Source organism: Hippopotamus amphibius, chromosome 9 (assembly GCF_030028045.1).
Source record: "Hippopotamus amphibius kiboko isolate mHipAmp2 chromosome 9, mHipAmp2.hap2, whole genome shotgun sequence".
Lineage (NCBI taxonomy): Eukaryota > Metazoa > Chordata > Mammalia > Artiodactyla > Hippopotamidae > Hippopotamus > Hippopotamus amphibius.
The window spans coordinates 124,450,060-124,552,231 of record NC_080194.1 but is presented as its reverse complement, the minus strand read 5'-3'; the positions used below and the strand labels follow the sequence as shown (position 1 = coordinate 124,552,231).

The following is a 102,172-nucleotide window of genomic DNA, read 5'->3' as shown; positions in this document are numbered from 1 at the left end:
CTGGTAATAATAGTCCTATCTCACAAGGTTCTTGTGAGGATTGACGTTACATGACCTCGTCTCTAGAAGTCCTTGGCACAGAATACTGCTTGATCTGTATCGCCTCATTTAATCCTCAAAACCACACTGTCAGGAAGTCACTGTCAGGCCCATTTTGTAGATGAGGTGGGGGAGGCTCAGAGAACCCAAGAGACTGGCCCAAGGGCACCATAGCTGTAAAGTAGCAGGGGTGGGATTCAAGTGCAAACCAGTTCACCCAAGAGCGGGAGCTGCTAACCACTAATCCCCTCTCTGGGTTCTCTTTCTTCATTTTCTGTTCATTCATTCACTCATTTGGCAATTATTTATGGCGTGCCTACTGTCTAGGGCTGTGATAGTAAAGGAACAGATGAAGCCCTGTCCTGTCTGTGGAGGTGCAGATAGGAAGAGATGTATAGGAACTCCTGTAGGAAATTGCCTGAGGCCCCTCTTCCTCACTGTCTGCCCTGGGGGCTCAGACCAGGACACCCCACCCTCTATCTCGCTTCCCCACTGCTCCTTGTACCTAAAGGCCTGCAGGCATTGGACTGGATTTGGGTTTGACCCTTGTGAAGGAGGAGGTGTGTCGCAGTAGGACCTGCTGTAGGGTTTGGAAGCATTGGAATCCCCAGGGGGTGGGGGCAGTGCAGGCATGAAAGGAATGGGGGTGCAGTTGGATACTTCAGTGAGATGCCACTTCACACCCAGCAGGTGGCTGTCACAGAAAAGGAGGGGCAGTAACAAGTGTTGAGGATGAGAGGGAGAAATTGGAACCCTCTCCCACTGCCAGTGGGTGTGTCAGGTGGTGCAGTTGCTGGCTGTTCTTCAGCATAGAGTCACCATTTGACCTGGCACCCAGAAGAGAAGTGAAAACATGTGTCCACACAAAAGCTCGTACACGGATGTTCACAGCGGCATTATTCACAACAGCCAAAAGGTGGAAACAACCCAAAGGTCCATCAATGGATGGATGGTTAAACTAACTGTGGTCTGTCCACACAATGGAATATTACTCAGCCATGAAAAGGAGTGAAGTACTGACACAGGCTACCATGTGGGTGAACCTCAAAAATGTGATTCTCAGTGAAAGAAGCCAGACACAAAAGGCCACATATTGTATGGTTTCATTTCTAGAAAATGTTCAGAATAGGCCAATCCATAGAAGAAAGTAGATGAGTGGTTGCTGGGGGCTGGGGGCATAGGGGTCGGGGGGTAGCTGGTAAGCAGTGCAGGGTTTCTTTGGGGGTGAGGAAAATATTATAAAATTGCTTGTGGTTAGGGTTGCACTACATTGAAATACTGAAAACCATTGAATTGTATACACTAGAATGGTAAATTGTATACTATGTGAATTATATCTTAATAAAGCTTTTCTTAAAAAATATTCTCTAGACTTCCCTGCATTGATGCTGACAGAGGCACAAGAGCACTAGGACTCAAAAACTTGCTGAGCGATCGGGGGGTGTTCTTTGGGCCTCTTTGCTGTGATTCTCATGACATGATCGTCAAGAAGTGACTATGTAAATAAGGTTTCTGTTCATCCTTCAGGCCTCAACTTCCATGTAACTCCTGAGAGAGGCCCCCATAACCTCCTCTTGTCACTTGTTGTCTGTCTCAGCCCCTTCTTTCTTTCCTTTAGAGCTATTCCCGCACTGGGAATTGTTTTCTGTCTGTGGACCTGATTCTATCTGACTCTCTTGCTGGGCTGAGTTCCGTGAGGTCAGGGGCTTGTCTCTATATTGCCTACCACATGGTAGGTGCTCAGTAAATTCCTGCTGTGTGAATGAGCCAAGTATACTGATAACAGCTGGGGGTGCCCAGGCTGGGGTCCGTGCTCGCTGCAGGGGACAGAGCCAGCAGGGCAGATCAGGGTGTCTCCAGGCCCCAGTGGCTTTCTTTTTCTCTGTTCCAGTTCCAGGAGAATGTCTCTGGAAAGGAAGCCCAAAGCCTGGTCTGGCTGGGAAGAGGCGAGTGGGGAGGGCAGCGGGGCCAGGCGAGCCTGGGGAGGAAGTCTGCAGCCCCAGGCTGCCGAGGGCGCGGCGTCTGTGTTTGCACCTTTGGAATGTGGCTGATTCACTGGGGTGGGGGGGAGCCAGGCAGCCACTGCTGCCTGCCTCGACATCTGGAGGCTGAATTCCAGGAGGAGAGACGGAGTCTTGCAAGCAGATGTCAACTTTGAAGGTCAAACTGAGCGATGGAGCCAAGAAAGAGGAGGCTGAGAGGGTCTTGCATTCCCCCCAACCAAGGATTCTGGGAGAGAGGTGAGGCCCTATTCCCCAACCTTGTCCCAGCTCCTAAGCTATCAGAGCCCCAAAGACGACAGCGTGGGGCAGGGAAACGGTGTGAGCTTTGCAGTCAGACCTTCCTTCAAAGACCAGTTGGTTAAGAGCTCGTGTAACTGCAAAGGCCAAGAACCTAGCTGATCCAGCGCTTAGCAATGGCCCTGGGACACTGGCTTGCATCTCCTGGCCCAGTATCCTCTGTGTGGCTTTACTCTTGAGCCATCGCTCCCCAAGGCCTGCGAACCCCCAGCTTGCCTCTCCCTGGGGCTCCAGCGAGACTCTAGGCTTGCCTCTTCTTGGCCCAGTTGGGGCCCAGCTCATGGACAGGTCTGGGTCAGGAGCTCGCCCCAGTGCAGGGCCGACACCCCGGGAGCCACATGGAGAAAGTGGGAGTGGAGGGTCCCCCAAAGGAGCCAACGTTGGGTGGGCAGAAACGATACTCTGCTGAGCCGCTCCCACAGGTCTGCCTTCTGGGGCTTGTGCCAGGCACTGTTCTCGGCTTTGTGGCTCTTACCTATGGGGTGTCCTGCTGGCTAAATTCCTTAAGCTCTCAGAAGCTCATTTTTTTCATCTATGAAATCTCATAGGCTTCTTTCTGGGATTGACTAAGACAGTGCTTGCAAATCCCTTAGAACCTGCCTGGCCTGGAGAAAGCACTATGTTAACTAGCCTAGGTCCCTTTCTCTTCCCGGTATCTAGGTGCCATGTGATCTGCCCTGTGGGCTGAAAGGATGGTGCATGTGTGTATGTATACACGTCTGTATGTGTGTGCGCGCGCGTGTGAGCAAGCAAGCCTGCCGGCGCCTTTCTCTTCTCCAAGGAGTTTTGTATTGTTTGGCTTCTCCTGAGAGAGGGTTAAGGACTACACCTGGCGGAGGGTGGAGGCAGGAGGGACAGGAAAGAGGTGGAGGGAGAAATGGTGGGCCTCACCTGTGGGCCTGCAGGTACAGGCCTGCCTTTGGGAGTCGCCTCCCCATGCCCTCAGCTCCACCTGGGGCTGGAGGAGGGGCCCAGGCTCTACCCCTGGGAGTGGCTGCATCTGTCTCTCCCACGAAGCATAAGCCTGGTCATTTGACATGGGGGCGGGAGGCGAGGAGGGGTGGTGGTAAAGGGTCTGACCCAGGCTTGCTCATCCCCTGTGTTCTGTCTCCTGGAACTCTGAAACTTGGGGTGTGGCTCAGAAGGGGAAGGGGAACCCAGGCTTGGGGCTTCTCAGAAGAGGAAACCCGGTGCCCAGAGTGGTCTGAACCTGTTGGAGACCTCAGGAGAAATTTGGAGCTTCTGGAAGGGCAGAGGTCCGGCCTCCTGTAAGCTTTTTGCAACTATTTGTGAACTGAAGTAAAGCCCCTCCCAGAATCTGCTTGGGGCACAGGAAGTGCTCCAAGGAGTACCCCCCGCCCTGCCTCCCCTGGGGCTCAGCGCCCTCCGCTCCTGCTAGCCCTGCCCACCAGCATCCCTGTGGGACACCACACACCTGTGGACGCCTGCTCGTCCGCACCGACCACCCACGGCCTCCGACGCTGAGCCCAAAGGCCACCTCCTTGGATTCCTGCCAGCCTCCCACACTCATGGTTACTCCCCTCTGAACACAGTGGGGTTGGTACCTCTGTGCGGAGCTACCACCACAGTAGCCAGCGCGGCGACAGGGGACTCCTGCATCCATCACTGGTCCACGTCCTGCGTGCCCTGAGCATGACTCCACGACAGTCACAACAGGCTGCTGGGACCAGGCTGCCCGGCTCTTTTCTGGGTGTCGAATATTTTTCCATGTGTTCATCTGGTCTCTTCCGTTAAACAACAGACTCTGAAGTTGAAGGACGTAGTTATGAGAGCTACATTTTCTGAGCTCTTACTAAATGCTTTTTAAATATGAAGGTATAATTCATATCCCATAAAATTCACACCATTAAAGTATAAACTCACTGGGTTTTAGTGTGTTCACAGAGTTGTGCATCCATTGCCACCATCTAATTCCAGAACATTTTCATCATCCCCCAAAAAGGACCCCAGCAAATTCATCAGTTGTAAGGAATGTACCATGCACATGGGGGATTTGATAGTGGGGGAGGCTGTGAACATACAGAGGCAGGGCGTGTATGGAAGATCTCTGAACCTTTGCTCAATATAGCTGTGACCTTAAAACTACTTTAAAAAATAAAATCAATTTGGGGGATTCTGTAGTGGTCCAGTGGTTGGGACTCTGCACTTTCACTGCCAGGGGCCCGGGTTCAATTCCTGACAGGGGAACTAAGATCCCGCAAGCTGCACGGTGTGGGAAAAAAAAAAATCAATTTAAAACGAAAACCAAACAAAAAAGAACCCTGAACCCGTTAGCAGTCAATCCCCATTTCTCTGCCCCCCAACCACTGGCAAGCAACAATCTGCTTTGTGACTCTACAGATTTCCCTGTTCCAGACATTTCGTGTAAATGAAGTCCCACAACATGTGGTCCTTTGTGAGTGGCTTCTTTCACTGAGCATCATGTTTTCAAGGTTCATCCTTGTTGTAGCCTGTGTCAGTGCTTCATCCCTTTTTACGGCTGAATAATACTCTACTGTCTAGATAGGTCAGTCTTTCTTTATCCATCCATCCATCAGAGGACATTTGGGTTGTCTCTACTTTTCATGAATAATGCTGTTATGAACGTGCATGTACAAGTTTTTGTGAAGGTGAAGTTTTTCAGTCTAAGTGCTTTTTGACAAACGCCTCATTTAATCCTCATAGCAGCCATCTGTGTCAGGTGCTGGCATGATCCCCCTTTTGCAGGTGAGAAAACCAAGGCTCAGAGATGTGAGTCAAGGTCACAGCTGGAAACTTTGGAGCTGGGGCCCTCTTGTCTCCTGGCCAGCAGGCCCCAGTGAGGCCTACTACAGTGCTTCTGTATGTTGTTTGTTTGTTTGTTTTCTTTTTCTTTTTTTTTTAAGAACTTTTATTGAGATACAGTTAACAGACAATAAACAGCATATATTTGGAGTGTACAATTTGGTACCCCAGTCTCCCAATTCATTCCCCCCCAACCCTCCCTGCATTCCCCACTTCGTGTCCATATGTTTGTTCTCTACATCTGTGTCTCTATTTCTGCCTTGCATTTCCTCCTTCATAGTTGTTAGCATTTGTCTTATGTACTGAGGTGCTCCTATATTGGGTGCATATATATTTATAATTGTTATCTCCTCTTCTTGGATTGATCCCTTGATCTTTATGTAATGTCCTTTCTTGTCTCTTTTTTTATTTTAAAGTCTATTTTATCTGATATGAGTATTGCTACTCCAGCATTCTTTTGATTTTCATTTGCATGGAATATCTTTTTCCATTCCATGTATGTTTTTAGCAGAGCCTTGCCCACCGCTCTCCTACAGTAAATTTTTTTAACTATTTATTTATTTTGCTGTGCTGGGTCTTAGTTGTGGCACGCAGGATCTTCAGTCTTTCTTGGGGCATGTGGGAACTTTAGTTGCAGCGTGTGGGATCTTCAGTTGCGGTGTGCAGGATCCAGGGATCGAACCTGGGCCCCCTTCTTTGGGAGCCCGGAGTCCCAGCCACTGGACCGCCCAGGAAGTCCCTCCCACAGTAAATGTTGCTGACTCTTCAAACAAGGGACATGCAGACCTCAAGCCCCAAAAGTGCTCTGTGATCTGTCAAGACTAGTGGGTCACCTGCTCAGTGGTGATCCTGCGGCTCCAGGGGGTGCCTCTTAGGGGTGACGGGAGGTCCCTACCACCATAGAATCATCATCCACAGATCCAGGTGAGACCAGGCCTTTCCCTTGCTTCCTCTGGATGCCATTCTCACCACCTCACAGGGTACCAAGCCCCAAGCATTGCCGCCCCTTTTATTCATCTGCAGCCTCTTTCCTGGGGTTCCTGGGCTGCCTTTCATCTCTTGCCTTCTTGGATTTGGCGCACAGCCCTGGGTCACCTGCTGGTGGACTTTGCTCCTTTCGCTTTCCTGGGAGCATGGCATGGTGGGTAACTGCTGTCAGGCCAGCCCAGGTTCAGGTCAGCTTTGCCACTCTGGCTGTGTGACTTTGGGCAAGTTTCGAACTTCTCTGAGCTTCTGTTTGCTCATCTGTAATGGGGGGCAGGGGGTCACAATAATATGGCTGCTGAAACTCTGATACTGCTGGTGTGAGACTAAGGGCAGGGAGATGCAAGGCTCCCGTGGTGCCCAGCACCTCGCACACACTTGGGAGGTCTAGGTCAGTCCTCATGGCAGAGGCAGGCTGGCAGCGGGCTGGGGAGGGGGCAGGGAGCTTTGTGTGCCTCCCTGCCTTTGGAGCAGCAGGAGGCTCCCATGACTCAGTTCTGCCTGAGGAGGGTGAAGTCAAGGCCAGGCCTCTGAGGTCGGGGCCCCAAGGGACCTCCCATCCTCCTCCCCACTCTGCCCTCAGCCTGTCTCCCCACCCAGTGCTTCCGGCAGCGCTGGGCAGGGCCCCATGGGTTCTCTGCTGGTCGCCTGGGCACGCCCTCCGTCCCTTCCCCAGATCTGCAGCCCTGTGGCCCAAGGGCTCAGATGCTGACCGTGACCGTGGAGCACCTTGAGTGGGTGCCACAGCCCACAGCCTGAGGCAGGAGGGGCAGTGATGCGGAGACAACGTGGACCGAGGGTGGGAGGGCCTCCTCTGGCCACTGGAGCCAAGCTGCAGACTTCTGCCAGGGAAACCCTCTCTCCCCTCTGCTGCCGCCACTGCTGCTCAGCCTTTCCCAGCCCTGCCCCTCTCCTCCTGCTTCTCACATTTCAGCTTCTGAGTTACTGGCATCACAGCCTGCTGCCTGCTGCTGCTGTGGTCACTGCACCAGACAGATGTTAACCCTCAGTGTGCTGGTGGGAGCAGCACAGCCCCAAATGGGCGCAAGGTCCGGAGGTGTCAAGGAAGGAGACTGCTGTCCTGAAACCGTCCTTTGCTATAGCCAGGTTCCCCTATGGAGAGCTTCTTTCACCTTCTTCCTCCCTGTTCCCCCAAACTTGAAACCAAAGCCTCACCCTGCCCCTGGGAGTTGGTCCTTCCCTTGGCTGTCTGGGCACTGACATCCAACCACAGAACGTGGGTTCCATTATCACTGTGAATCTGACCTAGTCATTTCAGCAGGCAAGGTTTTCTCCTTCCACATGCCTCAGCTCCCCTCTTGCACCTGGCCGTACCTGGGCAGGGCTGGGCCACGGGGATCACGTGAGCTCTCAGCCTGGAGGCTGTTCTGGGGGCAGCAGCACAGGTCATTGAAGGGAGCAAGGTGCTGGCACAGACTGGCCAGGTGACCTTGGCAAGTCCCCGGGGTATAACAGGATTTGAGGGCCCGGAGTGAGAATGAAACAGGGGGGTGCATGTAAAGCCACCAGAGCAGCAACTGGCACATGGCGGCCTGGACCTCTCGTGCCCATGTAACATGTGCCTCCTGACACGCTGGGGCTCCGAGCCCTTGTCGCTAGGGAGAGCTACTCTCATTTCCTGGCAGCCTCCCCTCTCGCAGCCCAGCAAGGACTGCTTTCTCATCAGAGCACGCCTGTGTCCCTCCTCTGGCCTGGCCGGTCCCAGCCCATCCTTTTCCATCCTCAAATGGGACTGGATGTCCTGCCTTCTCTCCCCACCCCCATCCACTCCTCCAGCAGGAGGAAAGCCAGCTGCCCAGAGGTACACTGGACAGCCGCTCGAGAGGCTGTCCAGCACCCCAGCTGTCCCCTTCCCCAATTCCTCTGCTTCTTGCCTTTCTCCTGAATCCCAAATGCTCCCTCCCAGTTTCTGTGGCACCTCTGCTGACCCTTCGTCCTCTCCGGCCATCCCCCCTTGGTGCTTTGGCTGACTTACTCTCCTTTTATATATATATATATTTTAAAATAAATTTATTTATTTATTGGCTGCATTGGGTCTTCATTGCTGCACATGGGCTTTCTCTAGTTGTGGAGAGTGGGGGCTACTCTTCATTGTGGTGCACGGGCTCCTCATTGTGGTGGCTTCTCTTGTTGTGAAGCATGGGCTCTAGGCGCATGGGCTTCAGTAGTTGTGGCATACTGGCTCAATAGTTGTGGTTCACGGGCTCTAGAGCGCAGGCTCAATTGTTGTGGCACACGGACTTAGTTGCTCCGCAGCATGTGGGATCTTCTTGCAGCAGGGATCAAACCCATGTCCCCTGCATTAGCAGCTGGATTCTTAACCACTGTGCCACCTAGGAAGTCCCTCTCCTTTTATGTTGACCAGAGGCCCAGAGGCTCTGTCCTCCCCTTCCCCTGCACCCCTGGTGGAAGGACCCAGGCTGGGCGTCAGTTCCCCCCTTTACTGCTATGCTGTGCCCCAGGCTCCTGGGCTGCCTGGTGGGATTGTTATAACTGCCCTGTCAGCTTACAATCAACTGAGGAAGTGGTTAGACAGCCATTTCTGTCTAAAACCGAAAGTCCAACCGGGGTGGCCATTCACTGAGGGATTTTTCTTGTTTTTGTTTTTTTTGGTTTTTTTGTTTCTTAACTTTTTGGCCGCACTTGCAGGATCTTAGTTCCCCAACCAGGGATTGAACCTGGGCCCTCTACAGTGAGAGCGCCAAGTCCAACTACTGGACCACCATGGAATTCCCTCGCTGAGTTTTTGTAAAGGGGATGCACCCAATCAAAGCGGATGACCTGGTTCCTCCTTGTCGATGTGTTGAAAAGCAGAGGGACGTTTCCCTGAGGGACCCAGGACAGGGTGAGCTGATGGAGGAAGAGGAGAGGAGAAGGCAGGAGCTCCCCCTCATTGGACTGCAGTGTCAGGTCTGGAAACATGGGGGCCAGGACTAGAGGGGGTACAGGGGACACACCACAGGTGCACTCCAGCCCCCTTTCCAAGGGCTTGTTTAGGAGCAAAGTGAACCAAATCAGGTTGTTAGAAGGAAGTGGGCATCTGGAGTTCGGGGCCTTTGGGCACCTCAACAAGCCTGGTGCCTGGGGATCTTCAGGGCCTTGGGGGTGTGGGGAGCTGGGCAGCCAACTCTTCCACTCCAGTACCTGCCTTGGGTTCCCCAAATTGTGCTCAGGCTCAGCTTGCACAAAAGCATCATGTGTGCTGGGCGCCCCCTAGTGGTTGGGGGACCCCAGCCTTGTGGCCCAGAGGTCTTGTGACTAGGGTAGGAAGGGGGACCAGGGTATTGGGGGATACTGGGGTTTGCTCCAAACCCCAACAGAAGGGTCTCACCCCCATTCTGCCTTACTGGGAGCATTCAGGATCCTCTCCCAGGCAGGGCTTTTTGCTTTTATGGGGCCTCATCCCTGCTCCAATGGCTGGTATCCACAACACCCACCACCCTGTCCCCCTCAAGCAGGCTGGGGTTCCCCATATGCACCAGTGCATGCTGGGGCCTGAAAGGACAACAGCGGGGGCCTGACAGGCCATCTGGTCCATCCATTTGCCGCTCCTGGCATATTCGTGTAGAGGATAAAGCCTCAGATTACGATTGGGGCCCTAGATTATTCTTCAGGCTCCATCTCCAATTCTCTGTACATCCTGAGGGAAGTTCCTTAACTTTCTCTTCACTTCCTTCATGGTCCCCCCCTTTGTGGTAGCAGAATTCTCCTATGACCCCCAATGATCTTCGCCCTTGTATACCCCCTCTCATTGAGCGTGGGCAGAAGCTGTGACTGTGGCATCACCCCTGTGATTAGGTTATGTTATGTGGTACAGCTGCCCTTGAGACAGATTATCCAGGTGGGCCTGACCTAATCACACAAGCCCTTTCAAAGCAGAGTTTTCTCCAGCTGCTTGTGGGAGAGGGAATTAGAAAGATTCAAAGCACGAGTGGAACTCTCTCTGTTCCTCAGATGGAGGGGCCACGGGACAGGGTCCTGAGGATGATCTCCAGGAGCCAACAGCCTGCAGGACAATGGGACCTCAGTCCTACAACTGCAAGGAACTGAATCCTGCTGACAACTTGTGAGTTTGTAGCCCCGCCAACACCTCAGATTCACCGGGCAGGACTCAGAGCCAAGAGCCCAGCCATGCTACCCCTGGCGGTGCTAAACTGTGCTGTTTCAACCCAATAAATTTATGGAAATTTGTTATGCAGCAGCACAAAATGAATACATCATCTATCCAAAGAGAAGAACACCATTCTTGACACACGTGTAGGATAAAAGTTTAAAACTGAGAAAAATCCATCCCCCTGCCCCCAATGGGTGCTATGTGAAGTGGAAACCTGCTGTGGCCTCTGTGCTGACAGTCCTCCCGGCTGTAGTTTAAATCCACATTCTCAGGGCTCGTGTCTCTCACCTGAGTTTCCAACCAGCCTCGGAGGAGGGCAGGTGTGTTCTGAGAAGGGCAGTGCTGATGGCACCATCAGGGCAGCCAGATCCCACTTTGGCTGAAGAAAGAAGCTCTGGAACTCTCAGCCGTAGGGGATCCCTGTGATTTCTGGGGCTCCTGGGACTTCTGGACATCTTTAGGGTCAATGAAGCTGTTTTTAACATAACAACTTTTTTTTTTTTTTTAATTTTATTTATTTATTTATTTATTTTTTTATGGCGCACGGGCTTAGTTGCTCCGTGGCATGTGGAATCCTCCCAGAGCAGGGCTCGAACCCATGTCTCCTGCCTTGGCAGGCAGATTCTTTACCACTGCGCCACCTAGGAAGTCCTACATAACAACTTTATTAGATATAATTCACATACCGTACAATTCACCCATCTAAAGTGTACAATTAAGTGTTTTTTTGTACAGTTTTGTAACTATCATCACAATCAATTTGAGAACACTTCTATCACCCCCCAAAAGAAACCCTGTACCCACTAGCACCCAACCCCCACTTCCCCCTGACTCCCCCTCATTCCCTGGCAACCACGAATCTACTTTCTACCTCTGTGGATTTGCCTATTCTGGACATTTTATAGAAGTGGAATCGTACACTATGCGGCCTTCTGTGTCTGGCTTCTTTCACTGAACATCATGTTGTCAAGGTTCATCCACATTGTGCCATGTATTACTTTATCCATTTTTATGCTGAGTGATACTCCATTAGATGGATAGACCATGCTTTTTGGATAGACCAGTCATCAATAAAGCCTGCTACTGACTCTCATTCACTCCTCCCACCTGCAATTTGGGGGTGGGGTTGGGGGAAGGAGAGCAATGGGAAGTTTGGGGGAGGTGGGCTGATCAGGCTTGGGTTTGACAACACAGAGGAAGGAGGGCTGGGTTCTGAGGTGTCCCAGGCTACACTGTGGTCCCCGGCTCTTTCCCCTCCCCGGGCTGAGCCAGCCCCTTCCCCACACCTGCTTTCCAAAGCAGTGTCTGCCCAGGACCTCCAGCCCCAGAGTCCTGCTGCAGGTGGGCCAGCTGTCTGCCAGCTCAGTACATGATAATCTGCATTTCTAACACCGATCATCCATGGGCAGTTATTTGATGATAGTCTTCACAGAGACTCTCCTTTAAAAGGGCAAACTGTCTGAAGGTTGATTTTCACACCACCGGATCCTACCTGTGAGTGTCTTTACTGTAAAGCAGAGGAGCCCCATGTTCAACAGAAAAGAATTTTACAACACGCCTGCTTCCTTTCACTGTGACAAGTTTTTTGTTTTTGTTTTTGTTTTTTGGCTGCACCACGCAGCATGTGGGATCTTAGTTTCCTGACCAAGGATGGAACCCATGCCCCCTGCATTGGAAACACAGAGTCTTAACAAGACCTCCAGGGAAGTCCCATCACTGTGACAAGTTTGAGCAGGGAAGGGGGAAAGCTCGGCTTCTCCTCTGTCTCCCCTGCATATCACTAAGCCCTGTCATTCTCCCTGGGCCCACTCAGATGCCTCTGGCCACTGCCACCCGTGGCAACTCAGTACCAGTGATAATAGAAAATACCAGTTATTAATGCTATGACATGCCAGCAGCTTCTTGTGACAGCCTGCAAGCTAGGCACTATATGGCCTCTGTTTTACAGACCAGGAAGCTGAGTCAGGTTAAGGAACTTGCCCACGGTCACCCTGATAACACCTGGAGCTGGGGTTCAGCAAGAACCTGGATTCTGAATCACACTGCACAGCCTCTAGTCCTTTCTGGAAATCTGTGTAGAAGGAGACAGAGGTCTGAGGGCTATGGCCCCAGGATATCTCAGATGCCAGCAGAAAAGAACTTCAAGAAGGTCAGATAGGGAACTCCCTGGGGGTCCAGTGGTTAGGATTCCGCATTTCCACTGCTAGGGGCTCGGGTTTGATCCCTGATTGGGGAACCAAAAAAAGAGAAGATCAGATGTGGTGAAGACAGAAAACAGAGCTCCTTGGAATCGCCAGTGAGAGCAGTTTTCATGGAGTCTTGGCTGCAGATGGAGTGAGCAGGATGGGAGAGACAGCATCTGCATCCACTTCAGGGAGTTTGGCAGCCAAGGACAGCAGCTAAAGAGTGGTGGTAGCTGGAAGGGGGAGTATGAGTGTGGGTGGGGTGTTGTTTTTTTTTTTTTTGCTTGTTTTTTGTTTTGTTTTATTTTCCCTGTGCTGTGGGGCTTGCGAGATCTTAGTTCCCTCATCAGGGATTGAACCTGAGCCCTCGGCAGTGAAAAGTGTAGAGTCAACCACTGGACCACCAGGGAATTCCCTGTTGTTATTATTTTTAAATGGGAATAAAGACAGCTTGTTCTTGGTGTGAGAACAACCCAGTAGAGGGCACGAGGTAAGGAAGCAGGAGAGGGGACAGCTGCTGGAGAGACACCTTTGAAGAATTCATGTGGGGGGTTCCTTGTGCATGGACAGAACTCAGACACGCATCCAGACATGTATCCAGACACAGGTTAGGATTGCAGATTTCAGGTACAAGGAGGGAGGCGGGGTGATGACGGGAGCCTTTGGGAGGGAGGGAGGATGGACCAGGGCAATATGAAGGGACCGCCAGCTGCCCAAAGGAGCCACTTGAGGATCTTGGTCTGGCGTTTAAAAGTGAGATGGTGGGATTTCCTTTTCCAGGGGGGCAGGGGCTGGGGCAGGGCAGGTGGGGGGTTAGATGCACAAGGAAGTGTGCATGCAAGATGATTATATTGGTGGGCTGTGAAATCTAAGCTGGAGAAGGAGCAAAGTGAGAAGATAAGGGGCTTGCAGTTCTCCCTGGATCAATGGGGTCAGGCAAACTACAGCCCAAAGGTCAAATCTAGCACACTGACCATTTTTTTAAACTTTTTTTTAAAATTGTGGTAAAGTACCTATAACATCAAATTTGCCATTTTATTTCATTAATTTTTTTTTGTGTATTCACCTGAATATTAAATTTGTCATTTTAAAGTGCACAATTCAGTCACATTAATTACATTCACAATGTTGCGCAACCATCACCACTATTTCCAAAAGTTTCCATCCCCTGAAACAGAAACTCCATATCCATTAAGCAATAACTCCCCATCTCCTCTGCACCCAGCCCTTGGTAAACTCTAGTCTACTCTCCTCAATTAATTTGCCTCTTCTAGATATTTCATGTAAGTGGAATCCTGAAACATGGGACTTTTTGTATCTGGCTTCTTTCACTTAGCATCATATTTTCAAGGTTCAGCCATGCTATAGTACATATCAGAACATCATTCCTTTTTAAGGCTGAATAACATTCCTTTGTTTGAATAGACCACATTTAAAAAATATTTATTTATTTGGCTGCACTGGGTCTTAAGCTGTGCATGGGATCTTCATTGCTGCATGCAGGATCTTCATTGCGGCATGCGGGATCTTTAGCTGCAGCATGTAGGATCTCGTTCCCTGATCAGGGATTGAACCCAGGTCCCCTGCATTGGGAGTGTGGAGTCTTAAGCACTGGACCACCAGGGAAGTCCCCACATTTTGTTTATCCATTTATTCATTGATGGACTCTGGGTGGTTTCCACCTTTGGCTATTGTGAATAATGCTGCTGTGAATACTGGTATATGACCATCTGATGAGTCCCTGTTTTCATTCCTTTGGACGTGTACCTAGAAGTGGAATTGATAGAGCATATTGTAACCTCTGCCCGGTTTTGTATGGCCCATGAACTAAGAATGATACAGTAGACAGAAAAATGACCTCCCCACGATGTTCATGTCCTAATCTCTGGAACCTGTGAATAAATTACCTTACATGGCAAAAGGGGCTTTGAAGATATAATTAAGTGAAAGATCTTGAGATGGGGAAATTATTCCGGATTATCTGCTTGGGCCCAAGGTCATCATATAAGGGTGGTTGGAGGGTGGTGGTGGTCAGAGTCAGAGAAGGAGATGCAATGACCGAAGAAGTTGGAGTGATGCACTCTGAAGATGGAGGAAGGGGCAGGGAGCCAAGAGATGCAGGCAGCCTCTAGAAGGTGGAAAAGGTGAGGAAATGGATTCCCCCCTAGAGCCTTCAGGAGGAGTGTAGCCTTGCTGACATCTTGATTTCAGACAAATACAACCCATTTGGACTTCTGACCTCCAGAGAGTAAATTTTTATTTATTTATTTTTTTATTGGCTTCACCACGCAGCTTGTGTGATCTTAGTTCCCTGACCAGGGATTGAATCTGGGCGATGGCAGTGAAAGCACCAAGTCCTAATCATTGGAGCACCTGGGAATTCCCTTGTGTTGTTTTAAGTCACTAAGTTTGTGGTAATTTGTTATAGTAGCAATAGGAAGCTAATACAAATATTAAAAAAAATTTTTATTGAAGTATATTTGATTTATAATGTTGTGTTAATTTTTGCTGTAAAGCAAAGTGGTTCACCTATACATATACATACATTCTTTTTTATATTCTTTACATTATGGTTTATCACAGGATATTGAATATAGTTCCCTGTGCTATACAATAGGACCTTCTTTATCTAACCTATACATAATAGTTTGTATCTTCTAATCCCAAACTCCCAATCTCCACTGCTCCCCCCAACCTAACCACACAGTCTGTTCTCTATGTCTGTGTGTTTCTGTTGCTTAGATATGGTCATTTGTATCATATTTTAGATTCCATATGCAAATAACTTTTACACGCCCCTTACAGGGAAAGTTTGCAGATGCCTAACTTAGAGCAAGAAGGTGAGGGGGAAAGTCGGGGACCAAGGATCAAGGGGATTTTGCTGAACACCCTCTGAGGGCTCCAGGGGGCACAGTGGACCAAATTTAGGAGTTGGGAAGGGAGTGAGAAGGGCTCAGACTAAGGGGTGTACAAAGCCTCCTGGGAATGAAAAATGGCCTGGAGTTTGGGGACTTCTTGTGTTACTGCCTTGAAGCAGGTAAGTGATGGGAGAGAGTTGGAGTGGAGCGTGGGAGCAGCGGGGGGCAGGATGATATTTCAGGCCTTGGGGCAGGAGCAGCTGAGCCGGGGGTGGGGTTTGTGCATCGGAGACAGCAGAGGGCACCTTTGGCAGAAATGGGGAGGCCAGTGTGAGTGACAGTATGCTGTCAGGAACCGGGCTCAGGAGGGGTCAAGGCATTTCTGTAGAAGAGAGAGCAAGGGGTGGACACACTTCTCCCAACTCTGGTTCATTCATTCACCCAGGCCCTGTGGACGTTGCTCAGTGTACACCGTTATGTGGTCCTGTAATCTATGTTGCCCCCAGATGTCACCCTTCCTGTCCTCACAATGAAGCCTCCCAGGGACTGTGATGTTACAGGGTCCTGGATCTGCACTTACAGAAACAGTCCAACAGCTTACTTTAAGGACAGGAAAACATTCACGAAAAACTGCCAGGCATCTACAAGGTACTCCGAATATCTAATAACAATAACATTTCCTAATAATAACAGTAATCCTTGTTATTAGTTGCAGTATTTCAATTAAGAGGCGCGATTTGGGCGGAACCTGGAAGGCGGATAGGGTTGGGAAAGGCGGTGGGCAGGAGGGAGGACATTCCAAGGCAGGCGCGGTCTTCCTGAGCCAGGGGCCAACCTCCAGGAGCCAGGGGAGGGGACGCGGGAAGGGGGGGACGGAAGCTCGCCGCCACGGCGTCCCTCCCTCCCCCACCCGAGGCCTTCACCCCTAGTAGAGAGCGCACCCTGGCGGGGGAGCAAGTCTCGCACTGTTTTTCGCCCTGAATGGGAAGCTGCAGTCTTCCGCCTGCCCAGGCCAAGCTGGGGCGGGCCTCCCGCTGTCCAGCCTCCCAGCGGAGGGGCAAAGAGAAGGGGAATAGGAGGCGACCCGGCAGCGGCCACCAGACCTCCCGGCCGCGCTGGCAGCCTGCCTCCGGGGCCGCTGCTGTCCTGGCCCGCCTCCACCCTTCCCTCCCCGCCAGGGCCCCTGCTTCCTAAGGCAGCCCCAGGATCCGAGGCGCCCGGCGCGCCCCCCTTTGCCCTCCCCTCCCCGGCTCCGGGATTCCCAGGCTCCAGAGCCCAGGTCGGGCGGCCGGTGGCGGGCAGCTGGGCAGGGAGGGAGTGAGGGAGGGGCTGGCCGGCCTCTGAAGTCGGCCCCAAGTTACATGTGGGAAGCGGTGGCTGTGACGCAAGTTTCCAGGGGGCCCTGAGCTCGGAAGGAGCGCGCCAGAGCGGCTCCTCTACTTGCAGTTGCAACCGTAAAAGAGAAAAAAGCCCCGAGCAGCACCCCAAGCCGCCTTCGCCTTCTCCAGGCCCAGCTGCGCGCCCCCGCCCCCCAAGGGCCGCCGAGCGCGCAGACCCTGCACCGGCCAGTCCCCGCCGGACCCCGGGCGCACGGGCTGGGCTTTCTCGCTGTGGCTGTCCTTTTTTTTTTTTTTTTTTTTTTGCTACGCTTGCCAACCTGTCAGCTGATGGACCTCATCACCCATAGTGGCGCATGTAGCTCGGCCGCAGCTCGCTCCATTCACGCCGCGCCCCCCAAGCCCGCCCGCGGCCCCCGCACCCGGTGCTGGGGGGTAGGTCCGCAGACCCGAGCTACCACCCTCCACCGGGGGCCCGCGCCCCTCTATCCCCGGCCTCGCGCCGCCCGGGGGGCGCTGCAAATAGTCCTTTGTTTACATGCAATTCCTTACTCCGCGGAAGGAGGCCGGGGGAGTGCTGAGTTTTCACCAGCTGTTTCCCGCCTTGAAACAGACATCTGATCAGCTGCAAACACACACACACACACACATACACACACACACATACACGCCCGGGGAGGCAGGCCGGAGAGACCTCCCTCCCGCCCCTCCCGCCCGCCTCCCTCCCCTCGCCGCCGCCGCAGCCAGCATCTGGGACCGGCCGATTCTGCACCTCCGTCCGGCGCTGCCCTTTGATTCGGATTTCCATCTTGCATTCTCCGGCGGACCGCGGGACCTGGCTCGTGCAGAGGAGGGGGGCCGATCGCTATGGAGTATTTCATGGTGCCCACTCAGAAGGTGCCCTCTTTGCAACATTTCAGGAAAACAGAGAAAGAAGTGATAGGAGGGCTCTGTAGGTGTGTACTCCTCCTCCCCTTCACCCCCTTCCCACGATTGCAGACCCCGGCCAGTCCGCCCGGGCGGGCGCGTGTGTGCGCACGCATGGCCCGCGCCGCGGACTCTCTCGCCTTTCTTAGCTGCCGGGGCCGCTGCAGCCCCGCGCGCCAGGCTCGGGCCGCTCGGGGACCCTCCTCCCTCGGAACGTGGGGGCCCCGAGCGGCCCCGGTCACTTTTGTCCGCTGCAGGCGGGCGAGTCGCGACGTTTGTAAATTGCAAACAGACCCACGTGGTTCTGCAGCAGTCCCGGCCATGCTTGGTGCTGGTGGCTTTCCCCCCCGCGCTTCCTCCTCCCCCCTCCCGCGGCGGCTTCCTTCCTCTCGCTCCTTCATCGCTCTCTCTGGGCGCCCCCTCCAGGGGGGGCTGGGGGGCCCGGGGGGCCCGGGGCGCGCGTGGGGTCGCGACGCGGACGGCTACAATGCAGCCACGCCGCGGCTCCGGGCGCGGGGGGGGCGGGGAGCCGGGTGGTGTGAGTGTTTGCAGGGAGCGGAGCTGCAGCGGGGTCGGGGGGCCTGCTGGAGTGGGGGTGCGGGAGTGGCGGGACCCGAGGGCCCGGCGCGGCTCGCCCGGAGCGCGGCGAACCCGGGCACGTTGGCGGCCACTCGCTCGCTCGCCGCCCGCGCCCGGGCGCTGTTTACTAGCGAGGCCTGGACGTGACTCTGCAGCCCTCTTGGAGTAGGCGGACCTCCGCGCGTCGCCTCGCGGGAGCTGTAGTTCTCCGCGCCGCGTCGGTGCGGCATTGTGGGAGTTGTAGGCGCGCCAGGGCCACGCTTTACCCGCACAAAGCTCTGCCCCCGCGGCCCGGATGGGCGAGGCAGGCCGCGTGCAGGGCTTTTTTTGGGAGGAGGCACGAGAGGCCACCCCTAGCCTCACCAGGCCGCTGCCGCCACACGTGGGTCTCCGCTGCAAACTTTCCCGTCTCACGCCCCTCCCCCCAGCCATAAGCCGAAAGCGTCCGGTTGCCCAGCCTGCTGGGTGGGTGGGTGGGTGGGTAGGTGGTCCGAGATCCGTAGCCCTCCCCCGGAGCCACTTTCTAAGTTTGGCTCGGGCTGCTCCATATCTCCCCTTTACCGAAGAGTGATGGGTTAGCGGACTTGTCCTGGACACTTGTTAAAATGCACACGCCCGGAATTCTGATCGCTAGAAGGGCCTGGGTATCCGCTTATTGAACACAACCTGCGGGACGGCGATACTGCGTGGGTTGTTCTCTGCGGGTCCCAGTTTGGGACCTGTGGCCCCTTTCCTGCTGTGCTGCTTTAGGAGCGAAATGGCTCCCCAGGGCTGGGGCCACGTGCTCTGCCGCCCAGGGCAGGCAAGGCGGGGATTGAGGGAGGAGGAGCCGCAGGCGGTGTGGCCCAGGCGGGTGGACACTAGAGGCTGCAGAAACTAGGTTGGGGGAAGGTTGCAGCACACGTACTACGCCCCCCCCCCCCCACCCCGCTTCCCCGGTCCCCTCGTGCAGGGCTCCACCCTATCTACTCTCAAGTTCAAGGTGGTGGGCAGTCAGCAGCGGCGCCCTGAGTATTGGCCCTTCCCCAGGGTCCACCTGGAGGGCTTAGCTGTAATAAGTGAAAAGAAAAAAAAAAAATTCTGGAGCTCATAATACGTAGTAGGGACTCATTTTGCGAGATTTTTTTCACTGAATTGTCACAATCTTCCTCTGAGTTAAGTGGCTTTATGATTTCTGTGTGGGTGGAGGACACAGGTTTGGGAAGGAACAGGTAGGGCAAGTGGTGAGCCTGGGACTTGAACTCTGATCCCTGAGCGCTTCTCTTACCCTGAGCTGCTGATTGTTCAGGGAGGGCTGGGCAGTGAGAAGGTGTGTTGAGCTGCCCCAGGTGCTGGAGTGGATATTCTGGGCCTGACCCTAGGCAGGCTTGGTACCATAGAACCCTCTGGCTGCCAGGCCTGGGCCTTGGCTGAGTCCCCTCTGGCCCTCCTAGGACTCCAGCTTGACCCATTTCTGTTCCAACCCCCCCTTCGGAGGAGTCCAGCAGTACCTTAGGGACCAAGTGCCCCAGGGTTGGGCAGGGGGACTGCTCAGCTTGTCCAGCTGTGAGACATTTGTCAGCCCATGCACTGGGTGTGGAGTTGTGGCCTCTGGGTTTGTTCATTTTCAGGAGGAGCTGCCAGGTAAGGTAGGATTCAGTGTGGGTTGGGCGCGACCTTCTGGCCGGATATACTCGCTTCTCAGGCTGGTGGACTTTGCTCCATCCGTCAGTGACTCACAGGGCTCCCTGTTTCTCTCCTCCGTTTCCCAGACCCACCAGAGGGGACCCTACCGTACAGTGGTGGGGGGGGGGGGCGTATCCAACAGCTGCACCCACATAAGCTGTGTGGTTTTGGACATGTCACCTAACTGCTCTCAGCCTCCGTAAAATGGAGCACCTGTGAAGTTTGGCTATGCACATGGAAAGTGCCTGGTAGCTGTTCAGTGGCACTCGGATTCTTAGAAGCAGGAGCATGGTGGTGTTCTTAAAGAGTTTACCTACTGCCTGCTGCAGGGGTGAAAGAGACCAGCTCCCCTCAGAAGGAGTTAGAGAACAATTAGGGTCTTTGGAGTGTGTGTTGGGTCCCTGATCTGGTATTTATGAGGTACCTACTTTGTGCTGGGATTGAGGACACCACAATTAACTAGAATTTGCCCCTTTTCGAAGAGCTGGAAGTCTCATGGTGCTACAGGGTTTTGTCAGTTCCCTTAGATCCATGGATTCTCTTGGGGTCCTAGGTACAAATTCTGGAAAAACAAGTCATTTTGTTATCCTCAATCTGTCTCCTCTTTTTTTTTCTCCTCCATCTCTTAAGCTTCACCACAACCCTATGAAATCAGGCAGTATTCCCTCGTTTTATAGATGGGGAAACTGAGGCTTCAAGAGACGAAGTGGCTAAGCTTGGGGTTCCATAGCTAGTAAGTGGCAGGGCTGGAGTTTCCACTTGAACCCAGTGCAGGGCTCCCTCTGAGGGGCTGGGGAAGCTGTGGGGAGAGGGTGTTTCTGGTGGGAACAGCCTGGCCATGGTTTGTTCTGGGACTGAGAGCAGGGTGTGTGGGTAGAAGCAGCGGGAATGGGTGAGGCCCTGGGCTGCTTCAGTACCTGCTGCAGAGAGAAGGATGGGGGCCTTGGGCATCCTTGGTGAGAGGGTCGTCTTCCTCCTATTCTCCTTTTGGGGTATAGGAGAAACACTGCATGAGCTTTCCCACCTCTGACTGTGTAGACATTGAGTGGTGGGTGTGTGAATGACTTTGGGTCAGTGTGAAATGAAAGTTCTCAGTGGATAATTTGAGGCTGGAGCTGGGCAGGGGGGTGTGGGTGTGGGGATTAGGGGATACTGGTTTGCCCTTGGGCTGGGTAGGATGGACAGGTACAGGTTGGGATCTAGAATTGAAAAGCCTGCCCTTGAGCCCCTGGTTGGGATGCTGGCATTATTCCGGGGGGGGGGGCTGTCTTGGGGGTACCCTGGTAGAGGGTGATGGCAGCTCTGGAGGCTGGTACACAAACAGTTCCTTGGCCATTGGCTGCCCAGCCCCAGGAGACCGACCGGCTGCAGGCTCTCAGGGAGGGAGAGAAGGGAGAGTCAGTTTCTGTGGACCGGACCTCACTGCTCATCTCGGGGGTCTGAAGTTGATGTGGAGGAGGAGGAGGACTTCATAATTACTGTAAATCATGTTTACTTCTGCCAAACTAAGAAAGAAATGTAAGAAGCTTTCAGGCATTAGCAGAAAAATCCACTTTAGTACAGTAGCAGCTGGAAACGCTAGTTAGCCATCCTGTATAGGAGCCCCTGGATGGCCAGCAGTCAGAACCCCCCATTGGCTGTGGTTAGTTTGCATTCTATTAAAGAAACTTCCAGGGCTATTTAAGTGAGCTTGGTCTTGGTGGCAGCACAAATCCCTATGAGGAACTGTAGCTTTGGGATGAAGTCTGTTTTCTGGGACTTAAGTCTGCACTAGGTTAACCAGCAGCTGGTTCCTGAACCAGGAGGCTGGGCTGATGGACTTGGTGGTGAAGGGGACAGATGGAATATTCGGAAGAGCCAGGATGAATGGGCCCTTACTCCCTGCCTGGATGCCAGGACCCTTCCTTCTGGGAACTTCCAGGCTGGGGCTTTCAGGCCTGGGGTCCTGTGGTCTCCTTTGGTGTCTCCCCAGCTCATGGGCATGCTGGGGAGAAGGTAGGGGCTGAAGGTTTCAAGAGCAGATGAGCTGGCTGGTGGGGCAGCGGTGGCGGCTGTGGTGGTGGGTGTTGAATTCTGGTTTCAGCCAGGGGAGTTGGTGGGACTTGGCTGCAAGGCAGTGGGGGCTGGGAAGTGCAGGAGGTGCATTGCAACTGCACCCTGCTCTGCCCAGCTGTCATGGTGTGACCTTGGGCAAGTCACTTCACTTCTGGGCCTTGTCTTGTCCCACCATTTGTCAGGAGGGCCAGGAAACTGCCTCTTGAGGCCACACACAGGGCTCTGGTAAGCAGGGCTGTGTGTGAGCCCTCAGTAGAGGGTACCACCCCCAGGTAGGGGAGGAGAGCGTGTGTTTTGGCTCTTGCAGTTGCCTGTAATACCCTGGTGTGGCTGCCTGACCTTGGGCATGTCACTCCCCGCCCCCCTCCCTGAACCCTGGATTCCTCATTGCAATGCAGCCACTCAACTGGGTGTCCATGGGAGTCAGACAGGGAAAAATATGAACAGTTCTGTGAATGACAGTAAGAGCTAACCTGATGGCAGTGCATACCCATGCTCAGTCCTTTCTACAGGGGTGATTGTCACCTGTCTGTTGGGGTATCCGGCTCTGAGGGATGGTGCGGAGCCCACTCTGCCCTGTGGGTAAGAGCAGGGCTCTGGGATCAAGGTTCAAGTCCAAGCCCCAGCACTTGCTGTAGCTGTTACCTTCCTAAGACTCAATGTCCTCATCCCATAAGACCCCTCATCTCAGAGGAAGATTGAGATGGTTCGGTGAGAAAATTCCAGCAAAGTGACTCCTTAGCATATTATATCAAGGACTCAAGACTTTTTTATTTTTTATTTTATTATTATTATTTATTATTTTTGGCTGTGCCATGCAGCTTGTGGGATCTCAGTTCCCTGCTCAGGGATCGAACCGGGGCCCCAGCAGTGAAAGCGGAGTCCTAACCACTGGACAGCCAGGAAATTCCTGCAAGACTTTTTATTTTTTTATTTATTTTTTGGCACACGGGCTTAGTTGCTCTGCGGCATGTGGGATCTTCCTGGAGCTGGGATCGAACCTGTGACCTCTGAATTGGCAGGCAGATTCTTAACCACTGCGCCACCTAGGAAGCCCCAAGACTTTTTAAAACAATAACTTTGTTGCTATGCACTCCAGCACTCAGAGTGGCCCAGGGGTGGAGGTGGGGCTCCTTTTTGATCACTTACCACTCTTGTCAGCTCTGGTCTTTGGGCATCACCAAGGGGGACCCAGGACTGGGTGAATGGGGGCGTCTCTCCCTATATCTCTCCGGGGCAGGGATGGGGAAGCTCACAGACAGATATCAGTCACCTGGTGGCTTGGATTCCTGAGGACATTTCTCCCCATCTCTTTAATCCACCCGCCGTGGAGCAGGAGCCCGGACTCAGTTCTGATCCCTGCGCCCCCCACCTGCAAAGGGCAGGCAAGCCGCTGTGTATCAGGTCTCTGACCTGCATCCTCTCCTTTTCTCCATCACCGCTACTGCAGGGGCAGGGAAACTGGGAGAAGTGAGGTGCCCCTAGCCCAGAAGTGGGGGAGCCAGATGCCTGGCTGGCTGACTCTAAAACTGTCCCTCCCACTCTGAGCCCTAAGTCCCATTTGTAAATCAGGGTCATGGGCCCCCTTTTCTAGTGCTGTGAGGGAACTGTATTTTGGGGGAGAGGTTCTGGGGAGATGCTGGGGGTGCTGGTGGAGGACTGGGCTTGTCTGTGGACCCCCAGCAGCAGCTGTTGGGGAGCCTGCTCCCAGCCCACCCTGAGCTGACCACCCGCTCTGTGGGGAGAGGAGGCGGAGACCCAGGAAGGGGCAAGCTCCTCAGGGAGCTGAGGAGGGACAGGTGGGGTGGGCCAGGAAGGCCTCAGCTGTCTCTAGCTGTTGCAGATGTGCTCTCCTCCTAGGTTTCCAAGCAAACTCCTTTTTGCCTGGGGATGGGCACGGGGGCCTGGGCACCTACCCTCTTTGAGCCCAGGCTTACCCATCGATGGAACAAGGCTGCCCAGAACTCTCCCCTCATTCCTCCAGACCCAGGGGTGTGAGCTGTCTTGGCCCAGGCCTGGACCAGGTCACCCCAGGAGGGCCCCTCAGGAAGAAGCCAGGGCTGTGGCTTTGGGTGGGGCCGGTGGCCTCTTCTGGGAGCCCGGCATCTGGAAGCCATTAGGCCAGGGGCGGGGGAGTTGCAGGAGAGGGCCTGGAAGGGGAGCATGCCTCCTCCAGGCCACACACAGGCCCACCCCTTGGGAGCAGTGGCGTTGGGCCGATAGGCCCCACTGCCGTCTCTGCCTCCTGCCAACGCCTCCCGGCCGGCAGCCTCACCCCCTTCCGCTGGCTGCCTTCTTTCTCACCCCACTGGCTGCCGCTCCTGCAAGATGCACTCACATAATATGCAATAATATCGCCTACTGCATACTGGAAGCGTCTCTGGCACAGGGTGGGCCTGCCTTTCAGGATGGGTGGGCTTGGAGGAGAACTGTCGCCGGGGCGGTTGGCTGGGTCCTCTCTCAGGAGTGAGTAGTACCTGTCTTGTCTTTGAAGTCTTAGCACAGGGTCCAGGACCAGGCTGGGGACTTATGTAGGAGCTTGTGGCTGTGGGGATGGGAATGGAGGAGGGACATCTTCCTCAGTCCTCAAGCATGCAGCCCTAAAGGAGGGGGTCCAGGTGCACAGCAAGGAACTCAGAGGTGCCCCAAGAGCAGGTTTCTCTGGTTATCACCTGAGGCCACCTGCATCAGAATCACAGGGATTCTTAGCCATGAAGGTTTCTAGGCCTGCTGGCCAGGCACTAGGGTCGGGACCTGGGGTCCACACACTTATTTTGACACCCAGACATCCCAGAGCACGCTACTCCATCAGCCCCCTGATCTGCTGGGGGTGTAGACATCAGACAGAGCTGGTATCTTCTGTAGTGGGAGGGATGCCTGTTACACTCGGGGCCTCTGGAGATGAACTGTAAAGACAGGGCCCACTGGGGGCAGGGCACGGAGGGCGCCCAGCCTGAGCCTGTCCCTGTCCTCCCTGCAGCCTTGCCAACATTCCACTGACCCCTGAGACTCAGCGGGACCAGGAACGGAGGATTCGCCGGGAGATCGCCAATAGCAACGAAAGGAGGCGCATGCAGAGCATCAACGCGGGCTTCCAGTCCCTCAAGACCCTCATCCCCCACACAGATGGAGAGAAGCTCAGCAAGGTGGGCGAGCGCTGGGAGGACTTCCTGAAGGAGGTGGTGGGCTGGAGTGGGGAGATTCGGGAGACACTGTCAGCTGGGGTCCCTGATTCGTACCTCCTGCCCTCAGGCAGCCATTCTCCAGCAGACGGCAGAATACATCTTCTCCCTGGAGCAGGAGAAGACCAGGCTCCTGCAGCAGAACACACAGCTCAAACGCTTTATCCAGGTAGCGCCCTGCCCTCCTCCTGGCTCCCACTCCCTGGCATGGGACTGTGATGTAGCTGCGAGTTCCTTCTTCCCCACTGACCTGCCTACTTCCGGCACTTGCCTTCCTGCCTGGGCCCTGGGTTATCCATGGTCAAGTGCTGTGGAATGGGCTCTGGAAGCAACTGGGGGACTTCTGGGAAGCAAGTCCATCCTGCTTCCCTTTCTGCCCTTGGCTCTTGAGTGGATTTGCACACTGGGGCTCCCTAGTGCTGGTGCACCTGGTTTTGACAGCTGTGGGGGGCTGTGATGGAGCTCCCCACCCCCCTGTTGGTGGTGGTGGTGGTGGTGTATGCAGGGTCATGGCACACTCACCAACCCCTTGGGGTCACCAGGAGCTGAGTGGCTCATCCCCCAAGCGGCGGCGGGCAGAGGATAAGGATGAGGGCATCGGCTCGCCGGACATCTGGGAGGACGAGAAGGCAGAGGACCTGCGGCGGGAGATGATCGAGCTGCGGCAGCAGCTGGACAAGGAGCGCTCAGTGCGCATGATGCTGGAGGAGCAGGTGAGGCGGGTGGGCGGCCGGGGGTGCTGTCCGGCTCTCTTCCTTTCCTCTCGTTATTTACAGGAGCTCCTGCTTTGTGCTAGGCCTAGGAGAGGGGTGTCCAGTGGGGAGCAAACCAGACAGGTCCCTGCCCTCAGGGGTCACTGTCCACATGGGGGAGATGAGTCAAAGGCTCTCACATTGTAAACACGGAGCTGTGACAAAGGCCACACCGGATCAGTGGGCATCAGGAGGGGGATCTGGGCTGTTTCCAGAGGGGCCACCCCACAGCTTCTCTGTGGAAGTGACCTGAGCCGAGGGTGGGAGGGCGAGTCTCACCAGTGACCAGGCAGAGAGGGGAGAAAGCTGCTCCAGGCAGAGGGAAGAGCGTGGGTGAAGGCCTGGGGCTGGAGGAAGGCAGGGAGGGAGCAGGGCATGAGGGGGGCTGTGGGGGAGGGGAGAGGAGTCAGGGCGGGCCCGGCAGGCTACAGGTCAGGACTTTGGTCTCCACCCCGAGAGTGGGGGGGAGACTGACCTCAGCGGTCTGCTGGCCCCTCTGGGGGAGGCACCAGGGTGTGGCCCGGGCCCTGCCACTGAGCCTGCCGCTCCACCCCCAGGTGCGCTCGCTGGAGGCCCACATGTACCCGGAAAAGCTCAAGGTGATCGCACAGCAGGTGCAGCTGCAGCAGCAGCAGGAGCAGGTGCGGCTGCTGCACCAGGAGAAGCTGGAGCGGGAACAGCAGCACCTGCGGACTCAGGTGAGCAGGAGGTGCCTGGAGGCGGCAGTTTGGGTCTGGGCTGGGGCTCACGTTCAATATGGGTGCCTCTGGGTGTCCAGCAGGGCGGACCCAGGGCCTAAATCGTGGTAATGCAGACGTTCCTGGCTTCCAGGTCTCTTGCATACAATATTACACTGAATCATCGTAGCAGTCCTTTGAGGCCTGAGCTGTTATTACTCCTATTTTACTGATGAGGAACTGGAGGCACAGAAAGGTTCAAGACCTGACCGATTTGGGGCAGGGATTTGAACCCTGGCCATCTAAATTCAGTCTAAACTCCCAACCACCGCTGTGTTTGTTAGATGAGAAGTGCTGGCTTGGCTCTGGAGGGGGAAGGGCCGTGCCATCTTAGACGAACTGAAGCCCCTCTCCAGGCCACCTTTTCTTCATTTCTTAAAATAAGAGGGGTGGGAGGAGTCACAAACTGGGCAGCCCCAGCGAGTGAAGGAGGCTGATGGGCTGGGGTGGTTTGGTGGAGGGTCTCCAGGCAGTGGGCAGAGGGAGATGGTTTTGGAGGGCCATCCCACACCCTCTGTGATGGACAGAAGGGAAGGGGCAGCTCCCAGACCCTTTGTAGAAAGACTGAGGGCCTCTGTCTCGCAGCTCCTGCCCACTCCAGCCCCCACCCACCACCCCACGGTGATCGTGCCGGCGCCGGCACCCCCTCCCTCCCACCACATCAACGTCGTCACCATGGGCCCCTCCTCGGTCATCAACTCTGTCTCAACGTCCCGGCAAAACCTGGACACCATCGTGCAGGTACCTGGGCTTGGGTAGGATCATCCTTTGGGAACAGGCCCTTTGAAGGGAGATTAGAAAGTGGGGGACTGGAGGGGACTGAGACAGGGCTTGAATGTCAGGGGGAGGAAGTCTGGAAGCCAGATGGGTCTCCATCTCTGCATCTGGGGTGAGGGGCAGAGAGCGGGGACTGGATGGCCTGCAAGACCCCATTCCTTCCCTCCACGTGGGGTTTGCTTAGGGGGTCCTTTGTTCCCAGAGCCTCTTGCTTTCAGAGTTCCTGCATCCAGCTCTTGGGTTGGTCCAGGACCTGGGATGGGGGGTATAGGTGGCAGTGGCTGGTTGGGTGACTGTGAAGCCTTCTACACCTTCACTGTCAACTCTGAAGGTCGAGCCTGAAGTCACTGCTGTGCCCAGCCTTGGCCAGAGACCCCTTGGGAGACTCAACAACATTGCAAAGAAAAGAAACAACCCAAAATGCTCCAACAGAAAAAAGGCCCATCAACGCCCAGAACTTGAGTTGCACATAAAGCCGATAAATTGAATAATAAAATTAATAACAGAGACCTTCCATAAGCCAACAGGCAGGCTATGAAATATATAAATGAGGGAAAGACCCTTGTGACTTCACGCAGCTGGGCACTGCCTCTCCTCCAAGCCGTTTTCAGCTGAGCAGAGTTTCTGGGACTCTGGCAGGCTGCCCCTGCTTTGCCAGACTTATTTCTGGACCTTTCTGGGGGGTTGGGGGGAGGAGGTTGGGGGGAGATGGTGGCTGTGCACGTGGCCCCGCATCCTCATGGCAGCCTCTCCCCCAGGCGATCCAGCACATCGAGGGCACCCAGGAAAGGCAGGAGCAGGAGGAGGAGCAGCGGCGAGCGGTCATCGTGAAGCCTGTCCGCAGCTGCCCCGAGGCCCACGCCTCCGATACTGCCTCCGATTCAGAGGCCTCGGACAGCGACGCCATGGACCAGAGCCGGGAGGAGCCGGCGGGGAACGGGGGGCTTCCCTGACCACCCCCCAGCCCTCCTCTCCCGTCTGGGGGCTGGAGGGGGCGGGGCAGCAACTGGGAGAGACGAGGGTGAACGAGTGAGGAATTTTTACAAAATTACGGCATCATTTGGGTCTCTTTTATGACCTCTTTTTCAATACTGTAAATCGACCTTTGAGTGAAGCCACCCAACCCGAGGTCCGGGGCTGGGGCGGCAGGAGCGCGTGGCAGCACCGGGATACCTGGGGCTGGGCCTCAGCCCCGGAGGCTGGGGAAGCGGACACGGAGGTGCCTGGCCTCTCTCCGCCAAAAAAGCATTTTTTTCATTGAAACATGTTTTTAAGAACAGGGAAAATCAAACAAAACCCCAAGGTATTTCTACCCTCCCCGGAGCCAGCCCCACGACCGTCAGTTTTTATTCCCCCTTCCCTCCTTTTTTGGTGTTCTTTCTCCTTTAAGCACTTACATGGGTTGGGGGTCTGGCTGGGTCGGGGGTCCGGGGGTCTCCGTTGCTTCTCGGTTGGGGTTTGCTGCTGCCCTTCTTCCCTCCCCTCCCTGTCTCAGCACTAGGAATCGCCACTCTCCACCACCGCCTGGCCCCCACCTCTCCCTCCAGGTTTCCCATCTTCCACCCCAAAAAGGTCTTTGTCTCTCTCTTTTTGTTTTGTTTGTTGTTGGTTCTTTTTTGGTTTTGGTTTTGTATTTTTGTTTTTTGTTTTGATTTTTTTTTTTTTTTTTTTTTTACAATTTTGAGGTCTTTGTGTTCAAGGAGAAGCTATTATATTTTGTTAAGAAAGTGGGGAGAAAATCAAGAGGCCACTGTGCCTTTATAAAGAAACAAAATAAAGTTTGTACTTTGTTTTTTAGATTCTGTGTCTCCTGGGTGTGTGCTGTCCTGAGGAGTTGGCAAAGGCTTCCTGAGGTAGCGTAGGGGGTGCTATTTGGACCTACTGTAAGGGGATTGGATATGCGTGTGCGTGATGACTTCCTCAACTTATGTGTGGTGTTATGATGAAAAATCAGGGTCCTCAGATTCCTTGGGTTTACTCTGGGGATTCTGCACAGATGGGAGATGGTGTTGGGGGTGAGGTCAGTGGTTCCCACCTCATCCTTGGTGGGAGGCAAGGAGAGAATGAACAACCAAGCTATGGGTTCCTATCTCGTAGGGAAAGGACACGAGATGTTCAGGGGTCCTGATTGATCCCTAGGCTTTGCTACTTCCTCGGCTTGTGTAACCTCTCTGAACTTCAGTATCCTCATCTATAGGACAGAAGGAAGTACTCCCTCATGGTGTGGGGTTTAAGAGCTCAGGTCCTGGAGCTGGTCTGCTGGTGATCAGTTCCACCTTGGGCAAACCACTTGATCTTTGAGACTCAATTTTCTCTTCTGAAAGTTGGGAATCATAATGACACAAGGACATTACATCCTAATTGATATGAGGGTGGTCCTTTAAATTCCTTAATCCTCTACTACCAGAGACGACTTTATAACATGTCCCTCTTGACCTGCTTTTCCTCAAGTACATGACAGGTACATGGGGACTGAGGCCAGAGTGGAAGAATAGCTGGTTCACATCTCACCCCACATTGAATGCCTTCAGACATGAATCTCTTGACTAGAAAGGCAGGCAGGAGCCTGCATTTTTTTTTTTTAAGAACTTTTAATACTTTTTTAAAAGTGAAATTCACGTAATAAAATGAAGCATTTAAAAGTGAACAATTTAGTGGCATTTACTGCATTACTATGCTGTGCAACCATCACCTCTATCTAGTTCCAAAACACTTCTCACTCCAAAATGAACCCCTTACCCATTAATCAGTCTCTCCCCATTCCTCCCTTCTCTGAGCCCCTGACAAACACCAATCTGCTTTTTGTTTTTTTTAGTGTTTAAAGAAATTAAAGTGCAATTTAACTTTGGTAAAAATTCACTTTTTAGTTTTTGCTTGTGGGAGTTTTGACAAATGTTTATAGTTGCATAACTGTCACCACAATCAAGATATAAATTAGTTTCATCCCCGTGTTCCCACGTATCCCTTTGTGATCCACCAGCCCCTGGCAACCATTGATCTATTCCTATGGTTCCTGTAGTTTTGCCTTTTCCAAAAGGTCATATACTATATATACTCATTTACAGTATATGACATTACATATTTAGCTTTTTGAGTCTGGCTTCTTTCACTTAGCATTATCACTGTGGTTTTCTTTCTTTTGGAGCATATGTAGATATATTTACATAAATTAAATGCGTGTTTGAAGGAAGGGGCTTATCTAGGATCTGGGCGGGACACGTCCCCTTTCCAAGGCCAGCAGAGCGACCCCTTTTGGCCAGGTGCAAGGCGCGTCCGACGGGTTCCAGGCAGCTCCTAAGAGGGTCAATAGAGGGCGCTGTGGAACCAGGCCTTCTGGCCCAGTAAGGGCGGAGGCTCCGCCTCCTTCCGGTGTCCGCGGGACTACTCAGTTCCTATAGGCCAGAGCCGGGGTTCGGGGGCGGGATCAGGGGCATAACCGAACCCCAGACCAGCCGCGGCGTGCCCAGCGACCGTAGGCGGTCTCACCAGAAGGCGGCCAGAGTCAGGGGCGCGGCCGGGGCACCACCCTTTCCCGGACTCGCCCCGCCCCGCCCCTTGGCGCGCATGCTCCTTGGTGCCTCAGGCCGTCTCGCGCGCTCCCGACTGCAAGCTCTTCTTGCCGGGGGCCCGGCCCCGCCCCGCGCGCTCTCTCGCACGCTCCGCACACAAACGCCGCAAACCCGCGGTTCCCGCGTATTCTCCGCCCGGAGGCGCTCGCCGCCTTCCCCTGCGCCCGCGGGCGCGGAGGACGCGGCCCCTGCTGGTGGCGCCCGCGCTGCGCGGCGGAAGTCCGGCGCGCCTCACACGTGGCTTACGATGGTCTAGAGGCTGCGGTCGGAAGGGAGCAAGTGACATTAATTTTAATAACGCGTTTCCTTTTAACCCGCAGTGCCTGAAACGTTGTCGTTTCCGCACAGGTGATGAATGTAAGAAACTAGGCACGAAATATCTCACTCTTTTCTTCTTGCGGAGTCTGGGAGCCCTGTGTGCCTCCTGCTCTGGCCACACCGCCATGGGGAAGGCCGCGGTCCGGGCGTGGGAGCCAGACCTGGGGGTCGGAAAGGGCAGGGTGTCCTGCGGGCAGTGCCCACACTGGCCTGGCGGCAGGAAGAAATGGAGACGATGTGGGAACCGGACTTCCCAAGTCGCGCTAAGAAGATTGGGCTTTATTTTTTGTGAAGGGGAGGTGTCTAGGACAGCGATCAATGAAAAGATCAATGCAAAATTCAACAAAACCTGTCTTAAAAACCTTTTATTGAAGTAACATGAGGTACACTCAGAAGAGGGCTCAAAACTGAAGTGTTTAGCTCCGTGAATTTTCATAAACTGAATATACACCCGTGTAGCTGGCACCCCATCAAACCCTCAAGTGGTTTGCTTCTTTAAAACTTAATTTTTGGAAGTAATTATAGAAATGTACAGGGAGGCACCCTTCGCCCCTCCTCCCCCAGTGCTAACATCTTGCCTACCTAATGTAAGGCATGGAAACCAGGTAATGGCTATTGGTGCCCTCCGCAGTGAAAGCCCAGAGCCCTAACCACCGGATCGTCAGGGAATTCCCCAGTTTTACTTTCCATTACTATAGATTAGTTTTGCCTATTTTATTTACTTATTTTTGTTTATTTAGTTAGTTGATAGTTTAGTTAGTTATATATTTTGGTGGCGCCACTCAGCTTGTGGGGATCTCAGCTCCCTGACCAAGGATTAAACACCCTCCCACCCCACCCCCCACCCCCGCCCCCCTCGCCCCCCATGGCAGTGAAAGTGCCGAATCCTAATCTCCAGGCCACCAAGGAACTCCCTAGTTTTGCTTATTTTAGATCGTCATGCAAAGGTACAGTATATATATTCCTTTTGTCTGGCTTCATATGATTTTTTGAGATTCATGTATGGTTTTGTGTATATCAGCAGTTTGTTCATTTGTATTGCTAAGTATATTGCGTTGTATGAATATACACAATTTGTTTAGCCAGTCACCTAACAATGGACATTTAGGTTGCTTCCAACTTACGCCTATTATGAATATATTTTAGTAGATACTGTTACCCAAATAGATTGTGCCAGGCTATTGATTCTGCCACCAGTGTGGCTGTGGAGGGACATTCTAAGTGTGTGCCACCCCCTCTTTGGTGGTGGTTTCTTTCAGGAGGGGGCTGGGCATTCTTAGCTCCTGGTGGCCTCCCCCACCCCATTTTAAGGTCTTTGTTAGAGATTAAACCTCATGGGAAATGTATGTCTGCTCTGATCTCAAGGATCATTGCATTACACCGTGTCCTCTTTGTGAAGCTCCTCAGAAGAAATTCCTGTCGAGTCTCAGTAGCAGAAATAATTTCACTTCTCCCGAACAGTTGGTTTGTTCTTATTTTAAGGACACTGTGAATTGGCAAGTGATCAAGTTACACACATGTGAGGACTTACGATTGTAGTGCCGTTTGCTTTTGTATCAGGCTTACGAATGGCTCCATTCTGTGTACGCACCTTTGTGTGGTTTTCATCTCCTGTGCTTCCAGTTCTTGCTTTCTTGGTGTAGTTTATGGATATTTGGGAGCCATGTTTATGCTTTTCTAGCACAGGGTGGGTTATGATAAGTAAGTGCTGCTTGTGCCCTGATTTGGGGGCATCTCTGGTAGCAGAGCATTCACCCCAGCTCTGTGAGATGTTTGAAGGGCTGTCTAGCGGAAAGAGGGGGAGCTCCCTGTGACCTTGGCTTCCTTGGCGGTTGGTTAACTGGCCTCAGACCAGTATGTAAAGCACATGAAAATCCTCCAGCCACCTCTTGGAGCTGGCTGGCCATGCTGTCCTTAGCCTCAGACTTTGTAGTCTCTGGCTCTCCCCTGTCTCACTTGAGCCCATCCCACGGCCCCTTCCTTATCCAGCTGCCTCTCTGGGCCTTCTTGGATGCTACCGTCGTTGTGGCATTTTTTTCTTTCTCTCCGGAGTTCTGTGTGCCCTTCCTTGCCCTGCAAGTCCTGGGCTGGGGGTGGGGGTGGTGCCATACCCTGCCTTGGTCCCCTCTCTTCTCTTGCCCTGCTGAGTTGCAGGTTCCAGTGTTGATTGACTTGAGCGGGTGCTCGCCGAGGGGAGGGGTAGGACTGGGGGCTAGGGGGCAGGACGGGCCCTGAATCCTGCAGCTGTAGGAAGGAATGAGCTCCCCAAACTGGCTCTCCCCCCACCACACCCTGGTGTTGAAAAGGAGCTAGGAGTGACAGCTGCAGAGTTTCCTGAATTAGGGGGCCTAGGTCACAGGTTCCTGCGGGTGCAGCCTGTCTCCGTGGCAGCCTCAGGATCAAGTTCAAGAGGAAATGGCAAAGTGATTGGAGAAGCCTGCGGTGCTGTACACATTCCAGAGATTAGTTGTCTCTTTCACGTTGCCTCTCCCCTGTGGGAGGTAGAGAGGATGCACTGAAACTTCGGAAAGAGGATTGACAAAAATCTGTTCTCTTGTAGGCAGAAGGAATTGTCTGGGGTGGACGGGTGCTGAGGGTTAATGGGGGGCTGCTTGTTTGAGATCAGGGGAGAGGCGGTCTCCATTCTCCAGCGGACCCTCGTGGTGCATGTCCCTGGCTTCCTGTGGGAAGGTGCAGCGGCAGGTGGGGAGGAGATCTGGAGCACCATGGCTGGTTGTGGGCCTCACCTTGTATTCAAAACAGCAGAGTTAGTGCTCTCTGGTAGTGAGTTCCCTGTCACTGGAGGTATTCAAACAGAGGTTTCTGAGAGAGTTATTTTGGGGGGGATTCCTGTACTGGGTGGGAATTTGGGTCCTTCTAAGGTAGACAGCGTCTAATTCCTGAGGTAAATGGGAAGGTCCTCTCGGTGAGGGCTACTTCAGAAGAAACGAAATCTGCTGACACCTTGATCTTGGACTTCTAGGCTCCAGAACTGAGAAAATAAATTTCTGTTGTTTAAGTCCCCAGTCTGTGGTATTTTGTCAAGGCAACCCTACCTAACTAATATACTGTCCCTTGGTGACTTTCGTTTCACTTAGCATAACATTTTCAAGGTTTATCCATGTTGTAGCATGTATTAGTATTTTTTTTGTAATGGCTGAATAGTATCCCATTGTATGGTTGAACCACATTCAGTTTATCCATTCATCTACTGATGGACACCTGGGCTTTTTTCACCTTTTGGCTGCTGTGAATGATTGCTGGATGTACAAGGATCTGTTTGAGCCCAAACAGGGCATCTTTAAATCAAATGCAGTCAACCCTTTAAGCAGTGCTGGGCTCACCCTTCCCGTCTGCCTGGCTTGGGTTTCTGTGGTTTCTCTGACCCTCTCTCTGTTCCCCACGCTTCCCACAGCCCTCCACCCCCTTGCCTGACGTGCTAATTCCTCCTCCCCCATGGGTGCCATTCATTTGATTGATGGGAGAAGCCCCGGGTTTATGAGTTGGGCAGATCCGGGATCAAGCCCAGCAGCTCCATTCTGAGTTGGTGATGTTGAACAAGTGCTTTCAGCTCTGAGCCTCGGGCTGCACTGTGAGGTGGTGACGTCCTCCTCTTGTCCCTGTGAAGCCCCTGGTGGAGCGGGTGCCTCCTTGGCTTGGACTTCTTTTCTCTCCCGTGACCAAGCTCTGCCTCCTCCATCAGGGGACCATCCTCCATCAGCCCCACCAGCTGTGAACATAGGTTGGAAGACTCAGTGTTGGTATGTCAGTCAGTGTTTCCTGAGAAACAGCCAATGGGATGTGTGTTTACAGAGGAAGGTTGTGGGGACCAGAAAGTCGGAAATCCACGGGGGAGGCATCAGCTGGAAAGTCAGGTGAGTGGACATAGCATTCTGAAGGCAGAACTCCTTCCCCCTCAGGGAACCTCAGTCTTTCTCTTGAGGCCTTCAACTGATTGGGTGAGGCCCACCCACATTAGGGAGGGTGATCTGCTTGACTCAGAGGCTGCGGATTTAAATGTAAGGACATCTGGAAAACACCTGCACAGCAACATCCAAACTGATGTTTGACCACACAACTAGGTGCCATGCCCTAGTCAGGTTGACACATAAAATAACCCATTGCTATCGATAACGTGTCAGTTCTCTTCAAACTGATCTACAGATTCATCATAATCCAATTAAACTCCAAGAAAGCTTTTAAAAAAACAATTGACAGGCTGATTCCAAAATTCATGTGGAAGTGCATGAAAGGAATGAGAATAGTCAAAACAACTTTAAAAAATAAGATCAAAGCTGGAGGATTCACACTACCTGTTTTCAAGATTTATTAGGAAGCCATGGTGATCTAGATAGTGAGGTATTAGTGAAGGGATAGACACGTAGATCAATGGAACAGGATGTAGTCCAGAAATAGATTCACACATATATGGTCAACTGAGTTTCAACAAAAGTTGCAAAGGCAATTCAGTGGCCATTTTAACAAATGGCCAGTTGTGCTGGAACAACAGGAAATCCATTTGTAAAAATCTAAATTTGGGTCCACATCTTGCAACATATTAAAAAAACAGCAGAAAATGGGTTATAGTTCTAAGTGTAAAACCTGAAACTATTACATTTCTAGAAGAAAACAGGAAAAAGTCTTTGTGTCCTTGGGTTAGGCAAAGAGTTCTTCAGTATGGCACCAAAAGCGTAATTCATAAAATAGCAAATTGATTAATTGGACTTGATACAAATTAAGAACTTCTGCCCTTTGGAAGATACATGTGAATGAAAAGCTAAGCCATAGACTTGGAGAAACTGTTTATGAATGATGTATCTGATAAACGGCTTGTCTCCAGCATATGTAAAGAACTCTTAAAACTCAGTAAAAGAAAACAACTTGTAAAAAATGGGCAAAAGATTTGAACAGGCACTTCATCAAAGATGCACCAAAGAAGTGGATGACAGGGAATTCCTTGCTGGTCCAGTGGTCAGGACTGCAAGTTTCCACTGCTAGGGGCCTGGTTCAGTCCTTGCTTGGGGAACCCGCAAAGCCATGTGGTGTGGCCAAGAAAAAAAAAAAGTTGATGACAGATACACACATGGGAACATGCTTAATATCATTAGTCGTAAGGAAAATGCAAATTAAAACTATGGAGTGATATCACTACACACCTGTAAGGGTCACTAAAATTTGAAAGACTGACCATATCAAGTGCTGAGGAGGATGTGGAGGAAGTAGTGGTGGGAATGTAAAATGGTACACTCTTCTTAGAAAAAAGTTATGAGGGGGAGGGATAAATTACGAGTTTGGGGTTAACATACACACACTACTATGTATAAAATAGATGACCCACAAGGACCTCCTGTATAGCACAGGGAACTATATTCAGTATCTTGTAAAAACCTAGAATGGAAAAGAATCAAAAAAAGAATATATATATAGGATACGTATTATGGAATCACTTTGCTGTACACCTGAAACTAACACAATATTGTAAATCAACTATACTTTGATACAAATTTTTAAAAATTAATTATTAAAAGGAAAAAAATTTAAACAGACATCTACCAGCCATTCCACTCCTAGGTATTTATTTACCCAAGAGAAATGAAAGCGTATGTCATAATGAATTGTATATGAATGTTCATGCCAGCTTTATTGGTTATAGCCCAAACTCGGAAACCACCTGGAAGTCTCTCAGTAGGTGATAGCTAACAGACTGTGGTCCATCCAGGCTGTGGACTACTACTCAGAATCAAAGGGAGTGAACCAGCCATACGTGCAACCACGTGAAGAAATCTCAGCATAATTATGCTACGTGAAAGAAGCCAGATAAAAAAGAACACATATGGGATGATTCCATTTATATCAAAATCTAGGAAATGCAAACTAACATGTAGTGACAGAAAGCAGATCCGTGGTTGCCTGGAAGGGGTAGGCGGAAGGGACCTGAGGAAAGTTTGGGAGTGAAGAATCTGCTGGTTTTTTTGATGGTGGTTATGTACGTGTGTCAAAATGTATCGAATTGTACACTTTGAATACACTGTTTGCTGTGGCAATTGTACCTCAATAAAACCATTTTAAATGTGCAGCACAAGAAAGATGCCAAACTGACTTTCATCCTTTCCTCCACAGCTGACTGTCACCCCCACGGAGACACTGTCCCCAGCTGGACCAGCCAGTGCTACCCCTCCTAGAATGTGCCCTCAGGAAAAGTGCATCAAATAGCATATTGCAGAGGCACCGCTGGAAAGGGCCCCTTCCCTCCACTGTCTAACCGACTGCACTCCCAGCGTCCAACACGCCTCCTCGCTCCCACCTTTTCCCTCCCGTCAGCATTCTGTCTCTTCCAGAGGCCCGGGAAGGTGACGCTCCTCGCCATTGACCTCAAAGGTCAGATGTCGCGGGGTTTCCTTAACTAACCATCGAGGCCCTACCCGCCTGACCTTCGGGGAGGAGCTAAAACCTGTGTCAGTGGCTGTCGAATAGGCCCTTCGTTCACAAAACTGAGGCATGTGAAGGTCACTGACGGCTCTGTCTTCAGCTCAAGTTACTGCAGAAGCTGGGAAGACTCGGTTCCTGATTCCCAGACCTGACCCAAATGATGCCCCACTTTTTCTCTGCAACCCGCGCCCTGTGACCCCTGTCATGGGATCCCAGGGCGGCTGGAGGAGAGAATCCAGCCGGGCCCCTGCCTTCCGGGGCGGCAGCTGGTGCGGCCGGGGACAGAGCAGCCTCCTTGCAGCCCCTGGGGTCTGCGCTGCCCGCCCATCACCTCCGCCCAGTTGCCCTAGTGACTGTGTGACTCTTCTCCCCCGCCCTGCACTGCCACCCGCTCTATAAATAGAGGCGAGGAGCAGCTGGGCTCTCTTGGCAGTCACCATGAGGGCGCTGGTCCTGCTCTGCTGCTTCGTGGCCTCGCTCCTGCTCCCAGGACAAGCAGGTATGACCCCTGCCCTGTCAGCCAGGCCAGACTGTGACCCCCACATGCCCCTGAGGTTTTATGTGTACCGTGGGGTGAGGGGCTTGGGTGGTAGGTGGAGGACGAGGCCTCAGTGATTCCTGGAGCTGATGGCAGGCCTTCATGCCCAACCAGTCTCACCAAGAAGGCACTGGGCGAGGAGACCTGAGAGCAGTTAGGGCTCATGGGGAGGCCAGAGGGAGCGAAAGCCATGACGCGAGAGGTGCAGGCAGGTGCGAGGCCTGAGCAGGGGGGCCGGAAGGCTGAAGAGAAGGGCTGGCCAATAGATGTTGGGGAAGAAAACCCCAAAAGTCAAGACTGGAGCCTCTTAGAGGGACAGAAGACCCCGATCTTGGAGGTGGAGGGGCCCCTGGAGGTCATTGAGTTGACCCTCCCACCTGGTGGAGATCCCAGGGGCCTGGTGTTGCATGAGTGGGGGTGGGGGAGGGCACGGCTTGGAAACAATGGGACAGAGTGGGGGTCAGTTTGGGATGGGATTTGAGATGAGTTGGGGATTGGGCTGGAAACCGTAGAGGACACAGTTCAGAGGAGGAACGGGACCCACTCTGGGGTGGAGCTGGGCTAGGCTGGGGGCTTCACCAGAAGGGGGCTGGGCCTGCATGCCATGGTTTTCCTTTGACATCTCAGCACTTTGTGTGGCAGAGGCGGTGGCTCTGGTTACAGCATGGGGGTTATTTATAGGCATGGAGGGGGAACTGAGCATTTTGTCACCTCTGTTCCCAAGACTCCTGGGGCTGAGTTTCCCTCAGGCATGCCCTGGGGGTGCTCTGGGGACCCCCCAGGAACTGGAGACTCTTGTTTTACCTTTTCATGGCTGCAGGCTTCATCTGCACTGGGGATCATGGGGCCTGGGAGGTTCTGCTTCTTGAGGTCCCAGACCCAGGCAGGAGAGCCCACAGCAGGCAGGAGCAGAAGCCATTCCTTGGGGGGTTAGAGACCAAGGTGGGGGGCTCCGGCCTCGCATGTGCCGCTTGGCCCTGCCCTTGTCTGCCCTTGAGTTAATTTGGGCTCCGTAGGGCTGCAGTGGCTGGGGTGGTGAGGATTCCAAGCGGCTGTCAAGCAGCTAAGTATGGAAACAGCTGTGTAATTGGATCCCAAGCCCAGGAGCCATTGCCACCCTCTCCCCTGCTCCGCCCAGCCCCAGCTGCCACCTCACTCTGCTTTCACGCCACAGCCCCAGGAACTTTTAGCCTTTTAGGGACATCCTTTATCTTTCTTCCCACCAAAGGAACTGGACATCTGGAATGTTCTACAGGCCTTGTTGGGGGATCTTGCCACTGGCAAAGGAGGCAGATGGGTGCTTTGTGCAAAGATCCTCTCTTTGCAGGCCCTCTCCTTCCTGGACTCTGCGGCGTGACCCTGGCCCGGCTTCTGGGAAAGGGTTGTTCACCAGTGTATGAGGTTCCCGCCCTCCTCACCCCATCACAGCTTGGGCTGTGTGTCCTTCCGGGGGGCATGCCACCATGCCCACAGGCAGCAGCTTTGCTCCCGCACTTCCCACCCCACTGCCAAACCCTCATTCCCGTTCCTGTGTCCCTCGCTCCTCCCTGGCGGCAGGCAGACTTCTCTAACCCCCTTTCCTGCTTCTGGGGGGCCCCTACAGAGCTGTCCTTCGTTCTTCGGTGCTCACGTTGGGCCCTCTGATCTGGGGCGATGGACTCCACAGCCTCTCCCGACCCCCGATCCACCCCAGTCCTTTCTAACCTCTTTGTCTTGGGGACCTGGCTTGGGGACAGGCCTGCTCACTGACAGCCCCAAGAGGGTTTACTCAGTCTGCTCATTGTTCAGGAAAGGGAGCGAAGGCCAGAGGAACGAGAGCCACAGTCAAGGTCAGACAGCGAGTCAGGGGCAGGCACACCCAGCCAGGGCTCGTCTCAGCCCACCTGGGAGTTCCCGTCCTCCCTCAGCCACTCTCTCGGACAGGCCTCCTTGGACGCCCCAGTCCCTCTCCTCTGCCTGTGAGCGTGAGGCCGCGTGTGGCTAGCTTCGCTTGGGATACAGGGCAAGACCGATGCCTTTGAATTCTGACTCCTTGGAGAGCACGTGGGATGGGATGGTGGGGCTGAGAAAACATTTCTTTGGGCTTAAGCTGCTGGCATTTGCTAGGCTGAATTCGGGACATCCTTGCTTCTGTTACCTGCTTGAGGCAGAGATGGGGGACGTCAGGGATTCTGAGTCTGCTCATCCGTTTCCTCTAGCCCAGTCCTGGTTGCGACTTGCCCGTCTGCTCTGGCCCCACCCTACTATCCCAATGGCAAGTGGTTGGTGAGCACTGGAGCTTGCTGGCCCCTCCATGAGTGATGGGGGTCTCTCAGGAACCTCTTTGTGACCCTTCCTCACCCACCCAAAAGGAGGTGGTTTTCACGTGCCCTCAGCAGGGCAGCCCGGATGCCATCATCCACTGTGGGGAGGGCTCTCAGAGAAGGTCATGAGCTCAGGGCTCCTGGGGATAGAGCAGAACCCAGAAGCCTCTCCAGGGCCCCTGCAGCCTCTGTCCCCAGCGAGGTCCCCTACTCCTGGCTCAGTGCAGCTGGACGAGCCGTAGGGAGCATGTGGTCCACCGTTTCCCACATCGAGTGCATGAGGTGTTAGTCTGGATTTGCTCAATGGATGCAGCCCCCAGATGTGGGCACCTTGCCTGGTGGCCCGTGGAACCACGGTTTGGGGAATGTTGGCTTTGCCTCCCATCTGGGTGTGACAGTGAAACTCAAACAGCTAGTTCAAGGGCCAGAGCTGGAATTCTGGATCAGAAGGAGGTCCCGACGAGGCCAGTTGCATCCACCTGGCCCTTTGGTGCTCACTTAGGTGTGGTGGGCTGGGAAGGAGCCTAATCCTTATGGACACAGGAGGAAGACAGCTGGTCCTCCTTTGACCTGGTCTGAGGGACCAGGACAGGGCATAGATGTGATGACTTCTGGCCTGGAACAAGGGTGGTGGCTGGGGAAGGGGGAACGGGTGGGGTCTGCCACTGTGGGGTGCACCACCCCTACTTCAAATCCAATCTAAAGCCAGACTCACAGCCCCTCACATTTAAATATTTCTCAAGGATGCAAAGCCCTTTCATTCAAACACCTTGTCACAACTTTGTCATTCATTAATTCATCCCAAATCTATTGCATACCTACTACTTCTTAGGTGTGGTGCTGAGGGAATTCAGATACGCATTTTGTCCTTGGCACACTTACAGTCCAGTGGGGGAGACAGGGCATCTTCCCCCTTGTGGCTGTACACAAGCAAAGAAGACACACATGTGTCCTCAGGGAGGTACAGGTAAAGTGTGGTGGGATGGAGGGAAGTGGGGAGATTACTTTTATCTCAGTGAATCAGGAAATGTCTAACAGATGAAGGGCTGTTGGAGACGGGCCCTGAGGAAAGTACAATTCAGAAAGAGAATGCCATGTAAGAACAGGACGAGTACATTCACGCATCAGGGAAGGTGGGAGCTCTGGCGAGACCCAGGAAGAACACAGGGAGGCAGAGTGAGGTGGGGGTCGTGGGGAATCTGGAAGGCTGGGTTGGGGCTTTGCTCTGTGGGCAGTGGGTAACCATGGAGGGCTTTGGAAAAGTACATCTGGCAGTTGTTGGCAGGGAGGAGTAGAACAAGCTGAGATATAGATGGTGTGAACTCAGGCAAGAGAGAAGGATGGACAGGAGGGCAGGCGCCACAGATGCTGGCGTGGAATCTGCTGGACTCCTAGGCCTGGCAAGCTGGGTGGGAAGGAACCCTTGAGGGTTTAGTGAGGGTCACGGCAGGCATGACCTTTGCCAGAAAAAAATTAAAAAGACCAGGATCATAAAAGAACCAATTTTTAAAGTTCATCTGGGATCCTTATGAATTTTGGGTACTGGGGGACATCTGGATGGAGATAGTGAGCTTAGGAGGAAGGTCAGGTCTGGGGATTCAGAAATTAGATTTGTTTGGGTAGAGATGAGGGTGAGGCTGTGAGATCGCCAAGGAAGTTGTTGCAGAGAGAGAAAAAGAAGAGATTCAAGGACTGGTTCCTAGGGAGCAGGAAGAGAAAGAAGATAAATGGATTCCAGGAAGATGGGATGAGATCCAGGCAGAGGCGTGACCTGGCAGCCAAGCAGAAGGATGCTTCCTGGAGAGGCAATGAGTCGCATGGAGAAGCCCAGGAAGGTGAGGTGCTGGCTTGGACACCAGGAGGCCGTGGATGGTCACGAACGGTTCATACGTATTCAGTGAAGACAGGGAGGCAACACGTTCACCCGGTGAGACTTTGAACATGGAGTCTGTGAAGGATAAAGGACAGGAAGAGGAGGTGGGGGTGGGTGCGTTTACCAGAGGAGGCTGTGTGTTTATGGGCCGGTGGGGAGGAGGCAGAGGAGCAGGAAAGGCTGATGAATGTGGGGAGCAGAGGGGCCTGGACATCAGAGCTTGAGCAGAGTGGACAGGTCCGCGGTGGGTCTGAGGCGACATGTCGTGGAGCCCTCAGAGGGACACCGCACACTCAGGGTCCACTCGGTAGCCCCAGTGCCTGCCAGGGAGCTGAACTAGGAAGTGGAGGTCCTAGTCTACATTGAGGATTGCTGCGGAGCAGGGAGGTGGGGTTGGGAATGAGAGCCACGGAGGGGGAGGAACCAGGCCGATCTGCTGAAGAACTCCACGGGGCCGAAAGGGAGGCCGGTTGTCCAGAGATGTGTGGAACTGCGCAGCGGGGCCCGGACAAGAGCCTGGTCTCCAGTCCCGGCCGAGCTGAGGCCAGGAGACGGCCAGTGAGTTAGCATTTTAGTCACAGCGGACGTTAGTCTCTCACTGTTGGTGAACCAACTCCCTCGAGCCAGATGCTGCGGAGAAGGGGGCAGAATCTGACCCCAGGCTCCGCACCCAAGGCATTCATTCCGCAGGTGTGCCCTGGGCCTGCACGCGGAAGGCGCTGCGCTCGGACTCCGGTCACCTCAGTGGAAGCTGGCAGGCAAGCAGTCCAGCAGCAGCCGGGCTCAGGTTTCCTCCGGGGTGTTTTCCTGGTGGCTGCCAGGCCTTCCCCCTGTGGCTCCTGGCCCATTTTGGGTTGAGGGGACTCACGACCTGCTCTGGGAGGCCAGGCCTCTCGGAGGCTGTTCACCTGCCTCAATTGCCTTCTCAGGGGCCTTCTGCACTCAGGAGCTAAAAGTCTGGCTTCATTTTCCCGCCTTTACTCTGTCGGGTTCCTTTTCTCCCTCTTGCTGGTTCCCTTCTCCCCCTTAACACTGGGCCTGCTCTGTACCCCCCATAAGACATGCTCTGAAATGCGTTCCAATGAGGACCAATGGCTCAACACTTAGACTGTCACTTTCCCAAACCACTTTTTGTTTGAAAGCAGTCAGAAGATTTTAGCTCAAGGAAGGCATCTCTAAGATGGAATTTCTCATTGCTTTGGTGAGCAAGCTCTTACCTAAAGTCCCTAATCATGGCATTGAGGCAATAGATAGTCCATTGATTCTGAGAGCAGAGGGGCAAGCTGTAGAGCAAGGTTTTCTCTACCTGGCCCTGAAGGAGGGAGGGAATGGACTGGAGCCACGGTGGCCACAGCTGCAGGATTTGCTCAGTCCTCAGGAGGCCCCATCCCCTCTTGTCACCCCCAGTCTTGGTGACCTCAGCAGGAGGAGAAGGGGGTGGCGTAATTTGGCAAATGGAATGGGTCAATTTTCGCTGAGTTTCTGGAGACACCCATTTCCTGGTCTATGTTACCTGTGCTGTGTCTTTCTCTGGGCTCAGTGATGTCCTATCCCAATTGGTTTCGGCCTCATTCCTCTCCAGCCCTGAAGGAAGACTTGTTCAGAGTCAAGGTCCCAGGTACCTCTCTGCCCCAGGGACATACCTACACCTGTTACTTCCTTGTCCTTCCTCTCAGAGCCCCAGGTCAGCCTTTCATGAGCTGCCCATCCTTAAGGTGAGGGAGAATCTTGGCGGCAGAATCTGCTCTTAAAATGCCTGAGCTGTTAGGTCAGCTGTTCACACCTCCAGGCAGGCTGGTGTGGAAGGGAGGCTGGTGGTGGGTGTGCCCAGAGGCTCAGTTCTGAAGATCACAAGAACACAGGGCTGGCGGGCAGCCTGTCTCTCGTGGGATCATGTCATCAGGACCACAGGAAGGCACAGTCACTCTTGCTCTGTCCAGCACCCAATCCAGGACCCAGAAGGATTTCCAGTGGGACGTTGGCCCAGCTGGGGCAGGCTTTCCAGGTTTATTGCAAGGCTGTTAAGTGATGAGAAGAGGCTTTTCTCCTCTGGCCCTTGGGTGAACCCTCCCCTCAGGGGTCCTTGTCCTTCACAACCTTGAGGGACCTTGACCTATAGCCCTCTGTCAACTCGGAGTGCTCAAGGGCACAGAATGAGGGCAGGCTGTGTGGCCAGCCCAGAGGAGAAGGAGGGCTCAACACAGGGTCCTGAAGAAATAGGCAATGCAGCCCCGGGTCAGGAACCAGGAGGGACTCGTGATTTGGGATGAAGGGCAGCAAGAGGCACAAGGGTACATCGTGGATTTCGAAGTGGAAGGAACCTGGGGGAGGAAGGGTGGGCTGGTTAATCACACAAGGTGGGTGCTTGATGGGAGAGGCCAGAAAGACGAGGTGGACAGGAGCCCCTCTCTGAAAAGCCCAGTTCTCCAGCCCCAAGGCCAGACTGTACCCATTGCAAAGTCCTGGCTGGCCATGCTGCGCAGGCAGGAACGGGCTATGACCCTGTCCCCAGGAGCTGCCTTCTATTTGGAGAGACGACATGCACTGAAAAAAAGATGTAACTAACACCCCCAGCAGCTCTGGCTGGAGCTCAGAGGAGGGCTGGAAATTTGGCCACCGAGGGACAGGGTTTCAGCTGTCCTGGGAGGAAGGGGGCGATCGCTGGACCGTCAGCTCCAAGAAGATGGGGCTGTGTGTTAATTTAATTTGCTCACTGCTCCACCACCAGTGCTTAGCACAGCGCTGGGCTCCCTGGAGGCACTGAACAATGTCTGATGAATGAGGAAGAGTATCTGAAGATGGTGATCAAAGCCAGGAGTGGGAGAGATCGGAGCATTGCATTGGCAGGGACGGGATGAGACTGGCTCTGGCTAGAATGTGGGGCTCCTGTTCGGGGAGATCAGACCACCCTGATGGATTGGAGCCCACTGGGAAGGGCCTTGAATACCAAGCCAAGTGGCTCTCTCCCTAGCCCTCAGTATATACATTAGCCTGCTCCCCTTCTAGTGAGCCCCTCCCCTTCTCTTCCCTCTCAGATATCTTTGGATCCTTCTAGAGTGGGGACTGCATTCTGAGCTCAAACAGGTGCAGGCAAAGTCTGGCCTGGAGTTGTGGGCCTGCAGGAAGTGGGTCGCGCTGGGAGTTCAGCCCAGAACCAGGCCAGGGGAGAGCCCTGGGGTTTGGGAGCCCCCGCCTTCCCTCCCCCACCAGGTCGCTGCCAAAACTGTGGCCCCTGGTTCTCCTCCAAGTGGCCATTCAGTTAGGACCTCGGCCAGCGCAGTTGCCTCCCATAGAATTTTCCCTAGATGGCAATAGGTGAGGACAAAGCCATTGCCTTGATCACTAGGTCTCTGAAGTGCATCTGATTCCACAGCTGCCTGCCCTGTACACCTGCACTCACCAGAGAGGCTACCAGCCACTGCTGGTTACTTGGTTTTTCTCGAATTTCCTCCTGTCCTTTATTCCAAGGGTCAGGTAGTAGAAGATTGCTTATTTCTCTAGATTATCCCAGGAGGTGAAGATACCAGGAATGCTCCCTGGGACCTGGGAAGGGGTCTGGACAAGCTGGGGAGGGGTCACAGCACTGGGGGATCCCATCCTGGCCTCAGGCTCCTGCAGAAGGAGCCTGGGTCCCAGCTGTGACCTCCCGGTGGCGAATCCACATCTTTCTCGTGTCTTTTCCTTTCCTTAGTTTCCTTTCTTAGTGGATAGTTAGGCCGATGTCCTCTCCACCCAGACCCCTCTTCCCCGAGGCTGCCCACATAGTGCCTGGGGTGGGGGGGTGGCATGCACTCTGGGACTTGAGGACAGCGCAAACCCTGGCATTGTCACAATTCACCACCAAGCCCCTTACCACCCCTGCCCCTGTTTGCTTGCCCATAAAATGGGATAATAATACTTGCCCTATTTACAGCATGGAGTTGTTATGCGACTAAAATAAGAAAATGGCTATCGGATGCTTAGGATGTTTTTTGATCTCAGATACTTTTTTTTTTTTTTTATTATTATTTTATTTTATTTTTTTTGGGGGTACACCAGGTTCAATCAACTGTTTTTATACACATAATGATCTCAGATACTTTTTAAAGTTAGAAGGACTGTGACAATGATTATAGGTGGGCACTGTTCCTGTAGCTTGACATTCGCCTTTGGTTTCTTCAAATATCATGAAACTCGGACAGCTCAGGGAACCTATCAGTACATCTGCCCCTTCTCAGCACTGTTCATATCCTCGGGATTCTCTGTCCTCAAAGAGCTTACAAACCAGGAGGGGAGGCCGTCCCTGCTCATGATAGGAGCAGGGAACCATATAAGGCAGGTGTAATCAGGGGCTAAAAATAAGTAGCCAGAGCTTGCAGGGAGAGGGGGAGCAGGGGCAGGGAGGGGCCCTGGGGCTGGTGAGCCTGACCAGCTTAGTGAGAAAGGGCCCGGGGAGATTTTGCAGGGCCGGCGTCAGTGTTGGTTCCTGTTGGTTCCTATATTATTTCCTGGGGCTGCCATAACAAATGACCCCAAACTGGGTGGCTTCAAACAACAGAAATGTATTTTCTCCCCATCTGCAGGCTGGAAGTCTGAAATCAAGGTGTGGGCAGGGCTGTGCTCCCTCTGGAGGCTTTAGGGGAGGGTCCTTCCTGTCTCTTCCAGCTTCTGGTGGGTCCAGCAGGTCTGGGTCTTCCTTGGCTGGTGGGTACATCTCTCCAGTCTGTGCCTCTGTCCTCACATGGCCTCTTTGTGTGTTTCCTCCTCTTATGAGGACACCAGTCATTGCACTCAGGGCCCACCCTAATCCAGTATGACCTCATCTTGACTAATTACCTCTGCACAGACCCTATTTCCAAATCATGTCACATCCTGAAGTTCCAGATGGGATGCTCTTCCACCACTACGGTTCCTTAGCGCTGGACCCAGGCTGCTGAGCAGTTGCTGGCTCTGAAGAGAGAGTTTTCGTCTCTCTCCCATGTGGTCCCACCTGTTTCCTTGGTCCTCTCTGGCCCCACCACCCCAGAGGCTAATCTGGAGCTCCGCTGACACTGCCAGGGCAAGTGTGTTGAATGAATAGACGGACAGCTGGCTGGGGACAGGGGATTCCAGGAGCAGCACCTAGCCTAGTGGTGGTGCTGGAGAGCACGGTGGGGAGAATTTTCCAGGAGTAGGCATGTGCTGAGGGCAGGGGGCCTGGTTCCTGGCTGGTGGTGTGATGGAGAGAGTGGTGGGCTGAGAAGCCAGAAACTCTCCCGCGGGAGCACCGCTTACAGCCCTGAGAGTCTCCTGCATGTTCAGTGGCGGAAGAGCAGGATGCAGGGCCCCTCCTAATACTCTGCAGGCGCCACTGGGAGAAAGAACTTCCGGGTGACCCTCTGCCGCCGTCCAAAAGGGGTCCACCTCTCGGCCTCTGCCTTCCTACACTCTCTTCACCAGGAGGATCCCCCAGCTAGAAGGTGTCTGGGTCTCCTCATGGCAGAGTTAGGGGTTCCCAACCCAGAGTCTGGGGTGTTGGCCAGCTTGGGAAGCTGGTGGCTGTGGCTCTGCAGTGCTCTCCGTGGTTTGTCCTGGCTCTGGAGACTACAGGGGAGGGGGCAGGTCTCCAGGGGCCCCTCGCCTTTCCAGAAATGCTCACCAGTGAGTCCAGTTTGCACCCAAAATGCCCTACCCCCTATACCAGGGGCTCCTACAATGCCCCTGGGGTCCACATCCCTGCCTGGCACTGAGATTCTGCTGCTAGGAAGCAAGTTCTCTCTTCCCACCTGCCAGCCATCCCCTCCAATTCCCTGCTGTGTCTTTGAGGGGAGGATCTTCACATTCAGAATCCAGATCATGGTTACCATAGCAACCTCCTGAGCAAGGCTACTCTTGAGCAAGGCGGCTACTCCTAGGACCCTTTGATCACAAAATAATAGGCCTGGGCAGGTTAAGTGGCTCCACCCATGTGTATTTCTCTGATTCTGAATCCTGGTCCTGAATCTCCTCTCTTCTCAAACTTTGGGCCAGGGTGCTGCATCCTAACCACTGGACCACCAGGGGAGTCCTAACGCTTTATCTATTTTTTGAACAGCTTTATTGAGATATAACTGATATACTATACAATCTGCCCATTTAAAGTGTACAATTCAGTAGTTTTTAGTGTATTCACAGAAATGTGTAACCCATCGGCACAGTTGACTTTAGAACATTTTTCATAACCTCAAAGAGAAACCCCCCATATCCATCAGCAGTCACCCTCCCTCTGTTCCTCCCTCGCACTCCCCACCCCCCCCCCCATCCCTGGCCACCACTAATATGCCTTCTGTCTCTGTGGGTTTCCCTGTTCTGGACACTTCATGTAAATGAAATTATGCAACACGTGGTGTTTTCTGTCTGGCTTCATTCACTGAGCATCATATCTTCAAGCTTCATCCACTTGGTGCCTGTGTCAGTGCTTCACTCCTTGCTATGGCTGATAATACTCCACTGTATGGATGGACCACATTTTGTTTTTCGATTCATCCACTGATGAACATTTGGTTGTTTCCACCTTTTGGTTATTGTGAATAATGGTGCTGTGAACATTGGCATATACGTTCTTGTGTGGAGATGTGTTTTGGGGAGAGTTTATCCTAACATTAGAAATGCCATATAGTTTTCTAGTTGTACCCGCCTTTTGGAATTCTATCACATGTTATTTAAGCCTCCCACCCTTTGGCATGTAGTAGGTGCTCTACCAGTGGCAGTGGAATGAAGGCAGAATGTACCTCGAGGTGGGCAGGGTGCATATATTTTTCTTCTGTTTTATTACTGATGAAACAGGGACAGAAAAGTTAACATACTTGCTCAAAGCCCCACTGTTGATTAGGGGAGAAAATTCAGGTTCTGACTCTGTCCTACTCTCTTCTTCTTCCTCCCCAGAATCACAGGGTCTCCAGGGCTGCTCCCCGAGCCTGCAGCTCTGCCTGGTCACTGGGGGTCCATCCCAGGGGTGAGGACTTCCCACCACTGACCGCTCCTGCCCTTTTGTGCTCTCCTTCCAGAAATATCCCCTGGCAGGGTAGCAAGGCTAGTTAGACCCCAGACCCACGATGTTCCTGGAGCTCATGGGCATCAGCCCTGCTGGCCACCCATGGCCTTAAAGATGGGCTGTTGCCTGGGATGGGGAGCCAGGGGCAAGCTTGGTTCAACAGGCAGGCTCCACACTTTGCAACCAGTAGGTTCCTGGGAACATGGATAATGGTTGACTCCCAAGATCAAGGCCCAGTGACAGTGGTTCTCAGATTCTAGCATGTATGAGAATCACCTGGGCAATTATTAAAAAAGCAGACTCCTGAGGCCCCCCACCCACCCTCAGTGGGACACAGAGGGTCCAAGGAAGCAGCTAGGAATAGAGCCTGTAACCAAGCTCTTCCTTGATCCTTTTGCAAATGGCCTTGAGTAGCACCTCCAGAAGGACTGACCCAGGGGAGGAAGCGCATTCCTTTTGGGTGCCCTCAGGGTATCCAGCAGACTCCACTGTGCAGGTTACCTGCCAGCCCTGTGCATGCGTACCTGTGGGACACCTGCGATCCCATGGGGGACAAGCCATGGGCACTATCACCCATGGGGACACAGGTAAATGAAAAGGCCCTCACGAAGGGTGACAGGTGCTGTGGGAACACAGAGCAGAAGCACCTCAGTACTGAGGGGCCAGGAAGGTCTCCCAGGAGATAGGCCTCAAAGACGAGATCCGAAGTGGGGGCTGGAATTAGCCAGGCCCAGGGGGTGGGGGAAGAAGAACAACGGTGGGGTTGGTGCTCAGGGAGACTGATGGGAAATCCATGAGGACTGAGCTCGATTTCTTAACACGCCACAGGTGCTGTCTATTGTGTGGGTCTTGGTGCGCAGAGCTTTCTCGGGCTCTGTGGCATGCAAAGAGGCAATGGGCCTACATCTTGCACTGGAGGGGATGACAACCTAGAAGGGAAGGTAGGACACCTCCCTCCACCCCCACCAACACACACAGGTCAGAGCCACACAGAGCAGGGGCTGTGTCACCTGATTCAGTGTGGACAGTGGAGGACACTGAGTCAGTTGAGGTCAGGGGGGACCTGTGTGGCCTGGGTTGGTGAGACCTGGGAGGCGTCATTGGGAGGTGGGACATAGCTGGTTTGAGGGACTGGGTGTGGCTGGATCTGGGGGAAGCAGAGGGCGTCCCGGGTATGTGGTGGTGTGGCCGTCGGCAGACCTGTTACAGGTTGGATTGTGTCTCCCGAAAAGATATGCTGAAGTCCTGACCTCAGCATCTCAGAATGTGACCTTTTTTGGAAATAGCGTTTTTGCAGATGTAGTTAGTCTGACTGGTGTCCTTAGAGGAAAAGGAGAAGAGACACAGAATAGAAGCACGGGGAGAAGGCCGCGTGTGATGGAGGCAGAGACTGGAGATACCCGTTAACAAGCCAAGGGTTGCTGGGAGCTGCTGGCGCTGGAGGAGACAGGAAGGCGGCTCGCCTAGCACCTTTGGGGGAAACAGGGTCCTGCAACACCTTGATTTTGGACTTCTGACCCCAGAACCGTGAGAAAATACGTTTCTACTGCTTTAAGCCACTAGGTTGTGGTGCTTTGTTACAGCAGCTTCAGAAAAGGAATGTGAGGAACTTCCCGGATGGTCCGGTGGTTAGGACTTGGTGCTTTCACTGCTGTGGTCCCGGGTTCAATCCCTGGTCGTGGAACTAAGATCCCAAAAGCTGCATGGTGTGGTAAAAATAATAATAATAATAATAATAAGTTAGTGCAGGGATCTGGGACTCTTGTCCTTTTGCCTGGCAGGGCTGGGGGCCACTTGGGCAGGTGACCTGCTGGGTCTGCAGGTGCAGCCTGGTAGAGGCTGCATGGGGCCCACGGTGATGACCCTTCTGGGGTTACCCCGGGGACAGCATGTGCGGAATGTCCACTTACTCTTGCCCCGCCCTCCATCCTGCCCTTGGCTTTAACCTTCCTCTCCCCAGGGGAGCCCTGAGAACTAAGGAGTAGATGGCCTGTCTGCATGGCTACCAGTTTCTGGAGGAAGAGAAGCCTCCCGTACACTGAGAGCCTCGTCTGGTTTCAGTATTTGAAGAGACGAGATGGAGAACCCAGGCTCTCAGTGACACGGAGTCCACCCGGGGAGGAAGCTGCTCTAGGGTTTAATTGCCGTAATGATTCCTCCCTGGGGTGGGATGTCCTAGGAGGGAGCCCCCTGGGAGGGCCGAGGGCCTGGCCCAGGCTCCCCAGGAAAGCATGGCCCACGTGTCTGGGGTTCAGGGGTCTAGGCCACTTGGGGATACAAACTGGAAACAAATCTGCTTCCAGAGTAGATGTGAGATTTTTAGGACGTTCCACCAGGGAGCGGCCTGGGAGTTCTAGCCATCTTTGTCTGTGGCGTCCAAGCTCTGGAGCCATAACTGAGGCTAACAGATGGATTTGCTCCAGTGGCTTTGGAAGTTTGTGCCGTTCATGGAGTAGCGGGTGGAAGGTGGTCTTCTGGCCTGGTGGTCTCTGTGACCCAGACGCTGAAAGCCTCCTCTGGCCCAGTCTTGTGGCCTCTGCCATCCTGAATTCAGAGAGCTAAGAGCTGGTCTCACACAACTCTCATGGAACCAGCTGTCCTTTTTCTGCTGGTGATGGAGACGGCGAGCCCCTCCCTGCACGCTTCTCCTGGTGACACGGGGGTGGGGGTGGGAGGACTGCAGGCTAACGGCCAGGTGCAGGCAACCTCTGACCTCCAAGAGCTTAAACGTCACCCCAGTCCTCCAAATCTCCATCCAGATCTGTGCTCAGGGGCCCAGCCTGACATCAGAGCCCTCGGCTGGCCCTCGCTGGGAGGCTGCACTTTACAGAAACGAGTAGGGGAACTGATGGGTGATCCCACGAACACTGGGTCCCGGGGATGGGGTTAAGACAGGGGTGTAAAGGGTTGGAAATGTCAGGGCTAGAAAAGGACCCCATTGCTATTCGGAATCCACGTGAAAAGTAAGGCCCAGGAGAGTGGGGACCTTATGTTTATGTCCCATTTTGCCCCAATAGGCTTGGCAAATTCTAGCAGGTTCTTTTTCCGTCTCTGGGCCTTGGTCTCCTCATCGATGAAATGAGAGAGCTGGGCTAGTGAATTTCTAAGTTTCCTTCAGTTCTACAAGGCTCTAATGCAAAAACCACCCTAAGGCTGAACAACAAGATAAGGTTTGGGGCCATGAACCTAAGGACCCAGAAATGGACCCCATCTGTCTCAAATTTGGGGAAGCCCCTGGGGAGAGAAGGTGGAACGATCTGGCATCTTGGCATCCGGGCAGCAGTTTTTCTGGAAGGGTCCACGTGCCGGGCACACGGGGCGGATTATCTGTGTTTTATTGCTGCCCCGGCCTCTCCCTTGGCTTGACTTTCCTCTGTAACCTCCTCTGAGCAGAGCTGGTGGTGGGGGCTCCTGGGGGTGAGATCTGCTAAAGACGACGCCTCACCCCTGAGCAGGCACTGGGGAGGTGGTTGGCGCCGTAGAGGTGGGCAGAGCTGCTGGCGGGGCCGAGGCGAAGGGGCCGTCGTGGTCGGGGCGTGCAGGCTGGTGTGCAAGGCCCTTCCGAGCCATGGGAATATCAGCTTTGATTGCAGGACAAGCAAAGCGCCACTGGCGGGGAGCTGGAGCTGCCCTCCCTTGTCTCTGCTGTGGCCAAAGCTGTGTCCTCGAGGCCTGAGTCGTTCCTGAAGGGCTTCTTGTTTTGTTCCGTGAGCTCATTGGTCATAAGGACAGCGGCGAGGACACGAGGGGACCTAGAGTGGCTGCCAGTTCCCAGAGTGGGGAAGGGCCCTCACCCATTCTCACTCAGACATGGCCCTACGAGTGCGTTTAGATGTCTCCCTGATGTGCCTTTGCGTTGGGGCAAAGTGCAGGCTCACCTCACTTCAACTGCGGGATGGGAGAGGCCTGGGAAGCAGGACAGAGGGGGAGCTGTGCATGGCCGAGGAAGTTTCTGGGTGAGTCAGGGCTGCCTGGAAGTGGGAGTCAGGGGCCATAGGAGTTAGCCTGGAGCTCAGCAGGACGAGGTCTAGGCCCGGGAGTGTTGGCAGCTCAGGCCTGTTTCTGTCCCAGACCAGCGGGAACCACGGAGACCAGGGCCACCCCCCCAGGCACCCATAGCTCCTCTCTGAGCTGCTTCCGGATGGAAGAAGGGGAGAAGAACCCCGGGCAGAAAGACCTCACTGGCCCACTGACTGACCACTCAGAAACAGGGGGTTGAGGGGAGTAGGGTGCAGGTGGGCCAGTGTGGTTCACCACAGGTCCAAAGACAGCATGGGTCAACCTGTCCAAAGCTGGTTCTTTTTCGGCCTGGCATCTTTGCTCTTCTAGGAAATTATTATTTTATCTGACATTCGTAGAATGCTTTTCTTTTCTTTCTTTCTTTTTTTTTTTGACTGCACAGCTTGTGGGATTTTAGTTCCCTGACCAGGGATTGAACCCAGGACCTTGGCAGTGAAAGCACCAAGTCTAACCAGGGAATTCCCTGTAGAATACTTTTAAACATTGTCTGATGTTTAAAGAATTCTGAAGGGGTTGGCAAAACAGATATTCTCTGCGTTTTATGGGTAAATGGAGCTGGGTGTGGGGAGCGAGGGGCAGCCCATATGCTAACTTGCATGGCTGGTGAGGAAGGCGCCAAGGAGCACAGCCTAGCTCTCCTGGCTTCAAACTACATCCAGAGAGACCAGGATGGCTCTGGGTCTCATAGCGAAGGAAAGCCCTGAGATGTGGGTCCAGCCCAGGAAGGTGTCAAGGTCCAGTTCCTGAGCGTGAGAATCAAGCCAACTTCCTCCCACTTCCCTGGCTTGGAGGGGAGGTGGGTCCATGCCATTGCTCCCCAACATCTGCCAAGCCCACGAAGGCTCCTACCTGAACCCAAGGCATCCATCTGACGGGACCTTGGGGAGCCACACTCCTTTGGTCCCCAGTGGGTCGCTCCCTGCCTGGTACCCCAAAGTTAGACCATCAGCCCTCCCAGAGGTGGTCCTTGAGCTCTCAGGGAAGTTGTTTCTTTGGGTGGGGAGGTGGAGGTGGGGGAAGCCACCGCCTGCCTCAGCCTGTCTCAGAATCCAACCTGCATCCGTCTTTCCTTCCTTTCCCCTCCCGCCCACCTCAGCCCCTCTGAATGGAGGAAGTATTGCCAACGACGCTTGCAAGGATCTGTGCTCACTTCAGGCAGGGAAAGCTGAGTGCTCCATGGAGCATCCCTTTAATGATCAAGTCACACCCAGAGCTTAAGGCTTTGAGCGCTCACCCATATTCATGAATCCTCCGGGCATCAGTGCTGAGCACGCATGTACATCATGGCTGTGGGATCCTGGGCAATTTCTCTGTGTACCTCCCAAACCAAGAGTTCCTGGGAATTAGAGAGCGGGGATGGTAGATAGAGTTATCCTGCCAATCTCTGGACTTTATGGGTTAAAAACAATTGTCTTGAAGTCTTTTTTTTTTTCCTGTGTTGGGTCTTTGTTGCTGCTTGCAGGCTTTCTCTAGTGTGGTGAGCGGGGGCTACAGTTCCTTGAGGTGCATGGGCTTCTCATTGCGGTGGCTTCTCTTCTTGCGGAGCATGAGCTCTAGGCGCGTGAGCTTCACTAGTTGTGGCACAGCAGGCTCAGTAATTGTGGCTTGTGGGCTCTAGAGCGCAGGCTCGGTATTGTGGCGCACGGATTTAGTAGCTTTGTGGCATGTGGGATCTTCCTGGACCAGGGATGAACCCGTGTCCCCTGCATTAGCTGGTGGATTCTTAACCACTGCGCCACCAGGGAAGTCCCTTGTCTCAAAGTTTTGAACGTCTTTTTCAAAGGGAGGAAGAAGACGGTAGGTTGAGAAATTGCTGTCTGTCTGAGGCTGACTCACCCCCTCTCATTTTGGGGTGGCCTTATGCTTGGACAGCTCATGGGACTCGGGGGTGGTAGAGAGCTGGGTTCCAGAACTAGCCTGTTGCTAACCAGCCTAAGTAGCCCTGTGGACTTGGGATAATCACTTAGAGTTTTAGGATGCGGTTGGCCTGTGAGGAGGTCCCTTTTGCCCCCACCCCAGTGATTCCCACTGACTGCTGCCCTTGCCATAGTGTCCTGTCCCCTGGGTGAATCATTTTGGGGCTAGAGTCCAGCCTGGGACAAGCTGTCCTGGTGGGATTAGCCTTGACTTTAGGAACTTGATCAGGAAGCCAAAGAACCTTCCGAGAATGGCTGCCTGGTCCCCTTGTCTTGGGGGGAAGAGGGAGGGGCCGGAGAATGGTGAGGGAGAGGGTTTCAGGGTCCCGGGAGGAGGCGGGCACTTCCCTCCTAAGTTCCTTTTCAGCATCAGCATCTGTAAAGCCATTTGAAGGCTCATCCAAGAAGTGAAGGAAAAAGAGGCCCTGAGCAGTGAACATTTACTGTGTAAATAAGATCAAGAAAAAATATGATGCCAGAGGGGCCGCCGCCATCGGTTCAGTCCGGGAGCGCTCAGGGACAGGATCTAGAACACGGAGAGGGTCGTGAACTCTGATTCTGAAGTGCCCTCCGCTGCCCCTGAGGCACTGCTGATGAGACGTCCAAGTGTCTGGGCAGAGAGCAGCCTGGTGAAAGACAGGGGACTCCCTGGACGCCCAGACCAATATTCCTGACTCCCAGGGACAGGTGTGTCCGGAGGTAGACGTGGAAAGTGATTGTAACCCCGGCACATTTTTTTACTGATGATGCATCTGCATCACTGTGCATGAGTAACCTACCTGTGTGTGACTTTGGACTCGGTGGTTTCAGTTTAAATGGATGAGAAGTCGTGTGGAGAAATAACCTCAGCAGATGCTTAGAAACATGCACTAAGGAGTCTTGGATGCTTGGAACTGAGCTTATATTCTGGTCCATGAAGAGGCTGGCCAAAGCAGGTCAACCAAACACAAGATCAATGGGTGCTGACCTCTCTTCTCCTGAGGTCCAATTCCACCTCAAGAGAGACTCCCTGACACTTGGTACTGAGGGTGGCCCAGAGCAGGAATTCTCAAACATTGGTGTTCATTAGCATCACCTTTTGAAACGCCTGGATTCACACTGACCAACCCAACCCTGGAGACGGGGCATCTGTGCTGAGAAAGCCCTGTAGGGCTCGGAGGCCACTCGCCGTGGTCCAGAGCACGCGGCTTCGTTTCTTGGCCTGACTGCTAGCCCAGCCCTGGATGGCCTGTTGAGCCAGCACTTGACTTTGTTGTGTCTGCTCCCTCCTTTCAAGAGAAGTTAACAGTCTTTGCTTTCCCTGCCTCAGAGGACTGCTGAGGGGTGAAGAGAACATGAAGCTCCTTGGGGAGGCATGAAGTTCTGCATGAAGGTCAGATATCATCTAGCTCCGTGCTGGGTGTATGTGGATCAGCAAAGTGAAAAGATGCTGTGAGGGGGAGCTTCTTGGGCTGTTGGAGAAAATGATCAAGAGGAGGGATTTTTAGGGAAAAGGCAGGGGAGGCAGGAGAGTGGTTGTCATCCCCCCGCCTTAGGCAGTGGGACTGACAGACCCAAGGAGAGCTGCTGGGCAGGAAGTACCAAGGGGGTGGCTGAACCCCGGCTCTTTCATCTCCCCTCACCCCTTAAGCCCTTCCATGGAACACTAGCACCTCATGGGACATGGTTTGCAAACACTGTGGGAGCAGAAAGAACTCTAGACTGAGGGCCATGAACTTGGGCTCTGTCCCAACCCTACCCCTGACCTTGGGCAGGACTCTGAAGCTCCCTGGCCAGAGCTTCCTCCTCTGTAGTGGACTTACCAAGGCCCCTGGCAACTCCACAGTAACCCGAGTCCATGTGAAAGTGTTTGGGAAGAGTTAGGAGCTGGAAAAAAATCTGGTGTTTGGTGGTAGAGGGCGGAGAGAGAGGAACCAAGCCTGGGGTCCCCCTGCTGAGGCTACAGCTGAAAGGCTGACCCCTCAGAGAAAGGCTGATGGCAGAGGGGGAGTCAGGAGAGAAAGCAGAGACAGTTTATGCCATGCTTGCCTGGGGTACCAGCCTGTCTGGCTCAGGGTTCTTCCCATGATCGCCGGGGCTGAGCTGGGGGCTTGCTATTCACGTACCCTGATGTAAGCATCCAGGCCTGTCCAGGGCCTGGGTGGCTGCCATGGCAGCAGCACATACAGCGTGGTACTGCGTATCCTGGGATAGATGGAGACTCATCTTACCAGGCTCTCAACCTGGTCAGTGTGTCCTGGGTCCTCTGTGCCCCCCACCCCTCCTCTGGGGCTGCTAGGGAGGTCAGGGTGGGTGGTAAGACACTGGGTTTGATTTTACAGAATTGAACTGAGTTTAACTGGAGGCTCTTGAAGCCTCTGACTGCCTCCTGAAGGAGAGATTGGGCCCAATGGTACTGCTGCTTCCTGGGGATTGAACTCTGGGGACCCAATGGCCCAGCTTGTTTCACTGAGAGACTCTCTGTCAGAGAAGTTACTTTTAGCCTGGGAAGGAAGGTCACAGGGCATGAAGTTGTCACCCTAGGTTTTTTTTTTTTTTCACTCCAAACTGCTGAGCGGAAGGGCAGGGGCAGCTTGGTACTAAGTCATAAAAACCAGTGAAGAGTATGGATGTAAATGTGTATACACACATGCACACTTGACTTCCTGTCCAGGGCCCAGGTGTGGGAATACACAACAGTGTGAAGGTCATGTGTACCCCCAAAGTCTGGGGTCCTTATCTCCCTTCAGAGGATGCAGCCCTCTCAACCCCCACCAGGACAGAGGGTGTTTTGAGAATATCAGAAATACCGCAGGCAGTCAGAGCCAGAGTCTGTTCAGCCCAGTAAAATCACCACCACCATCAGCACCATCATCATCAACACCATGAACAGCAGAGGGTGACAGGGCCTGTTGGAAAGGGCTGGATACCCCAGAGGAGAAGCCTTGACCACTGCTATTCCTAGGTCAAATGCCAAGCCCTGGTGACCCATCCAGTTTGGATGGGAGCCTCCTGTGGGCACATGAGTGGAGAGGGGCCAGGAGCAGAAGCCTCGGGGTCAGGATTATTTGGCTGAGCAGAGGTTTGCAGCTTTGGCTGCATGTTAGAATTATCCCTCCATTTTTTGGTTTTTTTTTGGTTAAAGTCCTGATGCTGGGGCTACACCCTGGACTAACTCGATCGGAACCTCTGAGGAGGGGGAGAGGAGTGGGATCAAGAACCAGGAGATTTCAATATGCAGCCAGTGTCAAGAACCACTGGTTTAGAGGCATGTAATGAGCTCACGTAGCTAGTGCTTCTCAAACTATAATGTGCAACAAATGAATTGTTAAAATGCAGATTCTGACTCAGTGGTTCTGGGCTGGGGCCTGAGAATCTGCATCTCTACCAGTCTCCCAGGTGATGCTGATGCTGGTCCAGGTGCCTGGACCACACACTGAATAGCGAGTCGGGGGGAGAAGTGCAGTGCGGTTGGGGGTGGGGTAGAACCTCGCTGTAGGGTGAGGCAATCTCCTTGGCAGCTCTGGAGTTAAATGGCTGTAGCCAGTTGCTAGCTGTGTGATGCTGGGCAAGGCATTCAGTGCCTCTGATTCTAATCCTCTCATCTGTAAAATGGGGATGAGTAAGACTTGTTTTACAGAAGCAAGCAAGTTGAGTAAGATCAAGTAAGTTCATGTTTTATACATAAAGTGCTCAAGCCTTGCCTGGTGCTCTGAATAATTGTATAAATGTATCCCATGTATATCTTGCTGCTCAGAGGCCTGTTGATCTCTTGGGTTAAACCAAATTCCTGCCTTTTTCCAGAGATGGGGGGAGGGGTCAGATAGAGACACAGGCAAAGGAATCAGGACTTATAGGTATTCAGGTGGTAATGAAAGAAAATTTTAATTAGTAACGTCCAGCTCCCCCACTAAGGGCCCAGGGATTCCTATTGTGCCCTAATCTCCCCGTGGACCTCTTCAGAGCACTTTCTAGGGGTCAGGCAGGGTCCAAGCCCTGGGAACAGAGGGAGGATTAAGCCTTGGTTCCTGTAATCCAAGAGCCAGAGTGGGCACATGTAGGGAGGGGCGAGGTACCAGTGGGAAGGGGTTCCTCTGTGCTCCCCTCAACACAGCATGGCATGGAAGGCCTGGACAGGGAGCAGGCAGCTCTGGGTTCCACGCACCCACTAGCCGCCTGGTGTCTAGACCTTCAGCTGTGAAACCTGGCTGACAGTAATAAGGGAGATGAGTGGGGCCACAAATGTGAAGGTCATTGGGGGAAGTGTTATATTAACATATGGGCTCCTTTATAATAAAAGGCACCCAAACTTCCCATCCTTCTGAATTTGATAGCAGATTGTGTCTGTGGGAATTAATGAGAAAATATTTGTTCCTGGCCCCGGGAGGCTTCCTGAGCTTTCAGGGAACAAGGGGGTGGGTACCCTGAGGCAGAAGGGGTAGGTACCCCAAGAAGTGGCTTTTCTTTGCAGGAGGCAGAGCTGGGCCTGAGAGAGGGGGAATCTGTACCCACCAGGGAGGAGGGATGCTGCTTCCTCAGAAAGAGTCCTGTGAATCAAGGGAGCCCCGGGGGCGTGTCAGCTACTCTGAGGCAGGGCACCCACAGTCCCCTCATCCCCATGGGCCTGCGATGTCCCCCCTCTGTGGGTCTCCTTCTTAAAACAGGTCCCAACCTAGGTGGGGGGGGGCAGAAAGGTTAGGCCCCACCCTCCCTTCTGACCCCATTGTCCAAATAAATCACACTTGTCCCTTGACAGAGGTGTCTGGCACAGACTGGGCCCCTTACCTGCCCTCTGCTTTGCTCTCCCAGTGCCCTTGGCTCTCCCGGTAAAGCTCTCAGCCCTTAGAAGGGGATCCCCTTGGGAGGGGTTGGCTAAGGCCACCCGGAAGCCTAGGCCTGCCCGTTTTGGGTATCTCCTCCTCCTCAGGCCACGTCCCTTCTAATCTAAGGTAGAGAGGCCAGCAAATGCCTGCCTTTAAGGGGACAGAGTTGGATGTGTGACTTAATAAAGTTGAGAGCCACAAGTAATCCCCTAAGTGCTTTGCCCAGTAACCTAAGAGGATCTGGCTGGCGCTACACCTGTTTTCACTCCTTTGCTGGTAGCAATATAAAAAGAACGCTGGTTAATGACTCTAGGAACTGACAAGGGATGGCATGGACATGCATCTGTCCTATCTTGGAAAGATCTCCGGGTGAGCCAGGCTGCACGTGCCTGCCCGCAAGGTTGAGGAAGGGCTGGAAGGGCTTGCGCAACTTCCATCTCCACGGGGAGGCTGCAGAGGCAGGGTCAGGGGCGGGGCTCGGGGTGGGGCCAGCAGCTCGCTCTGAGCCGCTGCTCGCGTCGGGAGCGAGGCAGGATGGCACCCGCTCCGCCGGCTGCGCAGGGAGGTTACGAAGACCAGGGAGGGAGGAGCCCCACCGCCCCGCAGGTCCACACTGCTCTCCCGGAGACAGGAGCGAGGCTCAGTTAGACTTTTGAGAAGCAAAGCGCGTGCCAACCCCTTGAAACTGACCAATCGTATTCTAATCATCTAGAACTGCAAGTTTCCGCTTCGGGTGGCACAGAAGATGTTGGCAATTTGTTGGAGAATCATTTCTCTGCTGGAGACGCAAGTCTAGAGGAGAAGGAAAGGGCGCTTCAGGCAGAGGCGGCCCCTGGAGAGACGAACCTGCTCCTCCACCCTCCAGATGGCAGGGAGGCTGGGAGCTCGGAGAAGACAGCCGCCGGAGCCTCCGCCAGCAACGGCCTGGGCTCTGATCCCGAAGCCAGCCTCTCCAATGCCTCAGCCTCCGAGTCTGCTCCCCCCGGGGAACCTGCGGGGCCCGGGGAGGAAGACGCGGGCCCGCCAGGAGCGAGCGCCCTTCCCCCAGAAGGAGAGTGGAAGGCCGGGGAGGAGGCAGCGCCGGAGCTCAGCTCTGGAGAGGGCCCAGGACAGGAAGGGGAAAGACAGGCTGGGAGTGGCGCGGTCGCCGAGGAAGACGCGGAGGCGCTAGGGGACGACCCCGCGCAGGGAACAGCAGCAGGGCCCCCAGAGCCTGAAGACACAGGGGACTCTCCCAGCAAGGATCTCGAGACAGGAGGAGAGGGCAGCCCAGGGCACGGTCAGGAGCCAGAAGTGGCAGACGGAGTCTTGGACGTGGACGCAAAAACCGCAGAGGGGGCGGGGGACCAAGGAGAGCCCAGCCCCAGCACCCCCTCTGACGCGCGCGCAGAGGTGGGGGGCGCGCAGGAGGACAGCCCCGCAGAGGGGAGGCCTGAGGAGCACCCGGACGCGGCCTCCTCCGAAGAAGAGGGGGGAGAAGAATCCGAAGAGGACAGCGGCGACGAAGAGGACAGCGGCGACGAAGAGGACAGCGGCAACCGGGCTAGTTCGGAAGAAGCCGGGGGCTCCTCGGAGGAGGAAACCGGGGAGGAAGCCGGGGAAGGAGCCCAGGAAGCGGCGGGAAGCGCGAGCAGCGGGGAGGAAGGGGCCCGGCCGAGCGCCGAGGCATCTCACGTGGAGCCGGAGGGGGCCGAGGCGCTGGAGCCCAAGGAGGAGGGGCCTCAGGGTAGGGGATCCCCGAGATTCTCCGGGCACCTCGGCAGCGGGGAGCTGCTCCGGGCACTCGGGCGTTCGGGCGGCTGCAGTCTTCCCGGAGGTCTCCTGTGCAGGGCAGGCAGGGACCCGCAGGGCGGGAGAGCCCCCAGCTGGCCCCGGGTTCCTGGGGTGGAGGCAGGCCCTATGGGGGTGCCCCGCCCTCGAGGTGCGTTATGGGCTGTGCGTGAACCACTTATCCCCACTTCGGAGAGACCCAGTGAGAGGCTGCACCCTGGAGGGCCCAGAAGGTCCTAGTCACATCTTAGGCCATCAGAAACTTACGGGTTAGGATCCCTCAATGCATTTTAAGACAGACCCAAAGGACGGGGTGGGGGGGGGGGGGGAGGGTGTTGGGAATAGTGGTAGGATTTGAGGCCAGGAGGCAGGCTGGTGGGTGTGAGGGGGCACTGGGGGACCACGTTGGTGGGCTAGCTCCTGGGGTCTCCCCTTGAAGACTAGGCCATGTCAGAATGGTGATAAGAAACCTCCGGCTGGCTGTGATACTAATGTCCCTCAGACATTCACCTGGAGGAGCAGCAGCCTTGCTCTCAGGGCTGGGGGATAGGAAGGGGGGTTGGGCAGGGCCAAAGCTGCTGGGCAACATTGAAGGTGTGTGGCATCCTAGAGAGGTTGTCCAGCACCCACCATGGCCTCATCCACTGAGTACACTAACCTGGACCAAGAACGGGCTTGTAGGGTGGAGGCACTGGGGTCAGTCTTCACTTTCCAATGCAGGATTCCTTGCAGAACTTAGTTTCCACACTTGTCAGGAACTCGAACTGGGGGAGCAAGCCCCTCCCCTTTCCCTGGCCTCCCAGTTCTGGATGTGATCTCAGAAAGAATCACTCTCCAGCGTGCTGCCCGAGGCAAAATGATTCTTCTCTTCTTCCTTACCTCCTGGAACTGGTCTCCCCTGATCCTCAGGTTAAGTCCATCCTCTTTCTATCACCTAAAATCCTTTGTGCAATCAGCCCCAGATAGAAGCTGTGATGTTAGAGGCCCAGGAACGTGAGCACCCCTCCCTGGAGCCTCAGGCTGTCACGGGGCATCTCTTGCTGGGTCAAAAGCAGCAGTGCTCTCCCCCTCCCCCCATTCCCCGCCTCCGCTCCCCAAGACTGCCTGTAGCAGCTCTTCCTGGTAAAATGCGCACTTGACCAGGCCAGTGGTTCTCTTAGGACTGGAAATGCAGGGAATTCCCTGGCTGTCCAGTGGTTAGGACTCTGAGCTTCCACTGCAGGGGGCACAGGTGAGATCCGTGGTGGAGGAACTAAGATCCTGCATGCTGTGAGGGCATGGCAAAAACAAAACAAAACAAAACAAAACAATCCCCTGAAATGCAGACTCCTATAAATCACTCCTCTCAGGAAGTTTCCCAATTCCCCCTGTTAAGACTTCATAGGCACAGTTCTCAGGTCCTCCTGGCTTCTGGAATCTTTTCTTCCACAGTCACATCACTGTCTGTAATTATATTACTTTCCAGGTTATTTCTCCCCCTCTCCCAGTCAGACTGTAGGAAACTCCACAAGGGCAGAGCTAGGTCGGTTTGGGGCATCACAGCATTCACAATGCAGTGCTCCGTGCTTGGCGTGTATAGGTGCTCACTCAAAATTCGTTGAATACCTAAAATGGATCAAGGAACTTAGGAGAAGTTGAGTTTGAATTTTAAAAGTCCCTCCTAGAAAAAGGGCTCTGTGCAGTTGAACCTGGCGAGGCTTTGGTCTGTACCTGCTTACACCCTTGCCCGACTGGAGGGAGCCTAGAGCTACTGCCTCCTAGCTTGGCCCTAACCCTGCTGTCTGCTTCTCTCCCCAGAAGAGGCGGAGGATGTGAATGAGGAAGCCCCACTGAGGGACCGCTCCCACATCGAGAAAACTCTGATGCTGAATGAGGACAAGCCAACTGATGATTTCTCTGGTAACCAGAGGCAGGAGTGGGGAGGTGGGGATGCTGGGGGGGGGTAGGGAGGTGGGGTGGGGTGTGTGTGTCTGGTGGGGGAGCTGGGCTGGGCTGGGAGAGCCATCGCCATGCAGCGCCTGGGAGAGCATCTGCAGCTGAGGCCGGCAGGCACCTCAGGGAGGAGGAGAGCCCTGGAGATGGGGAGCTTCGTGGAGGAGGCTCTGTGAGCAGCGTCCAGGGCTGGGGGCTCTGGGTTAGCGGAGAGGAGGAAAGGTGACCCAAACAGAAGCACCAGCGAAAGGATGGAGGGCAAATTCCAGTGCTGCCGCCTGGGGACGTGCCCACCTCCAAGTTTTGGCCACAGAGGGTTGTTCATCACACTGGCTTTGATTTTTACAGTTTATAAAGCCCTTTCGTGTCCGGTATTTCATTTCATTCTCGTAGTAACCCAAGGCTATCAGCAGGGCTTACTGTCTCCTGACTCCTTACTGTCTCCCCTCACTCCTGCTACTGAAAGCTCAGGGTAGGACAGGGCTGTGCTCTGGCACACAGCTGGAGATGGGCAGCTGACGGGCAGGGTCTGGAAAGCCTAATCCTCGGTGGCCCCACGTTCCTCCCTCCCTGTGCTTCACCGTATGAGCCCATTCTCTCTGGAGCCACACTCTCCCCAAGAAGGTACTTGGGATGTCTGAATCCTCTTAAGGGCTCCAGGGATGCAGTGAAGGGTGGGAGGCCAGGGTGGCCATACCTTCTTGCCCTGTAAACCTAAGGCAAGCGTGAGTACAGTTTGGGGGTGCAGCGAGGGGACGGGGTTCCCATCTGCCACAGAAAGGGCCTTCAGGTGGCTGCAGACCAAGGCTGCGCTTCCGGCCACACTGTTGAGGGGAAGAAGAGGATTAGGTTAAAAAATGAAGCTCTCAGGCTTTCAGGGGTGTGTGTGTGGAAATGTCTCTGGTTTAAAGATTTCTGAGGGTTGGAATGTGCACCAGCACCCGCTGCACTCCTACCCCAGGAACTCTGATGTGCTGCACGGCCCCTGCCCCCAAGCAGGCAGGGCCAGAGCCGAAATGGGGAGTGAGACGGATCCACAGCGGTGAAGCCGCCTGGTGAAGCCCCCGCCTCACCCTTGCCCTTCACCCTTCTTTGCCCCCAGTGGTGCTGCAGCGGCTTCGAAAGATCTACCATTCGTCCATCAAGCCCCTGGAGCAGTCTTACAAATACAACGAGCTTCGGCAGCATGAGATCACAGGTACTTCTTGCGTCCCCTCTGACTGTCCACACTCCCCCAAGCCCTCGAGGGCAGTTCTCCTGAGTTCTCGGGAAGGCGGAGATCTCAGTGGCAGGAACCATCCTTTCCCAGCAGGTGTGCTACTTAATTTGCACAGGGCTTTGCGGAGAGTTAGCGTTTCATCTGTGAACATTCATGCAGGCTGTTTGGGTTTCTGAGGACGGAGATGCCAACTTCCATCTCTCCTGTGCTCAAGACCCCTCAAGGGCTCCCCATTCACATATAGGTCGTGTCTTCAGTCCGCTAACTGGCCTGAAATCCTTCCCTCTTGCTTATGACTTCTCCAGTTGACTTACCTTGGGTTTGGATTCTTTCAAGAGTTGATTTTCAGGGACTTCCCTGGTGGCTCAGTGGTTAAGAATCCACCTGCCAATGCAGCGGACATGGGTTCAAGCCCGGGTCCTGGAAGATCCCACATGCCACAGAGCGAGTAAGCCAGTGCGCCGCAACTACTGGAGGCTGCACACCTAGAGCCTGTGCTCCACAACAAGAGAAGCCATCGCACTGAGAAGCCTGCGCACCGCAACAAAGAGTAGCCGCCACTCTCTGCAAGTAGAGAAAGCCTGTGCGCAGCAACGAACACCCAACATAGCCAATAAATAAATAAACTTATAAAAAAAAGAGCTGATTTTCAAAATCATAAAAATAAGATACTTGTTGCCAAAAACGTTCTGTGCAGAAGAGTATAAATTGAAAAATAAAAATTCCTTTCTTGATTTCCAGCCTAATTCCACTCCCAGAGACACCCGCTGCTACAGTTACTTGTGAAAACTTCCAGACATTGCTCTGCTTACATGAGCATGTCCAAGTGTGTCTTTTCATTTGTTTTACAAACATGGGATCACATCACACAGCTGCTCTTCCTGATCCTTGCAAACCCACCACCGTAGATAGCACACCCTGCTGATGGACCACGGGGTGTTTTGCCATGTTCTGTTTTTTTTTTAATTAATTAATTTTATTTATTTATTGGCTGTGTTGGGTCTTCGTTGCTGCACATGGGCTTTCTCTAGTTGCTGTGAGCGGGGGCTACTCTTCATTGTGGTGTGCGGGGCTCCCCGTTGTAATGGCTTCTCTTGCTGCGGAGCAGAGGCTCTAGGCGCGTGAGCTTCAGTATTTGGGGATGTGGGCTCAATAGTTGTGGCTCATGGGTTCTAGAGCACAGGCTCAATAGTTGTGGCGCACGGGCTTAGTTGGTCCACTGCATGTGGTATCTTCTCAGAGCAGGGCTTGAACCCCTGTCCCCTGCATTGGCAGGAGAATTCTTAACCACTGCACCACCTAGGAAGTCCTGTTCTGTTTTTAAAGTGCTACAAACACAGCTATGATTGTTACGTATTTTGCTCAAGTATATTTATAGGATACATTTTTTTAAAGATTTATTTTATTATTTATTTATTTTGGCTGCGTTGGGTCTTCGTTTCTGCGCAGGGGCTTTCTCTAGTTGTGGCAAGTGGAGGCTACTCTTCATTGTGGTGCTTGGGCTTCTCATTGCGGTGGCTTCTCTTGTTGCTGAGCACAGGCTTTAGGTGCACAGCCTTCAGTAGCTGTGGCATGTGGGCTCAGTAATTGTGGCTCATGGGCTCTAGAGTACAGGCTCAGTAGTTGTGGCGCATGGGCTTAGTTGCTCCACGGCATGTGGGATCTTCCCGGACCAGGGATTGAACCTGTGTTCCTTGCATTGGCAGGCAGATTCTTAACCACTGCGCCATCAGGGAAACCCCTGTAGGATACATTTTTTAAAGAAATGCTGGAATTCAGCATTTTGATACTTGTCACCCAGTTGCTGGAGGTTGTCTTCTATGAACCCACAACAACAGTTCTTGTTGCTGTGCAGCAAGGCCAGTTTTAAGTGTCACTTGTTTGGAAACCTATTAACAATGGCATCTAATTGCCGTTTGAATGGTGAGTGGTATTGTGCATCTCTTCCTGTGTTAGTTGGCTGTTTCTGTATTGTCTTGTGATGCTGTACAGGGGATGGGGTGTTGTAGGGCCTGTATTATTCCTGCTTTACAGAAGGTGGACCAGAGGCCCTGAGAGATGCTGGGCTACCCAGGCCACACAGCTGGAATTAGGAGCAGTAACTTTCTCCTTCTTCTCCCTGTTTCACACTTCCCTTGCAGTCTTCTTTGGCAGGCTTCCCCAGGGGATGATGCTCTGTGCGGAGGGCATCCCCGGGCCCTGATCTCACTTTCCAGGCTCCACTCCTCTCCCCTCATCTCTCGCCAGTGCCAGGGCTCCTCTGTGTCTCTGGGCAGCCTCCTGAGTGACCTCCCTTCTGGGTCCCTCACCTGCAGCCTCCTGTGTGTGCCAGTGCCGCCCCCTGCTGCAGAGAGAGGGAACAGCAGCCGGGATAGCCCACTGGGTGGTCTCTCCAGAGAGCTGGAAGGCCCAGTTTCCCTTGGCGTGGCCTGGGCCTGGGGAAAAGAGGCTTCTTGTAGGATCACTGTAGCTATAGCCAGGGACGTCTGCCACCCCCGCCCCCCAGCCTGCCTGTCCCTTCCTGCCCCTGAGCCAGGGGTTGACACCTAGTAATGCGAAGGACTCACTTAAATGTCTTTACCAGCAGGGAGGAAGCGGCAGGGCCTGGTACCAATTTCAGGTAATAAATATGTGCTCTCCCCTCACGAGACACCATCTAGGTCTTGTAGGACTTAGTTCCACCTTAGAGAAATAAAGAAAACCAGCCCATCGAGAAGCAAGGTGTGGACAAAGAGGAACTGTACTGCACTCCTCTTTGGATGAAAAAGATAGAGACTGTGGTCTCATACATGCATTAAAATATCTCAGTGGACACATAGGGGAGTGTTATGTCCTACACAGATTGGAGGTAGAGAGGGGTGACTTTTCACTGTATACCTTTTTATACTTCTGATTTTTGAACAAAAGAATTAAATCAATTAAAATTTTCAAAAGTAAATGGAGAGAAAAAAAAAAGGAGTGCCTCCTTCTGTGTTGTGTTCTATCTGCCAGGCTCAGGGAGGTGAGGACATCTGGAGAATTTTAGGTGCTAAATTGTGCAGGGCTGAAGGACTGTAAGAAGGGAGCACTGTAAGAAGCCTGTCACTGCCCTCTCCTTGTCCCCGAGGTTTTGAAAGCACTGGAGAATTCTGCTTTTCCTTTTCGGGGACCCCAACTGCAGAGGCCCAGGCAGGGTGTTCTCCTCAACATGGGACAAGAACCTGAGAATTCTCAAGTCGGTGCTTGGTCTCGGACACTGGCAAATATGTCATGGACTTTGGAGGCTAATATTTGAGACCAGCCCTGTAGCCAGGCTTGGGCTGAGCCTGAGGAGAGGTGTTGGAAGATGCAGCTGAGAGGAAGGGAGGCTGGGGATCAGCAGTGCCCAAGTCCAGACCATCCAAGAGTGTATAAGCATCTTCCATGTCCTTTGTTCGGTTAGCAATCCAGATAGCAGTGTTTCAGCCTTTCCCTGAGTGGTAGCTCTCTGCTCCCCCTCTTATGAACACTTCACCCCCAGACCTGAACCAGGAGGAATTGACTTCAGTTGATCCCTCCCTCTCTGGGGCAGGTGTGCCGCAGATCTGTGCATGGCCCGAATGCTGTCTTCCCGTGTCCTCTAAGTGGGTCATTGCACTAACAGAGCAGGAGATGTGCCCCTGACCGTGCCACGCTCTCTGGTCCAGGGTAGAATCCCACAGCTCGTGATGGACTGTCTGGGGCGCCGCGGAAAGAATCCTGTCCCTCCGCAGTGAGGAGCTTTGTGAGTTCACCTCCATGTCTCATCCCTGCTGCCCACAGATGGGGAAATCACGTCTAAGCCGATGGTGCTGTTCCTGGGACCGTGGAGTGTTGGCAAATCCACCATGATAAACTACCTCCTTGGGCTGGAAAACACTCGCTACCAGCTCTACACAGGTAACAGTGAGACCTTCTTATCTGATTGTTGGTATTTCAGTGTCATATGTAAAAAGCATGAAAACATTCAGGGTCTGTCATGTACCGCTCAGGAAATATAGTCAACAACACTGTAATAACTTTGTGTGGTGATTGATGGTAATTAGACTTATTAGGAAGATCATTTTGTAATGTATGAAACTATCGAATCACTCTGTTATGCACTTGAATCTAACATAATATTGTAAGTCAGCTCTACTTCAATTAAAAAAATAAAATCTGACAGACGAAAAAAAGAAAAATTAAAATATTCATACCCGTCTTCAATATAGTAGTGAAAACTACGTGCCAGAAATCAGCAGTTAATCCCATGTTGACAGCAGCATTATTCGTGATGGCCAAGAAGTAGAAACAGCCCAAATGTCCGTCAGTGGATGATGGATAAAAAACATGTGTTCCATGCAATGAGGACAACATTCTGCTAATACAACTGATTTGCTGCTGCATTTGTTGACTGTTTTTCTAATATTAACAATTATAAACAAAGCAGTGCAACTAGTATCTGGAACAATCCTTACAGTGTTACAGCGTCAGACACAACATTTCACTTCTCCTCACACCACTGGTTCTCTTTGCATACCTGGGCTTCCTCTTCTTCAGTAAATTCATTTTTGATATTGAATGTCTTTCAAATCTCCTCAGGAGTTTTCCCCTTGATCATATTGGCAACAGTCTTGCAGGTAACATCAAGCAAGCCTTTGATGTCTAAGTAGTTTGCAGCCAATATAAGCTCAAAAAGTGTTCCTTGATCAACTTTCAGGATTTCTTGATCCCAATCAGGGGTGTCATCTGTTCGCTTTCCTTTGTTCTCATCATCCTCAGGAGGAGGAGGACCATCCTTGTGGTGGGTGCCCCACTGAGTGACCTTTTTTAATATTGCTGCATTAACATTTGGCAAGGGGACTGGATCATCCTCTCCTCCATCATCCATTCGCAAATCTTCCAACATGGTCTTGATAGTCACAGATTGTTTTGCAATTTCAACATCAACTTCGAATATCTCTCCACCAGAACTCTGCAACTTCATTGAAGGCATGGTGTTAGGTCTCAAGGAGATGGCAGGCCCGAGGCTGAGGAGAGCAGGGCGGCGTCTGCAAAAAGAAAAACAAAAAGGCGGAGAACAAGGCCCACCTGGGACATAAAAACTTTAAATAAAAGTTTTCCTAGCAAAAAAAAAAACAAAAAACAAAAAAAAACATGTGTTCCATCCATACAATGGAATATTATTCAGCCTTGAAAATGAATGAATTTCTGATATGTGCCACAATGTGGATGAATCTTGACTGCGTTATGCTAAGTGAAATAAGCTAAACACAAAACGACAAATATCATATAATTTCACTTAATATGAGGTCCCTAGAGTCATCAAATTCATAGAGACAGAAAGTGCAGGAGAGGTAATTCCCCGGTAGTCCAGTGTTTAGGACTTGGCGTTTTCACTGCTGGGGCCCGGGTTCAATCCCTGGTCAGGGAATTAAAAACCCCCAAGCCACGCGGCATGGCCGAAAAATAAAAAATAAAAATAAATAAACACTAATTCCCACTCCCCCTCACCCCATCCCCAGTAATCTCTCCTGTGCTTTCTTTTTTGTTGCTGTTGTATTTTTATTTTTTTGGCTGCACTGTGTAGCTTGCAGGATCTTAGTTCCCCAACCAGAGATTGAACCCGGGCCCTGACAATGAAATGCTGAGTCCCAACCACTAGACCGCCAGGAAATTCCTGGGAGTTAGTGTTTAAGAGGGACAGAGTTTCAGTTTGGAAAGATGAAAGTTCTGGAGATGGATGGTGGTAATTGTTGCCCAACAGTGTGAATGTTCTTAATCCCACTGAACTGTATACTTAAAAATGGTACATTTTATGTATATTTTATCACAATTAAAAAAAAAGCCACTAGCTTAGCAAACACAGTATCCAATGCCTGTGGCAAGCCCTCTGTGAAACACCTTGCTTCTCTACATCCTTGGCCTTGGGTCCCTTCCCCAGAGATGACTGTGTTCCTTCCAACCCCATGCCTGTGTGTGCAGGTGCCGAGCCCACCACCTCTGAGTTCACGGTCCTCATGCATGGGCCCAAGCTGAAGACCATAGAGGGCATCGTTATGGCAGCTGACAGCGCCCGGTCCTTTTCGCCCCTTGAGAAGTTTGGCCAGAATTTCCTGGAGAAGCTGATTGGCATCGAGGTTCCCCACAAACTTCTGGAGCGGGTCACATTCGTGGATACGCCCGGCATCATCGAGAACCGCAAGCAGCAAGAACGAGGTGATTTAACACTTCTTTCTGAACGGCATGACTCTGTCTTAGAAAACTATTCAAGATTGTGGATGGCAGGCAGACGGGGGAGAGGCCAGCGATGTCCAAGACCAGAGGATGCGTTCTTTGATTCCAGCCGCTTTTGTTGTCACTGTGGTGCCTCTTAGGTGTGGGATACCTCATTCTTTTCCCTTCTCAAGAACTGGTCTGGCTTGGAGGCCATCAGAACCTTCCCAAGGGGAGGCCTGGCCTTCTCCGTCAGGGGCTCCTCGAGGTCCATGCTGGGGCTGAGCTGTCTTTGGGAGGCCCAGGTGATCAAGGGCCTGGACTGACTGGATCCCAGTTCACATGTACTTGACCTCTGGCTAACTTGGGTCTGGGTTAAAGCTGACTTTCAACTCTTCTTAGTTTCAGTATCTGCTCTACCAGGCCTACTTCAGCAGAAGCCTGTTTCAGACTTTCCAAAGCCCTGCTTCCCTTCAGGTGGCAGGGGCCCAGCTGGCACTCGGCTACAACGTGGGCCACTGAGTGTCACCATGACGCAGGGCCATCTGCGGAGATGAGTCTTAATGGGGCATTTGCAGGAATATATGACCAGATGGTGGATCTCAGTTTATGGTTATAACTCTCATTTTGGTTATAACCAGAACCCTGTTTTATAGCTAGTAATAATATTACCACTAATAATTATAATAATAAATTAATCTTGATTGCACTCCTATAATGCATCAGCTAATTTTATGCATTATTCATTGATCATTGTAGAAATTTCAAGACAGGTATTCTTAGTCCTCTCATTTTGGAAATAAATTGAAGGAATTAGAATCTATCGAGCACCTACTATGTGACTGGCTGGCAGCTTTAGTTTGGTGCTTTGCTATGTTTATAGCAACATCGTAATCTTCATATCAGCTTAGGTGTTATTGTTCTTGTCATTTTGCAGCTAAAATGCTAAGGCTTAGAAGCATTTAATATTCAGCTGGCCAGTGGCAGAGCTCAAATTCAGGTCCCGAAGGCAGGTCCATGTTTCTTTCCCCTAAGTAATGCACCTTCTCTTTTATTCCTTCTAATTCCCTGACTTTTTTCCTTCAACATCTTTGCCACTGCCCCAGATCTTTTCAGACAGTAGGAAACTCTCCACCTGTAAAAAGTGTTTTGCTTTGCTGGAGCCTTGGATTCCACTGTGGATTAAAACAAGGATCAGGCTGTTCTCCCTCCTCCCCTGCCCCGGCTGTGCCATGCAGCTTGTGGAATCTTATTTCCCCAACCAGGGATTGAACCCTCAGCCTCAGCAGTGAAATCTCAGAGACCTAACCACTGGACTGCCAGGGAATTCCCCAGGCCATCCTTGACTGAGGGTTGACAAGGAGCAGGAGACATGTAATTAATTCTTTAACAGTCTTTAGAAACCTAGAAACTCCCTGATGCCGTTATTCCCTTTCAGTCACGGAATGGGCTGGTTCTAGAAGAAGGGGTGAGGGGCTTGGGGTGGGGTCTGCCCAGCCTGACTTCTCGCTCCCTCTCCTCAAGGTTACCCCTTCAACGACGTGTGCCAGTGGTTCATCGACAGAGCAGACCTCATCTTTGTCGTCTTTGACCCAACCAAGCTGGACGTGGGTCTGGAGCTGGAGATGCTCTTCCGCCAGCTGAAGGGGCGTGAGTCCCAGATAAGGATCATCTTGAACAAAGCCGACAACCTGGCCACGCAGATGCTCATGCGGGTCTACGGGGCCCTCTTCTGGAGCCTGGCCCCGCTCATCAACGTCACAGAGCCCCCAAGGGTGTACGTCAGCTCCTTCTGGCCATATGACTATAAGCCTGACACCCACTGGGACCTGTTTCTCAGGGAAGAGATCTCCCTCCTGGAAGACCTGAACCAGGTGATTGAGAACAGGATGGAGAACAAGATCGCCTTCATCCGCCAGCATGCCATCCGGGTCCGCCTTCATGCCCTTCTGGTCGACCGCTACCTGCAGACATACAAGGACAAAATGACCTTCTTCAGTGATGGGGAGCTGGTCTTTAAGGACATCGTGGAAGACCCTGATAAATTCTACATCTTCAAGACCATCCTAGCAAAGACCAATGTCAGCAAATTTGACCTTCCCAACCGTGAGGCCTATAAGGACTTCTTTGGCATCAACCCCATCTCTAGTTTCAAGCTCCTGTCCCAGCAGTGCTCCTACATGGGAGGTTGCTTTCTGGATAAGATCGAGCGGGCCATCACCCAGGAGCTCCCCACCCTCCTGGGAAGCCTCGGGCTGGGGAAGAATCCAGGTGCTCTCAACTGTGACAAAACAGGGTGTGGAGAAACCCCAAAGAATCGCTATAGGAAACCCTAGTTTGCCGTGTTGCCATTCTCGGGCTCCTGTCGGTGAATGAGCTTGTGTCCTAACTGTCTGAGAAGTCGTGGTTTATTAACCCTTTGAGCCACACTGGCAGGAACTGTTGTTAGGCATTGGAGATTTGGGAGTTAATTGAGGCCAGTGGTGGGGGGAGGGGTGGGTCGAGGAGGGAGAGTGGAAACTGTGAATTATAGCGTGCTTGTCTTGTTGCTTCAACTAGGGGCCTGATTGAGGCACGTCAGGCCACACCTGCTTTTCCTGGGTCCCATCACGGAGGGACAGAGAGCAGCTAAATTCTAGTGTAAACTGAACTAATGAGCATCACATGAGCTAAAAGCAGCTGAAATTCCTTTTTCACTGAATCGCTGGGAAACTAGAGGAGACTTGAGTTCCGAGTTCCGTAGGGCTGTCTGCTCCGTCCACGCGGCTGCCTCCCACCCAGTCTTCTGTTTGCCCCCAGCCCTCTGCTGCCTCCTGAGCTGGGCTTGGCTTCAACAGGAGACAGTCTCTTGGGTCTGAATCAACCTAGGTGTTGAGCCTACCCCTAGGCCCTCCCCCCGTTTCTGCAAGGGGGTAGGGAACGGTTCCGGATACCAGAACGCTGGGAGAGAGCAAGAGCTCCCCAGGTCATTTCTCTGGCGTTGTTTCTAAGCTAGCCGGGAAGCTCAGTCTCTTCCTCGGCCCCAAGAGGAGGGTGACTGTTCCATGCATTCAGGTAATTTACTTGTTGGAAGTGACTTCAGTGAACGTCCCGGCAGGGCTCAGAGGGTTAATTGGTTTGCAGTGTGTCTTTGTCTATTGCATGTCTTGGAAAACTCAGACCCCAAAGGCTTTGGGTTTCAGAGGGGACAGTGGAGAGCCTGCTCCTTGCTGTTGCCACAGCTTCTCTGTGGAGACACTCGGCAGAATGGTCGTTCCTTCCTGGTTTTCATCACACGGCTTTTTCTTTCCCTTCTTCTCCATTCCCTGATGTGCTGACACTCGAAACTCGGAGTAACTTCCCAAGAGTCAGAACCAGCACCAACACCTTGGTGCTGGTGGCAACCCAGGCCTGACCTTCAGTTTCCCACCTGAACTTGATGCCGACACCCACCAAGCACACGGCAGGGGAGCCTGGCCTTCACATACCGATGAGTGTGAATGTGTGTGTATTACCTTGTCCAAGAGAGATTAGGGAGCTAACTGATGCCCGAGGGCACAGAGGAGGAGATAGCTGTGAGTTGTGCCTGCCTGGTGCACCCCAGCAGAGGGCAGTGGGGGCGGGAGACAGAGGGAAGAGCCTGGAGGGGACAAGCCTTTTGACAGAACGCGGGTGGGTGAAGAGTCTAAGTCCAGGAGACCCGGCCCGCCTGCCCCGAGGGCCTCTTTCTGCTGAGTGAGGACTGAGCCGGCCCCTCCTGGGAGTGAGCGGTCTTGGGGGACCTCACCAGGAGGACCCATTGGCACCAGGGAGTCACCCGGGCCAGAAGGAAAGTGAAGATAAGACAGAGGGAGAGGCGTCCTGAGGATTAGGCAGTGGAGGCAAATTGGCAAATTGGTGATCAGATTAGGCCCACATGGAGAACTGCAATTCTGGAATTCCCGTTTCTCGGAATGCCTAGCCCTCCAGTGTGTGCTGCATCAGAGGCTGTCTCTTTTGGATTTTTGGAGGACCTGGAGCCTCCCACAAGAAGACTAGAGGCCCCACCACCTCCAGAACATTGTTTCTAAGGACAGAGCCAACCAGAGAAGAACAGTCTGTCGGGGACATCCAAGGAGCCTGGTGATCAGAGCCCAGGGAGCTGCTTCCTTCTGATTAGAAACCAGCCCTGGCCTCATCTCTCCATGCTCTACGCTCTTAAGAGGCTGCCCTCCCACTTTGCTCCTTAATGCCCCTTCCTGCCCCTGGCTACTCTTGGCATATCTGTTTCTCCCAGTGCAGAAGGGGGAAGAAAAAGTGCAGAACTGGGCATTGTCGTAGCTGCTGAGGTCACCACTGCTTTGGGGGAAGCAGCTGGAATGAGACGAATGCATTCATACAATATTTATATTTTCAGGGGGAGCTGACACCATCAGTGATCTTTCACCCCTTTCCTTTTCTCCGTCCAGCTTCTGTTTCTTACTCCTTCTGTTCCTCTGTTCACCCTTTGACTTCCCTTCTCTCTAACTTCCCGGAGGCTGGTCAACCAGCTGGGGCTTTAAGTGCTGTTTTGTGCCCCAGTCTGTGGAGGTGGATTTCTAGCACAATTCTGACTCTTTGGGTGGGGGTGGGGAGTAGTGGGGAACTGAGGGGGGGATTTAGGATCCAGAGATTCCCCCAGGAGGAGTATCTGTGAACATTTGTGCCTGAACAGTTGCTGTTTCTCTCCAAAGTGAAACCTTTCCAGTGCTCTTTCCATTCTGAGTTCATCAGGGAGAAAGTCTCAATAAAGTTCCAATCTCTCTTTAACATCTTGTACTTTCTGATTGTCTTCAGCCAGTTTAACCTCTTTTTCTTCCTTTATCTAGTAGAGTATACTGATTTTTATTAAGACAATTTTTTAAAGAGCAGTTTTAGGTTCACAGCAAAATTGAGAGGAAGGCAGAGATTTCCCACATATCCCCTCCCCCAGCCCATGCCAACCTCCCCCAATATCAACGCCTCACCAGACAGTGCACTTGTTACAACTGATGAACCGGCATTGACACATCATAGTGATGCCGTGGTCCAGAATTGACATTAGGGTCCACTCTCGGTGTTGCACCTTCTATGGATTTGGACAAATGTACAGTATGTTTCCATCTCTGTAGCATTACACACAGTAGTTTCGCTGCCCTAGAAATCCTCTGTGCTCTGCCTATTCACTCCTCTTGTTGCCTCTCACCCCATGTGCTAATTTCTAAGTTTCTTGGGGATAAACTGAAAATGTATAAATTGCCCACCCTTGACTTGGATGCCCTCCTAGCTTCTTCTGAAGGTCCCTCCTGCTTCTAGCCTCCTGGTGTCAAAGGTGACTCGTTCCTTTAGCTGGCCCTGAAACTAATGCTTCCTGTTGTACAAGTGGAAACTTGAACTAATACTGTCTCCTCAGCACCTTGAATTTGTCATTTTCACTGGCCTCCATGGCAGTAGCCCGTTAATAGGAGTTATTGAAGCTTCTGTCCCCAAATCTCACAGCGGTGGCCCAGGTGGTCACAGCATTTGGTCCGTGCCCTCAACCACGCAGCTGCCCACCTGGCACCTGAGGCTCAGGGGGAGATGCTGGAGGTCAGCCCTGAACGTAAGGATGGTACCTCCCCTTGGCTTCTGCAGAGAGCGGTGCCCCCGTGGCCTGTCCCAGCCTCCTGCTGGTACCTGCCTTTGAGGAAGCCCACACTGGTCCTTGCCTCCCCGAGCCTATGCCTTTCCTGCCACATTTCACTGTCCCCGCATGAGCATGTTCCCAAAAGGAAAAGAACTAGGCCATGCGGTGTTGTGGGAGGTTGGGGATAAGCAAAAAGAGGTGTGTGAGAGCTAACCCATGCCAGCACTGATGGGCTCACGCCGGAGAGGATGCCGGATTCAGTGAATTCAGTGCAAGGCCGCCTGAGGTGGGGGCTGATCTTAGGGCAATGCCCTCCTCCCCTTGCCCTTCTTCTGATTAGGGGACCCACAGTCCACAGATTAATCAACTGAGCAAGCTGCCCTAACTAAGGCTGCCGCTGCCACTCCACCCCCCCCCCCCCACCAAGGTCACTGGCTCTGCCCGTGACTGCAACCAGTTTTTTCCCATGACAGGGAGAACGTGGAGCTTTTTCCTGGAAAAGGCAAGGTAGGTGAGGTCTGTTCTGAAAATAAATATGCTGGCGTGTTCAAAATTGTGCTGTTTCATAAGCCTTATCCTACTACCTTCACGTTATGTCTGCCATTAAGATGATAGGGAAAAGAAGGGCAAAATGCAGAAAGTAAAAGCAAAGACCATTCTAAACATAGTCTGATGATATGAGGGACGTTGTGGATGGAGAGAGTGTCTACAGCTGTGTGTACACGTTCCTTGAAGACTTGGGGGTTACAGGTGGCTCTATGTACAAGGAGCATGCAAACGCGTGCATGTGAAGTCTGTGTGTGGGTGCATGTGGGGCAGCAGATGCAGATGTGAGTGGGTCTGGGGGCGCTGAGAGGGTGTGCATTGTGTGTTGTGTGGAGAAGGTCCATGGGGAATGGGTACCTCTGGGGTGGGGAGGTGGGCATGGTTGTGAAGTAACTGCATGAACAGTGTGTGGATTTCAGATCATGTGAGCATTGTAAAAGCAGATGTGTGTGTGGGGTGAACTTGGGTGCCCAACCCAGGGTGGAGACCCAGGAAGATTCCACCAGAGAAGGACATCCCAGTGGTCCCCAAAGTCTGAGCCTTCAGACAACATTTCAGGCCAATTCCACTTTCTGTGACATTAGGCTGAAGCTCTTTCCAATTCAGAGAAACTTGAATTTTTCTTTAGAAGACCATAAAGGTAGTATAAAAAGCACAAGAAAAAAGAAAAATGAGAGTAGAGCAATGCAGCAAAGGTGGATTCAGTAGGTTCTGAGGTATCTCCTGCACCAACCTCTTATCTGAAGGATACAAAAATGACATGCATAAATGTGTCTGCAAGCATATTCTGTGTCTGCTTGCACTCTGGAACCTGTTCTCTGTTTTCCTGTAATGTCAGTGGGGAAGGGAAACAAATTCTAGAGAACTCCTTTGTGCCAGGAACTGGGCTATAGACCTATAGACGTTACCACTCTTATACCTTAAGATAATATGGTAATTCTAACAGCTGTGTGCCAGGCCACACCTAGTGCTTTATATGCTTTATTTCTTTTTCTTTTCTTTTTTTGGCCAGCTGCATGGCTTGTGGGATCTTAGTTCAGCAACCTGGGCCATGGCACTGAAAGTGCCAAGTCCTAACCACTGGAGTGCCAGGAAACTCCTTGCTTTATTTCATTTAATCCTGGAAATAACCCCACAGGGAAGGAGCCGTCCAACACAGACAAGAGCACAGGCTCTGGAGCCAGAGTGCTTGGGATTCGCCCTGGGCTCCACCACTTACTCGCTGGGCAGCCCTAGGCAGATGACTTAACTTCTCTGTGCTTCAGTTACCTCATCCATAAAATGGAGTTATTAATAGTCCCTCTCTCATGGGGTTGTTGAGAAGATTAAATGACTTAATGCAACATGCTTGAAATAGTACAGAGCCCATAGAAACCATTCAGTAAATGTTATTACTATTACTAATCATACTTTACTAATGAGACTGGTGGTCAGAGCGGTTGGGATGATGGTATGTATATTTGGGAGGTCCAGAATTCTACCTGAAGCCTGACTCACCCTACAGGTCATGCTAGGTTACTTGCCGAGGGTCACATTTGCTGACACAGTTCTTTCTGATCCCTTTCCCTCCTCTTCACAAACTAGCAAAAACTCAGCACTGTCTGGTTTTTTAAAAAAATGTTCGGTCAGCACCTTAAAGCTTGTTAATAACAAAAATTATCATTTAAAAGTAATTTTCATTAGAAAGTTTATTGAGGATTATTTCCTGAACAGCAACAGCACAAAAGAAAAAAACCGAACCCTTCATTCCATTTCAATTTGACCTCTACTATGATCATCTTGTAAAGCAGATGGGGTAGGTATATTTAGTATCCTTAAATCCAAATCCAGCATGGGGAAACCGCATATCCAGAGAAGTTAAGTTCAAGTTCACCCAGTTAAAACATGACAAACCAAACTAAAAGGCCAATTTTCTATCCATCCCACTATTCCTTCGACTATATTCTATCACATTTACTTGTGTTAATCTGGAGTAGGCCAAGTTATGATAGTACATTTCTCTGACAAACTAAAGAGAGTGATTTTGTATTTGTGAAGAGTGCAGTGCCCTTCGGACAGTGATCCACGGCCTGATGGGTGGGGGGTACCGGGTCTCTGTCCTCCTTCCATGCTGCCCCATTCCTAGGAGCTGGGAACCAGGTGCTTAAGCCTGGTAAGGAGGCGGTGGGAAGGAGTCCACCCCATCAGTCTGGCCCTACTTAGTAGCCCCTGTTGGGCACTGGGCGCCTACCGGCCAAAGGCAGGCCCAAATCTGTGTCGCTTCTCTGGACCCCTGTGACGTTTCAGTCACTCCAGCCCAGGTAACCAGGGCTAGCGGACAAGGGGACACGCAGGTCTGTGTGACCAGGGCCGGGAGAGGACTCCGGGTCTCGGATCATCCAGGGAGACAGGCTCTTGATGGGGTCGGGTGCGGCTTCCTGCGCGGGGACAAGTCTCCGGGACCAGTGACCTCCGCGTTAGGGGGCCTCGGGGGCTGCAAGCTGAATTCTCACCGCGGCCAGATCCGGTCCGAGGTCAACGTCGCGACTGGGGGGCCTCAGCCTTTGCCGGTGCACGACCTCCCCCTACCCGCCCCATTCCTGTGGAAACCGAGGCCTGGAGCAGGGCAGTTTTGGACCAGGGTCGTGAGAGTAGGGGAACGGGGCGCTTGGCGGAACTTGGCCTAGCCTCTCAAGCCCTGCTCTTGACGCGCAAACGCTGATCCCGGAGGGGCTCGCCACCGCGACCCTGCGGATGTACGGCGCGCGGCCTTGGAGCGCCGTCCCTGCGGAGCCTCGCCCGCGGGAGCCCGCGTCGCGCATGCGCCTCCGCTCGTGCCCGCGGCCTGGCCCCGCCCCCTCCAGGGCTGAGGGCTCCCGAGAACGCGCCCGGGATCACGCATGCGCAGGCGCGCGGCGGGGCTTCCTGGGAAGGCGGGCTCCGCGGAGCCGGAGGGGGCGGTGACTCAGCGTCGGGGGCGGGGCGGGCAGCGGGGTTCCCTCCCCGTGGGTCCTAAGAGCTTCGCCTTTATGGCTTTCGCCGTCCCCTGAGCGGAGGCCGAGCCCGGGCCGGGCTGCGGTGCAGGCTCGCCGACCCAGCCGACTCTGTGCGCCTTGCGACCGCTGCAAGCCCGCAGGGGCTGGGAAGTTTTAATTTGGGGCCGGGAAAGGCCTAGAACTTGCTCAGGGTTGTGAGGTGAAGCCACAGATTTCTGGAGGCATTTGGGGGACGTGAAAAACGTCAAAGACAAATTGGTGCAGGCAGTTACTATGTTGTGGTTTTCACCTGCGGTCAGCCCTCAGGTAAAACAGGAACTGATAATTTTAGGAGGTTATCCTACAGCCCTCAGCCCGCCAGAAATTCAGAGAAGCTGAAAAAGCTGGAATCCACATTGCCCTTTCCTCCTGTCCTTTAGGACAGAAACCCAGCTTTACCTTGTTCACTTTCCCCTACCGCAGGTGGAGCACTTACGGCAAGTGAAACTTCAAATACGGGGGAGCCATAGAGGATGATATTTTTAGAATGTCTTTGTTGTGGCTCCTGGGTTTCCCTGAGTCGCTAATTTCAGAAGCTAAAAAGGACTTAAGAGATTCTGTAATATCTCATCGCGTGGTCATCAGCCTCTACTTGAAACATGTCCAGCAACAGGGGTCCCTATCCAGGGTCTTCCAACAGGATGCTGGTGTAGGTCCCTCTGCCTCAGATGCCAGCTGTAAGACGGCCCCCCTTCTTTTGTAGCCCTGTGGGCATCAAGTGTGTACTGGCTTCAGCGCTTGGACCCCTGGGCACTCTAGAACTTGGGAAGGGGCCTCTGTGGCTAAAGCAGGGTTGGCCAGCTTGTTACTGAAAGTAAAGGGAATTTCTTTTAATTCCCTGAATTTTCTTGGATGTTGCTTTGTAGTAGAGATCATTTGGGCATCTGGTGGCCTGAGAGGAAAAGGAAGGTCCTTGGAAAGGAGTTAGGTGATTCCAGGGGAAGAAAGTGTTGGTGTGGGGCTTAGCAGCCTCACCTGCCCTTTGCCCGATGCAGCTCTACTTCCTTATATGCAACCCTTTCCTGGGCTTAATTTCCCAGAATGCCCAGCGGTGGCAGGGAATTGTAGGACAAAAGAGCCATTCTTTTTACAGATGAGGAAGCTGAGGCCCAGGAAAGGAGAGACTGGCTCTGGGTCACAGAGCCAGTGAGGAGGAGAGGTGGGATTCAAATCCAGGTCTCCTGATCCCCAGGCCTGTTTCCACGCTTCTACACCCTGTACGTCAGGGGCCAGCAGAAAACAGGTGGCACATTTCAATTGGGTAATTGGAGGCAGGGGGTAGGGAAACAGCTATGGGGAGTGAAATATTCTGGGGCTTTTGTCACAGTGGGATCTTACCACCTCTACACCTGGAGGCAGGGAGGCTGTGTGGAAGGTCATTTCCTAGAGCTGGGACTTTGGGTCAAGGGGCTCAGGAAGGGTGTTGGGGGAATAAAAGCCTTGTCTTCAATTTCTCCCTCCCTCTCATCTAGATCCCCCTGCACCAAACCCAATGGAAGGTCAGAGGGCAAGGGAGTCTAAATTAGTCCATACAGGGCAATTCTAGGGCACTGCACAGGGTGGAAAAGGATGCAGAATGTACCCCAGGGGTTGGGGGAACAAATGAAAGATAACCAGCATAACATGCAGTCTTGCTTCTACCAGTATAATAATAGTTTACATTTCTTGAGCACTTACTCTATGCCAGGTATGTTCATTACCTCCTTTCATCTTCCCGTAAACCTGTTTTATCCATTTGACAGATAAAGAAACTGGAGAAACAAGTGGAGGGATGGAGGTATGGACAATGAAGCTGACATCTGCCTCTCCAGGATCTTATCTTGTGTATAGTAGTTCCTCTGTGGATGCTTGTGGGATGAATGAATGAAAGAGGAGCACACAGAGGTGGGATTTGATGGAGAATTGCCCTGAAGATCCTTAGCTGTGCCTCTTCTCTCTGGGGCCCAGGCACAGCTGGAGGGACTGGAGGCTGTCTGCAGAGGTGAGTCTCGGGCCTGTTGGTATCTCTCCTGCTGCTTTGTGATAAGCCAGGTTATTCAGGTTAAAAGAGTAGGTATGAGGGGAGGGAATAAATTGGGAGATTACTATTGACATATACACACTGCTATATATAAAATAGATAACTAATAAGAATCTGCTGTACAGCACAGGGAACTCTTTTTTTTTAAATTAATTAATTAATTGGCTGCGTTGAGTCTTTGTAGCTGCATATGGGCTTTCTCTAGTTGTGGCGAGCAGGGTCTACCCTTCATTGTGCTTCATGGGCTCCTCATTTTGGTAGCTTCTCTTATTGTGGAGCACGGGCTCTAGGCGTGTGGGCTTCAGTAGTTGCAGCACACAGGCTCAGCAGTTGTGGCTCATGGGCTTAGTTGCTCCGTGGCACGTGGGATCTTCCTGGAGCAGGGATTGAACCTGTGTCCCCTGCATTGGCAGGCAGATTCTTAACCACTGTGCCACCTGGGAAGTCCAGCACAGGGAACTCTACTCAATACTCTGTAATGGCCTATATGGGAAAAGAATCTTAAAAAAAAAAAAAAAAAAAGAGTGGATATATGTATATGTATAACTGATTCACTTTGCTGTACACCTGAAGCTAACATAACATTATAAAGCAACTATACTCCAATAAAAATTTAAAAAAAGAGTAGGTATATAGATCTGAAAAAAACCCTTGGACATTTGGCCTTTCCTAGTAGAGAACATCTTTAGAGTTGAAAACATTTCTTTTTCTGCAGCCATCTTTACCCACCCCCTGATTTCTGGTCCCCAACAATCTGGGCAGGGGCCCAGGTGCTGCGTCTCTTCCCTGCTCAACTCCTACGCTCCACCCGCAAACTCAGTTCTGCTAATTGCATCACTGTGCTGTTCCTGGAACACAGCGTTCTTCGGGGATGAACTAAAGACCAGTGTGGTGGGGAGTGTTTTACCAGCACCCCTAAAGCGGCCTGCTGTGGAGCAGAAACCTCAGCTCAGAGGCACTGGGCTCTCTCCTCCATGCCTCCTCTTCCTTCACCACCCCCTCCCTTTAGATTCCTCTTCTCTTGGCCTCTTCCTTCCTCAAGTGTCCCCCAAAGTCTTTCATTTGCTGGTCATCGTGCCAGCATCTCAAGCATGGAGATGGACCCTGATGTATACTGATCACCTGCTGTGTGCCTGCCGCTGCTAGGTGCTTCCTAGCCACGATCTCATTTCGTTTCCTTGTGATCTACTTGGTAGAAGTATTAGGGAGGGACTGCGTAGAAAAGCAAGGCTCTGGGAGGTCACATGTCCAAGAACACACAGTTCTTAAGGGTCGAGTTGGCATTTGAACTCTGGTCTAATTCCTAGGCTCCTCCTGGCCTGCTCCTCACCCCGGGTAAGCCCTGCTGCTGCAGTATTTGCATTCCTCTTGCACTTTGGCTGTCCAGAGCTTTCTCTGGGTGCTATTGGCTACGTCCCTGGAGCTTGGGCATGTTGAGTGCACCATTTCAGCCCACGCTTGTGGGTTTCCGTGTGGATCTCCCTCACATTTGATTCCATCCATGGTCCATGGATCCTCCTTCAGTCCTCTGCTGATGGTGTAGCATTTCCGTCTGGAGGGTCGTCCCACCTATTTCTGAATGGCACATCCACCCTGTCCTCTAAAGCTTAGTTCATACGCCACTTCCTTCAAACTCATTCACCTCCAGGTTCCCAAACTCACCTTGGTAAGCCTCTCCTAGAGGATTTATTGCATTGTGTCCTGTATGTGCACTAATTTGGATATGCAACTTATTTTCTTTGCTGGGAACAGGGATTATATTGCAATAGGATTTGTATATCTCCAGTTCCTAACAGAGGACCTTTACGCAGTAAGCCACCAGTGAATGAATGCATATGGGGAGCTTTTTGTGGTGAAAAGGGTTTGTTAAATGAAGGTTTATCCCGCAACTTTACAGGCTAACTTTGCTTGAAACAAAATTCAGCTGTAAAATAAATGTCCTGGTTGAGTCTAGGGGATGGGTGGTGGGGGATGCCTTGTATTTTTCTTGGGGATCCTTGAATTTGCAGAAATGAAGACACCCCCTCATTGAGGGCAGGCAGTGGAGAACAGGCTGCTTAGGTGGAAGGCCCTACACATCTGTCTCTCTCGATGGGGCCCAAAGAGTGGTGAGCTGAGTCCCTTGACCTTTATCATGGGCTGCAGCTTTTCTGGGGCCATCCCCTGCACTCCCTGAGCCCCTTTATGTTTGCTCTGATAGGTAGAAGCCATCACTCCCACTTTCACCACCAGGGATGGGGGAGACCTTGGCCACAATGGCAGCCCTCTCTCCCTGGGACCAGAGTCGGCTCAGAGTACCATTTCCCATATTACCCAAGACAGACAGATGCTGGGGCCCTGGAGCAGAGAACGGGTGTGGGCTGGGATGACTCACTTGCTCTGTCACTGCCTACGGCTCGGTTCAAAGCCCCTCGGCATCAAAACAGCTCTCTAGGAGGAACACAGAAGGCTCTCCTTACAGATGGCAGCTTGGGTTCCTGCTTCTGCCAATGTCTGTCACTGCCCCAGTGCTTCAAAGTCCAGGTCAGTGAGGAGCATCCAGCTGGATGGGCATGGAAAACAGGTAGAAGAGGCAACTTAGGAAGGAGAGCCCTGATCTGGGCGTCAGCAACCTAGATTTTAATTGGGCTCTGCCAGGAGCTCACTGCGTGTTTATAAAGGAAAGGGGTTCATTCTTTTTTTTTTTTAACTAATTTATTTGTTTATTTATTTTATTGGCTGTGATGGGTCTTCGTTGCTGCACACGGGCTTTCTCTAGTTGCGGCAAGTGGGAGCTAATCTTCGTTGTGGTGCACGGGCTTCTCATTGTGGTGGCCTCTCTTGTTGCAGCGCACAGGCTCCAGGCGCATGGGCTTCAGTAGTTGCGGCACATGGGCTCAATAGTTGTGGCTCATGGGCCCTAGAGCGCAGGCTCAACAGCTGTGGCGCACGGGCTTAGTTGCTCTGCAGCATGTGGTATCTTCCTGGGGCAGGGATCGAACCCGTGTCCTCTGCATTGGCAGGCAGATTCTTACCCACTGCGCCACCTAGGAAGTCCAAGGGGTTCATTCTTTATAAGTCAACATTTTTTTGATCACCTGCTCCTATTGTGCTAACTAAGGGCAAGGAGAGCTGTGAGAAGTCAAAACCCATCCCTATCACGATGGTCTCTCAGTCTCTGTAAATCAGTACAAAATCAGAGTAATAAATGTTATACAGAGGTGTTTCTAGAGCATAGAAAAGAAAGTAACTCATCCTTCCTAGGGGAAGTGAGGGGAGATTTAACTGAAGAGGTGACACTTGAGCTGGACCTTGAAATTAGAATTCTCCTGGCAGATGGAAATAAGTCTGTTGCATTTTTGGAGAATGTTGTGCAGTATTTTGTCAGTGGAATGAGGTCAGTGGAAGGTGGAGAGGAGTAGGGTAAAGACAGGAGATTGTATGTGAAGGTCTATCTGTGTTTAGCAGAGAAGGGCCTTCGTGGGCCATATGGACTTTGGACCTTATCCTGAAGGTAGAGGGACAACTTGAACTGACTGTGTTGCAGATAGACCACTCTTGCAGCAACCTGGAGGATGGATTGGAAGCGTCAAAGATGAAGAGAGCTACTGGGTGGAAGTGGGTTAGACTTTCAAGGGAAGGAATGTTTGAGGACCTCAACTGAGGGATTAGAGAAGAGAGTCAGACTAGATAACCCCTAAACTAACCACCTGGGCCTTTGGTCCTTTTTGCACCCGCCCCTCCCACCCTGTTTCTGGTTGGTCACCTTGACAGACTATCTCTTGGGGAGATGGAACACAAACTGCTCCATTCCCCCCGGGGGGATCTGTTTGGATTTTGACCCTATCCAATGTCCCTATTTCCCAGTTTTGTTCACCCAGCACTTCAGATGAGACCACCTAGTGGAAAGCTGTACTCTGCTTTGGGGTCCTTCCCACTCCCACCTCCATCAGCCGTGACTCTGCTCTCTCCTCCAGCCTTGGACCACAGGTCTCCAGACTGGCAGTGGCAACTCTGCTGTCCCTCCTTTAACTTTCCAAGAGGAAGGATGAGATACCACATCTCATGGGAAGATATTGACAAGCAGGAACTAGGAAAGCAGATTAAAGGAACCTTGGGACCTTGGTCTGAGAGAGAGCAGAAGGTGAAATACAGGTAATGCAGGGCAGTTCCATAGAATGACCCAGCAAGTCTGAGCCCCTTGATTTAAATTTAGCTCAGTTCTATAAAAGGTAATCCCCAAACCAGAACATGTCTTCTCCTAATCCCTTCACTGTTATCCTAGGTGGGAGTTACATATGCTACCCATTCTTGCTCTCCTTGTCTGTGAATCTGTCATCTCATGATTCTTGGGCCTGTAAACTTCAGCAGCCAGTCAACAAAGAGGTTTTTGCTACCTACTGTGTGCCCAGCCTCACACTGGCTGGGATAGGATACAGACACCCCCGGCTGTGTTCCCAAGGAGTCAGGAGACTGGTGTTCTATTTTGGGAAAGCAAAACAGACAGAGAGAACAGAGAAGGTGAGCAGTTAAAAGTGTGGTTAAGATTGGGTGGGATGTGCCACAGATAGCATAGAACCTGAGAAAGGAAGGAGCAGATGGTCTGGGCCTCTTGGATTCCCTCAAGTTGGGGGCAAGACGCAGCCTAAATCTAGCTGAAGGCCCGAGCTGGATTGCAGCCAGCCTCAGGGTGAGACTGGGGGCTGAATGGACTTCACGATGCTCTTATATGGGGCTCTGTCTCTGTTTCCCAAATGTTCACGCTGCTTCCGCAGTGTGTACCTGTCTGCTTGTCCAGATTCTCCATTGATCCTTCAAGGCCCAGCCCAAATGCTGCTTTTTTTTTCAGGAAGATATCTTCCTTCTACCACAACTATGTCGCTGATCCTCCACAGCCCTTTGCTTATAACTCTGTTGTGACATTTATTCCATCTCATTATACATTCATGAATGTCATGCATCTTGTCATGTATTTGTGTTTTCTTCAGTTCCACTAGATTCTCGTGAGCTTCTCGTTAGCAGGAAACATGTCTGGTTCATTCACCTCTAACTCCCAGTCCTAGCCTAGAGTGATACCCTGCTCAGAAACATGTGTTCAGTGGATGAACAGCAGTTTGACAGATAACATTCTCTCTGGTATATCAGTTATATAAAATCAGTTGTGTAAAAGTAATCCTAAAACCAGAAGGGGGAGGTGCCTGCTTTCCAGGGACAACTTTTGGCAGAGGAACAGTGAGATGAAAGGTCATTATAAGTTGAACTTGTGTGGACACACAAGAGAAGGGTGTCCAATTGTCTCTCAGTCTTGACCCTCAGGACCAAAGGGACAAAAGTAGGGTATGAGTGTCAAGAATACCCTCCCTTGGGTTATGGAAAGAGTCTTGGAATCAGAAGAGTTAGGGATTAGTTCTGAGCCAATCTCTGGTGACAGTATAATTGCTTTATTAATCTTTATTGTTCTGATGCAAATGAGGGAAGAAATATGTGAGTTCTTTGAAAAATATAAAGTGTTACTGGAATATTAGGCATCTTTGTATTTTCCTCTTACTCCTGATCCTTACTTCTCTTTCATTCTTTTGATAACAAAACTCTCAAATCAGCAGCCACTAAGGCCAGCTGGGGAGAGCACAGCTAGTCTTCCTTTGAGTTCTCATTTAGGCCCAAAGACTAGATCCAGGGTGGTAGAGAGGGAAGAACATGGTTTTTTGGCTTCTAAACCAGGGGACCTTGGGTGAATCGCTTCAACTCTCTGAGCCTCAGTTTCCTCATCTGTAAAATGGAGATAATCTTTACCCCACCTACTTCCTAGGGCTCCTGGGAGGGTCAAATGAAACAATGAACGTGTAAGTGCCTTGTAAACTGTAAAGATCTGTTCAAATGCTATGAATTTACTTTTTAATCTATGCTTGAGGGCCCTGGATAAAATTTGCCAAGACTGTTGCACATTTAGACAGTGACGTCATATGCCTGTGATTGAAGTCCAGGGTGGGGCACAGAACGCTGGCCCAGAGCCACAGGGGTGGGTAGAATACAGAAGGGACCCCACCCACTGCCTGCCTGGAGAAGACCTGATTCTGCTGTCACTCGTTTTAACAGCCTGAAGAAATTCAGTTTCCTGGTTTCCAAACTGTCAAAGACTCTGCTGTGACCTCTGTGTTCAAGGGAGACTTGGATTCGAGTTTAAAGGTTGGGGCCACTCTGATTTTGTTCTCTGTCTCCAGGGTCTTTCTTAGCTTGGTGTCCGGACATGGTGGGCATCCAGAATAAACCTGTTGTTGGACAAAATACAGGTAGTACATTTTGTGAGATCTCTCATCCTCTTTATTCTCACTTCCTTTGTGTTTGCGAATTGCAGGTGTAGGTAAACGTTAAAAAAAAAAAGCCAAAACACAGCAGACTATGATTCAGAGAAATGGTAGCCCAACTCGTGCCTGAAAACATGACTGGCCAGTGTTACTGAAAGGTCAAGCTGCAGAAACAGGTAACGCCATCTTGACGTTTTGTTAATCCCAGGATGCTGTGAGACCGGAGTCTCCTGGGAGGGGCTCTCTGGGTGCCTGGGTGCTCTCTGGCCAGCTAGGTTTTGGATCCCTTCATTGTCCCTGCTGGTCACTGGAGCTGAAAGAAAATGGCTTAATCCAAAAATATTTGTGTCGATGGTGTGCTTGGCCCTGTACTTGGTGCTTCAGGGAATATGAAAAACGTCCTGTTGTGAATTCTGTGTTGGAAGCACTCAGCCTACAGTTGAGAAGATGAGACGGCCCAAGAGGAGCAGAGGCGGGTAGTGTGTGCCTAGGGCCTGGGCGTGGTGGACAGTCTCCAATAAGGGAGGGCAGAGCAGTGGGGGGCGGTCCTCAAAGACTTAAGAGGAGGTGGAACTTTGTGAATAAGACAAAGTCAATCCCTGAGATTCATTTCTCCCCTTAAAATGTCTTCTCTCCTTTTCTGGCCCCAATTAGGAGATTGTATTAGTTTTCTGTTTCTGCCTAACAAATAACCACAAACACAGCAACTGAAAGCAGCTCCTACAAGTCCAGGTAGGACTTGCTGGCTGTCAGCTGGCAGTTGATTTCAGTTCCTAGAGGCCACCCTCTTACTCCTTCCATGTCCCTCCCCGCCCCCCCCAATCTTCAGTCTAGCAATGGTGCCTTAAATCCCCCTGGTGTTTGGAATCTGTGACTTCCTCTTCTGCTACCAGCTGGAGAAAATCCTGTGCTTTTATTTATTTATTTAAAAATTTTTTTATTTTTTGGCTGTGTTGGGTCTTTGTTGGTGCTCACAGGCTTTCTCTAGTTGTGGCGAGCAGGGGCTACTCTTTGTTGTGGTACGTGGGCTTCTCAGTGTGGTGGCTTCTCTTGTGGAGCACAGGTTCTAGTTGTGCAGGCTTCAGTAGTTGCAGCACGTGGACTCTGTAGCTGTGGTGCATGGGCTTAGTTGCTCTACAGCATGTGGGATCTTCCTGGATCAGGGATTGAATCCATGTCACCTGCATTGGCAGGCAAATTCTTAACCACTGCACCACCAAGGAAGTCCTAACCCTGTGCTTTTAAAGGACTCAAGTGGTTAGGTCAGGCCTACCTGGATAGTCTCCTTTGGATTAGTTCAAAGTCAACTGATTAGTAACCATAATTACATCTGCAGAATTCCCCTTGTCATGTGCTAACGTAATCACTGTCCTAAGGATTAATGTGGGAAATATTGGAGCAGGGGATTTTAAGATTCTGCCAACAGCAGATATGTTGGTAGGAAGGAAGTACTGAGGGGCTGACCTCAGGCCTTGGCGGTAGGGATGGAAGAGAGGAAGGAAGCTAAGGTGTGGCAAGAGCTTGTTCTGTGGCAAACAGTGTACCAGGCGTTTTCACAAGTGTCATCCCCATCCTCATATCACAGCTATAAAGTAGGTATTGTTATCATTAGCCTCATTTTATTAGTGGGAACACTGAAGCTGAAAAAAAAAAAAAAGGCACAGCTACTTAGTGGCAGCTCCGTCTAATTCCAAAGCCTCTTCTTTCCACTCTGCCATCTTGGGAAAGAGGAGGAGGGTAACGCAACCGATTTGGGGGAGATAAAGTATCAAGCTCTTGGCATCTGATTTGCTGTGGGGCAAAAGAAGAAGAATCTGAGTCTAGGGGAGGGGGGGAGGATGGTGGCGTCATTAGTAGAAATATATCCAAGGGCTAATCTACACTGATTTCTGTGTAGATTTCAAATATTCAGGATCCTGAGACTCTGTGAATCCATACCTCTTACCTTCAGAGAAGCTGGTGCTTTCAACAAGGCGGGGGCAGGGCCACCAGTCTTGATGCGTGGTAGCTGTTTTGAGGCCTAAGAATAGCTAAGAAGCCCGCAGGTGTGAGGTTCCAGTAGGGGTGGGGAGGGGGTAAGAATCACCGTCAGCCAATGGTAACATGGGCGCTGATTGCAGGAACCCTTCTCTGCCAAGTGTCCCGGGAGCCTCAGCATTCAGGCTGGCCTGACTCTTTCGGACCCTGATGCAGAGATCACAATGATGGGTCCTGCTGTGAAACTGGTACACTAATTGGAGGAAATCACAGCACCTGCCCCAGGACTCCTCTGGACCATTTCTGGTAAATTAGATGAAGATACCTCATATTTCTACTTCCCTGTCTTCCTCTCCCCATTCTGTTTCCAAAGGATGATGATTACAAAGGCGCTTTGATGGAAAATACGGGATCTCTGTAAGACTCCTCTCTGTGAACGTGGCCTGGAGTATCAGGTCGTGCATGGGCCAGTGCTGCTGAGTTGTCTCTTCACCTGGCTTTCTCCACACTGCTGGGACTCTGCCACTCACAGCAGGATGAGACTTCTCTGTGGTTTTGTCCTTGCCCTGTTTTGGGAGACTTACAGTGTCAACAATACTAACACACTCAAAGAAATGGTTGTAATTAAGAACTTTAACGGGAGTTGTGACTAAGTCGGATGTTTTCTCTGAGGGCAGTTCCAGCCATGGTTCTGTGCCCTGGGCGTTTGGTTGAGGGAGACATCTGGAAGGTCTGGCAGTGATGTGGCAGGTGACAGGGAGGAGGGGCCTCTTCTGCAGGGCGTTCGAGGATGACCGGGGTTGGGTTAAGTAGACAGGAGGAGGGAAGTCCTCCCGGGCAGGGGGAGAGCTGAGCATGGACATGTAGGTCTGAACAAGTCTGGTGTGTCCTTGGAACGTGAGCCCTCCAGCCTGAACTGAGGTGGGGAGTGCTACCTTCATCTGAGAGCATGATTCTCTGTCCTCTTCCCTCTCTGTAATGAAGACTATGAGATGATCATCCTAAGTGAAGTAAGTCAGACAGAGAAAGACAAATATCACATGGTATCAACTTGTATGTGGAATCTAAAAAAATGATACAAATGAACTTATTTACAAAGCAGAAACAGACTCACAGATGTAGAAAACAAACTTATGATTACCAAAGTGTAAAGCGGGTGGAAGAGGGATAAATTAGGAGTTTGGGATTAACGTATACACACCACTATATATATATAAAATAGATAAACAGTAAGGACCTACTGTATAGCACAGGGACCTATATTCAATATCTTGTAATAACCAATAATGGAAAAGAATCTGAAAAAAGTTATATTGTATAACTAAGTCACTTTGCTGTACACCTGAAACTAACACAACATTGTACATCAACTATACTTCAATTAAAAAAAAAAGGCTAAGGATGTTTTAGCTTTCCTTCCCTGCCCTAGACATACAGATGGGTGGGTAGGGGCTGTTCCTTCCCGCCCAGTCTCAAGGGCACGTCTGCAGGATAGTTTTCTCCTCCAGTTTCTCCTACCTCCCAATTGGTGTCCTTTCCTTGGCCCCACCCTAACTGTTTTCTTTAAAAAGTCCTGTTGTTGTTGTTTTTTTTAAATAAGGAGCTTGACTTGCTTTGTTTTCATTTTTTGCAGATAATCGCACTATTAACGTTGAATACATTTAAATGTCATTGTGTAGTTTAGCTTACATTATTTTACCTCTTTCTAGCAACCACAACTCTGTTTCATGTTCTATTATTGCACGTTTTCTAGCGGCGCCTAGGAAGATGGGGGCCTGTTTTTGGTCCTTGTGGTGTGTAGCGCTTTCCTCTTTGGCAGGTGGATAATGCTGAGCTGGAGATCCCTTTTTCTTCTTTGAATCTGACCATGTAGGAAAAAAAAACCCCAGTGATGATACGGATTGTGAGAAAATGAGTCCACTACAATATTAGGATTCTATTATCACATGCTTGGAAATCAGCTGGGGCTATTTTAAACCAAAGAGTAGAATTTATTTGAAAGATTCAGAGATATAACATGAGCTTGAAGGACAGGAGCAGACTGGGTCTCAGGAAGGGACTTGACCTAGGGGCTGGCTGGCCATCAAGAAGTGAGGCAATATCTTGGTGTGCCGGCTTCAGTGTGCGAGGTAGCTGTCCCTGACTCCAACCCACAGGTGAGGTGGAAAAGAGCCATCCTAATCTGTTCAAATACAGTTCCCTCCACTCAAGAGGCCAGCCTAGACTCAATGAAGATGTGTTACTCCTGATTCCAAATATGTTCTGGAGAACCGCCCTTAGTCCAAACAACAGAGATCAGTTGGGTTCACAGAACACAAACCCCAGCTGTTGGAAGCCTGGCCTATGGAAGGGGCCAACTTCATCAAAAGGGGGCTTCCTCTGAATGTCCCTCCTGTCAAATCATACAGATTTTCAACATCTCCTTGTTACTGGAATGATTTTCATGTTCACAATGAACTAGAGACATTGCGTAGAGACAGTGGAGGTGATGGAGATTGAGTGACAGAAGGAACTACATAAAAGACGTGAATCTGGCTTGTTTTCGGTCCTCAGCTCTTCATGGGCTGTCCAACTTTCCAGTAGAGGCCTTGAAAGATGTAGGACTTAGCTAAGACGTCATCATATGCATTTGCTCTGAAACCACATTCCATTAAAAAAAAGCACTTGACTGAATGTTTTGAAGGTTTTTGTTATAAGGGATGCAGGCTTTTTAAAAATTATTCTTGGAAGGTAATTGGTAAGCTGTTGGTAAAGAATTCCTAAGAAAAAGGTTTTTGGAGTGGATTTGTTAAAACAGGCCCCTAACTGATGAGAGAGTAGATGTTTTCATGCTTCTTGAGAATTATTGTCCTTTAATAGAAATAGCGCTTAGCACTGGTCTTGGATACAGAAGACTGGTTTGGGTCTCCGGGGAAGTTCTTTAGTATCTCTGAGCCTCAGTTCTGCTTCTGTGAAACGGGATCAGTAGTAGGATGTGCTTCTTAGTGTCAGAAGCGGACATGAATTAACGCATGATGTGTGCTTGCCATCCTTCTTTGTATATAAGCATTCAGTCAATGTGATCTTATAAAAATTATTGATTAAGGATTAATAGTTAATAGTTAAGGATTAATGAGAAAGGAACAAATTGTGCTTGAATGTTTTTTTTAAGTACACTCTGTGAATAACATTTTAAAAATATTTGCTAATGTTGCCTATGTTTAGCTGTGTAATAAAATGTTGTATATATATGTATTTTTTAAAGGAAGAAAAGTAGGCTTTTGTGTGTCACAAGGCATCCCTGGCCTAAGCCTTTTGGTATCAGTCATGAGATTTTTTTTTTTTTTTTTTTTGCTGTGTTGGGTTTTTGTTGCTGCACATGGGCTTTCTCTAGTTGTGGCGAGCAGGGGCTACTCTTCTTTGCAGTGTGTGGGCTTTCTCAGTGTGGTGGCTTCTCTTGTTGTGGAGCAGCGGCTCTAGGTGCACGCGGGCTTCAGTAGTTGCAGTACAAAGGCTCAGTAGTTGTGGTACGTGGGCCCTAGAGCATGCAGGCTTCAGTAGTTGTGGCTCTAGAGCACAGGCTCAGTAGTTGTGGCACACTGGCTTAGTTGCTCTGAGGCATGTGGGATCTTTCCAGACCAGGGATCGAACCTGTGTCCCCTGCGTTGGCAGGTGGATTCTTAGCTACTGCACCACCAGGGAAATCTCCGTTGAAGTATAATTGATTTACAATGTTTCAAGTGTACAACAAAGTGATTCTGTTATACATACATACGTGTATATATATATATTCTTTTCCATTATAGGTTATTACAGGATATTGAATATAGTTCCCTATGCTATATGGTAGGTCCTTGTTTATTTTATATAGAGTAGCGTGTCTTTTAATCCCAGATTCCCAATTTATCCCTCCCCCACCCTTTTCCTCTTTGGTAACCATAAGTTTGTTTTCTATGTCTGTGAGTCTATTTCTGTTTTGTAAATAAGTTCATTTGTATCATATTTTAGATTCCACATGTAAGCGATATATGGTATTTGTCTTTTTCTGTCTGACTTACTTCACTTAGTACGTTAATCTCTGGGTGCAACTATTTTGCTGTAAATGGCATTGTTTCATTCTTTTTTTATGGCTGAGTAGTATAGTCATAAGATCTTTTTGTTTTTAATTGTAAAATATATGTGACATAAAATTTACCATCTCAACCATTTTTAAATGTGTAGTTCAGTGTTAACACACACATTCATATTGCTGTGCAAGCACCACCAGCATTGCTCTCCCCGGTACAATTTCGTCCTCCCCAACTGAAACTTTGTTCCTATTAAATAGTACCTCCCATCCCCCTCCCCCAGCCCCTGGAAACCACCCTCCTACTTTCTGTCTCTGTGAATTTGACTAATCTAGGTACCTCATGTAAGTGGAATCATACAAAATATTTGTCTTTTTGTGAGTGGCTTATTTCACTGAGCGTAATGTCCTCAAGGTTCCTCCATGTTTAGCATGTGTCAGAATTTCCTTCCTTTTTAAGACTGAATAATATTCCATTGTATGTATATACCACACTTTGCTTATCCATTCATCTGTCAATGGACTCTTGGGTGGCCTCCACCTCTTGGCTGTTGTGAATAATGCTGCTAGGAATATGGGTTTCCAAGACCCTACTTTCAGTTTTTTGAGTATATATTCAAAAGTGAAATTTCTGGATAGTGTGGTAATTCTATTTTTAATTTTTTGAGGAACCACCATATTGTTTTTCATAGTGGCTGCACCATCTTACATTCCCACCAACAATGCACAAGAATTCCAATTCCTCCACATCCGCATCAATATTAGTTATTTTCTGTTTTTTTTGGTAGTAGCCATCCTAATGGGTGTGAGGTGATATCTCATCGTGGTTTTGATTTGCATTTCCCTAATGATCAGTGATTTTAAGCATCTTTTCTTTGCTGGCCATTTTTATGAGTCATGAGATCTTGATTAAGACATCGCTGCCATCTGTTGTATGCCATATCCTAACTGTAGGCAAAGTACCTAAAGGGGCAAAATGCAACCTTTTAAATCTACAGAGACAGAAAGTAGATTAGTGGTTGCCTGTGGCTAGGAAGTAGGGACGGGCAGAATGGGGAGTGACCGGTGATGGACATGGGGTTTCTTTCGGGGTGATGAAATATTCTAAAATTAGATACTGGTGATGGTTTTGCAACTCTGTGAACCTACCAAAAACCATGGAACTGTGCAATTTAAATGGATGAATCTTGTGCATACATAGCACATCTCAATAAAGCTGTTTTTAAAATGATGCCTTTTGAAAGTAGAACTAAAACAGTAATAGGAGAGTGTGTGGGGGAGGGTGGGCTGGGAGTTTGCGGTTAGCAGAGGCAAACTATTATATATAGGGCAGGTAAACAACTACTGTAGAGCACAGGGAACTATAGTCAACATCCTGTGATAAACCATAATGGAAAAGAATATGAAAAAGGATGTATGTATATGTATAACTGAATCTCTTTGCTGTGTAGCAGAAATTAACATAACATTGTGTAGCAGAAATTAACATAACATTGTAAATCAACTATACTTCAGTTAAAAAAAGGAAAAAAACAACAACAATAATAGTGGTAATAACAAATGTCACTACTTCATTAGCTAACTCTATTGAGTGGGAGTGAATGTTCCAAATTTTGGGTGAATTTACATTCCTACCCAGAATTTCAGTCACTCTCTCAAATTAATTCCTCTTCCTTCGGTCTGATTCTGTCTTATGAGTCTTCCTTAGGTTCTTCTAACCTGGGAAACTTCTTCATTTCATCTGCAGGGGCAAGCAGGCCTGAATATTTGGCAGAAATAGAAAGTTAGAGAAGAGTCAGCCAGCCTGGGGTATCTCTGGGTCTCAGCCCTGACCCCTGGAGAATATCATGGTTGGGGAGGGTCTCTTTAGGAATAGGGCAGGCAGAGGCCTCAGCTATGTTACACAAGGCCTAGAAAAGTGCCCTCCTGATTCCCACATGTCTTCAGAGGCCAGAATTCACGTCATTGGCTTGTCCTATTTGTCCTGCAAGTCTAACTGGAGCAAGGCTTTGAGGGTAAGAGTCCAGGTTTGGGTGCCTTGGAGGAGAAGACACCCGAAGTGGTGGGCAGCCCTGGGCGTGTCACCGTGGCACGAGGCTGGCCCTCAGGCAGCCAGCAAAGCCCATCAAGATCCTGGCTTTCTCAGGCTGAGGGCCTTTGGGCATAAGTCACAGACCTGCATGTGTATGAAGAGCTTTCTAGGTGTGGCTCTGCATGTATCCTGCTCCGCAGGTCTTCCTTGGTAAATGTGGAGGGTACCGCCTTGCAAGCTTACTTCCTGGCCCAGGAAGAAAGAGAAGGGACTAAGAAAGTTGGAGGAAAATGGCAAATAGTTGAAGCGGGGTAGATGCTAGAGACATGTTTTGGTAGAGTTTGGAGTAGAGGGCTGTCGAGCCCCTCTCTTCCAACAGGGATGCTTCTGTACATCTTGGACATCAGCAGAAAGCCTGTCCCCCCGCACCTGCCATCCTGTACAGAATGAGGAAACGGGGCCCGAGAGAGGAAACACCTGGCCTAGGTTGCCTGGCCAGTTCATAGCAGAGCCAGAGCCCCCGGTTCCGCAGCCTGTGCAGTCCATTCACATGCCACTTGGCTGACCTAGCCTAGCCAACAGTCAGGGCATTCATTGCTAAGGAGGAGCCTCTCCTGAGGGCCTCTGTCCAGCTCCCAAGGGCCTCTGTCCACTGGCGCTGCACTTGCGCGCCCCTCCCCACGTGTGGCCCCAGTGGCTTTCTTTGGAGTGGGCTCCTCTCCTGGTTTACCTTCTGCCTTCTCTGCTGCAGCCCCCTCAGTCCCCACGCCTGGACCATCTGGAATCACAGCTCCCCGCACCTCTGCCCACCCCCTCCGCCATGTTCTGCTGCCTATGGGCCCAAACCAGCGCGGATCTACCAAGTACGGAGGGTTCTCCTCTTATTTGTTTCTGATTGCTTAGAGAGAGTAAAGTGTTGCTTCTCAGACTTGAGTCTTAGCCCTTAAGTAGTGACAATTGAAAAGTTATTTGAAAAGTCTTCCCTTTGGTGTTTGTTACAGTTCCTCACACTCTCTTCCTCTGATTTGCATCCAGGACAAAGTCTGTGGCTCAAGGGGCTTAGATACCCAGGCCAGGAAGGGCTATTCCATCCCCTGGCCTCACAGCCTGCTCTGCTGCCATGGCCCATGATCATGTTCTCTGGGCTCAGGAGTCCTAGGAAGCTCTCCGTGTCTTGGAAAGTCTGGCCTGCACTCCTTGGGCAAAGGGGAGATGCCCATCCCTCCTCTGCTCCAGCTCTGCCTCCCTCTCCCCTTTCTTTCCCCCTTCATCCCTCTCTCCTTCCTTTCCTCTCTTCTTTGTCTTTTCATCTCCAGACTTTCTTGCCCTTGGGACCAAACGTCATCCAGTTACTACTGGTGTGTAGTGCTGTCTCAATGATGTGGCTGTTTTTTGCACGTGGATATGATAGTGCGGTTGGCTCATTCATTGTCATTTGTGATATCAACCATCTGGGAATGGCTTAGGCCAGAAACCAGCTCCAGAAGCCAGGCTGTTTCCAGGGTGGGAATCTCTGCCTTTCTGTTTCACTCCTGGAGGTAAGCAATGAGGAGATTATGTGACCTCTTGATGCAGGGTGTAACCGGGAAGCAACGCATCCTGCAGTCTGTGTGTGTTTCCACCCCCACACCTTTATTCCAAGAGCCTGCCTTCTCTGGAACGTCCTCTTCAACCCAGCCTGTCTTCTACTAAGGTCCCCCCACTCTCAGGCAGGAGCCCCAGATGGCAGAACTCTGTTGTAATGACTCCCACACAGCATCCCAACTCTTCATTTGTCAGCCAGTCTGTGCCCCTAGACAATGAGGGAGGGGGCGTCTTGGAGGTGGAGCTACACGGATTAGCCCTCCCATCCTGAGCCTGGGTGCATGGCATGGGTGGACGGACGGTGTAAAGCGGCCTCTCTGCTACTTGAACTTCACAGAGCTGCACTGGTACAGCACTTGGCATCATCTTACTAGTTGTTTTTTTCTGCATATGCACTGCTGCCCACCCCTGCATGCCCAAACACAATTAGGACAGGAGTGTCCATCCCTGCACAGGGGGTCTTGCTGTTAGTGATCAGGGTTCTTGATGTCCTTAATCAGTAAAAATTGATCAGAGGCCAGATAAGAAATTCAGGCAGGGCTTTATTGGGACCCTTGCTGCACGGGGCAGGGCAGGGGAGCAAAAACAAACAATAGGTTTCCTTGCTTGCTCCCTCCCTGAGGTGGCGAGAGCTGGTTCCTTATGTGAAGTGAGGGTAGGGGTGTGTCCAGGGGTTTAGCCAGAGGGGTGGCTTAGGTGGTTTGCCTTTGGTGGTGTTGTGTGCAGGGGGCATGTGCAGGACCCTGCTTTTGCTCCTGACCCCCTGCTTTTGCTCCTGGCTCTTCAGAAGTGGCAGTTGGACTTTTTGGTCTCTTTGTATCTTATTGTCTATAATTTGCCCTAATTGCACATGCACGCAGTTATTTTTAGTCCCTTATAGTTCTTTGTATTTTGTTGCTCTAGGAGACGTTTGTCCAGGTGTGAGCATTGCAGCAAAAGGTCCCAGGTCCCGGGTCCCAGCCTGTCTCATTGCAACCACTAGATGCTCTACGGGTTGAGCCAAAGAAAATGCCGCTGCTTGACTGTTTTTAACCTGCAGAATCCTAAGTGTCCTCTGATGAGGAGACAAAGTAATGATTGTCCAGAGTGTCCTGATGCAATTGGTGACTAAGTCCTCAGGCACCTTCCCTGCCTGCTGGGACTTCTTTAAGGTGTTAAAAAAAATATAAAAAAAAATGTCAAATTCATGTCAATTTATCGACTTACATTAGAGCTAGAGCTGCCAGGCTAACCTCTTCCAGCAGGAGAATCTCCGTGGGAGGACAACTTGGCTTCACAAAGTTGCCTAGTGAGCAGAGTGAACTCAATGATCTCAAAAGGGAGTGAGGGGTGCGGGGGCCTGTGTGGGGGTGGGCCAGCCCAAAGCAGACTCTCCGCAAGTTGGGTGCAGAAAAGGCAGGTTTTCTCTGCAGTAGAATGTGCCCTGCGAAGGCGACAAGAGTTGATTGGTGAGCACGCTAAGATAATTGCAGGGGGTCATGGAGGGATCCTGAGCAAAGCTCGATCCCAACTGATTGCAGTTTGCTAGAGGCCCATCGGGGCAGCCAGGAGGGGTTGACGTCAGTGATTTCCCACCCTTCAAATAACCCGTGATGGCCGTGGCTAAAACAGGGAGGAATTACCTCCCGGAATATATTTTCTTTTTCCTTTCTTCCTCCCTCTCTGCCTGCCTCCTTCCTTCTTCCCTGTTTTCTTTCTTTCTGTCTTTTCTTTCTAGGGCCTCCTTCTTTGAATTATAGTTTATTTACAATAAAATGCACATATTTTAAGTGCACAGTTCAATAAGTTTTGACAAATATATACACTCAGGTAAGTACTATGTCAGTCACCCCGGGAAATTCCCTTGTGCCTTTTCTAGTCAAGCTCTTCCCCAGATGTCCATCACCTGAAATGATAAAGGAGTGGATAAACACAATATGGTCCATCCACACAACAGAATGTTACTCAGCCATGAAAAGGAAGGATGTTGTGATTCATGCTACAATGTGGATGAATTTTAAAAACATGATGCTGAGTGAAAGAAGCCAGATCAAAAGGCCACATATTGTATGATTCCATTTATATGAAATGTCTAGAATAGGCAAATCATAGAGGGAGAAAGTAGATGTGTTGTCAGGGGGTGGGGTGCTAATGGTATCAGGTTTCTTCTGGAATTAGTAGTGATAGTTGCATAACTCTATGAATATACCCAAAATTACTGCACTGTACACTTTAAAAGGTAAGCTATATGGCATTGGAAATATATCTCAATAAAGCTGTTATTTTAAAAAAAGATATGGATCATTCCTATCACCTCAGAAAGTACGTTCATGCCACTTTCTGGTCAGTTCCCACATAAGCTCCCCAAGAAGCAACCACAGTTGTGTTTTTTCCAACATAGGTTTCTTGTGTCTGTTCTAGAACTTCATATAATTGGAATCATATATTAGGTACTCATTTCTTTCACTCAGCGTAATGTTTTTGAGATTTCCCCATATTGTTGTGACTGTGCATTGTGCTTTTTTTTTTTTTTTTTTGCTGAGTAATGTGACTTTACCATAGTTTCTTATAGATGGGACATCTGGGACCTTTCCAAGTTTGAGCATTACGGATAAAACTGCTATGGATATTCTGGTAAAAGTCTCATGGACAGATGTTGACCTCTTTCTTAGATAAATACCTAGAAATGGAATTACTGAGCCTACGGTTTTATTTTTCATTTTATAAGAAACCAAAAGACTTTTTTCCAAAGTGGTTTTACACTCCCATCAACAACATTTGAGAGTTTTGGTTGCTCCATATCCTCACTAATATTTGGTGCTGTCAGTCTGTATAATTGTAGCAATTCAGGTTGGTGTGTTGGAAATTTAACATTTTTATGAATTCCAGTTTACTAATTTCTTTGTGGCTAGTGCTTTTTATGTTTTGCCTAAGAAATATTTGCCTACTTCAAGATCATGAAGGTATTTTCCTGTAAAGTTTTCTTTTAGATGCTGTATGGTTTTAGTTTTTCATTTAGGTCTAAGATTTATTTCAGCTTAATTTTTGGTGTAATGTAATGAGTTGTGATTCATTTTTTCCCCCTTTTGGGCAGACAATTATTCTAGCCCACTTGTTGAAAAGATTTTTCTTTCCCCATTGAATTATATTGGTACTTTTGCTGAAAATCAATTGGCCATATATATGTAGGTCTATTTCTGGACACTGTTCTCTGTTCCATTGATCTATTTGTGTATCCTAATGCTAATACCAAACTGTCTTAATTACTGTTGTTTACACTGTCTTAAAATCAGCTACTGTAAGTCCTCCAACTTTGTACTTTATTAAAATTATTTTGGCTATTCTAGGTCCTTTTCATTTCCACTTAAATTTTAGAATCTGCTTGTAAATTTCTAAAAAAAAAAGCCTTCTGGAATTTTGATTGGGTTTGTATTGACTCTGTGGATCAATTTGAGGAGAACTCACATCTTAGCAATATTGTCTTCTAATCCATGAGCATGGTGCATCTCTTTATTTATTTAGGTCTTTCATTTCTCTCAACAGTGTTTGGTAGTCTTCAGTGCAGAAGCCGTGCATATCTTTCATTAAATTTATTCCTAAGTAGCATTGTTATTTTAGTCGAGGAAACTGGAAGCCACAGAGGGTTGAAAGTGAAGTGGTAGTTGGACAGACGATGGGGCTGATGTTTGGGGTTGGGAACTATTCAGAGCTCCAAATGATCACCAACAAGAAGCAGCTGGTCACACTGGGTGATTCTCATGACACCCCTCCATCTGGATATCAGAATCAAGTTGATTCTCTGTCTGGGGACCTAATAACCAAGAAATCTGTGTTTTCTTTTTCCCTGTGTGTACTGAAATAAATACCTTCTTAGATTTCCCTCTGGACACTGGCTGTGCTACAAAGATCAGGCATGGGCTGGT

The 102,172-nt window shown here is 51.5% G+C and overlaps 3 protein-coding genes across 6 annotated transcripts; 2 read left to right on the top strand and 1 right to left on the bottom strand.

Moving 5' to 3' along the window:
- The first annotated feature begins 2,103 nt into the window (after nucleotides 1–2,103).
- TFAP4 (transcription factor AP-4) lies at nucleotides 2,104–29,091 on the top strand. Of its 4 annotated transcripts, none has more exons than XM_057695518.1 (8): nucleotides 2,104–2,279; nucleotides 10,083–10,194; nucleotides 24,827–24,992; nucleotides 25,099–25,197; nucleotides 25,571–25,741; nucleotides 26,338–26,478; nucleotides 27,103–27,258; nucleotides 28,053–29,091. In XM_057695518.1, the coding sequence occupies exons 1-8, from the start codon at nucleotides 2,213–2,215 to the stop codon at nucleotides 28,245–28,247; spliced, it is 1,107 nt and encodes a 368-aa protein (XP_057551501.1). In that variant the 5' UTR covers nucleotides 2,104–2,212; the 3' UTR covers nucleotides 28,248–29,091. The 4 variants fall into 4 exon arrangements, with proteins under 4 accessions (XP_057551501.1, XP_057551500.1, XP_057551504.1 ...); XM_057695517.1 differs by lacking the exon at nucleotides 2,104–2,279 and adding an exon at nucleotides 8,813–8,973; XM_057695521.1 differs by lacking the exon at nucleotides 2,104–2,279 and adding an exon at nucleotides 8,926–9,038.
- Nucleotides 29,092–38,048: 8,957 nt separating this feature from the next.
- On the top strand, nucleotides 38,049–76,103 carry SRL (sarcalumenin). The gene is made up of 7 exons (XM_057695515.1): nucleotides 38,049–38,109; nucleotides 60,766–61,779; nucleotides 63,621–63,722; nucleotides 64,858–64,953; nucleotides 68,755–68,871; nucleotides 70,936–71,169; nucleotides 72,691–76,103. Exons 1-7 carry the CDS (start codon nucleotides 38,049–38,051, stop codon nucleotides 73,500–73,502), a joined length of 2,436 nt encoding a protein of 811 aa, XP_057551498.1. The 3' UTR covers nucleotides 73,503–76,103.
- Nucleotides 69,539–70,040, bottom strand: LOC130829229 (S-phase kinase-associated protein 1-like). The gene has a single exon (XM_057695516.1). The coding sequence runs from the start codon at nucleotides 69,944–69,946 to the stop codon at nucleotides 69,539–69,541; it is 408 nt and encodes a 135-aa protein (XP_057551499.1). The 5' UTR covers nucleotides 69,947–70,040.
- Nucleotides 76,104–102,172: the final 26,069 nt, after the last annotated feature.

What these genes read in the sequence shown, in the direction of transcription:
- TFAP4 (XM_057695517.1), top strand. Translation starts at nt 8,886, where the DNA reads ATGCACCCAATCAAAGCGGATGACCTGGTTCCTCCTTGTCGATGTGTT. An exon ending in AGCTCAAACGCTTTATCCAG is followed by an intron (nt 25,198 to 25,570) that starts GTAGCGCCCTGC and finishes TGGGGTCACCAG; the next exon opens with GAGCTGAGTGGCTCATCCCC. An exon ending in ACCTGGACACCATCGTGCAG is followed by an intron (nt 27,259 to 28,052) that starts GTACCTGGGCTT and finishes CCTCTCCCCCAG; the next exon opens with GCGATCCAGCACATCGAGGG.
- LOC130829229 (XM_057695516.1), bottom strand. Translation starts at nt 69,946, where the DNA reads ATGCCTTCAATGAAGTTGCAGAGTTCTGGTGGAGAGATATTCGAAGTT.
- SRL (XM_057695515.1), top strand. Translation starts at nt 38,049, where the DNA reads ATGAGGGCGCTGGTCCTGCTCTGCTGCTTCGTGGCCTCGCTCCTGCTC. An exon ending in TCGCTACCAGCTCTACACAG is followed by an intron (nt 68,872 to 70,935) that starts GTAACAGTGAGA and finishes CTGTGTGTGCAG; the next exon opens with GTGCCGAGCCCACCACCTCT. An exon ending in CCGCAAGCAGCAAGAACGAG is followed by an intron (nt 71,170 to 72,690) that starts GTGATTTAACAC and finishes CCTCTCCTCAAG; the next exon opens with GTTACCCCTTCAACGACGTG.